General features: G+C 39.3%; 1 protein-coding gene and 1 pseudogene across 1 annotated transcript; one reads left to right on the top strand and one right to left on the bottom strand.

Annotated features, from left to right (window-relative positions):
- Positions 1-1,136: 1,136 nt before the first annotated feature.
- On the top strand, positions 1,137-1,833 carry LOC145715425 (large ribosomal subunit protein eL32 pseudogene; annotated as a pseudogene).
- A 72,542-nt stretch (positions 1,834-74,375) lies between these two features.
- ADAM7 (ADAM metallopeptidase domain 7) lies at positions 74,376-140,524 on the bottom strand. Its single transcript, XM_060655772.3, has 22 exons — positions 140,473-140,524; positions 139,381-139,484; positions 134,586-134,662; positions 119,799-119,877; positions 118,179-118,255; positions 117,028-117,220; positions 115,097-115,150; positions 109,868-109,939; positions 101,752-101,921; positions 99,121-99,205; positions 97,619-97,749; positions 95,836-96,010; positions 93,844-93,933; positions 92,634-92,829; positions 92,115-92,217; positions 90,929-91,118; positions 84,480-84,560; positions 83,194-83,272; positions 82,589-82,694; positions 82,117-82,216; positions 78,545-78,601; positions 74,376-74,465 (listed from the first exon to the last, which is right to left on the bottom strand). Exons 1-22 carry the CDS (start codon positions 140,522-140,524, stop codon positions 74,376-74,378), a joined length of 2,361 nt encoding a protein of 786 aa, XP_060511755.2.
- Between the last annotated feature and the right edge of the window lie 3,655 nt (positions 140,525-144,179).

The following is a 144,179-nucleotide window of genomic DNA, read 5'->3' as shown; positions in this document are numbered from 1 at the left end:
TAAGCGTTGCTGCTTTGGTCTTTAGGTATGCTGGTGGTCCCTGAAACACTGTTGAGTCACTTCACACCCTTTCCATGAAGTTACCGACAAGAAAATTGTGCGTCTCAGCGGTCATGGTGGATCTCCCAAACTGCAGGGGTTCCTATGTAATGCATGAGGATAGAAGGCCAAATTGCCATTAAAAAAAATTTTTTTTTATTTACTCTGTCTGCACCAGCAATGCCAAAGTTACAATTGGGAATATCGCTTGAGTAAAATGTCATAAATCCCAAAGGCCATTCGTTTGCAATTTTCCATAACGTGGGCATACTAGGCTGACGTTTACGTCTACATTTCTGAAGACAAAACTATTAGCTATGTACTTACGTAATCTACAAGAAGTAAAGATTAAGCTTTACTTTACTGATATTAATTGAAAGAAAGTGTATAGAAATAAAGTGTATAGAAAGAAGTGTAGGGAATCATTTGAAAGAGTTGAGAAGTCTGGGATCAGGAAAAATCTGTGGGAATGTGAAGCAAGCCAAGTAGCTGTTATTTACTGTTCCATCCAATTATTCATACCCTAGTGAGCCCCCGTTCCCTTACTAATGGGCCTGTCAAATCTCCTTCCGAGATGCAGCACCCACGTTAAGGTAGATGATTTACTACACCCGTATGATGTAAAGAGCTGCCTTGGCAATTAACATTTTGAGGGGTGACCAGAGTCATGGGGCCAGTCTCAGGGAGTGGAGTTTCCATGATTTATTATGGGAGATTTTGTGACACGTTAACCCTCTTTCTCCTTTCGAGAATTTAACAAATACACCCGTAGTGTATTGGGGACGGTATTAAATGTTGGGCAGTGAAGCAAGTAAAGACACAGGACACAGTCCTGGATTCACAGCCTTTGTTAGGTCACAGTTCTTAGTCTGCTCCCGACTTTTGTGTCAGAGTAAAGGGCAGTGCTGGCACGTAGGTAACACTGCAGCATTTCATTCAGCTGCCTGACACACTTAGATGGGCAGGAATTTTAAAAGGCCAAAGAGGTACACACAAACAATCATAATAAGTGAGTATGAGATAGTGATAAGTGGGTGATTAGAACATAGTTGTTGTAGGAGCCCATTAGAGAGGCGCCTGAAAGGGTACCATCATAGATGCGGGTACCATTGAGATGTGAGTTTAAGAACGCAAAAGAGGTGAGCTTTGCGAGTAATGGCCTAAAGCTGTTCCTAGCCAAAGAACAGGTGAGGAAACATGGAGAAGAACGTGAGTGGTATGTCTGTGGCATCCAGGGGACTCCAGCCACTTGGTGGCTAAGGGTGCACTAGGTAAGGTGAATGAGTTAGGAGAGGACAATCGGGAAGACCAGGTCAGAAAGGGACTTTTAGAATCATCCCTTAGTGGGCATCGTGGATGCCCTCAGGTGTCTGGTAAAGCCCCAGATTGTTCAAAAGAGGACCAGTAAGTTCATCCAGCACCAGTTAGACGGATAAGTCAAAATTAAGCACAGCCGGCAGAAACCCAGAGGCGTTGACGATAAGGTACATAGAAGGTCAAGGGACAGGTCTTGATGCCTATCATTGGTTATAGGAGCAACAAAAAACAACAAAGCACATGCTGCCCAGTGGCTTCTGGAAGCTCCTAGTTCACCATGTCAAGGGGCTTGAAGTGTCACTGGTGTGCAACAAATCTGAGAGTGTGGATGTCTCCTTCGAGAACTGCACAATGTCTCCCTTCTCACAATGCGTCCTTCGAGACCTGCCAAGTCATTGTGGAAAAATCAGCCCAGTGGCCATCAGAGTCACCAATCCAGTGAAGAATGCCAGTCTGCGCAGTGAAGGAAATGAATAGACAGACAGCGATGTGCCCATTGTGTTTGCGTTAGCGAGACCCAAAAAAGGAATAAAAAAAGGAGGGGGGCTTTTAAGTTTGCGAAAGGAGACCTGCTTTTATCTTCAAGGGAAAGGATTTTTAAGAAAGCTAGTGTGAAATCTTCAATTCGAATTTAGAAATATGACCCCAACAGGATTGTTGTGTATTGATTCCTCCCCCAAAAAAATGCCAGAGGAAAGGAGTAGGAAGGCCCTGGTTGTAGTAATGCAGGAGGGTAACCAGTGCCCTACGATGAAATCGATACGACTGGAGAGGAAGAGTGGTTTGAGTCCTCTTTGGGAGGTAAAGTTGTTTGAACTTGAGGATTGGCAGATGGAGCGGTGAGGAAGAGGATGACCATGTGAGTGGGGACAGGGGTTGGGGGTGTAAGCTCAGTATGAACATGTTGAAATGCACGAGGTTATTTCCCGTGAGCATTCTCAAGCTCTGGCCTGACTGGATACTTCCGAGTAAAGTTCCTCATGCACAATATCGATACCCTCCACTATTATTTCACGCAATTGTAGGGGCTCTGGGCAAAGTCTTAGAATTTTTATCATTTTTCAAAAATTGTTGAGTGCGTGTTGAATGCCTACGCGCAAATCCCGTATTGGTCAACATGCCTTACTTCCTGAACACTTTTGCTTTTTGTTTTACTGCATAGACTATGGCAGACACCGTGGTTGGCCACCCCGGTCTCTGTTCCCAACCACCTGTCACCCTTCCTGTCTCCGCAGAGGATGAAAGAGCTAACTGCACAGTTTATTGTGTTCCCTGCAACAGCGGTGGCCAGGTGGTACCATCCTGGGCAATTGCACAAAACAAAATTTTCCGGGGGCTTATTTTTAATTAAAAAACTAACTCTGATCTTACCTTTTCATCTGTTCTTCCTGCCCTGATAAAATACCTGGAGCTAAGATAGTTACCTTGGGTTCATGAGAATCCCAGGGACTCGGGGTTGCTGTGGAGCTGCTAAGCCAGTTAGAGTGACTCCGGAATTTTCATGGTATGAGGGGGATAAAAGTTCTCATTTGTTGAAGTCATGTTCTTTAGGCTTTCTGTTGATTGCAGCTGCATGCTTTCCTAACTGATACACAGCCCCACACAGTCTTAGATACAGCATACAACCACTTCTACAATTGAAATACGGAATCTTACAAAAGGAACCAAATTCAGTAATAAGAAATCCCCACTCCTCAAAAACAGTCCTTGATATGCAATAAAATATGCATATCAATGTATGCAATAAAATAGGTTCCAAATTCATTCATTCATCAAACTCTCATTGTACTAGGTTGACTGGATATAATGGCATTAGGGAAAATCAGTCCTAATATCTTAACCAGAAATGTTCTGAAATACACTGAACTGGAAACCAATGGTGGGAGAGGCGAGTATAGTATGAATGTTACTGAGTATTTATTGAGGTCCACGGATAACCAATAGCCGCGTTATCTGATTTTTTTTTTTACTTTAAGAAACAAGAAGAAAACTAAATCTTAACAACTTCTTATCAATTATTTAAGGCCCAGTCACTGTTATATTCCAAGCAGAAGGCGAGTGGGTCATCACTTAAAAGGTGACCGGAGAAGATGTATGTATCAGTTATCCTTAGGGGCGCCTGGGTGGCGCAGTCGGTTAAGCGTCCGACCTCAGCCAGGTCACGATCTCCCGGTCCGTGAGTTCGAGCCCCGCGTCAGGCTCTGGGCTGATGGCTCGGAGCCTGGAGCCTGTTTCCGATTCTGTGTCTCCCTCTCTCTCTGCCCCTCCCCCGTTCATGCTCTGTCTCTCTCTGTCCCAAAAATAAATAAAAAACGTTGAAAAAAAATTTTTTTAAAAATAAAAAAAAATTTAAAAAAATAATTAAAAAAAAAAGAAGATGTATGTATCAGTTATCCTTGTTACGATAATGTTGCATAATAAACCATCTCAAAACTCACTGCGTGAAAGAACGTTTATTATTGCTTGTGAGTCTACAGGTCAGGTTGATAAGTTTGTCTAGGGCCAGTGAGGCTCTCCTATATGGTGGTGGTCAGCTGCAGATCAACTAGGTGGTCATGCTCATCCCAGATGGGCTTTCTCACAGTTCTGAGACCTTTTCTGGCCAACTAAACTGACGTCGCTCCGTCTTATATGGTCTCTCACTCTCTAGGAGGTGGCCTTAATCTTGTTCTCTTGTGAAGGTGGAGGACCAAAAGGAAAAGTAGAAGTGTTAAAGGTCTCCTGGGGTCTAAGCTTGGAACTGGCCCTGTGTCCCTACCTTCATATACTATTTATCCCAAGCAAGTCATGAGGCCAGTCTAGACGCGTTGTGCGAGGGAATGAATAGTCTTCACCACTTGATTGGAGGTGCTGCAAAATTACACTGCAAGAGATGTGGATATGGGGAGAGGTGGAGAATGAGATCTTTTTTTGTAACCAGTCTACGTCACGATCACACATCAGGATATGGGATTAAACAGATGACCTTTCAAGTCCTCTTCTATCCGAGAATAGAAAGTTAATTGAACTGGAAAGGAATCGTTGAGTCTTTTGTCTCAGAAGAGTGTTCCCTGAAAGATTTTTTATCCTCCGGTGACTCTGATAGGAATAATTGTTGATCTTGATTCTCAAAGAGACATGTCTAGGTATATCAGTTTGGTCCTCTGAGAAGCGGACTTCCAAGATAGAATTAGATATACCAGAACTTCACAGAAATTGCCTGTGAAGGCAGGGGCAGCTTTCGAACTGTAATGCTTATTATATACCTGTGCAAATGGAGCAGGAAGGAGGAGTCAGGGAGTTCTGAGTCACCGTAGTTCTGAGAAGTTATGGCCATTCCAAAATGCAAAAAAAATAAGTATCACGTCCGAGTATTTTCGCTGTGCGCAGTTATTGGCTGGAAGAGGCCCAGGCAAAGTGTGGCCTGGTGTGAACAAGAAGATCTATCTCGAAGTGTGGCATCTGGAGGTTGTCAATCATCTATGCACCTGACATTGGGTTCCTTCAAAGGAGGGGTCTAAGGGTCTCAACTCCATCCTACCATAAAAAAGAGAATATAAAATTGAATGAGTGTTCCAAAATTTGGGATGCTCAATTATGTCCGTGTCGGTCATCTGAACGTAATTAGATCCAGGGCTAACTCTAGGAGGAGTAACTAACTGCACTGGGATCCTGCAGCCAGACGCCCAAATTGCCAGTGAAGGGCTCTACTCAAACACAAAATGGGTTCTTCTTTGTTATAAATGGTACCAAGCACCTCTCCAACCAGGCTCTTCTACTCTCTACATACCAATCATGAAAATCATGTCTTCCCTGTTACTTATGCTGTGCTCTCTGCAATGCCTCTCATGTGCTTTCCACCTACCAGACACCCATACTTCAAGGCCCCGTCCAAGTCCCCACCTCTGTGGCCACTCTACCTGCAAACTTTCCCTCCAAACCCCTGAGGAATATTATCATACCACTGTTTACCACCGACAACGTTTATACACCTATAATAATAGTTAAATTACTGTGTCATTTAGAATTTCAGTTATTTAAGGGCAGAGACCATGGCATATTGATTAGGTTGCCAACTTTTGTCATTTCTCTTTCTTTATTCTGTTGAAAATGTGGGGAGAGAAGAGAGAACTGAGGTGGAAAGCCACCTCACTATAAAGATATGCTCAACCAAAACAGTGTATGTATGGGATGTAGGGAAAGAGAAAAGTAAAGGTTACTTGGTATCATGACAGGAATTCCCAATCCCCAAACATGCTTACCTGTAGGTACAATCCTTGGACCACTTCTTGTTGCAATGAGACTATAGAAGGAGGATCAATGGATTTTGGCAATAATTTTGGCAATCAATGGATTTTTCCCACCCCTAAAATTCCTTACTTGCACACCCACTTTGATTCTATCTCAAATCTATAACAACTCTCCATCCTCCTCCTCCTCCTCATAGTAGTTGGAGGGCTGTGAGGATCCCTTACCTGGCCTCCATGCTCTCTTTCCAGTACATTCTTTACCAGCATCCAGAATCATAAAACCATAAATAAAGGTACCTAGGTGGCTCAGTCAGTTTAGCGTCTGGCTCAGATCATGATCTCGTCATTTGTGGGATCAAGCTCTGCATTGGGCTCTGCACTGGGGGGCATGGAGCCTGCTTGGGATTCTCTCTCTGCTCCTCCCCTGCTCCCATTCTCCTTCTCCCTCTCTCTCTCAAAATAAATAAATAAACATTAAAAATTACAAAATCGTGCATAAGATGATACCATTTCTCTGTGTGAAACAATAGTTGATTAGAAGTCTGAAAACATTCTGACCCCATATATTCTTTCTCTTGGAAGCTTTCAGAATTTTCTTCTTGTGTTGTGTAGTAACTCAGTGGTCGTCTTAAAGCTGGAAGCTCGTTACTTTAGATCTGAAAATTGTATTGTTTTTATATGACTCTTTTCCCTTTTCTCTGTTCTTAAATTCTTCTAGATTGAGCCTCTAGGTTTGTTTGTCTTGCTTAGTCCTGATTTCTATCTTATAATATCTTCACCAGGAGGTAGAAATAATTTATTAGAATGTGACTCCGCAAACTTGCTTATGAGGATGATGGTTTATTTCGATAGGCTTAACCTTTCAGGTAAGTGACAAACTATGCTAAGTTGTCATTTTTTGTCTCTTGCTATTTTTCTAGTGGTTTCACATGGCTCATCTGGAAGTGATGGGCTTGCTAACAGTTTCACTTAAAAATTCACCAAGAAATATGTTCCCATCATTTTTTTTTTCTTCAAAGCAGCGAGATAAATTGGGCTGTTGGAAGTGAGGGTAAAGTGCAATGTAATATAAATTTAGAAAGTAGGTCAGGTCCTACTTCTGTGTCAGGGATAAGAAATGAATCTCAGGTTCAGAAAGGGAATATTCAGTAATTGACAGAAAGAGAGAGCTCCCTGAAGTCAAAGTCATTTGTCATTTGGTTATGGAATTCAGGAACCCTAATCAACAGCCTAAACTCCAGGGAAGGTAACGCCCATCTTTCACGGTGGCATTTACAAGGTATAATAAGATTGTGGAGTGGAGTCAGTAAAAGGAAAAGAGAGAGAGGAAGAGAGGGAGACCAGTGGGTCAGGCAGCATGGGGTAATGGGAAAACCACTGGATTAGAAACTGATTTTAATTCTGGTTCAGCACTTGTGACCAAGCGCCAGGCAGACACAATGTCTGCTCGTGGCTCAGGATCTGCCATAAAATGTAAGAATAAAATAAAATAAGATCTGTGACGTCTTGGAGAAGGACACAGGTTAATAAAAGCTTAACAATTCTTACGACTGACAAACTGTTTCAATTTACTTGGATCAGTGAGATAGAAATGGCAATTATATTATTTTACTTATCTTTTCTTCAGATTAGGAAACTGTCACTAAATGAAAGTAGGACGAGATAAGATAAAAGCTTGTACCTTTTGTTCCATTAAATAGAAGACACGTTTAGCTGAACGTTTATGATGGACCCGCTCCAAGTGGTGAGAAACTGATGTCTTCAAAGATTGCAATGACTTTTCTCAGGGCTTGTTGGTAAAAGACACAATGAATCTAACAAAAGGAAACATTGGTATGTTATTCTTTGTGCTCTCACTTGTCTGATGATTTAGGGATAATCCTACCCAAGGTAGTGTAAGAGCTCTGAACATCATTTCTTGAAATCAGAAATCAAAGAAGTGCTGTTAGTCAATGGAAAAATCATATTAGATGTTGTAAAGGTTTCTTTTATGGGCTAACGCCCACTTGACTGGTATCATTAAGATGCCGTGTGGATGCCTAACAAGCAGATTGGCTAGACAGAGTCTGGGGAACAATTCCAGCTCTTAGAATCTTTAATAGAATATAGGCTAATCATTACCTCCCGAACTATTCCCAAGTGAAATATTATATTGAGAGTATTAGAGCATTTCTGATTTACACCTCTGTGTCTTTCCATTTATTGTTGCCTCCGAAACACGTTCTTTCTTTATTCTTCACCCAATCTTTGCACCTTGAAAGTCCAGCACAAGTGTCATTTCTCAGATAAGCCTGTATTAATCTGTCCTTTTTTATTTCAGTGCAAGTCTGTATGTTCCCATGCCATCATCTGCACAGTAGGATATTTATCGCACTGACAATGTGGGTCACTAGTCCGTGTCTCCCATGGAAATGTAGACATAAGGGCAGGACCTGATATGTCAAGTTTTCCCAGTTCCTAGCACAATTCTAGCTATGCTAGCTATCCTTACAAAAAATTAAGTAAAAGGAAACAGCATGGATTTTATAATTCAAAGAACTGGGGGCACCTGGGTGGCTCAGTTGGTTAAGCATCTGGCTTCGGCTCAGGTCATGATCTCACAGTTTGTGGGTTCCAGCCCTGCATTGGGCTCTGTGCTGATGGCTCAGAGCCTGGAGCCTGCTTCAGATTCTGGGTCTCCCTCTCTCTCTCTGCCCCTCTCCCACTCATGCTCTCTCTCTCTCTTTCAAAAAAAACATTAAAATTTTTTTTTTAAATGAAACAAAGATATGGATTTCAGCCCCAGTTCAGCTTACTTCTAGCTATCTTACTTTGGGGAAATGAATGAATGTCTCAGATTTTTAGTTTTCTCAGTTTTCAGATGGAGATAATAATAACTTTGTTATATGCTTATTGAGATGTAAGTGTGATATTATGGAAAGCCACTTTGTAAGCAGAAGATGCTATACTAATATTGTCATTGCTATTGTCCTACAGAAGCAAAGAGGTATCAGAACCCTCGGGTTGCATGACACCGGGCTGATATCAGATGCCTGTATATTTTTGAAGTCTCAAATCCCTCCACAAACATGTTTCCCAAGTAAAATTTCATTATGAAACACAAAAGTATCAAGACTCTAATGAACAACTCTGGGGAACAAGGGAATGTTTAGATATTTGGAGTAGAGGTGTGGGCCAAGAGCAGTTAATCTACAATCAATGTCACTGAAGGGATGACAGGAGACAGAAAAGACAGGAGTGTGTAGCTTGATTTTACCAATCTGTGGATGAGTAATCGGAAAGCACTCTTGTACAAAGCTCGTGTGTAAAGAAAGTCCTATTCAGAAATCATAAATATAGATATCATGTAGTCTAAAAGAAAACGTTTATAGAAAAACTGGTTTTGATGGCTTCTCCTACTTCTGGTTGTACATTAAAACCAACTAGCAACTTTTGGAAAAGATGAAATAAATTACAACGTATGGATTTTCCTTTCCTCTGAAATAAAACTTTTGTCAGCCTTCTTTTATGTGCCAAGAAGCCCTGAGTAAAAGCCACTGGATACGTATTCAGAAGGTCTGAAAGCAAATCCCATGTAGAAGTAAAAAGATTAAGAATGACATTTATTTGGTTTATATAAAAAGCCGAGTCAGGACTTCTGCTTTGGGTAGGATCGAGGATTTCATAGCAGACCAATACTCCTACGGAAACCACTAGAAAAGTCAGATACAATTTCTAGAAGTTTGGTAAATGTAAGAGAACCACAGAACTATGAGATTACAGAGTAGGGAGAAGAAAACTTTTTTTTAAAAAAATGTAATTTATTGTCAAATTGGTTTCCATACAACACCCAGTACTCATCCCAACAAGTGCTTTCCTCAGTGCCCATCACCCACTTTCCCCTCTCTCCCACCCCCTCATCCACCTTGTTTGTTCTCTGGATTTTAAGAGTCTCTTGTGGATTGCCTCCCTCCCTCTCTGTAACTATTTTTTTCCTCTTCCTTTACCCCATTCTTCTGTTCAGTTTCTCAAGATTCACATATGAGTGAAAACATATGATATCTGTCCTTCTCTGACTGACTTATTTCACTCAGCATAATGCCTTCCTGTTCCATCCACGTTGCTGCAAATGGCATGATTTCATTCTTTCTCATTTCTTATTCATTCTTTCTCATGATACAGTATTCCATTGTACATATAAACCACATCTCCTTTATCCATTTGTCGGTTGATGGACATTTAGGCTCTTTCCATAATTTGGCCACTGTTGAAAGTGCTGCTATAAACGTTGGGCTATAAACATGTGCCCCTTTGCATCAGCACTCCTGTATCCCTTGGATAAATTCCTAGCAGTGCTATTGCTGGGTCACAGGGTAGTTCTATTTTTAATTTTTTTTTTAATTTTTTGAGGAACCTCCACACTGTTTTCCAGAGTGGCTGCACCAGTTTGCAGTCCCACCAACAGTGCAAGAGGGTTCCCGTTTCAACACATCCTCCCTAGCATCTGTAGTTTCCTGATTTGTTCATTTCAGCCATTCTGACCGACGTGAGGTGGTATCTCAGTGTGGCTTTGATTTGTATTTCCTTGGTGATGAGTGACGTTGAGCATCTTTTCATGTGTCTGTTGGCCATCTGGATGTCTTCTTTAGAAAAGTGTCTATTCATGTCTCCTGCCCATTTCTTCACTGGATTATTTGTTTTTCAGGTGTGGAGTTTGGTAAGCTCTTTATAGATTTTGGATACTAACCCTTTATCTGATATGTCATTTGCAAGTATCTTTTCCCATTCCATTGGTTGCCTTTTAGTTTTGTGGATTGTTTCCTTTGCAGTGCAGAAGCTTTTTATCTTGATGAGGTCCCACTAGTTCACTTTTGCTTTTAATTCCCTTGCCTTTGGAGATGGTTCGAGCAAGAAATTGATGCAGCTGAGGTCAGAGAGGTTTTTCCCTGCTTTCTCCTCTAGGGTTTTGATGTTTTCCTGTCTCACATTTAGGTCTTGCATCCATTTTTAGTTTATTTTTGTGTATGGTATAAGAGAGTGGTCTAGTTTCATTCTTTTGCAAGTTGCTGTCCAGTTCTCTCAGCACCATTTGCTTTAGCAAATGTCTTTTTTCCATTGGATGCTCTTTCCTGCTTTGTCAAAGATTAGTTGGCCATACATTTGTGGGTCCAGTTCTGGGTTCTCTATTCTATTCCATTGGTCCATATGTCTGTTTTTGTGCCAGTACCATACTATCTTGATGACTACAACTTTTAAACAAGAAGGTGAAATAAGGCTTTCAGCTCTCCCTGTGGACAGTATCAGATTCTGGACATGGGCTGACAGTCTGGGCTCAGCCCAAGCTCGCACTACTCAAGTGATTGAGGCTGAGTTTGAGTGACAGACTTAGAGATGGGAACGTCTACAAATGATGGCCAGTTTCCTGTTTAATACATTTCCTGCATAGGATAGGACACTGAGGAGCTAAGCCCAAATCTCAGAAAAGCTGAGTGGAATTTTCCACAGCCTCCTCATACTTAGAAAATAAATACTTACTAGAGACAGGAAACCTACAAGCAAGAGACGAAAATGGAAAACTCCTGAGCAAAGGTGAATTAACATGGACGTAAAGTTCCAGTTGCTTTTTTCCTGGAGGCACTCGCAGATCTGGGAACACCTACAATCTAAGAGCGCCACTGCTGTAGACAGAGAAGCCAGCAGAGCTTTTGTCATTTACCCAGAATTGGAGTGATAAAATTGGAAACTTGAGGGACTTTAAACACAGCTGGTCTCCTCCTCGAGACTATTGTCAAACTGTGATGTTGCGTGGGATGAGAAGCTGAAGACTGGGGCTATAAACTCAAAATCAGAGCAGAAATTCCTGCAGTTTTTCATTTCGGAAGAGACAGAGACTCCCAATGATCTCAACTGGAAGCCCTAAGGGCCATACGTATACCCTAGGAAGAAGCACAAAAAAGGGGACAGAGTCTTAACATAACAGCCACACAGTGCGGGTACAGAGCAGTCTTGATTGGATTAGAGTAATCAACTTCCCGACCTTTTGGCAAAAAAAAAAAAAAGGGAGGAACCCTCCTAACCTGAAAATAAAACCATTCAAGGCAGCTACAATTATTTTCCCCAATATATGGCAGTTAATAAAAAAGTACTAGGTGTGTGAGAAGGCAATCATGGGACTACACCCTAAAACACAACATAGACTCCAGAAGCACGTCGGCAAGTTGTCCCGATAGCTGAGTTAGCACACAAGTTGTTAAGAATGAATTCGTTTAGGATGTGCAAGAAAAGAGAGGAAAAGAGGAAAGATAGAAAGAATGTAGCATTTTAATACAGAATTGGAATTTCTATTCCAAGGAAACCAAATGGATATTACCGAACTAAAATATATAATCTCTGAATTAGTGATTTTAACAGCAAATTGTCCATTCGCAGACAGAACGGTGAATAGGAAAAACAGTCAATAAAAAATATCCAAAGTAAGGCACAGAGAGAAAAACGAGTTTATAAAAATAGAAGAATATAGAAGAGACATGCAGGTCAAACTCAAAAAGTGTAACGTATATGTCATTGGAATTTAAGAGGAAAGTAAATGAAAGAAAATGAAAAGGAAAAGGAAAGAAATGAAAGTAGGAAAGAAAATGAAAGAAAGAAAGAAAGGAAAGAAAGAAAATGAAAAGTAGGCATTTTTAAAAGAGGTAAGAGCTAAACATTTTCCTAAAATGGTGAAAGACATCAGCCCGTGGCTTCTGATAGCTCGAGCAAAGCCAGATTAATAAATGTAAATTTAGAAATACCTGAGAACATCATGGTCGAATCATTGAAAACCAAAGAGAAAAAAGAAAACCTTAAAAGAAGTTATAGAAAAAGAGACACGTTACCTTTAAAGAATGAACAGGCAGTTCACTTTTCAGGAAGTCTGAAGAAATCCTAATGATATGTTCAAAATGCTGATACCCAAGTAACTGCCAACATAGAACACAATATTCAGCAAATATATCCTTCAAAGATGAAGGTAGAAGTAAAGGCACATTCAGAACAAAACAGTGAGTTCATTACCAGCAGGCTTATATTTTAAAAAAACACAAAAGACTTCTAGAGAAAGAATTCATGATGCCGTGGACGTGGAAGAAAAAAATCACGGACGTGGAAGAAAAAAAATCAGTGGAAAGAGTAAATATGCGGATAAATGTGAAGGAATATTGACTGCAGAAAAGGCTGCCGATAACGTCTTATGGATTTAAAAATATACGTAGAATTGAAGTGTGTGACAAAAACAACCTGAATGGTATGATGGATAAATGGAGTTAAATTTTTGTAAGTCCTAGAATTGTTGGGAAATGATAAGAGTAATATTTATGCTATATTGCACTAACTCAAGAATATCTGCTACACTGTATGGAGTAACCACTAAAAGTAATAAACGCAGTGAAAAGTGAATAAGTAAATAGGGCAGATTTGAATAATAAAAATCACATTTGAAAAATAAAAAGTATAAAAATTAAAAGAAAAGAAAACGTGCGTCAAGGAGCGCCTGGGTGGCTCAGTCGGTTAAGCGTCCAACTTCGGCTCAGGTCGCGATCTTGTGGTTCGTGAGTTCAGGTCCTACGTCCCACTCTGTGCTGACAGCTCAGAACCTGGAGTCTGCTTCAGATTCTGTTTCTCTCTATGCCCCTCTCCGGCTCGTGCTCTGTCTCTCTCTCCCTCAAAATAAATAAACATAAAAAAAAATTAAAAAAGAAAAAAAGAAAACGTGTGTCAAATAGAAAACAAAGTGGTCAATATAAGCTCAACTAAATAACATAATTAAGTATTAGAGGGTGCCTGGGTGGTTCAGTAGGTGAAGCATCAGACTCTTGGTTTGCACTCAGGTCATGATCTCATGGTCCATGAGTTTGAGCCCTGCATCGGGCTCTGTGCTGTTAATATGGAGCCTACTTGGGTTTCTCCCTCTCTCCTTCTCTCTCTGCCCTTCCCCAGCTTGTGTTCTCTCTCTCTCTCTCTCAAAATAAATAAACTTAGAAAATAAATTAAATATTATAATACCACTTATATTTAAAAACACAAAATGTAAAGGTAATAAATTAACCAATCATATTCCATGTAAATATTTAGTAAAAGCTCTCATAGTTTTGTTAATATCAAACAAAATACATTTTAAGGTAAATATTGCTAAAAATAGAGAAGTACATCTTATAATGTTCAAGAGATGTCTATTTAAAGGTAAAAAAGACAAATCCAAAGTGCTAGATGTAGACATTAGCAAACTTCTCTCTATAGCTTATCGAACAATTAGAACCCAATCAGGACATAAAAGCCTAAACAGCACAATAAATAAACTGTTCTGACTGACCATTACAGAGTACCCCACCCAATAACAGCAGACTTCACTAAATTTACTAATATACTAAATTTACTAAAATGATCACATGCTGGGCCATTGAAGAAAGCTTTAACAGATCTCTAAGAACTAATATCATTGACAGGATGATGTCTGATCCCCAGTGGAATTAAGCTCAAAATAAATAAAAAAGTTCACTTGAAAATCTTCAACCTTTTGGAAATTCAAGACTGCACTCCCAACTAATAGGTGAATCAAAGAAAAAATGACAACTGAAATTAGAGAATAGTCTGAACTGAATTACAGAAAAGCTACAACATTTTTTTTTTCAAAAAGCATCTTGTGAGCCTCAGCTAAAGTAGAACCCAGAGGCAAATGTTTAGTTTTACATGTATATATTGGCAACAAAAGAAACTAGTCAAAAATACCAGCGAAACTAAATTAAGTAAAATAGAAAAAAAAAATAGTAAAGTTAATAGTGGCTAATAATAAAATATAGGAGCTTCATCGAGAGAAGAAACTAAGATGACAGTTGATTGTTTTAAACAATTATCATTGATCAAAACCTAGAAAGAGTGAACAACAATAAAGGAAAGAAAGAAGAAAAGAAGGAAGGAAGGGAGAGGAAAACAGATTACCCAATGAAAAAATAAACATCACCATGTACCCTACACACATAAAAGTGAAAAGAGAATATTAGAAATAATCTTTTTTGCTAAAAAAATTTGAGGGGCACCTGGGTAGCTCAGTTGGTTAAGCGTCCGACTTCGGCTCGGATCACGATCTCATGGTTTGTGTGTTTGAGCCCTGGGTCAGGCTGTGTGCTGACAGCTCAGAGCTTGGAGCCTGATTTGGATGCTGTGTCTTCCTCTCTCTCTGCCTCTCCCCCATTCATGCTCAGTCTCTCTCTCTCTTTCAAAAATAAATACACATTAACATTTTTTTTAATTTGACAATTGGAACAAAATAGATAAGTCCCTTAAGAAAAAACTTACTCAAACTGAAACATACCAAAAAAAAAAAAAAAATCTCTAGCATAGTATTTAGTAAATGAGTTAAATCTGTTGCTAAATAACTTACACATACATTAAGCAAAAATAACCACAAGAAAACCCAAAATACTCATATAACTCATATACCCACATACTCATAAAACTTCAATAAATTTTCCCAAATAAACTTAAGGAAGCAAATAGCACCGACTCATAAAATTCTTCCAAGGAATACAAGCAAAGGCAAGACTTTCCTATTCTTTTAATGAGGCTAATATAACCTTGATCCCCAAACTTGCTAACCAGAGGGGATTTTTAACAAAATTTTAGCTCAGTAAGTCCAGCAAAATATATACATAAAATAATACCTCTTGACTAAACTAATATTACTTCAGAAATGTAAGAGTAATCTAACATTTGAAAATCAACAAATGTAATTCTCATCTGAGGGAGAAAATGGTGGGGGGGGGGTGAAGGCAGTGGGGAAAAAAATCCTATGATCTTTTTCCTAGATGCGGAAAAACATTTGAGAAAATTCAGCGCCATTCATGCTAAAAGAAAAAAAAAAAACCCTCAGCAAACTGGAAACCGAAAAAGCATTTCTTCATTCTAGTAAATATGGATGAATTTCTCATTATACGGAGGTGAAGAAGCCAGACAAAGAATGCACACAGCATAATTATAGTTATTTAAAATTCAAAACCAAGGGAAAGTAATCTGTGCTGTTAGAAGTCAGAACAATGCTCACTGTTTGTCTTAGTCTGCTCCGGCTGCCATAACAAATAGTGTAAATTGTCTGGTTTAAACAATAGAAACTTATTCTGTTCTAAAGGCCGGGAGGTCCAAGATCGAGGTATCATCAAGAGGTGTTTCATTTGAGGGCTCTTCTCAGGGTTTGTAGGTGGCCACCACCTTACTGTGTGCTCACGTGACCACTTCTTTGTGCACGTATGGGGAGAGAGAGCAAATCTCTGGAGTCTCTTCTTCTGTAGACAATAACCATGAGGGCCCCAACCTCACGAACCCATTGAACCCTAATTACAACCCAAAGGCCCATCTCCAAATACCATCACATTAGGGGGCAGGGTTTCAATATATGAACTTAGAGGATTCAGACATTAAGTCCAGTAACACCGTTGTTCAGAAGCAAGTATTACTAGAAGTGGGCACCAGAGAGCTTCTAGAATGCTGGCCAAACTCTTATTCTTGAACTGGTCACTAGTACATGGAAGGGAACGCTGTAAAAATACATCAGCTTGTACACACTTTGTGCACATTTTGGTATACATGTTATGTTTTATTTATTTTTCTAAATGTTTATTTCTTTTGAGAGAGAGCACACGTGCGAGCAGGGTAGGGGCTGAGAGAGAGGGAGAGAGATTATCCCCAGCAGGTTTCTTGCCGTCTGGGGGTTCCATCTCAGGAACAGTGAGATCATGAGCCAAAATCAAGAGTTGGGTGCTAAACCGACTGAGCCACCCAGGGGCCCCTATATGTTTGTGTTTTTTTTTTTAAACACAAATTATTCAGAAAACTCTGCATGATGTCCCTCATATATGTATTATAACTTCATGACTTCTTGTTTCTTTTTAGATTTAGGAGATATGTCAAGATTATCTACATCTGCTTTGATCGCTTCCCATTCTAAGAAGGCTTATTTTGCATTTTTCAAAGTTATCCAGCCTTTCAAATATGAAGCCTTCATCTGAACATGATTTATGAAAATTCAACGCAAGCAATAAACCTATGTACAGAATACAATAAAAAAAAATAACAAAAACAGGGACTTAGCAGGAACTTTCCAGGTGGCCTTTCTGCAAAATACTGCATCCTTCTAGTCCATGCCCTGAATCCTGACATGGTTGTTCATATTATTATGAGGAAAGGTGTCTGGAGTCAGGTGAACTGGGCTCAAATTCTGCCACTTTTCTGGTCCTGCTTTCCCTGGAAAATTGGAGCCATTGGAGCCATTGCTTTCATTTTCCTTGTAGAGGGAAAGCCATGACTGATGTAAACCGTTCTTGACTAGTTTTCATGGACATACGAGAGACAAATAGAGGGAAACTATATCTGGGGCTAGTCACTGATTTTTTTTTTTTTTTTAACTGAAATCTCCATAGCAATGTGTTTGTAAGTTTTATTTTCTCTTAAAAACTTGAGGGGGCGCCTGGGTGGCTCAGTCGGTTGGGCGTCTGACTTCAGCTCAGGTCATGATCTCACAGTCTGTGAGTTCGAGCCCCAAGTTGGGCTCTGTGCTGACAGCTCGGAGCCCAGAGTCTGCCTCAGATTCTGTGTCTCCCTCTCTCTCTGCCCCTCCTCTGCTCATGCTCTGTCTCTCTCTGTCTCAAAAATAAATAAAAACATAAAAAAATAAAATAAAACAAAAACATGATCCAGCCCTCTCTCTGTTTCTCTCCTGCTCACACTCTGTCTTCCTCTCAAAAATAAATAGAGATTAAAAAATATATATATATTTTTAAAAAGAGGCGCCTGGGTGGCCCAGTTGGTTAAGCGGCCGACTTCAGCTCAGGTCATAATCTCACGGTTCGTGGGTTCGAGCCTCGCTGACAGCTTGGAGCCCGGAGCCTGCTTTGGATTCTAGGTCTCCCTTTCTCTCTGTTCCTCCCCTGCTCGCACTCTGTCTTTCTCTCTCAGAAATAAATAAAGACTAAAAAAAATTAAAGAAAAAAACCAAAAACCAGAACCCAAAAAACGTGAGCCAGGAGGTGAAAATAGACACTAGGTCTTTATCTGTAAAAGCTTTGCCTATCGGTCCGGGGCTACAGAAATTTGTCCTATTTTGCAGCGGCTGACTCATGCAGTGTCAGAATGATATTCTGTTTATATTGTCCCATTTTTCAAACTGTTGTTTATAAGCTTTGTAACAAAGGCTGCTAAATAAATCTTTCTGCTTGGAATTAAAACATAATACAAGAGAGGCAATTTTCTTTCTCTTCATGGCGGTGGCCCATGAGTTGAAAATAACTTGGTCTATTAATCACTAATTGGATGGTCCGGATTGCCAAGTAAATATTTACTGTGGTATAAGTCCTGCATAATCAGGAAGATCCCCATCCTCCTTTGGGGAAGAGAAAATAAGAAAAAAAAATTTTAATATCCGCTTTTGTTCATTGCTTTAACTCTCGAATTGCCTACCATGGTGTAATGTACCTTGTTTACATCTCTCAGATAGATGTTCTTCTCATCAGCTGCCCAGCTTCTGCCTCAATATTTACCTCCAGATGTTGGCTACACCTTTCTATTTGGTCCTAATTTGCTTTCTCTGCCTGTGGTTCCTGATCTCCTCCTTCACCCCAGCCCTGGGTCTGTCTTTACAAACTACAGATGTGGTCGTGCCGCTCTTTTAGCTAAAGTCCGTCCATGTTTCATCATCGATTTCAGGGGGAAATTCAAAGTCTGGCTTGTCACATAAGATCCTTCATTGCTTAGCGTTTGCCCATTTACTGACCTGAATGAGCTTGGCCAACCTATCATAGTCTCTGCATCTCTTTACCCTCCTTGGCAGAACTGGGATAATGACGTTCCTACCGCAAAAGGCCCTGGTGAGGATTAAAAGAGATAAGACTTGGGGTGCCTGGGGGGCTCGGTCGGTTAAGTGTCCGACTTCGGCTCAGGTCATGATCTCATGGTCTGTGAGTTCGAGCCCCGCGTCGGGCTCTGTGCTGACAGCTCAGAGCCTGGAACCTGCTTCAGATTCCGTGTCTCCCTCTCTTTCTGCCCCTCCCCTGTTCATGCTCTGTCTCTCTCTGTCTCAAAAATAAATAAACGTTAAAACTAAAAATAAAATAAAATAAAAGAGATAAGACTTGGGGCGCTACGGTGGCTTAGTCTGTTGAGCTTCCGATTCTTGATTTCTGCTCAGGTCGTGATCTTACCCTTGTGAGATCGGCTCTGAGCTGGGCATGGAGGCTGCTTGGGATTCTCTCTCCCTCTCTTTCTCTGCCCATCCCGTCCCCTATGCCCTTGTGCTCTTGTGCTCTCTCTGTCTCTCTAAATAAATAAATAAATAAATAAATAAATAAATAAATAATAAATAAATAATAAAGGAGATAAAGCTTCACTCAGTGCCTGGCTTGGAACAAGTGAGCAAAACACTGACTTTATGATTATTATTCTTATCTCCTACCACCCTCAGCCCACACTCCCCCTGCAATCTTACTGAATCTTCCTGGTTGCCATGTCAAAAGTGCCTTTCATTCTCCTATTCCCACCTTCCAGCAGCCTATTACTTTGGTACGATTCTGGCACTCATTCCAATGTGTGTTTTTACTTTAACACACCAAGTAATTAATTTAATTCTCTGAGGACACTGACCGTCCCACAAATTTAACTCCCAGGTTGACCCTACCTACCTGGAGATAGCATCAGGTTCCTCAGATCAAGGGCTGGGTCCCACAAGACTTCCCCCCACTTCGGATGCCAGTGACAGGTCCATGGTTGTCACCCGCGCTTCTGTGCAACCGGCTATGAATCAGAGGTTTCTATGACTTTCTCCTTTGGTTCAGTAAATGTGCTGGTGTGACTGATAGAACTCACAGGAAATCAGTTTACTTAATGGATTACCAGTTTATTATAAAGGATATTAAAGGTGACTGCCTGATGAAAAGCTACACGGGGCTAGGTCTGGGAGGGTCCCCAGGGCAGACACTTCTATCTTTGTGGGGTTAGGGTGCACCGTACTCCAAACCTTGCCCTTTTGGGCGTTTCTTGAGCCTTCTTTATATAGCATGGCTCATTAAATCAGTGGCCATTGGTAATTAAGACCCTCTCTCCTCCCCGGAGTTCGCGTGGTCGCGGTTAGCAGGGGTGGGGCATGGGACCGAAAGTTCCAACCCTCTCATCTCCTGGTGGGCTCCCCACAACCAGCCCCCATCCTTAGGTATTTTGCAAAAGCAACCACATTTAACATAACAAAAGGCAGCTTTATTGCTGGCTCTCATTACAGGAAATCTCAAGGGTTTTGAGAAGCTCTCTGCTAGAGAACAATAGGGACAAAGACCAAATGTACGTTTCTTATTATAAACCACACTATCATGCCTGGCTAACTCCTTTGAGTTTTATCTGAAGGCTGATCTGCTCCAGCAAACGTTGTGCAAAGCCTGGCTGTACTGCATGTGTTTTCCATTTGGCTTCCTTTGTCTTTTTGGCACCGTTCCTGATGTGTCTGCAGTCTTCAAGGGGACAAAGCATCGTCTTAGTTTCACTGTCTGTGCGTTTCTTAAATGGCATTTTGGCGCCATTGCACTATTTTTGTGTGTGTTTGAGAAGTTCATTTTTTCGCCGGGCGCCTGGGTGCCTCAGTCGGCTTAGCGTCCGACTTCGGCTCAGGTGGTTGAGAGTCTGACTTCGGTTCAGGTCACGATCTGGCAGTTCGTGGGTTTATTATTATTATTATTATTTGGTTTGAGGTCTCTATATTTTGCATCCTTTAGGGGCATACAATATCCCAAAGTGGTTCTTTTCTCCATCGTCTGATGGAGCCCTGCTTCCATCACCGCTCTGTCATCATTCTGTCTAGATGCCAAGAGAGGAGGAGAGTATGATCAGGTTTTGGTTCGAATGGATGATGTGGATGTGAGCTGCACCCCACGGCTGTAGCTGAGGAGCTCTTCCCCCGTAGCTGGGAGGTGAACCTTTGAAATGTCCACGGCAAAGGTTGAGACGCACCTGAAGTCGTCCCTGGGTAACCCAACAGTGACAACATCTTCCGTGAGACCCAGAGCACCTGACATTTTTAAGTCATTGCTGCAAAGAAAGGCAAGTTTAATTACTGCAGATGAAATAAATCAGAAGGATCTCATTGGAAATGCAGGCATGCCAGACAGCCTTAGCTGCAGCCGTCTCAGCCATCTGCCAATACGGGTAATTTGCTCTGGCTTCTGAAGGAACAGGCTGTGCAGTCTAAGGGGAAGCGAGAGCTTAAGGGCAGAGGCTCCAAACGCCTGCAAACTCTCCACCTTTAAGAAAGGAACTGAGAAAACGCTGATGAGCTTATGGGGAAACATATTCAATGGACACCCGGGTGTCCATTCTGACCCTCCTCATCTCCACTCACAGCTTCGTTTCCAGCCACTGGAAACTTTAATTTTCATTGTGCCTAAACGTGCTCATCATAACCTTTGCACAAACCCTGGCTGATTTTACCCTCCACCTCAAATGCCTTTCCTCAGTTTATTTATTTTATTTTATTTTTTTTAATGTTTATTTATTTTTGAGAGAGAGACACACAGAGTGTGAGCAGGGAAGGGGCAGAGAGAGCAGGAGACACAGAATCTGAAAGCAGGCTCTAGGCTCCGAGCTGTCAGCACAGAACCTGCTGCGGGGCTGGAACCCATGAACCAGTGAGATCAAGACCTGAGCCGAAGTTGGATGCTTAACCGACTGACCCACCCAGGCGCGCCACCCCTTCCTCAATTTATCTGTCACCTCTGTAGTCTCTGCTGGGCAGGAGAAGGTTCTTCTGTCTCTGCTACATTATATCATTATATATGCCTGCCTTCCTATCGAACTGTAAACAATTTGACACACATTTATTTTTATTTTCATTCTTATGTACCTACGCTTACCCATATCTAAATATTTGCTAACTCCCTGTATCCTTAGAATGAAGGAGCCCCAAAGGCAAGCTGAGGGCAGAGCACAAGCTAGCAACACCCCCTCCCACCCAGGCGAGATTTGAGTGACATGCCTCAGGCACTCCTTACCCAAGCACAAAGGAAAAGATAAAACAAACGGGTTTATTGGTTACCCGGTTACCCGGTCATGCAGGATACGAGTCTCCATCATTTACAAATGTCTTAGTAAATTACAAGAACAAGGCAATCTTATCGATAGCATAAGCTCCAGAAATTTACAGACTCAGTTTCCTGGAGCCCCAACATCACCCTCCCCTCCACAGTGATGTGGGGAGCAAAGGAAGGAAATGGCAGGTAAAATTAAATTTCCTTATAACCTGCAGCCCATTGACAAATACTTGAGGCAAATACAGAGTATAAAGTTTTTCCAGGAACCCCCCCCCCCCGCCCCCCACTGCCTTAATGTTAATGCCTTACCAGAGGGAAAACCACCTTATCTTGACAATAGCAAGGCCTTCATTGTTATGCATTCTGCTTCCCTGGCACTGAATTGTGGTATGAACTTGTAAAACCATATGACTATACATAGCACAATCGCAAAAACATTAATATCCTTTACAACAGTAATCTTACCCCCAGCAATATAGCTAATGGGAACAATTTTATAGAGGAAAGAAGCCACGTGGTAAATAGGAAAGATTCAACCCAGTGAATTTTGAAGATCTAACTGGCTTTATTGAACAATTCATGAATTTGCTGGCAGCCCATCTAGCAAGAAGACAGGAGATCCAAAGGACTACACAAAGGGAAAGGTTTTTGAAGGCAGAACGAGGAACTCATAAGTGAAAAAAAGGATTGTTTTCGATGAGGTCACCTTCCTTTGGGGGAATGAACAGGCCTGTTAGGGGGATCTTTTCATCTTCCTGTAGGGACTGGAAAGAGCTTACGCGGCAGATTACCTTATTGGAGTTGACCAGAAACTTCTAGACTGAATAGTTAAGATTATATTCCTGGGGAAGATGGAAACCTCAATTAGGTTAAGCCTCTGTGGGCTTAGCCCAAGTGACTCCATTTTGGTCCTGTTGTTTCCTTTTAAGACACAATGTGTGTATGACAAATTTCGCATGTCAATATTCAAAAGAAAGACAAACAGATAAGGCTTATGGGAATCAAGATTTATATCTCCCTGTCTTAACATGGTTGATGGTTCCTTTTTGAACTTTTCTATAAATGTTTATATATGTATTTTTAGAAATTTTGTTTTGATGTATATTAAGTGTTCTGCAAGACCAGGCTATCTTTGCTAGTCACCGAGGAACTTTTTTTCCTAAATGACTCAATAATTTCAGCTTCGGGTCAATTCTGTGATAGGTTCCTTGGAATTTTAGCCACAAACAATACAATCGTGATAACAATAGCTAACAGTAGTTGAGCTCTCAATTATATACTTGTAGCAGGATTCTTACACAGAGAGAGTCCGGACAATGAGGCTTTTCTTTCCAGGAAGCAGCCTTATTTGTTGTGCCAGCAAGGGGTCAGTGGGTTCGTACCCAAAAAAACTGAGCCCCAAGCACAGCAGGGTATAGCCTTTTGTACAATTTTTGCTCCTTTGTCTCCCATACGTGGAAACATGCAGTCTGAATGGGCGGTCCATGTTACAGAGTTGGGAGAAATGTCACACAAGCACACATGGACAGATTGCCTTCCCTTGTCTTGTGGTTTTCCTTAGGCACATTCCTTAGGGAAGGGCTCTATCACATACTATTTTAAGTTACTTACATATGTGTTAAATCAATATTCAAACAACCTACTATTATCCCCATCTTACAGGTAAGAGACAGAGAAACAGCAAGATTAATGAACTTGCCCATTTCAACAGAGATAAGAAGTAGTAGATAAAGCCAAATATCTCACTCAAAGCTGTACTGTCCTCACTTCCCACCCTCAGCACCAGGCTGGGCCCTGCTGGGCCTCTCTGAATTTTTCTGGTTTAATCCACAGTTACATAGGGTCTGCTTCTGGGGTATAATAATTGTGGCATTCGCCTTCCACTCTAAGTATAGAGTAATAGATGTGAAGCCTTTTCCAAACTTAAGTTTAAGTAACTCTACAAGCACGCCACAAGCATTTACTGAAGATTTTTAAGGCTGTCCATAATTGTGTCAGGGGTCCCAAGAGTACCTTCAGGTACAATGATTTGGTAGAAGGATTCACAGAACTCAGTAAAGCCATCGTACTCATGGTGAGTATTTATTACAAAAAAATGGTACAGATTAAAATGATCCAAGGAAAAAGGTACATAGGTCAGCATCCAGGAAAAACCAGGCATAACTTTCCAGTTGTACTCTACCAGTGAAGTTATTGGACAGAATTTAATTCTCTCAGCACATAGGTTTTTGGGGTTTTTTTGCTGGGGGTCAATCACATAGGCATAGCACGCTTGCACGACTGACCCTAACTGTTCAGGCTTCAGCCCTCCCACCCCTGCTCAAAGGTCAAACTGATACAGTGTGGCCCAGGGCCCCAAGGGAACAAAAAAGATATTCATCATAAGTCACATTGTTGGCATAAATCTGACTTATCTCGAGTCCTCTGGTACATAAAGACACTCTTATTAGGAACAGTCACAGGGGCTTACAGGTTATTTTGCAGAACCTGGGAAGGGCCAATCTTTTCTTTGGAATATGCAGGGTTTGAGCACCCTGCATACCGCCGAATTAACTCTTTACCGCACAGCAGTAGAATTTAGCAATAGAACTGCATCTACCTCAAATGATAGAAAACTCTCCTGGTCTAGCAGTTCCAAACATGTTCTAGAAAAGCACATGTTGAGACACTAAAGCTTTAGCATTCATATGCATTTTATTTAAGTCAGTTATTACGAGGTGAATTATTTGATTTTCTGTCCCCTTAAACTGAGTATCAGGTATTGCTTATTTATGGCTCATCATAAATGCCATGAAAACCAAGTTTTACAACATTTTGAAGTGAGCAGAATAAACTGCCACTTAGACTATCATGTTCTTTATTTTGCCTGTCTTTTGCCCTACATCTCTCTTTCTCATATTATTGTCAGGGTTTTCCCTTCATTCTTCATGGCTTTCTATGACCTCTACTTTTGGGGCACCTGGTAGTTAAGCATCTAACTCTTCATTTCAGTTCGGTCATGATCTCCTGGTTCGTGGGTTCTGGGTTCAAGCCCTGTGTCAGGCTCAGAGCAGATAGGGAGGACCCCGCTTGAGATTCTCTGTCTCCCTCTCTCTATGCCCCTCCCCTGCTCACACTTGCTCTCTCCCTCTCTCTGTCTCAGAATAAATAAGTAAACATTTAAAAAAAAAAAAAAAGCCTTCTGCATTCAATGCCCTCCATCTTGGTGGATCTTAGTGAATCAGGAACTCTACAGTCTAAGTCACTGAGAATATGCAGACTCTAAAAAAAAGGCTGAAATGTAATGCATGCTCTTTGTCATGTGGGAAGTGAATGCTTAGAGGCCTCTCTTTCCCTCCAGCAGTGCATTGGCTACATTCCAGAGAGCCGGGATTATTACACAGATGCTACTAAACAAGCTAAATTTTTGGAGACGATAAAACCGTTCATCTGTAGTCCTAAGTATGTTTTTCTCATCTCTAAAAGCTGTACATTTCATTTTGTAAAACATTGTGATTGCAGGCACACTTTGGGATGGGCTTCCAAATCAATAAGTAAAGAATTGATTAATCGATACATTACATTTGGGTAAATGGTTAGGCATGTCGACAAAATAAAGTCACTTCCCTCATTGTCAACTTAGAATAAATCCAAGACCGATTAAAAATGTACTTGAAAACCTAAGGATTAAACAGTAGCAAATATTAGGTGAATATTATAATTTGTCAGTGTGGCCTTATGGGAAAAACTCTGCAGAAAAATGATAGTTTTGACCATCATTTTAGCAAGTAGTAATCATGATAAATCAAACTGAAAAACCATAAACTGGGGAAATTCGTCCTCAAATTATATGGCAGAGAAAGATTCAATATCCTTGACAAATTATGTCTCTTACAGCTGAAGTTATTTCAGTGCGACAGTAAATGTGTTCTACCTTGTAAGCTCTTAGAACAGTGTTTGGCATGTAGTAGGTGCTACATTTTATTTTTTATTTTTTTTTAAATTTTATTTAATGTTTTTTATTTATTTTTGAGACAGAGCATGAACGGGAGAGGGGCAGAGAGAGAGGGAGACACAGAATCGGAAGCAGGCTCCAGGCTCTGAGCCATCAGCCCAGAGCCCGACGCGGGGCTCGAACTCACAGACTGCGAGATCGTGCCCTGAGCTGAAGTCGGCCGCTTAACCGACTGAGCCACCCAGGCGCCCCTGCATTTTATATTTTAAATAAATGAATAGTGCACAGAAGATTTGAGTAGGTAAGTTAGGAAATTTGGGGTGCCTGGTTAGCTCAGTCAGTAGAGCATGAAACTCTTGATCTCATGGTTATAAGTTCAAGTCCCACACTGGATGTAAAGATTACTTAAAAATAAAGTCTTAAAAAAAAAAAGAAATTCAAATAGGGACACCTGGCTGGTCCAGTCGGTAGAGCATGTGACTCTTGATCTCAGGGTTGTGAGTTCAAGCCCCACCTTGGGCATAACAATTACTTAAAGAAAAACTGTAATAAATTCAAATAGAAAATTATGGTGTGAATATGTTCAACCATCTAATTAATAAAAAACATAGAGTAAAACAGAAAGCACTTTGGCTTCTGTCTCTCAGAGGGTCTGTGATCATAATTAGTAATAGTCAACATAGCAATTTTGCCACTGTGTCAGGATTCCAAATTCGTACAGTTAGTACAGTTAAGGTATCTGCAATAAAGAGTACAAAGGGGACTGAGTTTAAAGGAAGACAGGGCTAACTTGCAATGTTGAATGGAGAATATTCTGTTACATACAGACCACAGCAGGGACTCACACCATCACAGCTGCTGGCAAAGATGGGTCACAGGTTTAACCACGGTCACAGTTCTTGCCTTTTTAAATTCTTTTTTTAACATTTATTTATTATTGAGAGACAGAGAGACAATAGAGCGTGAGCAGGGGAGGGGGCAGAGAGAGAGGGGGAGACACAGAATCCGAAGCAGGCTCCAGGCTCTGAACTGTCAGCACAGAGCCCAATGCGGGGCTCGAGCCCACAAACTGCAAGATCATGACCTGAGCCGACGTCAGTCGCCCAATCAACTGAACCACCCAGGCGCCCCTTTAAGGAAAGAATATATATTTGAGAACGATTATTGAAAACAGGACATAGAATAGAATAGAATAGAATAGAATAGAATAGAGTAGAGTAGAAGGCACCTGGGTGGCTCAGTTGGTTGTGTCTGGCTCTTGATTTTGGCTCACGTCAGGATTCCAGGATGAAGCGGCTTGAGATTTTCTCCCTCTGTCCCTCCCCTGCTTGTGTGCTTTCTCATGTGTTGGATTGCTTTCTCTCCCTCTCTAAAATGTAAAATAAATTAAGCAGAATAAACACATCCCAATAAATTCTTTAAAAATGTAAATAAATCAAAAAGAGCAAAGGAAATTGACTAAGAATGAAAATAATCAGGTTCAGGAGAACAGTCATGAGGCAGACATTCAAATCACTAAAACGTGGCCATGGTGAGTGAAAACTTGCACAGTTAAAAGTGAAAGCATTCAAAATGGTTAAAAGGTGAAAGTTTTGTTACAAACACTGAGAATGCAATCTACGGATAATTAGCATGAATAGCACTGAATGAAAAGAAAGACAAATGTAGCAGTAATAATAGATAATATAGGAATGACTCTTGAACAAAAATGCAGTTTGCAGAGAAAAGGATCCATTAAGTAAAAACATTGAAAGTAAGCTCATTATCTCCTTTAAAAAATAACTCAAGAGCACACCTTGAGTACGTGTCGAAAATACTAATTCCCCGGTTTGCTCATGGATAGTACGATTCAGTAAGTTTGGATAGATCCAAGAAATCCAGATTTGCAGCCGAAGCCCATTGTGATTGTTATCATCCAGGTAAGTCTGGGAAATTCGAATCTAATGGCAAAGAGAAGGCCAAGGAAGAAACTAACTAACAAATCCGGTAGGTCTTCAAACCAAGAAAATGGCAACACAAGCAGAGAATGACAGGAAATATAAAGTAACGTATTCTCCTCCTTTTATATGGAAGACAGTTTTTATTTTTCTACCTCTTACACTACTTATTGAAGAAATAAATTTCTACTATAGGTTTAAAACTTGCAGCTAACACATGAAATGTATAAATGGGTATAAGTTCTCCAAATATTGGAGAAAACCAAAGCCAAATAAGAAACCTTAGCTCAAAGAACAAGGAGGAAAAAATAATGAGAAAAAAAAAAGAAGACCAAACATAAGTGATGGTAAAACATTTAATCAAGAGCAATACACTGATCACCCTTATAGACTGGATAACAAAAACAATGAGCAACTGTGTTTTCCAAAATAGATTTTTCTAAAATAGGGTGAGATAAAATTATTATCAGTAAAATGATAGACTATTTTAGACCAAGAATAACTGACAAAATACTGAAGCAAAATATACACAATGTTAGTTAACTGATACAGAACTGCAGAGCAAAAACTTTAAATGCAAAAAAAGAAGACTATTTATAAATTAAGGAAATGACAACCCCCCAGGAAATGAGGTACAGGTCTTTTGAAAAGACTAATTCACTAGAGAAAACTTTTATAATCTATTTTTAAAAATGACTGAAAAAAATCTACAAAGTCATGAATAAAAAAGAGTATATAACTAATGAAACAAGGGGGATTTTTAATAAATAATCTAATATGTAAAACTCTGCAACAATAAGTTTTATTTCCTTTGAAATATTGGAAGAAGATATGTCCAATTGTCTCAGATAATTTTATGACTTCAATTGGCCCAAGAAAAAAAAATACAAGATGTTAATTGACCATGGAGATGGCAGAAATGGAATTTAAAAAATATATCTGAGGGACCCTGGGTAGCTCGGTTGGTTACGCTGCCAACTTCAGTTCGGGTCATGATCTCATGGTTCAGTTTGTGACTTTGAGTCCTGTGTCAGGCTTTGTGCTGACAGCTCAGAGCCTGGAGCCTGCTTCAGATTCTGTGTCTCCTTCTCTCTCTGCCATAAGTCCCACTCACGCTTTGTCTTTATCTCTCTCAAAAATAAATAAACATTAAAAAAATATATATACATCTGAAAAATATTGTAGTCCCAACTAATAATTCTAAGTCCACTTTTACTATGCATTTCCAAGAAGATTGAATGTCCGTAAGAAACTTATGTCAGGTTATAAGAAAAACAAGATAAAAAGTTTTCCAATTCAGTTGACCAAATTTGCATATTCCTAAAGCATATACCTTATAATGATAGGGAAGGAGGGAGGAAGAGAGAGGGAGAAAGAGAGGCATAGAGAGGGAGAAACTTATTTAAGAATATAACCCCCAAATTCTAAAGTAAATATGATAAAAAGTGGCTTTAGAACTATTAAAAGGCCATGACATAAAAGACCAAGGATATCATATGACCATTACCAAAATATAGAAAAAGAAAAAGAAGAAAGGAAGAAAGAAAGGGGAGGAAATCACCATAAAAACATGTTTGCCTTCCTTACTACTCAAGCAATGCTGATTAAAGTTTTTTTGCTATCATGGCCATGGTCATAATCATCATCGTTGTTAGTGGTGTTGAGTATGTGAGGAAATAAATATCCATTTATGACCAAAAATTCTGATAAGTTTTCCAAAAGTTTGTGAAAATTCTCCTGGCTAATTCTAATCAAGAGCTTCATTCATAGGAAATCATCAAAGATGCCCACAAAGACTTATGTGCAAGAATATTCAATATATTTTTATTTATGGTGACAAAAATTGGAAACTTTAATGTCCAATGACTTAAGTTCATTTAAATATATGATAGCCTATCCATAATGTGGAATTTTGAGATCCTTCCTAAGGACTTGGCAAAATGATCTTGATATAACATGAAAAGAAATAACAGTATATAGTAAGAGACACATTTAAAATAGATACATTTAAAAATATTGTGCCAGGATAGCCAACACAATATTGAAAGAGAAGAACAGAGCTGGAAGACTGACACTTACCTGATTTCAAGACTTATAAGCCTACAGTAATGAAGACAGAGTGATATTAGCAAAAGAATAAACAGATCGATGGAGGAAAATAAAGAGCCCAGGAATTGACCCACATAAATATATGCAACCTACCTTTGACAAAGGAACATAGATAATATAACATGATAAAGACATGATGTTCTACAAATGGTAGTGGAGCATAGTACATCCACCTATAAATGAAAGAATCTAGACACAGGACTTACAATCTTCCCAGAAATTTACTCAAAAAAGTGTCAGGGAATGGAGGTGATAGTCATTCTGTAAGGCACACAGAGAAGCCCTTAAAGACAATTTAATAAAGATGGTTATAAAAGCACAAAATATTTAACTGAAAATGGAGCACAAATCCAATTGTAAAATGTAAAACCACAAAACTCCCAGACTATAATGTAAGAGAAAACCTAGATGACCTTCGATATGTGGTGTGTTTTTTTTAGCTACAACACCAAGGACACAATCCATGAAATAAACAATGAATAGCTAGCCTACATTAAAATTAAACTTGCGCTGTGGCAAAGACAATGTTGAAACAATAAGAAGAGTCACAGACGAGGAGGGAGACCTGATAAAGAAGTATCATCCCAAATTTACAAAGAACTCTTTAAACAATAGGAAAAGAAATCAGTTTCAAAGTTGGCCAGAGATCTATCTCAACAGACACCTCGCAAAAGATGAGAAGGTACAGATAGAAGAGTGAGCATATGAGAAGATGTTCCACATCATATCTTATTGGGGAAACGCAAATTTAAACAATAAGGATATACCACTACACCTCTATTAGAATAGACAAGATGTGGAATGCTGATCACACAAAATGCCGGTAAAGATGTGGGGCGATGGGAACTCTGATTCACTGCTGGTGTGAATGCAAAATGGTACCGCCATTTTATAAAACAGTTTGGGGGTTTCTTGCAAAACTAAACATAATTTCACCATATGATCCCACAATCCCACTCTTGGTATTTACCCAGGAAGTTGAAACTTATGTCCACACAAAAACCTACGCACAGATGTTTATAGCAGTTTTATTCACAATTGCCAAAACTTGGTGGCAACCAAGATGTTCCTCAGTAGGTAAATGGATAAATGAACAACCCAGACAATGGAATCCTATTCGGTACTAACGGGAAGTGAGCTATCAAGGATGAAAAGATGCGGAGTGACCAAAGATGTGTATTACTAAGTGAAAAAAGCCAATCTGTGAAGGCTACCTACGGTTTGATTCCAGCTGTGTGACATTCAGGACAAAGTGAAACGATATAGGCAGCAGAAAGATCAGTGTTGTCATGAGTTGGGAGGGAAGAGGAATGAGCCGAGAAAGCACAGACTTTTCAGACCAGTGAAAAAACTGTGTGATACCATAATAATGGATGCATGCCATTCATGAAACAGTTATCCAAACGTGTAGAATGAATCCCGATGTAAACTGAGAACTTTGGGTGGTTCTGCTGTGTCCGTGTTGGCTCATCGGTTTTAACAAGCGTGGCATTCTTTTGTGGAATGTGGATAATGGGGGAGGCTATACGTGTGTGAAAGTGGGGTGTATATGGGAAATCTCTCTACCGTTCTCTCAATTTTGCTATGAACCTGAAACCGCTCTATAACAAGTTTTAAAAATATTGCGTATATGGTCATCTGCCGTACACATGAGGTAGATAAGCAGAGAGGTAAATTTGCATAATGGAATTTATCTATGATGAATAAATGTCTATTGTATTAACAGTATTTATAATTTTGGTTTAAGGACTTAAAACATTTTGTCTCCTTTCATACAGCTTTGTCTTTTTTCCCAATTTGTACAAAGATCACGTCAGGATTAGTGGGGGCAAAGACACCTCTAGGTCAAAATAAATACTATGTAAAGTAAGCTTGAGGCTGCCTGAGTTTTGGAACTCTTCCTGGGGATCTAGAAATATCCAATTACAGACGCTATTTTAAGAAAGAATGTGATTCTATTATTTGGTAGCTGTCTGAATTGCACGTCTTGTTTCTTACCAGTTCATTTCAAGTCACATGCCCCCATAACTCAGAGGAGGCTGATCAGTAGACTTGCTCTGTGGTCAGCAAGGCTTTGGAGGGAGGTGCTGTATGCTTTCATTGTCAAAGAAGTCAGCATCTTTCCTTAACTAATTGTATCTGGTAAGCTCAAAATTTACTGTTGCTATTTTAACTGTTCCGAGAAAACCATTAGAAGATTTTAGCTAGAGTGTGTCTATGAATATTCATAGATAGTCAGCTTCTGTATTAAAAACCACACCCACATCTCTGCCGTATCTGCAGCATGAATAAGGGCTCTGTAGGGCAACATGAAAACTTGACACTGGGCTGCCTGCAGAATGCACATAAGGGCTGCTTTGCTGTGCTGACTTTTATAGTTTATAGAAAAGCCTTTCTGCTTTACCTTTTTGTGTCATGGAAATGTTTTTAAGCTTCGTTTGTCTGTTTCACATGATGTGCCTAATCGCAAAGCCCTCATAAAATTAAAATTGTCATTTTCTAAAATCAGAGATTGATATGTAGCTTTAAAAAGAGTGCATATACTATTGTATTATTTTGGGACGTACAATGAAGCAGCATTTTGCATATATACATAGTAATGAAAGTAGAAAGGCGGTTAAATATATAGACAAATATGGTTCATACTAAACATCTCGATAAGGCTATCATTTTGAATTTGAATTTGATATATGAATATAGGCGCATAGATAAATGAGTTGACATAGAGATAAATATTTGCAACTTGCCTAAGATCACATAGCCAGCTGGCTAAATCCATTAAAATACATTTCATCCACATGCATCATTTATGTACATCTATACTGTGTAACACAAAGGTCACCTGGAAATTTCCTGTCCCTGTGGGAAGCAGGGAGCCCTCTATACAAACTTTTTGTCAGTTCTTACGGCCCAGTCTCTCATGACCTCCTCTATCTTGTACATTGTCTTTTAATTGCACTAAGTAGGCAAAGTGGAAATCAATAGATCTTTGAGAATTGACCACGCCCTTCCTGCCATGCCACTGAATCCACAAACACAAAGACATCAGTGAACTATGGACTTACTGAAGCTTTCATGTGAGGACAGGAATTTAAAGCTGAGCATAGAATTTCAAATCTCTTTCGCCATGTTCCTGGCGGGGTTTCTGTGGTCTCACTAAGTATCTGGCCTTTCTTTCTTGTTCTCTTTCCCCCTATTTTTCTCTAAAGCATTTCAGTTCTTCTTTCAATCTGCAGAGTAATACAGAGAATTTGCATATCCCAAATTTGCTTGTCCAAGCCTATCAATGTGTGCTCGACATAAGGCTTTTCTCATTAACATAATGCACATAAGAATAGTTGGGATTATATAATATAAAACTTGCTTTTTTTTTTAAACTGGACACACAATGCTTTTTCCAAACATTAGTGCATCCAGGGTTACATTTTTGACTGCCCCCTCATGGCGTTCTTCCTATATACCCTTTTCCTTCTCCAGTGTTTCAAACTCTCATTTCTATTACAGTGACCTGCGAATTCCTGTCTCAGCTTCTTCCTCCTGCGGTGCAAACCCACACCCAGATCGGCATACTGGACTTCTAGATATGAAAGCCCCTCCACCACCTTAAATTCAACACGTTCAAAGCAACCTTACTATATCCCGCAAACATCCTGCAGTTTCTTTTTGTGCTCCTTAGATCTGTTCATGTCGCCGCTGTTTTTACAAGCACCAGAGCACTGAAATCTAGGAGCCACTACTAATCCCACCTTTTCCTTGTAATTAACATTACCTCACTAATGGAAGCCTGTCTCCCCTAAAATCTGTAGTCTTCTTTCCAGGCCCATTAGCCCACTTTGAGAACATCAGTGTTTGTTCTCCTAGGCTCTGGGAACTACCCAAATCCCTTGACTTGGGTTTGGTCTGTTCCAACTCCCATCCGTACTCGTCTGTTTCTGCCAGGGAGAGCTTTCTAAACTAGAAATCTGACTCTCGTTCCCCTCCCTCACTCAAAGGTCAAGCCCAAGTACAGGAAGTATTAAATATTAAAGTACAACGTCCTTCACAATCTGGCTCTAGGTGACTACTGCCCTCATGTGTTCCCATCCCCTCCAGACTGCCAGCGCTGGGTCCAGCGTCTTGCTGTGTTCCTCAGTGAGCTATGTCATATCTGATGTTTGGTTTCTGTACCTGTTTAAGTGCTGTTGCTTTGACCTTGAAAGACCTTCCCTGATCTTTTTTTTTTGTCTTTACACTGGTAAATGCTGACTCTTCCTCCAAGACCAGACTGAAAAAAAAATCTTTGTCTGAGAAGTTCTACTTAACTCTCGTTCTTTTCTCTCCTGCTTAGCATTAATCCTATCCCTGCCCCTGTGTTCCCTTACACTTTCCTCAACACGTTACTAAGGCATCTGTTGTCTTACATTTTAATCATTAACTTAACACCTTCGTCTCCCCATTAGAGTGGGGACTCCCAAGTCAGGATGGAATCGTACTCAAATTGATTTCCTCCATATTTAGCACGGTGCCTACAGCAAGGTCAGCAGATGCAAATGGTTGAATTAAATAATGGGTGATTCTTACTGAACTATTGATATATGTAGACAAAGGGACTTCAGATGGGCTCTTAAGGTGACCTTTTATGTGACAAAAAGTCTCCCCTTGACCCAACTTTAGCCAGGTTCCTCTGAGCATCCCTCCCTGCCACCCCCCCCAACTCATTTATTCTTATTTATTTATTTACTTATTTATTTATTTTTATTTTATTTTATTTCTTGCTAGAACTTGACCTTGGGTCCTGTCCTTGGCCTGCCTTGTTCAGTTTTAGCAAGAATTTTGCTAAGTCAGTTTAGCAATAATCTCCCTACCCTTGATATTTTATTACCCACAGTATCTGATCAAATTCCTGATCCCCCATATTTGATGTATAAACCTCTGGCCTGCCTTCAATAAGAATCCTACTGAGACGGTTTAGCAAGAGTCTCACTACCCTTTACGTCTTCTCTTAGTACTTTTCCATCCCCTGACCCGCTCCCTCTGCTCTTTGGCTATAAATCCCTAGGTCTTTTTTTTTTTTTTTTTCATGCAGAATTAAGGCTCATCTCTCTCCCCTATTGCCATAATCTTGACACCTATTGCAAAAGTCCTGAATCAAGTCTTCTTTTACTCTAGTATATGCCATGTTGATCCTTATGAAGATGCTACCCTCTGCACATACATGAGGACCTCTGAGAGGTATGCTGATCGTTCCAGACCTCTTTTTGTCTACATAACTGAGCTTAGCTAAATGTTCTTCTCAGCCTCCATGATGTTTAACTTACGTTCAGAGAGTAACTTACTGATACGTCAGGATGTGTCCATATTGAATACATTAGATAAACTTTTAAATGATCTCATTAGCACATATATGTGTTTACACTTAAACATGTGAAGGACTGGTTTTATAAAGAATGCAGAAGAATTTGTACATTTAAATGATTATTGACCACTGGGATTCCCTGAAAAAGGCTGAAGAAAGAAAATCACCCATGTCTGAGTAATCGTGAGCATTCATCATATGCTGCTTTCTCTTTTTTCCCTAATCAAAATAATGTCCTTCATGTCCTTAGTCAGTTGTACACTTATTCTGATAATTTTGACACTGATTGAATGCCAGAAGTCTCTTCTGGGGACGTAGAAATTGTAATATTTGTAGAATCAATCCTAACACTTCATAATTACACTTTGGTTTTCTTTAAATATTAAAATATGCCATGCATACCTCAAATTAGATAGTAAAACAACACCTTTCATTGGTACTTTGTTAAATATTTTTTTAAATCTTACTGCTAGACGCTGAGAATGTAAGGGGAAAATTCAGACCAGGTTCTTGTCCTCATGGAGTTTATTTTATAGTGCAAGAGAACGATAGACAATAAGCAAGAAAATATGAAGTCTACCAGATGACGGTGAGAAATGTGGAGGAAAACCACAGCAATTAAAAGAGGTGTGGTTTGTATAGAAGATGCCATTTTATATGGAGTAGTCTGAGAAGACTTCTAAAAAGGTAATCCTAGGCAGGGGTGCCTGGGCGGCTCAGTTGGTTAAGCATCCGACTTTGGCGCAGGTCATGGTCTCACGGCTTGTGAGTTCGAGCCCCACGTCGGGCTCTGTGCTGACAGCTCAGAGCCTGGAGCCTGCTTCGGATTCTGTGTCTCCCTCTCTCTCTGTTCCTCCCTTGCTTGTTCTCGGTCTCTCAAATAAACATTTAAAAAAAGTAATCATAGAGGAGAAACCTGGAAAAGATAGAAACACACACACACACACACACACACACACACACACACACGCACACAGAGGAAGAGAGAGAGAGGATTGGTTGGAGGGAAATCCCATACAGAATAAATTCCCAGTGTGAAGGTGAGGTGGGAAAGTTAAAAGTATTCAAACAGCCGAAAGAGGCAATGGTAAGAGAAGATGTAGGTAATTGGAAAACAGGTGGTGGTGGGGCCAGCTCACTGTAAAGCCTCTGGCTCTTATTTTCAGTGAGGTGGGACCACCGGAGGGTTGGGAGCAGAGTGACATAGCTGACTTACTCTTTTTTTTTTTTTTTTTAACGTTTATTTATTTTTGAGACAGAGAGAGACAGAGCATGAACGGGGGAGGGGCAGAGAGAGAGGGAGACACAGAATCGGAAGCAGGCTTCAGGCTCTGAGCCATCAGCCCAGAGCCCAACGCGGGGCTCGAACCCACGGACCGCGAGATCGTGACCTGAGCTGAATTCGGCCGCTTAACCGACTGAGCCACCCAGGCGCCCCTGACTTACTCTTTTAAAAGAATCCTTCAGGTTGTTGTGTGAACAGTAGACTGTATGAGGGCAGAGGCATGAGCAGGGAGAATAGTTGAGAGTTCCTTGTTATAACGCTGGGGAAGGTGACAGAAATTTCGACCAGAGCTGTAGCAAAGCAAGTAGTAAAAGAGGGCCTTGTTGTTGCTATCTTTTGAAGATTGGCCTACAGGATTTTCTTATGGACTCATGATTGAGTGGAAAGAGAAAAAAGAAAGCAGGGTGACTCCTTGGTGTTTTGTCGGAACAGCATAAATAAGGAGATTACCAGTAACAAGCATGGCAGGAGTGATGGCTTTGGAAGGTAGGAATTGGGTCATAAGGATAGCCAGAGTTCTGCTTTTTAAATACGTTCATTATCTATAACCAGCCCTATCTCCCAGAAAAGGAAGGATTTCTTTTTCGCATTTCGCATTTCCTTTCTTTCCAGCAGTAAGACGTGCCCGTGCAGGGGGCTGTAGGGCTGCATGGTTTGCCATTGCAATGTGAACGAAGTATGCTGTTTTCATCAGAGCCTAGTGGGTTTAGAGATGGGAATGAAGTCTCCCAATGCCATGGCAACCTACCAAAATTTCACAAGGATAAGAACAATGTTCTAATTAATTAAGCCTCAAGGCAGTTTGGCTTGGATAGAACAGTGCCCAAAGTAAGCCTGCGACTTTCTCTCTAGTATTAAAGCACAGATTGCTTTCCTAGCCCCTGAGATTCTTTAACATATGGAAGTGCCACTTCTAGCAAAGAGGCTTTCTGTGCTCGCTTGTAAAGGGTGCTAACATCACCTCAAAAAGAACCCATCGATGCTGTCTTTCTTAAAATAATAGGCAACTCGGGATGTTGCGATCAACATTTACACGTTTCAGAACGCTTGCACATACAGTATTTAATTAGATGCCCTCGCACGCAAAAATTCTATGAAATGGGTTGGACTACCACAATCGTCACTGTCAGTGACGCAATCCGAAAGTTGAAGCAAAACAGGAACAAAAACAAAAACAAAACAAAACGCCCCAAAAGCGAAGGCACTAAATTCCGGAAGTAGTAAGTAGCAGCACAAGGTTGCAAAGGTGACTGCTCCAGAGCCAGAACAAAGAACCATCTAAACTTGTAGCGCAGTATCCTTCATACCACAGCACACAAATATAGTCAGGGAGCATTTCCCTCTGTATTTATTAATCTCTTATGTAGGTTTTCTTTTGGAACCAGCAGCAACTTCTGCAGTCTACTTTATATATGAGTGCTGTTGGGAAATAAGTCAGAGGAGGCGATTGGCAAGTTGAGGAGGGACCTGCTTTTATTGAGCGATCATAAAATATCTTACATAAGCAACTGGAGGCTATCCAGTTCTTTCTGGTTGCAGAGAAACTTGTCCTCCAACTCCTGGAAACAGGAATTTTAGACTCAACCAATGAAGCTCGAGCAAATAGCATTACCTCATTGCAAGAGCGTTTCATTGGCTGTTCACTTTCCAAGTAGCTTTAGAATAGTTTCTAATACTTTAACCCTTGTGTTTATAAACCTTGCATAGTGCCGTGTTGGAGCTAACTAGATTCTAAAGACATTCTATGCGATGTAACATATGATTAAATTAGAGAAGCAAATGCCACTTCTTTCCATCCAAAACCTATAACTGTATAATGGTCAACTTGAGTTAAAAAAAAATTTTGATTTTCTTTTTGCTGAATCATAATATCTCTATTTGCATGCTAGAAAAATATCGGTCCTTGAGAAAAAAAAGAGCAAAGAGAACCAGAAACTGATGCTCTGCTCTGTGTGCTGGGGCCTCTGAAATAGCCAATATTTTCCACGGGTGATGCCTCCTCACACATTCGTCTTTGTCAAATGAAGAGTTAGCATTGGGTGTAAGTGCCGGAGAGGGGAGTAGAAATAGAAGAAAGATGGAAGAAAACGACCATCACAGCTGAGCGATGGGAAGAGCGTTAAAGGGATCCAGGGGTGGAGAATTCCTGTTGTTTCTCCTGAGCAGATATTTTCTCTTCCGGTTATAGGAACACCTTTACCTGTCTTTCTAATCCCATGGATCCTTTAGGCAAAAGTAAAATCTCACTTATTCTATCTAAAGCAGCTGTCACTAGTCTGACCCCACATTTTGACCCCTCACCTTGGTTCTTCTGTTTCATGGCAGTTCGGCTTTAATATTGGGACCTAGTATATTGTCATCTAATAATTTTTTATGTTGTCAATTAGACTGCAAATCCTATGAGATCAAGATTTAGGAGTTACACATTTTGCACCTCCCTCAGAGAACCTAGCACAATATGTACCTGAAGCCCAGTCAATGTGGTGAGGGTTCAAGTCAGAACTTGAGCAAAAGAATTCAAAAATAACCGTACGTCTTAGCTAACAGAATGGGGACAGTCCACTCCAGAAAAGGAGACCTGGGTTTTCTTTTCTTTTTCAGTTCACAGGTCTGTTGGCTCCGTCGTCAGGTTGCTGAAGGTGTAATGAGCTTAGAAAAGATCCAGATTTGACACCCAGCTCTGTCACTTTCTGTACTGTCACGTTGGGTAAGCTATTTAAATATCATGAACTTCAGCTTCCTTATCTAGGATGATATGGGAGAAAACCGGGAAAAAATGGAGCCTGGTTCCCAAGATAGTTGTAAGAATTAAGGGAAGGTGCATAGATCCACCCACCTGGCCATCTTCTGCACCATCTTTCCTTTACTTTGGGTGAGACTTCTTCATTCTGGATGGTGAGAAAGAAAATTTTGTACTTAGCAAGAACTTTCTGGGATCACTTCCTACTTTACTCATTCCTGCTCAGCTATGAGATGCTGAAGCATTTAACTTGTGCCTTAACCTTCTTCTAAGTCTCTAGCCAAAGCCCCGAAGACAGAAAGAAGTGCATTGGTGGCATCCAACTTGTGAATTACTAGATTCCGAATTACATTTGTCGTCATTGACCTACTTCATCTATGATGAACCTTGAGCATATGAATGTCACCGGGCTATAGCCTTCAGTTTTACCTCTGACTTATAGGCCTCTTTGTTCCAAATGGCTGTGTCTTGTTTCCTGCTCAACGCTTCAGCTCCATGTTGAGGTGAAAGTCTTAACCTCAGGTGCAGCTACTTTATTAGGACTTAAACATCGTGGCTGGCAGCTGGCTTTCCTCTAGACTGGGCTGCACTCTCTTCTCAAAGTATGGGGACTTAATGTCATCAAACACGGGCTTGACATAGATTCTGCATTATCACTGCTCATAACTATTTGTCTTCATGTCTTCGGGCATTACATTGGATTTCTAGGCAGACAATTAGCAAATGCATCCTTCAAGCTTAGTTAATTCATTCACGTTTCATTTTTTCATCCATTCTTTCATCCATTTCCTTAGAACATTAACTCTATTTCACCCTTGCCTAAGTGCTAGGATGCAGAGTTAAATATACTAGTTAGTTCCACTGGTTTTGATCTGACCATGTCTCAGCTTTACTGCCTACTGCACTTATCCCAACATGACTCAGAGCTGAGCTTGAATTATCCTTAAATGTTACCTTATACTGTTTACAGGAAAAGATATTCAAATGGGAAATGAAGAAAATGTTGTTAACAGATCCAAATGCATATTGAATACTTTGGAAATTTCCTGAAACCTAATTCACCTCAAAGCAATGGCAAATGATCTTTCCTCAGTAGAACTATTTACAGTATAAACAAGGGACCAACAAAATAAGCTAGCACAGAGAAATCTTTAGAAGTATAGTTAAGTAACATATTGCACTTGCCTAGTGAGAGGCAGAGCATGAGCCAAAGCAAATTTAATGCAGGACTCTGTCTTCTCTACACAATTCTAGTTTTAATAGATGGCTGATTTCTTACAGTTCTAATTAAGTAAATGGAAGTAATCAAAATCTTTCCAAGTATTTCTTGCTTTTATTTCAAAAAATCAATACCCTGCTTTCCATCAAATTATGATAAGGAATCAAGCCAATATGTAGACTTTACAGAGACTGCCAAGGGTGTCGATTTAAAATGACCTAATGCAGGGACAAATACCCTAAAGTCTTTGTGACTCTCCAGTGCTCGACCCACTTGCAGTAAGCCTGGTGGACCCTGAGCCAGCTCTAATAAGTACAGGGACCATAAATGACAGTTACTCCTCTCTTGTTAGACTTGAGATTAAGTCACACTCTCCAGCCTGCATTTTAGTGGTCCCATGGAATCCCCTTTTCCGCCAAGTTGACCATGGATCTTGTAAGTGGAAGTGAGCCCATACCACAGCCAGAATTTCAGCCTGGCCCATAGGACGCCAACGTGATTTCCATTTTAGAGATTTCTCTGCCTGATTCGGAAATGTTTTTTTTTTTTTCTCTTCTATCTGGTCTCCAGGGTTAGGATCCTGTTGTTCTGTGTTGGTTGTTCATTCATCTATTTTTGCAACAAATATTTACGTGAACCACTACACTGTGCCAGCTAGGTCCTGGGTCAGAGCAGGAACAAGGAGAGACTCCCCTTCCACCATGGAGTTTGAGGTGATAGATCTTTAACAAGACATTACTAGCAATGTAATGAGTGTTACTACAATGATAGCTGCTGTCTCCGCTAGGGGCTTGATCTCGACCTGTGCTCAGTGAGGAAATTTCCTAGAACCCTAACAACAGTTGACCCGCTTGCCAAGAATTGTGCAACCAGGACTTCCTCCCTCTTCGATTTCCCGACCCCTTGTCCTCCCTTCCGGATGCTATTTCTCCACACTGACCACGTTGAAATTCGTAATTGAGGCCTGGCTCCCTGTTTCACTGTGCTCAGAGCTGCGTGGCCATTGCGTAGCCAATCCAGTGACTTCCAGCAGGGCTCTGGCATTTGTGCCCCAGGATACCACTGTGCCTCATTCTTCCCCTCAGTTCATGTTGCAAAAGTCCCCGAATCCCTGCACATATCAGCCTGTTAGGCTACACAGATCTCTCTGCAAATGGATTTTCATGCAAACTTTGACTTGAAATTGCCTCTCTCTGTGGCTAGACCATGTGGGTGCCTTCTTAAGATACGGTGCGGTGTTTCCTTAAGGAACTTGATCCACTTGAGGTTCCCTGCTGTACTATACCCTTTCTGAATCAGGCATGCACTGTTTTCTCACGTGCAAAATGCAAATAGTAAATACTGGTTAGAGGTAAGTGTTGCTAAGAGAGAACACTTGAGAAAATACTTCCAACTAACTAGCTGCAATGCATCCATCCTACACCCACGTGACCAATATTTTTATAGCTGCTTGCTACGGGATACCCTAGTGGGATGAAAGAAATATTATGACCATCGAGATTGGCTTGCTCGTGTCCAAGAGAGTAAAATTTGTTCTTCCTTGACTGTCGATTTTCCCTTCTCTGAAATGAAGGGATTGCGTTGAATCCTTTCCAGCATTAACATGGCTTCTGCGACACTGTTGTGTTTTGCGGATGCTTGAGTATTTCAGCAAGATCAAATAATAGACAGATCTATCCTTAAATGTTTATTACACACAGAGCAAGTACAAGGAATCATATTGAGCGCTTGGGACAGACAGTGATTTCACACGTGATCATGACCGCTGAGGGACTTTTCTACTTTGGAAGAGAAGCAGCACATATGGAAACGTAGAAGTGTCAGCACGGAGTTCAATATTCAATAAGTGACACTAGAGACAAAGATACAGTCCCCCAGGTAGGGGACAAGTGAGTCACGGGAATAAAGAGCAGATACTTGGAATACAGTCAATGATATCGTAATAGCCGGGCAATGGGACAGATGGTAACTACACTTGAGGTAAGCATACCATAAAGTATAAACTTGCCAAATCACCAAGCTGTGCACCTGAGGCTAAGGTAACCTTGTCTCAAGTCTACATAACTCAAATTAGAAAAAAATATATTAAATAAGCGACACCAAAAGTATCTGGAAATCAAGCGTGGGAACAAACTTTTACCGAGAGGCGATGCCCCTTATATTCTTTAATCCTCATGATAAATGCAGGATTTATTTTGGTATCCCTGTTTTGCAAATGAACGATACGGCGCTGAAATAACTCCCGTAACTGAACCAAACGAAAACAGCTGGCAACAAACCACACGCAAGTTAATTTTATAACAGAATGTAGGTTTTGGCACAAAGCCAGACATTTGAGGAGTGCCCAGACTACAAGCTTCTTACCGCGTCATCCGCTACCCAGACGGAGAAGATGTGAGACCACAAAGCGGCACTGTTGATAACTACCATGGAACAACAAGACGGCAAAGAGAAATGACCTGGGAAAACCAGGATGTGCGGGCATGCTACTTAACCATGTTTTATTTAAAATGTGACAAAAAAAGAAAAGGGTGTGGGAATAAGTTGGAGAAGGATGGCAGGCAAGTGTCCCTATCACCAGCTTGGTGGAAGGGCCATCTCTCTGCTCTCCCACCACCTGCAGCTCTGTTCTCAGACCTCCAGTGCCCAAGTCTAATATTCTTTAGCCGCATAGTCTTGATAGCCTCCAATGATTCTTCTTGCGTAGACCCAACAGTCCTTTGCATGAAACTTGAAGTTAGTTAATACTGTGATCATGAACTTGGGATCACAGGATGGGTCCCCCAAGGAACCTGTGAGTTTGAATAGTCACCACCATAACTTGTTTCTAGATAGCTGCCTAATTAATACTTGGTACGTCGAACAGAGGGGTGATGTTTCGGAGTCACCAGCAGGCCTAGGTTTGAAGCTTCCCTTCTCTTCTTAAGTGTGCGATATTTGTCAAGTTACTTAACTTGTCTTCGCCTGACTTTTCACATTAGTTAAAAGGGATGGGGCGCCTGGGTGGCTCAGTTGGTTAAGCTTCCGACTTCCGCTCAGGTCACGATCTTGCTGTTCGTGAGCTTGAGCCCAATGTCGGGCTCTGGGTTCACAGCTCAGAGCCTGGAGCCTGCTTCAGATTCCATGTGTCTCTCTCTCTTTCTCTCTCTGTCCCTCCCCCACTCACGCTCTATCTTTCTTTCTCTCAAGAATTGACAAACGTAAAAAAGGAAGGATGAGGATGGTGTCTCTGAGATATAGAAAATTCTTTCCAAAAATATTTTTATCTACTTTTGGCGTTAGTATCAGATAATTAGAATTTTATTTCTTTCTACCAAGTACAGGATGCAATAAACGGCTCAATAAGCATGATTTTTGGACACTTGACAAAGAGAGTCACTGGTAGCAGAGTTGGATTGGAGGTTACAAGCCTTGGGTGAAGGTCCTAGCTTTCCCATGGGCAAGTTGCATCACCTCTCTGAGTCTCAGTTCCTCCTCTGCATAAATCAGAGCAATGCTGACCTTCACACAGTAATGTCTACCTCACAGGGTCATTGTAAACATCAGAATAAAGTATCCTCTATTCCAAAAAATGCTACCTAAAAGTAAATGATTATAACTTGTAATCTTAGCATGTTTTATTACAAAGAATTTAATAATTACTCCTAAGAAAATGTGTATGGCACTTGGCACCATTCAAATATTTTTAGGTAGAAACATACTCCTCGCAGCTCTTGCATCACCTGTAACAGAAAGGTGAATTATTCGCAGGATTGAATTAAGATCTTTAAAAGAACCCAATTACCATCAGTTTTTGGTGACATAAACTCTTGTCCAGAGTTTGCTTACGGGACAAAAGAGTTGCCAGGGAAGCAGTCGGATACAATCTGCTCATCATATCCAGGCGTTTGAAGAACAGACGCCACCCTCTTAATGTACTCCATATGCAAAAATTGAAATAGATCATACTTTAAAAAATACGAGAATGAGAACATTACCGGGATTAGGGCTAGCTCTGATTGGAAGAGATTCATGGTGCATTGCAGAGAAATATGAGTAGCAATGATGAATCCAGTTATAGAAGTCAGCTTCAGTTCCCATTTGCAACCTTGGTCAAGCAGCCAAAGAAACCAAGAGAAGGAGAGTTCAGCAACTGGCCAGAGAGAACCCCCTGGGGCAAATTTTTCAGAGAAAGGTGATAAATCAGGTGATGGAGAAAAGCCTCCACACTGCTTTCAGTTACTCTAAAAATCAGATTCGATGCAGAAGTTCCCAAGCGAAAAACCTGTTAAAGCAAGCAATCAAAAGTAATTTTGTGTAAAATTTGTATTTTAAAAGGACATCCTGAGATTAATATCCACTGCCCTTGGAAAACATGTGAGCATCTCAATCATGATTCCCAGGGCATGTTTGATGCCATTAATGCCATTATCCTGATCATTATTCCCAGCAGGCAGGACAGTACCATTTTCCAGTTGGAGAAACGGATTGGGTTAGCTGCCCCAAGCTCACGACTGGCCATTTTCAGGCTTGTTCTTTCTCGCTGGTAAACCCCGCCATCATTCAAATATGTCAAGCAGAGAAATTTTATAAAACGCTTTTAAAACTTAAGTGGTTGAAAGAGCTCATGGTTGCCTAGCAACAGAGCTTCCCGAGGTAAGCAATGTGACATACTGAGGAGGTCTCTGGAGAAGAGAGGAAACCTTGCTTCTAGCTGTAGCTTTCTCACCATAGTACGTGGGAAAAGCATTTCAGCACTGAGGCTAACTTGCCAATAAAATGACATGCTTGAGCTAATCATCAGCAGAATTGCATTCGCTATTTTATTGGATGAACCATCAAGTTATAGTCTTAGCCTCTGAGGCACGACACTTGGGTTTAGATCCTCATTTTGTCATTGATTACAGCATCTTTGGTTATTCCCAAATTCCTTAGTCACTTGCCTCTACGTAAGACAAACACACGCCGTCAACATATGGATCTTTCGCATGATTTGCTTAAAGAACAAATTATTTCCAAGCAAGCGCAGTGTGCAAGGCACTGACCTTGTACGAAGGGAGTAAACGTGAGTAAAACACAAGCTCCATCTTTCAGAAGCTTGTGGTTCTGCAGACGGAAAGCATGCACAAATCTTTTGAAAACTTGGAGACAGTCATGCAATTTGCAGTGACGTTAGAGTTCACCTAACCGACTTCTATTTGGCTCCCAAGGTTCCCTAGAGACCCGGACGTCATTTATTTTATGATGAGGTTTACATTGCCAGGTGTCCTGGGAAGTCTGATGCCTCTCCCACATTTTGACACAAGGGAAAACTGAGGCTCAAGGGAAGTGACTTGCCTCAAATCACTCAGCTGATAGGTGGCGAAGGTCAAATTCAAACTCATAGTTTCTGGTTACACATTTCACATTTTCACGTAAGGTGGGCCCCTGACGTAAGGTGCAAATTGATAGACGCACACAACAGCTATAAAAGTAAATGATGGTCTTTGAAAGGAGGGAAGAATTGCATCAGGAAGGAAATGGGGGAAAAAATCATGGAAGAAATGGCATTTGAATTGGAGATCGTAGGCCATGCGGACTTACGTCTCTGAAAATATTAGGAAAGATATTTTTGGCAGAGGGGATATTATGAGCAAAGGAAGCAAAATGCGCATAGAAGGACCACACAGTTCAGGGGCCTTGATTTCAGTCAGCAGGCAATTGAGAGATGATAACCTTTTTAAGCAAAGGAATGGCATCGTTGTACGTATGATCTTGAAGGAATTATATTATGGTAGGTATAAAGTGCCTTTGTAAAGACCAATCAGGTGGCTGCTGCAGTTGTCCAGGAAAAAGCATGAGATTGTCAAGCAGAATGACAATGGTCAGGGCAGGGAGGACAGAATGGACCCATGTGATTGTAGAGGCTCAGAGAATGATATTGTGGGATGAGGTGGGGGAGTGCTCAAGTGACCACATTGTATCGAGTCTGGTTGACAAGAGGGCAGCCATGTTGGTGCTACAACTATAGATTCTAGCATCATCTGCCCATAGGAAAATATTGCCGGGATGAAGGTGGATAAATGGGTAAGGGAAAGATCATGTAGTATTGATAAGTCTGTAGTCACCACACTAAGTAGCAGGGACTTTGATTGCAGGGACTATATTTTTATGTTTTAATGATACCTAATTACGATGTGACATACATTCAGCAAAGTGCACAGATACAAAATGTGAAAATGTCTTTTCACAGAGCAATTGTAAGAAAACATTATCTGCATCCCAAAAGGCACCCGCATGTCCCCTTGATTTTCCTCTTCTCCCCAGAGATAACCACTAATTCCTTCTTAGTTTTCCCTGCTTCTGTCCTTTATATAAAGACAACCATCTAATATAAGTTCTCTTGTGTGTGGCTTCTTTTACTGAAAATTATGCCTGAAAACTCATCTCATCTATGATATTGCACGTAGCAGCAAATCATTTTTTTTTTCATTCCTGTGTAGCATCCTATTGTATAAATACACCACGATTTACTTACACAATCTGCTATTCAGTGACTTGAAATGAAAAAGACACTCTCACGCGCGTTATTCTTGCACATTTTTGACATTCTTGTGCATCAGCTGTGTGTACGCATGGGCAAAAACCTGGGAGTGTTATTTCTGGGTCTTAAAATGCACACACACAGGGGCGCCTGGGTGGCTCAGTCGGTCGGGCGTCCGACTTCAGCTCAGGTCACGATCTCGCGCTCCGTGAGTTCGAGGCCCGCGTCGGGCTCTGGGCTGATGGCTCAGAGCCTGGAGCCTGTTTCAGATTCTGTGTCTCCCTCTCTCTGACCCTCCCCCGTTCATGCTCTGTCTCTCTCTGTCTCAAAAATAAATAAAGGTTAAAAAAAAATTAAAAAAAAAATTTATCTTCCTATTTTACACACACACAGACACACACACACACACACACACACACACACACAAGCCTTTTGTATTGTATCAAATCAGTTTAGGAAGAACACACATCCTTAAAATATTGAGTCTTCAAAGCCATAAACATGATGCATTTCTTCGTTTATCAGACTTTCTATTATTTCCCTCCAAAATGTTTTATAGTTTCCAGTGTAGAGGTTTGTATACATTTTTGTTAGATTTAGTCTTAATTACACAATTTTGAGTTGTCTCGATAGTTTTTGCTAGTGTCACGAGATGCAATTTATATCTGCATGTTTATACAGCATGGCTTTATTAAATTCACTTAAAGTTGTAACAATCTGGGGGCACCTGGGTGGCTTAGTTGGTTGGGCAACCGACGTCCGCTCAGGTCATGATTTCACGGTTCGTGGGTTCGAGCCCCGCGTCGGGCTCTGTGCTGACAGCTCGGAGCCTGGAGCCTGCTTCGGATTCTGTGTCTCCCCCTCTCTCTGCCCCTCCCCTGCTCACGCTTTGTGTCTCTCTGTCTCTCAATAATAAATAAACGTTAAAAAAATTTTAAAAAATTGTAACGATCTGTAGCTTCTGTTGTTTATTCAACAATGCAAAGTCACATTATCAAAGCAAATTACTGCCTCCTCTGGGTCTTTGTATTTCTTTTCCTTTTACTTGCCTTAATATACCAGCTAGGACTGCCGATACAATGTTGAATAAGAGTAGCAGTTGGGGGGCGCCTGGGTGGCGCAGTCGGTTAAGCGTCCGACTTCAGCCAGGTCACGATCTCGCGGTCCGTGAGTTCAAGCCCTGCGTCAGGCTCTGGGCTGATGGCTCGGAGCCTGGAGCCTGTTTCCGATTCTGTGTCTCCCTCTCTCTCTGACCCTCCCCCGTTCATGCTCTGTCTCTCTCTGTCTCAAAAATAAATAAAAAACGTTGAAAAAAAAAAATTAAAAAAAAAAAAAAAAAAAAAAGAGTAGCAGTAGGATTGGTCCTTGCCTCATTTCTCATGTCAGAGCCAAAGCTACATATTTTTAACTATTAAATATGAATTTTGCTTTACATGGTTGTAGCTGCTTTAAGTCAGATTAAATAAACATCCTTTTATTACTATTCGACTAAGAATTTTTGTCATAAATGGATGTTCCATATTATCCAATGACATTCCGTCTATATCAAGATGCCTGCATAATTTTTCTTCCTTAGTCTCTTAGTATGGTGCTTTATATTGATTAAATGTTAATGTTAAATGAACCTTTCTTTCTAGAATAAAGCCAACTTGATTGTGATATATTATCCTCTTTATACCTGAATTAATTGTATTTGAACCTATTTTGCTTTTGACATTTGCAACCATATTCTTTTTTTTTTTTTTAACGTTTATTTATTTCCGAGACAGAGAGAGAGAGAGAGAGAGCATGAACAGGGGAGGGGCAGAGAGAGAGGGAGACACAGAATCTGAAACAGGCTCCAGGCTCTGAGCTGTCAGCACAGAGCCCAACGCAGGGCTCGAACTCATGAACTGTGAGATCATGACCTGAGCCGAAGTCGGACGCTCAACCAACTGAGCCACTTAGGCGCCCCTGAAACCATATTCTTGATTGGCCTGTAATTTTCCATTTGGAAATATCCTTTTCTGTGTTTGGCATCATGTTTATTCTCATCTCATAAAATAATATGGGGGAGAGTTTGCATCTTGCTACTTATAGAAGAGTTAGTGTAGAATTGAAACAGTTAATCGCTTAAACACTTGGTAGAATTCACTGGTTTAGCATCTGGATTTAGGGCTTACTTTGTGGGAAGTTTTACATTTTTGTCAACTCTAGCTTTCATATTTTAAAATTTAGATATTAATATTTTAAAATATTAAAACTATTTTAATATTCAGAATTTCCATTTCTTCTTGTATTGGGCCATGTCTCCTTAATCTTTTATTCTTCCCCTGCTTTCCAATGCCTGGCATGTTGTAATTGCTCTAATACTATTTAGTTTGTATTTAATGAGTAAATGAAGAAATGATTTAGAAGTGGATTGATCATATGAATACATGAGAAAATACCTCCTAGTAACCCAGATTGTATATTTGTGTACATGCATCTACCCTTATACATACATATAAATGTGTGCATGTGTAATTCTAATTTTTTTTAATGTTTATTTATTTTTGAAAGAGAGAGAGGGAGACAGATATGAGCAGGGAAGGGGCAGAGAGAGAGGGAGACACAGAATCTGAGGCAGGCTGTCAGCACACAGCCTGATGCAGGGCTCAACCCCATGAACCATGAAATCATGACCTGAGCCGAAGTCAGACTCTCAACTGACTGAGCCACCCAGGTGCCCCTGTAATTCTAATTTTTAAAGTTTATTTATTTTGAGAGAGAGAGAGCAAGCAAGAGAGAGAGCACACATGAGCAGGGGAGGGGCAGAGGCAGAGGGAGAGAGAGAATCCCAAGCAGGCTCTGAACTGTCAACGCAAAGCCCCACGTGGGGCTCAAACTTATGAACTGTGAGATCATGTCTTAAACTGAAACCAAGAGTCAGATACCTGACCAACTGAGCCACCCAGGCACCCCTGAGGTTCTAATTTTTTTAAATGTTTATTTATTTTTGAGGAAGAGAGAGAGAGAGTAGGGGAGGGGCAGAGAGAGAGAGGGAGACAGAGGATCCGAAATGGGCTCTCCACTGACAGCAGAGAGCCCGAAGTGGGGTTCGAACTCACGAACCATGAGATCGTGTCCTGAACGAAATCGGATGCTTGACTGACTGAGCCACCCAGGAGCTCCTGTCATTCTACTTTTTAATGAAGCATGGCTATAAGAGAGCCTGTTATGGGGCATGTTAAACCATCTTAGCTTCTCACTGAGAGTAAGAGTAAGTAGACATAGGCTGGATCACAAACCCAAATCTAGTCCTAATTTGACAAACCCAAATCTAGTCCTAATCTCTGAGAACGTAAATAAACCTTACTGAGATTATCCACAAGCAACGTTACTTAATTAATTAATTGTTATTGATTTATTTTTTAACTTCATTTATTTACTTAGAGAGGACGAGTACAAGTGGGGAGGAGCAGAGACGAGGAGAGACAGAATCCCAAGCAGGCTCCGTGCCATCAGCGACAGCCTGATGCGGGGATTGAACTCACGAAACATGAGTTCACGACCTGAGCCGAGACCGAGAGTCAGATGCTTAACTGCCTGTGCCACCCAGGCGTGCCCACATTAATTGTGTCCTCATCCGAGGTGTCATCTATACAGGGAGTGGGATCCCGAATGCTGCAGATAAAGAGAACTTCTAGATCGTGGACAGACACCTCGTCAAACAAAATCAGCATCGTGTTTGCAGGTGGTCTATTCAGTGTAAACAAAACAGAAACCAACAAACGAAGCAGAGAACACGGTTCCAGCCGCCAGCGTAAATACCAATGAAGCGTACGTATGTCGTAGGGCAGAATCCTATCTAGTTCAGTTGGGATTCAGCTCCGATTTCCAATGCCACTGGGGACAGCAGTACCAATCAGGAAATAGAGAGGGAAGCCCAGGCCAAGGTCTGGGGACTGATGGTGGAGGTTAGTGCAGCTGTTCAGTGGACAACTGAATGCGAAAAACGACAGACAGAACGGCTCCTGGGCTTGGTGAAGTAAGACTGATCCTTGACCCTCCCTAAGGGAAGCAGCCAGTTTCCTTAGAGGCTTTTTTGGTTTTGTCTGATTTCATTCAGAGCTGAGTCTTTGCCTGCTAGGCCAAGGGCTACAGCAAAGCCTGACGGGCTAAGGCAGCAATGGGCTCATCGTCACCATATTGCAAAGTTTTCAAACCCTATGTGTTCAAAGGAGGTCCAATTCTAAGTAGAGTATCTGTCTCAAAGACAAAATTAGGAGTTTTATTGCCTTACTCCTTTGGAAACCATTTTCTCTTCTCAGTGGCATGTGAAATCGAGACAGGTACAATCTCTGAGTTATACATAAGACATAGAATCAGAAATAGTGCTTCCCCAGTGGGATTCTAACGAGCGTACAGGAGGAGGACGTGCCAGTAAATTAATTGCAGTGGGTATACACAGGCAGGATGTGCCAGAAAATTAATGGCCTCAAAAGCAAAGCTTATAACTGTCGTATGATCAGGGCATTCGTTTTTACTCTAGGATGTGAGAGTGACCTGGGGGATCTGGGGATGTGTCAAATATTTATTTCTACATTTTTTTTTTAATTCTGAGAGAGAGAGAGAGAGAGGAAGAGAGAGAGAGAGAACCAGCAGGGGAGGGGCAGAGAGAAAGAGGGAGACAGGGGATCCGAAGTGGGCTCTGTGCTAACAGCAGTGAGCCAGATGCGGGGCTCGAACTCACAAACCGTGAGATCATGACCTGAGCCAAAGTCGGACGCTCGACTGACTGAGCCCCCCAGGGACCCCTATTCCTGCTCTTTAGTGATTAACTTTTGCTTTCAGGTTTCCCTGTTTTCCACTGGGCCTTTCAGTGTTCATAAATATATTTAATAGAACATTGTGGAAGAGAATAAAAACGGGGAATCATACAGTTCATGAAGCTATTTTTAACATGGTAGTATTTGCTGATATGTACTAATGTTTCCCATATACAGACTCTGTCCTAATGGCCTTACATATATTAACTCACTTAATTATTACAATAACCTATTGGGTGGGTACATTATTACATTTACATTTGAAGAAAATAAGGCACAGAGAGGCATGAGCACTGGACCAGGTTAACATGTGTAAATAGTATAGTTAAAGTTCAAACACAGGCTTTCTGGGTCCAATCTATACACTTAACCACTATATACACCCTGCCTTTTAATGATGCCCAAGTGCTATAGGCAATAAGTAGACCAAATTCAAATTTATTCAAAAGACCTAACTTCACTATCTTCTATGACACTGAGCTGTGCTCTAGGTGTGATAAATATATGTCAGATAAGTTGTTAGTAAGGTATAGAGATATATACCCCAAATTACAGACATGGAAAGGTACCCAAGTCCAGCTTTTGATTCTAAGATTACTCAAAAAAAGTTAGCGCTCAACTAGGAGCAAGTTCGGGTTTTTCTAGCCCCTGGCTTAGACTTTAGTTGTAACCCAGTCGATTTTAGCCACAACGTTTTACAAAAGAATTGGTTTCCGCAAATTTCTCATACCTGCTGACGGCAGTCTTTTGTCACTGTTCCATGACTTGTTTTGTATTTTGCTCATGATCTAACTAGACTTTTACAGTCTACCTATTTCTATAGCTGGAGGTAGCTGAGGAGACAGACTCCCACATCTTAGTTCAACCTTGCAGCCGCTCAGTACCCTTTAAATAGACCATTTGCAAGTATTCAGTTCTGCGAACGATGAGACCAGAGTCTCTGGAGAACTGGTGTTGCTAACCAGAGGCACCTGCAGTATAAACCAGACTGACGTCTATGCTGTGTGTGAGTACATTCACACAGCGTAATCAATACGGCCAAAGGAAAAGGGTGTGAGTGCAGTCAGCCTGTCGGCTGCTGCATAGAAATGTTGTGACACTGGGACATCGTCTCCTGTTCTTCCACCCAGTAGGTGTTTATTACATTATGCATTGTTAGGTGGCTTGGGGCTGACGGCTGTTAAGTTTCATAGAATCATTCAGATTTCCGTGGTGGTAATGAGACTTCCACAAATCACAAACATTAGATCCTGTGACTCCGGGATCTCTATTTGTAGCATTTTTCATTCTCCGCTTTAACAGGGAGACCTGGTATTTTAGAGATTAGTTCTCAATGGCCTTGGCAATGCTATACCAATTTTATACTTAAAACTGATGGGCTTATCAACCTAGGATAGTGACAAAACCCCAGGGAACTTTAAGCACTGTAATCCTTTCCTTGCCTCTGAAGCTGTACAATGCCAGAACCATCTCTGCTTAGGGCCCCTCCCTGTGTCTTGCCTTCTTTTTTCTTTTCTTTTCTTTTCTTTTCTTTTCTTTTCTTTTCTTTTCTTTTTCTCTTCTCTTCTCTTCTCTTCTCTTCTCTTCTCTTCTCTTTTCTTTTCTCTTCTCTTCTCTTTTCTCCTTTCCTTTCCTTTCCTTTCCTTTCCTTCCCTTCCCTTCCCTTCCCTTCCCTTCCCTTCTCTCTTCTCTTCTCTTTCTTTTCTTTTCTTTTTAAATCACTATGACTTCCAAAAACTGCTTGTAAAGATTTTCCTCTTCAACCAAGCAATGAAAAAGGAGGCAAAAAAAAAGGAGGCATTTGGGAAATGCAAAATGCTACATAAGTTTAAGCACACTTCTGTTCATTCCAAAGCCAGAACTATACACATATGATTACCTTGCATGAAAGCAAGTACTTGTTTTTGCCTAATTTAGGGGAAGAGTTGATGCATTCGAGGAGTAAACTGGTGAAGACCAGAGTTTATTTTCAGCGCTGCCACTTACTGGATATAAGACTTGGACAGATTACTTTTCAGAGCCCATTTTCTAATCTACATAATAAAGGTAATCACACACACACACACACACACACACACACACACACACACACACACTCATACCCCCAGAGACTTGTGACAGCTGAATGAGATAACGCAGGCAAAATGTTTAGCATTAGTTTTCCTAATGTTTGACATTCTGAATTATTAGAGTGGGCGGTGCTCAGCTTAAGACACAGGCCAACAAGTGGTTCATCCCAGCAAAGTTGTTACAAAAGAAGAGGAAACCCTGTTGGTGTCCTTCTTTCTCTCTCTAGCTGTTCTCCTTGGAATAAGAATCTATGTGGCCCCAGAATAGTGTTGAATGAGTACGGGGAACTCGTCTTGACTCTTTTGGATACTGCTCCGTAATGGGTCCTTGGAAGTTCATTCATAACGAGAAAATTACATTGGATAAGATATCAAAGACACATGGTGCCGTGGAAGTGATACCGGAAAAGCGCCAGGTGCCCAGGGATCTGGTTGCATCTGTTTGCTAGCACATCCTCCAGCCTTTGGGGGTGTCACTTTCCTCTCCTGAACCAAAAAAAATGAGAAAAAATGGCCCAATGACCTTGATAGCCCTGAACCATTCTTCAAATTTGTGCAATGAAATGCCTTCATGAAAGAGAGATTTTCTGCAGCTCAGAAAAAAGGCCAGTTGCTAAAGAATTGCTATGAGCTTTCAGAGCAGGCAAGACACTGATTTCTGTCATTTCCCGAATGTGAATTTAGCTTAAGCAGTCTCTGGAGCACTGGCTGTTGGCCAAGCAGGGGCTCCATCGCTGAAGAGTAAAGCATACATGACCTTCCTCCAGATGAAATTGTTGACTGTAGACGCAGCAGCATGTTTGGCCGTTTCATTAATAGAGTTGTTCTAGACCTTGAGGATTTTACAACAAAGTCATCTGTAGTTAACAGGCATTTCATGTGGAATATTTTTAAGAAACAACCCGCGCATTTTGAAAAGCCTATTGTGTATTAAGATCCCGCAATGCGTTTTTGTTCTTTCCCAACACCCTGTGAATCCAAATGCGTTAGACGCCTCCATTGGCATTTCAGCCTCCTCCACATTAATGCACCTTTTCTAGGGCAGGGAACTTGGGTTGCTTTCCTCATTATGCATGGAACGTAGCACGGGTACTCGGTTGTTTATTCAGTCGATATGATAATGAATCCGTGGTCACAAAGATCTTGCGAAACACTGATCTGTGAGTGAAATAAGTGGGCATTCAGTGCAATGACATTCTACCAAGAGATTTAAATTTAGAAAGAAGTCTAACTCGGACACTATCAGATGCAGGTAAGTAATTTTCACCTCTCTGAACTTGAACATCCTCCTTGACAAATGACAGAGTGGAACAAGGTGTCTAGCAGGATGTCTTATCTTAGTTTCCTATGTTCTAGTTCTAAATTCTATGCTTTCATTCTACATATATATTGGAATTTTTGATAATCCCACAATTGTTTTTGGAAAGTACACAGATTTAAGGGGTACTAAAAACTATAAAATGACTTCCCAGCATCCTGATAAATTTCAAGTACCTTACACCTGGCCTTCAAATCCTTCACAACATACTGTTTATCCCATCAACATGATATATTTTCTAGGTTACTTTCAACATACAATAATCAACAAACATACAATATTAGAGGTCACAATGGTCCATTCCCTACCTTTGTAAAAATTCCTTGAGGGAAGGATTTCTGTTTCAATTTTCTTTGAGTCCTCACTAACACCTTGCACATAAGAGCAAAGATATATAAAAATAGAAGTGAAGAAATGACATTACATTTTATTTTCTTTTGAACACACACAAATGAAGGAACAAAGGCAAACAAAGAAATAAACAAACCCCATGAAAGTGTCAGGAAAGGAAAACAGAATGGATCTCCTTCAACCAGAGGTTTTATTTATTTATTTATTTATTTATTTTTAACGTTTATTTACTTTTGAGACAGAGAGAGACAGAGCATGAACAGAGGAGGGGCAGAGAGAAAGGGAGACACAGAATCTGAAACAGGCTCCAGGCTCTGAGCTGTCAGCACAGAGCCCAACGCGGGGCTCGAACTCACGAGCCGTGAGATCATGACCTGAGCCGAAGTCGGATGCTTGACCGACTGAGCCACCCAGGCGCCCCAGAGGTTTGATTTAGATCAGAGAGATAGAGGACTGGTTGCAGGCAGGCAGGAACTTAGCTCTGTAGCACACCTGTTGAAAATTCTTGGAAGAAAACGCCATCTATGGGGTTGCGCCTAGACACATCCAGAGAGACTGTTTCTGTACAATTATACCAGTGAGTAGCCTATGAAAGGCATTGATTGTTGATGATGGGGCGTCCTGCTTTAACGCCTTTTGCTGTGTGATCCTGATGCAACCACTTCATACCCCTGTGTGTAATAAAACTGTTATTAAATGAGCAAATGTAAAGAATGTAGCACAGCGCTTGGTTCTGCTTAAATGTTCAAAAGTATATTATTTTTTTCCCTTCCACTAGATGTGTATTTCTATGAGATAAAAAGAAAAAGTCGTACCCAGATCATTTAGATGACCCCAAAGCTTGGGCCACTTTGTGACCTGTAATCTTTTTTTTAATATATAATTTATTTTCAGATTGGTTTCCATACAACACCCAGTACTCATCCCAGCAGGTGCCTCCTCAATGCCCATCACCCACTTTCCCCTCTCTCCCACCCCCCATCAACCCTCAGTTTGTTCTCACTATTTAAGGGTCTCTTATGGTTTGCCTCCCTCCCTCTCTGTAACTTTTTTTCCCCCCTTCCCCTCCTCCATGGTCTTCTATTAAGTTTCTCATGATCCACATATGAGTGAAAACATAGGGTATCTGTCTTCAGACAGACTGACTTATTTCCTCTGACTGACTTATTTCACTTAGCATAATACCCTCCAGTTCCATCCACATTGTTGCAAATGGCCAGATTTCATTCTTTCTCATTGCCAAGTAGTATTCCATTGTATATATAAACCACATTTTCTTTATCCATTTGTCAGTTGATGGACATTTAGGCTCTTTCCATATTTGGCTATTGTTGAAAGTGCTCCTATAAACATTGGGGTACAAATGCCCCTATGCATCAGTACTCCTGTATCCCTTGGGTCAATTCCTAGCAGTGCTATTGCTGGGTCATAGGGTAGATCTATTTTTAATTTTTTGAGGAACCTCCACACTGTTTTCCAGAGCGGCTGCACCAGTTTGCATTCCCACCAATGGTGCAAGAGGGTTCCCGTTTCTCCACATCCTCCCAGCATCTGTTGTTTGCTGAGTTGCTAATTTTAGTCACTCTGACCGGCGTGAGGTGGTATCTCAGCGTGGCTTTGATTATTATTTCCCTGATGATGAGTATGTTGAGCATCTTTTCATGTGTCTGTTAGCCTTCTGGATGTCTTCTTTGGAAAAGTGTCTATTTATGTCCCCTGCCTATTTCTCCACTGGATTATTTGTTTTTTGGGGGTGTGTGGAGTTTGGTGAGTTCTTTATAGATTTGGATACTAGCCCTTTATCCCATATATCATTTGCAAATATCTGTTCCATTCCATATGACCTGTAATCTCATCAGAGTCCATGCCAAATGGACATGTTTGTAGCCAATTCTGGTCCTTTTCATCTCTCTGCCCTTTTCTCCATTAGTGGTTCTTCTAGACTGCAAATCAAGCAGTGTGTCCTTAGAGACGAAGCATGGGCCTAAAGAATTACCATTGACCCATTTTTCAAGAAACGGAAATTAAAAAATTGTTCTTGTGTGGCAACTGCTTCTGCATCAGTTTCTGAACACTTGGACAGCTTCTCAGTTTCCAAGTGCAGAATTATGTTAAAGACCTATTTATCTGTCAGCTCTCTTCTGCTGAACAAAGATTTAGAGAAGCACCATAGCTATCTGTAAGATCCCTTAACTAAAGATTTCAGTATTTCCACATGAGCCGTACTGGGAGAATTAGCCTGGCTTCTACTGGTTTCCACACTTTCCTGGAGGTCTGTTGTAGTCATTCTGAGGTGAACACCAACACAGATCCAAAATCCAGTTAAAGTAATTGAAATTGCTAACACAGAATTTCTCCTGTGGTCTAGCTACATTTAGCGTATAACTTCAATGTTTTCCTATTGTCATCTACATCTAATTTAAATATTTCTACCTTGGGGCGCCTGGGTGGCTCAGTCAGTTGGGCGGCCGACTTCGGCTCAGGTCATGATCTCGCGGTCCGTGAGTTCGAGCCCCGCGTCAGGCTCTGTGCTGACAGCTCAGAGCCTGGAGCTTGTTTCGGATTCTGTGTCTCCCTCTCTCTGACCCTCCCCCGTTCATGCTCTGTCTCTCTCTGTCTCAAAAAATAAATAAACGTTAAAAAAAAAATTTAAATATTTCCACCTAGATGTTAAGCTCTTCCGCCTAGTGGCTCCGTCCACCCATTCAACCCCAACTTTCGTTGCTCCTCAGTACATGGTGCCCACCGTCTATTAATGTTCTACTTTGTTACCCTTCTGTAAATGTTACATTTCTCTGATGCTAAATGTTACATTTCTCTGACGCGTATTCCAAGCTCCTTAAGTTAGCCTCATGTTCTTTCTCTTGTCAAGATAAAATTGGTCTCAGGGTGCCTGGATGGCTCAGTCGGTTAAGTGTCCAGCTCTTGATTTCGGTTCGGGTCATAATCTCAGGGTCCTGAGATCAAGTTCTGGGTGGGCTTCATGTTGAGTGTAGAGCCTGCTTAGGATTCTCTCTATCTCCCTCTCTCTCCGCCCCTCCTCCACTAGAGTGCGTGCGTTGTCTTTCTCTCTCTCTCTCAAAATATATAAATAAACTTTAAGAAATTATTTTTTTAACATCAAATTGGTCTCATATTGTTCATAAAAACTTTTTTAAAAAAATTTTAATGTTTATTTTTGAGAGAGAGACAGAGACAGAGACAGAGGGTGAATAGGGGAGGAGCAGAGATAGAGGGAGACACAGAATCTGAAGCAGCTCCAGGCTCTGAGCTGTCAGCACAGAGCCCGACGTGGGGCTCGAACTCACAAACCGTGAGATCATGACCGGAGCCAAAGTCGGACGCTTAACCGGCTGAGCCACCCAGGTGCCCCCATAAAAACTTTTCTGATGAGTCCAACCTTTGTAATTCTGAGTTTCTTACCCAACCCCTATCCCCACACCTCCTGCAAACACACCCATTTTTAAAAACATTTTTTTAGTTTATTTATTTATTTTGAGACAGAGACAGAGAGAGACCGCACAAGTGCGAGTGAGGGAGGAGCAGAGAGGGAGGGAGCAAGAAAGAATCCCAAATAGGCTCGTGTTGTCAGCGAGAGCCTGACACAGGGCTCAATCCTACCTCCATGAGATCACGGCCTGAGCCAAAACCAAGAGTCAGATACTCAATGGACTGACCCATCCAGGCACCCCAAACACACCTACTTTTATGATTGGAACTGAGAATGTTTTGCTCGGGATAAGTTAGCGCTCTGTAAGCCAGGCCCCTTCCCTTCTTATGCACGGTCCAGCCATGCATACAACTTTGCATCCAGGTCTTATGCCTGGAAGGGGAGTTGTGAATAGGAGCAGGGCCTAAAGAGAAGGACGGAGGGAATGCTTTTATTTCTTTATTTATTTTTGCCTGTTTTCCAAGACTGTAGGGAACTGAGTTTCATGGGATGTGTTGTAACTGACTTAACTGGGTATAAGCTGATCTGCTCTAGGGCTCATGTAATTGCACTGGAAAAGGGGGGTCGGGGGGTGGAGGATGAATATTCCCCCTGCTTCTGCATGAAACTAAGTAGAATTAGGACACTGTAGCCATCATGGTCTGGGCCAATCACAGAAGCCATACATGGGGTCATTGGTGAGTGTTACTGAAAGGGACACGGGGGGAGAAATTGCTGTTTCATAAAGAGGTGTGATTAGGGTTTCAGGAGGCTCAAAAATGATGGTAAAGCATCCCGAGAATGTCAAGAGGAGCTAGGCCTTACCATCCTTAGTCTGAAGGGGCAAAGGAGGCCACTGTTCCTGCGAGGGAGGGAGGGGAGGGGAGGGGAGCCGGGAGAGAGACTGCTGTGGGAGAGGGCTGCATTGCATAGCACCAGCTGCCCTGTAGTCCAGTGTGGAAGGATCAGAGACATAAAAGGATTGCTGTGCTGCCCTCTCCCTAAATTCCTGTCTGCTGTCTCCACTTAGACAAACCCAAAGGCAAGGCGAGGGTAGAAAGTGAATCTCAGGGGCCCACGGAGAGTACCAGGGGCCAGCGGCCTGATGATTGGAAGTCTTGCGAGACCTGCAGGAGAGGAATGGACAGCACAGGTGACAGAGATGAGACACAATCGAGCATGCCCCCAAGCAGGTGAGTGGGTGTGACTGAAGGCACCCTGGGATTTGTTGGTGAGAAACCCTGGGGGGACTTCCCAGAAATAACTGGAGGGCATCTCGAGGTCGGATAATGTCTTCAAGGGAAGAGCACAGAGAGGTCCAGTAAGACCCAAAAATATACCACTATCTTGTGTCAGAGCCCAGAGGTCCAACGGGGCAGGGGGGGTGTTGCTGCAGAGCCTGCATTGTGGGGACTTCACTTTTCTGCCTCTATTTTGTACAGTACAGAGAGACTTGAGACATGTGGATTATAGAACACTTCCTATTCTGTGCCCTACAGACCAGGTTTGAATGGCCTACACTTTTGTATTATTTATTGGTAGATATTACTTTCACTATCTAAATCGAAGGGTGAGAACTATTTTTTCCCACATTTGTCATATATATTTAATATCTTTAAGGACTGAGCACATGGCAATTATATATTTGCTGATGGCTTAACAGCCTTTGAAAGTAAGATTTTGATAAAATCAGTTGATGATAGATGGAAAGATAGATAGATAGATAGATAGATAGATAGATGATAGATAGATAGAGACAGATAGATAAAAGCGACTGTCTGCTTCTGGCTATCTTATCCACATAAACTTTCTAGTGAATGACACATAAAGATGCAAATGAGTATCTATAAATGAGTTTCTAGAAGCTGCTTTCTGGGTATCTCCATTCCCAGTTGCTCATGCACTTAACAGGGGAAGAAAGCTATTACATTTTCTATATCTGGTGTGCATTGTCGCTGGTAAGAACAAAGGATGTTAGGATATCGGGAACAGGAATTAGTGAGAATTATTTTGGTACTTTCTATGGAAAATTAAAGAGAAATATCATCCAAAGCTAGAGTCAATGCTTTGCTGTATGAATACATCAGATCAACTGCTGTGTTCTACAAATGACTGTCACTATGCAGTTCATTGTTATAACAGGGGAAGTGGCTATTCTCACTTAAAATTAAACAATGAAAAACTGAGAGAACAAGACAGGCCAAACATTTCACACCAACCGGATGCAAAAACCTTCCTATTTAGTATACTTAGCGTCCTTCCAAGGTCTTGTGTGTGAGTGTATTTGTTTTACAGTTTATTTTGATTTGTTTTGAGAGAGAGCAAGAGGGGAGGGGCACAGAGAGAGGGAGACAGAATCCCAAGCAAGCTACTCACTTCAGCGCAGAGCCTGATGCAGGGCTCGAACTCACAAACCCTGAGATCATGACCTGAACCAAAGTCAAGAGTCGGACGCTTAACCAACTGAGCCATCCAGGTGCCCTTGTTTGGTTGTTTGTTTTTTAACTTTTATTTTTTTTTAAAGTTTATTTATTTTGAGAGAGACAGAGACAGTGCACTTTGGGGAGGGGCAGAGAGAGAGGGAGACAAAGAATCCCAAGCAGACTCTGAACTGTCAGCACCGAGCCCTATGCGGGGCTTGAACCCACGCAACCATGAGATCAGGACCGGAGCCGAAACCGAGAGTCGGAGGCTTACCCGACTGATTCACCCAGGCGTCCCCTGTATGTTTTTTTTTTTTTCATTTCTATTTTATTTTATTTTATTTTATTTTATTTTATTTTATTTATTATTTTTCTTAATATGACATTTATTGTCAAACTGGTTTCAATATAACACCCAGTGCTCATCCCAACAGGTGCCCTCCTCAATGCCCATCACCCACTTTCCCCTCCTTCCCACCCCCCATCAACCCTCAGTTTATTCTCAGTTTTCAAGAGTCTCTTATGGTTTGCCTCCCTCCCTCTCTAACTTTTCTTTCCCTTCCCCACCCCCGTGGTCTTCTGCTAAGTTTCTCAGGATCCACCTAAGAGTGAAAACATATGGTATCTGTCTTTGTCTGTATGACTTATTTCACTTAGCATCACACTCTCCACTTCCATCCCCGTTGCTACAAAGGGCCATATTTCATTCTTTCTCATTGCCACTTAGTATTCCATTGTATGTTCGTTTTTTAACTAGGATTTCTTTCTCATGTTATTCATTGCGGAAGCCGCATGGAAGGAAACAGGGGCCCAGTATCCTCATCCTTAATTCTTGTTCTCCAAGAACGTGGAGGGCAGGACCCTGAGTAGCTTTCTGCCCAGGAGACAGGTGGGCAGTGGGGCTGAAAATGCGCTTAACGATCTCCCTTCGGCGCTGGCAGAGAACGAGGACGTGATGCCTTTGTTACGGAAGAAGGTCATTTGTTCTGGTTCTCACTGTTCTAGGGCCTCAGACAGCCGTTTGCTATGGTGACAATGGAGGTGAAATTCAGACGTCACTCATTTTCCACCTAAAAAACACATTGTTTCTTTTTAAATTACAAAAAGTAATCTCCATTTGGCCTTAACTAGTAAATGATGCAAAAGAATATAGAGGAATTTAATGATCGCCTTGTCTCTTTTATTTTCTCTGGCCCATAATAATTATAAACTTTAGAGCCTGAGAGATAGTCTTTCTCAAGGTCCCTCAGGTTCAGACCCCCATATGCTCACGCATGATGTAGTCCACTCTGTGCTCCTAATCTATTTAAAGTTAGTGCTTGCCACTTTACATGGGGTTTTTTTCTTTACACATTGATCTTAAATCCCAAGCTGGTATAAGGGCCTTGAGAACAAGGATGATTTTAAAGGTTTTCTGTGCTTCCTGTCAAATACATTGCCACATCCCAAACCCACCCTAGCCCACATGGCACCAAAATGAGTTGCCGACCCCATCTTGGCCTTTCCAACCATATTCTGGTTACCATTAGAAACACGGAAATTTCGGGGCGCCTGGATGGCTCAGTCAGTTAAGCATCTGACATCAGCTCGGGTCATGATCTCGCAGTTCGTGAGTTCGAGCCCCACGTCGAGCTCTGTGCTGACGGCTCAGAGCCTGGAGCCTGCTTTGGATTCTGTGTCTCCCTCTCTCTCTGCCCCTCCCCTGCTCACATCTGTCTCTCTCTCTCAAAAATGAGTAAACATTAAATTTTTAGGAAAAAAAAAAAAAAAAAGAAACACGGAAATTTCTGTGAGAAAAATGTGAGTGTAAAAAAGGGAAGGGTTTTAACCACACGATTGCAAATATTAACATCATTAGCTGATTGAATTTGAAATTCTTCCATGTGGTACGGCTATTCCTTTTCAGAAAACCATCATGACTGGTCTTACACGTGTGTGCGTTCTCTGAATCCACGAACGCAAATTATTCCTAGTGATAGAAGGAAAATTGCACTGTCATCTTCGAAATATTGTGGAGTAATGCAAAAGAGTTCAACCATGAACGCATCCAATTAAAATAGTAAATCACTTTTAAAAACCCTCACGTTATTATCGAAGGTTTGAGCGTAACCGTTCTATATTAGCTGTGCTCCTTAAAGCAAAGAGGTGAAAAAAGCACATGACCCACAAACATATGACAGCCTCACTGTTTTTGACGAAGAAGCCCAGCCCCATGAACGATGCTGTTTCAGCCCTGCAGCAAAGCAGGGTTCTCGTCTTGATCACTCGACCTGCAGACGGATGATCTCATCTACCTCATTTATTTCGGTGGCTCCCAGAGGCTGTGCATTGCATTTCACGATAAGAGAACAATTTACCCTCGTGTGTGTGTGTGTGTGTGTGTGTGTGTGTGTGTGTGTGTGTGCGTGTGTGTGCGTGTGCATTTGTTTAATTTTTGAATCCTCCCTTCGTGGTGTTCTTTTACATCGCAGCCCCTTTAATGGGTGAACTCTCAAATGCCCACGTACGGAGAATGCATCTAGGAGCGGTGGACTTGGGCTCCCCTCTTTGGAATTATTCTAGACCACTTCCTGTTTCGCTCATTGCAGCCAGTTCTCCACGAAGTACGGCACTCTTCCATTCCAGTTGATTTCAATAGACAGGCTCTCAATGCATCCTTTGTCACTGAGTGAAGGACCTGCTTTGCGCACGTCTCTTTGGATCAGCCTCAGTTTTGTCCCTCAGTTGCACTTTTACATTGTCCTTGTAGCACCATGTAGGGATGACGATGGGACCATCTTGCTGCTTGCTGAATCAGCCCCTGAACACACTGCCTTCAGCCTGCCTGCCTGGGCTCTCCACTGAGGGAAACCAACTTGAAATAATGAGGAGAGATTACAGTGAAGGTCAGAAAAAAAATTGCATTTCTTGGCATATCAATCAGAAAATCAGGATGTTAAAGTTTGATCAAGTCACTTATTTATTTATGTGAACCAGAACTCTAATTTCTTTAAAAAAGTTTTTTATGTTTATTTATTTTTTAGAGAGAGACAGAGCACGAGCAAAGGACAGGCAGAGGGAGAGAGAGGGAAAGACAGACTCCAAAGCAGGCTCCAGGCTCTGAGCTGTCAGCACAGAGCCTGATGTGGGGCTCAAACTCACAAACTGCAAGGTCATGGCCTGAGCCGAAGTCGGACGCCCAACTTACTGAGTCGCTCAGGCGCCCCCAGAACTCTAATCTCTTAATTAGATTCCTGAATCTCATGATTGCCATATCTGCTTTAACATTGTTTTTTCATTAGTTTCAAATATCAAATGATAGTATCAGATATAGTTTCAAATATCAAATGATACGTAAAGATTTACAATGAAAGACAGGAGCCTCTGTCTCCTACTTTCTCATTCTTGGTCTCCATTCACTGTATCCTAAACATTCCATACTTGTCTGAAATTCAGGGTTTTTTGACCTTGGAACTACTGACATTTTGGTCCTAGAATTCTTTGATGGGATGCTAATGGGCAGGAGGCTGTCCTGTGCACTGTAGGATGTTCAGGCACATCCCTGATCTTGTCCTACCCAATACCAGAGGCACCCCCATCTTGTTGCAACAACCACAAATGTCTCCAGACGTTGTCAAATGTCTCCTGAGGAAAAAAAGAATCACCCTCATTGAGAGCTACCGCTCCAGAAGAACTAGAAACCACATCTCAGAATCATAAAGACACCTTGTTCTCAATCAGGTCAACTGTTGTTGATTTCCTCTTGGGGACGGCTCTTCTGGAGCTGTCAGTGGTCTTGCTGCGATGAGAGGTGCTCCCTAGGGCTCCCTAGCACGGCAGTCATCCCAAAAGTTCAGTTCACCCATCTCTGGGAAACGCCTTTTCTTTCCCCTCTGCTGAATCATCTGTTTACCAAATATTTTGTCTCCTTTATGTTTTTAATCCTCTAAAATGTTGAAGCACAACCTCTGCTACCTTCCTGTAAGTGAACAACAGGTAAAATTTGGATGAATTGTATGGTGAAAATGTCTATTTTCTGTTCATCTGGATTATTAAGTCCGGCTGAGTTTAGACTTCTCGGTTTGAAAAACATTTCCCCTCAACATTTGAACATACGGATCATCTTACTTCTATAACCTTCCGCCCTGCATTGAAAAATATAATGCCCTCCCTGATTCTCCAATCTTTCTTTATAACCTGTATTTTCCCTCTGAAGGTTTTGAGTTCTTCCCTTTAAACCTGATGATTTGAAATTTCTGTATACTTTTAAGACAGGTACTTCACATCTGGGAAGTCACAGGCTCGAGTGCTGATTTTTTTTTCTTTTTCCCTTGCCATTTCCTTCTTTCTCTCCCTACTGGAAAATATTTAGCTGTAATTTTATGAATAATGTCTACTTTGGGACTACAGCTAGATACAGCTTAATCTTTTCACCTTCTGCTACATCTTTAAACTATTCTTTTATTCTTTTCCTCCAACCCTATCTCATTAGGCTGCCTTCTGGATATGCTGCTGAACACAACCATATTTTTTTAATCTTAATTATTTTATGGATATATTTAAATCTACAGGCTAGTTTGGTTTCTTATTTCTGTTGTTCTCTGGTCTTTTAACGCTTTAAATATATGTGCCTTTTTTCTATTCTGAATCTGTTAATTCCAACACAAATTATCTTTGGAAACTTTCATCTGCCGGTTATTTTTTCTACTGATTCTTCTTCCTGACGACTTAATTCCGCTTCTGCTTTGCAATTTTATAACATGTCATATCCTGTCCATTGGACCCTGACCGTGAGATAAAAATTGAGTTTGTCATGAAAGTGGCTTTTATATAGCTCTCGATTCACATTTGTCAGTGTTTCTGGACTCTGAAATTTTCCTTGGCTTTCTTATCAATACAACAGTGAATCAGGAAAAACAAAGGTATTCCAAAACCTTTTGGTATTCTGTACCAGGTATATTTCTTTAGCGTTCTAGTTCGCCATATTGCCAGAAAAGGAAGCTGCATTATTAAAGCCTATTAAAAATAGGCTTCATGCCCAGCGTGGAGCCCAATGCAGGGCTTGAACTCATGACCTGAGATCAAGACCTGAGCTGAGATTAAGAGTCGGTTGCTTAACTGACTGAACCACCCAAGCTCCCCTCATGTTCTTCTTTCATACAGAATACATTAACTCCATCCCAACAGCCCCATATATCTTAACTCATTCTATCATATACTCTAAAAGTTTCATCTAAATATCATCTAAATCTGGTGTGGGTGAGACTCAAGGTATGATTCATCCTGAGATGAAATCCCTCTCCAGCTATGAATCTGGCAACTAGAAAATTTAACTGCTTCCCAAATACAATGGTGGGACAGGTAGAGGATAAACATTCCAATTCTAAAAGGGAGAAATTAGAAAGAAGAAAAGGGTGATGGGTTCCAAGCACATCTGAAACTTAGCAGAGAAAACTCCCTAAGATTTTAAGGTTCAGGAATAATCCTTTTTGGCTCTATGCACCTGGTTAGCGGCCCTGCCTTTTTAGACCAACCAGTCCAAATGGAGTGGCTCTGTTCTTTTGACTGTAAACACTGACCCTGACCCCTCAGGCCTTGGCCTTCTGGCTCTTGGTAGAATCACCATTCCTGCCCACGTTTGAACCACCCTGAGGGTCATTATTTCCTTTTCTTGAAGGATAGCATGTTATACCAGAAAAGCTCTGGTAGTCCAGCTTATAGAATCTCAGAAGTCCAACAGCCTTCCTTCATTTCATCCCATCTCTGCAGTGTTTCTAAAGGTATAACCCAATGCCTATCCCTGGCTTCTGCTGAGATGGCTGACTGGATCCATAAATCACACATCAGCCATCTTTTAACAAATTATTATGTGGTCATACTCGTGATGTTCTCTCCAAAATATGCTTTCTTAGTTTTGCAGTATAGATAGGCTCAGAAATTTCCAAATCTTCAAGTTCTGGTTCCCCTATGCTTAACAATGATTTCTTCAATTCCTCTCTCTCTCTCTCTCTCTGACTCCTTGCATTTTGTTACAAGCAGCAAGGAGAAACCAGGTGCCCCCTTCAACACTTTGAATAGGAATATCATCAGCTAAATAGCCAAGTTCATCACTTGCAAATGTTACTTTCCATAAAACACTAGGACACAATTTAACCAAGTTCTACGACTGTATAACAAGAAAGGCCTTTCATCTGGTCCAATAACATGTTCAGCATTTCCCTCTGAGACCTCACCAGAAGCACCTTTAACATCCATACTTCTAACAACATTCTATTTGTGATGATATATGTATCTCTCAGAGAAACTTTCTCAACAGCTCTCTTCTTCTTTTTCAACCTCCACCAGAGTTATCTTCAACAGTCATGTTTGTGCCGAGTGCCTCTTGAAGGCAATCTATGCCTCTTCTAACATGCATCTCAAAACTTCCAGCCTCTTCCCATGGTCCAGTTCCAAAGCGACTTCCACATTTTTAGGTTTTTGTAACAGAAGCACCCCCCCACCCCCGTCCCAGCACCAGATTCTATCACTTACCTTGAACCTTGATAACACATATCATTTAAACAACAGAAATTTATTCCTTTGCAATTCTGGAGTGCAAGATCTTTGTGGGGACATGATTCAGCCCATAACACAAGTCCAAGGAAAAATTACCTGCTAGCTCCATCAGATACCTCGTAATTCATGGGCATCTGAGTACTTGGTATTTCTCTGCAGTGAGGAATCAGTTGCCCTAGACTAAACACTGCTCTGGACCTGTGTAACGGTCTTAAATGCAAGACCTAAAAGGATCAAATTGCTTCCAAATAACCACTTCTTTTCAGAACAAAGTTCAAGAATATTTATGGGAATACCAAAAAAAAAAAAAAAAAAAAAAAATCCAGGGCCAGTAAGGGTGGCGTTCACAGTGGATGGGCATCTAATCAACAATGACCGTGCATTAAAGAGGCAGAAAGATATGACCCTTATGAGTAGGAAGCTCAATCAAAACCGAACTAGAACGGACACAGAGTTTTGAATGACTGGACAAGGGTATTGCAACAGTTATTATTATTGTATTTCATATGTCTAAAGATTTAATTGGAGACATAGAATATACAAAAGGTATTAGATGTTTGCATCGTTTCAAGTCAGAGAGAGGAGGACGATTTTGTTGGATAGAATTGGCTTCAAGTGTCCTTCAAAGTTGGGGCTCCTGGGTGACTCAGTCAGTTAAGTGTCTGACTCTCGGCTTCGGCTCAGGTCATGATCTCATGGTTCGTGAGTTCGAGACCCATGCTGGGCTCTGAACTGGCAGTGCAGAACCTGCTTGGGATTCTCTCTCCCTCTCTCTCTGCGCCTTCCCCACTTGTGCCCCCTCTCAAAATAAATAAATAAACATTAAAAATGAAAAGTGTCCTTCAACGAGTAATGCTTCTTCTCCCTTGCCTTTCTCCCTTGAAGGACTCTTATTGGGGCTCAGAGGAAGTAAGTTGTGTCCTCAGCTTAGCAGGGAGAGTCCTAGAATCTGTGGAGTTTGGAGGAGAGCTCCTCTGATCCAGGAAAGCATCTGAGGATGGGCAGGGGCCAGGTGCTGCATGAGCAGCTAAGGGGAACAAGAGTCTGACTCTCAGAATTACCATGATCCGTGTTATTTCCTACTAGTGATCTAACGTCACTGTGCTTTCTTTCCATTGCCTAAAAAACATAACACATTTCATTTAAATCTAAGCCAGTATTTGATGAGCCCATTTTACATTCTACCCTGTGCTACTGGTCCTGGGTGCTGTTCTAGGCAGTAGCTTCTAGCACAACAGTTGAGTAAATCACGATCTTTATTTTACTTTTTTTTTAATCACTTTTTTTTAAAGGAAAACTTTTCTGAGTAGTTTTTCCCACTTTGCTCTTCATATCATATGAATTCACTATACGTATTTACATAGGAGGACGTTAAAATGGCTCACATTTAACCCATTTTCACCTCCAGGGTAACCTGGTTCTATTCCTTGTATTCTTTTCTGGTGAAGGAACAGGTGGAGCTTCATCTACGTGAAACAGAAATGGACAAGCCAGTATCAACGCTTCCATCTACCCCATCCCTGTAAGTCCCTCATCAGTAAGAACGAAGCGATGTGAAGTCCTCCGTTTTCTCTGTTTTCTACCAACTCTGGTCTCTGCAGAGTTTGGTGTCTTCTAATCCGGACAGTCCGCTAGCTTCTCGCCAATCCGCCTTTCATAATTATGACTGTCTTTTTCCCCCTCAAGTACAAATTTGATCATGTCACTGTCACTTAAGTCCCCTAAGTAATTCCCGCTACCTTTAAGATAAACACAGCAGAGTATGTCCTATACAGGCTACCTTTAACCTGCCCTCATATCACACGTTTCTGCACGCATTATAGTTGAGCTATCCTAACTCCTCACCACGAACAGACCTGAAAGACTCTGGTGTGCTTGGCTGGCTGATTGTCCCTGGAATGCTAGCTCTCTGTTTGGCAAAACTTTGTCCATTCGTTAAGCTCTTGATAAAAAGCTTGCCTTTCTGAGAGATTCTCCACTGTACCCAATAGTATACACCTCCTCTCTCTTCTCCTGTCAGTCACATCTGCCGCCTTCTTCGTCCGTGCAGTTCATCACGTGACCTCGAGGCCATCCATTTAGAAGCCTGGGTGCTTTCCTGTGAGGCTTGAGGTCCCTTGGGCAGAGTCTTCTACATCAACTATCTTCAGGCACCTAGAACGATACCTCGGATACAGCAAATGTGCAGTGAGCACCTGTTGAACGATGGAGTAAATGAATAATTAAAGGAACAGAGCCTAAATTGTATCAATCCATATTCGTTATTTATTTTATTACTTTTATGCCATGTTTCCCCCTTTGAGATCTAAGAGTACTATTGGTCTCTGCTTGTCGTTTCGGTTTGTTGGCTTTTCGAAGGGTCCCTGAAGAGTCCTCAGGAGGAGGATTATAGCTTTGGCTGGAAATGGGGTTGTGAGATCCTCCATTTTATCCTGCTGCTTTCTGAGTGTCCCCTCGCTAGAAAACGCAGGGGGACTCAGGGAGCAGTATGACACTGGGTTGGGCTTGGGTCTGATTCTTCATTTCTAAAGGTGGGATATTGAGTAGCACAGTGTCCAGCTGGTGCTATTTTCAGCATGGAAACCTGTTACGCCACCAAGCAGCATGAACAAGATGCAGCAAATCGATTTATTTCTCTCCTGAATTGGTTGGCGGTGCGTCAATATTGAGGTATCCAGTTTGCGCGATGTGCTACCTGGGAGGTTATTTCTTCCTTTCCTCCGCCAGCCTAAAGACGGCAGTAGATAATGATATTTCAAACTATGTCCTTCTGCAGAGAGAGCATCAGACACATTTCTAAGAACGTCAAATTAGTATCCAGCGACTTTCCCTGGTAGACCTGAAGAGGCACACCCCAGAGCCCCATCTCTAGTTTTCTGGGCGTTTTTGTTTTTGTTTTTAAAATGTTACCGTCTCTGGGTAATGAAAGTCAGCTTTTACGTCCAGAGGCTGATGTGGACAACGGGAGAGAAAAGGACTCGTTTAAATACAGGCCGAGAAGGACTTCAAGTGCCAGAGGATTTACCTAAAAGCCGTTGGGTTTTTCGATCCAGTGAATCCACTTTTGAACCCTGCTGGAACGACAGTAGACCTGTGAACATTTTCTCCCCTCTAATCATCGCTTTGGAAACCTGGAGAAGACTGGGAAATGAAACGGACGCCTTGTTCTTTACGACAAAAAACCTAGGCCCACCCACTGCCTTGTGTTGGCCCGCCCCTTTCTAGATCAAAGTGGCCTCTCCCAGGAATAAGCTCCAGTGGCCACCTGTGATGTCACTGTCACCCTGGGGGTATAATAGGTCAGTTTAGAAACTGGAGTGGGTTCGGATCGTGGCTTTGGTCTGAGGCTTATGTGCGGATTTCTGTTTCACCCTTGACCGCTGTGTGGCTGGGCACCTCTTATCCTTACCTTCCTTGTCTGTGAGAGAATACTTTCACAGGGCTTTGCAGTGGGCATCGAATGAGAAATACGGAGAGGTCTAGCGGGTGTGTGGAGTCTGAAAGGTGCGGCGTGGATACTCTCTCCTTCCCCACAGGTTAAATGTGACCACTTGTCTGGTGCATTCTTCATTTGATTAGAACCAGGAAGCCTTCCTCAGAGCGGGTCGGCCCCTTCATTGACTCTTGCCATCCCCTGATCCACCAGCTGCAGCCAAATGTCAATAATTCTTTTGGTTTTCCTGCCCTGCACGCTGACAATGAAGGAAGCAACAGACATCTTTCCCAGGCATGCTAAAGCGAACTAAAACATTGCCCAGGCAGAGCCCTGTTCTACTGAGTAAGACCTCCCAGGACCTGAAGTAGTACAACACAGAAAAGGTTCCGGGATCACAAGCACCCCCCTTGGGACGGGCCAGGAGAAGGGTTAAAGGTGCTAAAGTCTCAGGCGCACCCCCAAATATGGTTCTACCATGATAGCAGCATGGCAGCCAGGGTCGGGCTAAATTGGGGGTGGCCCCTGCCCGGCTTGCCTTGCTGTGTGAATCCGTGCATCCTTGTGGCTGTGGCTGTGGCTGCAAAGATTGGGAAGTTGGTGGGCGGGAAATGGGAATGGGGGCAAGATACATTAGTTTCCCTTGCACCACTGTGAATGTTGGAAGGACCTGTGCTTCCTCCCTCTCAAAATTATGTTACACCTCTCTGGAGGTTGAATCCCTGAGTTGACATTCTGGCTAAGCTCTTTCGTCCACTGTCTCTCTTTTGGCAAATTATTTTACCTTGAGCTTGATTTTCTCAAAGCGTAAAATGACGATAATAACAGTAGTGAACTCCTAGAGTTATTTTAAGTCAAATAAAATACTACATGCGAAGTGCTTAGAAAAATGCCTGACAAATAGTATGTACTCAGTAAATGCTATATTTGCTCTCCTTGCAGCAAATCACTGATATCCTTGAGCAAGCAGCTGTTGGCTTTTGAATTGACTTACCTAAGCTCTAAAGCAACTCCGGTTCAGTTTCTTTCCGGCTAGCACTTCTATGATCCTATGACGACCCCTTTTTACGTACCTTTTGCTCCCGGAGACCCCTGAGGTCTAAAGTTATGTGTATCTTCTTTTCTTAGCGATCAATATCCATTACATATAGTTCCCAATTACAGCTTTTCCTGGAGAAATATACTAATGGATTCTGTCAAGGCCGGGAGACAGCCATTTCCCTTGCATAATGGCTCTCGACTTTCCTAAAAGCCTGAGCTTCCGTCAGAAAGTGATCAGGAAGCGTCCAATAAGCTCAGGAGTCGAATGGATACTTCTCACTCCTTGGTGGTCATTAGTAGGGGGACGTCGATTGTCATGAATGTCCCACCACAAAGTCATAGAAGTCACACAGGCTATGGCTCCTCCTGGTATTTACTAGCCGTTACATATCCCTGGGGAAAGGGGGAGCTCTTCGGGCGTCCCCAGCAGCAGTGGCTAATTTGCTGGTCTTCAAAAAACTAAAATAAATAAACAGATCATATAAAAGCAGAAAGCAAAAACAAAATGATCCCTCCGGCCCTCCCCCAGTAGTTTTCAGGAGATGGGGTCATTTGGAGCTACTGACATGTCAGCTTCAACACCACTAGACTTCAAGACTGAAAGCAAACAGGATTTATCTTCAGAATCTAAAACCCTCATTCAAAGTTTTCAGCCTCGGGTTGCCTGGGTGGCCCGGTCAGGTAAACGTCTGAGTCCAGCTCAGGTCCTGATCTCCTGGTTCCCTGAGCCCCAGCCCTGAGCTGTGCTGACAGCTCAGAGCCTGGAGCCTGCTTTGGATCCTGTGTCTCCCTCTGTCTCTGCCACCCCCGACCCCTGGCACTCTGTCTCTCTCTCTCTCTCTCTCTCTCTCGCAAAAATAAGTAATACACATTAAATTTTTTTTCTTTTCATTCAAAGTTTTCAGGCTGTCCACCCAACTCCCCTTTGCTCAGGGCCTCCGTTTCTGTTTTCCCAACCCAACCCACAACCCTGGCAGAGAAGAAAGGGGTCTGGCAAAATTCTCCCAGAGCTACGTCTTCCGTAACCAGCAACGGACTTGAACAAACTTCTTGGTAAGTTTATTTCAAGTCAGGATTTTGCAGGCCTGGTGTTGTGTGAATTCCCTGGGCGAGTTTCCAGCTCATAGATTTAGATTGTTAGGTGGCCACCTAGTGGTCGTTGTAGAAACTTCATCGATGCGTTGCGCCGTGAGGACTGCCAGGGCCCATGCATGTATTTGTGCCCTAGATCAGGAAGCGATCACTGGTCTTTTAGGATGTGACTTCCCAATTCTAGCACGCCCCAAGAGTGCCTTTAAATTCCGCAACCATTTGGAAGCACCGATGCTTTCTGAGAATGGCAACGTGGTCGTGTGGAGCTGGCCGGTATTTAGAATAGTGGATGCTGTCCTGGGAATGCTGATTTTTGGTTTAGTTTGTGTGGGATCTCCATCACTGCATTCCTGGCAGAACTGACGTGAACGTATACGGGAGATTCCTTCGCACAGTAGTATTTAAATACTATTGCGACAAGTATGAATTCTGATTTACTTTTGAGTGTTTTTTAAAGGCACTTGTACAAACTTAAACTGCAGAATCTATCGCTCACCCTCTGCCCCCTGGGATGTACAGCTGCTGATATGTCTGCTCGGGTTTCGCTTCTTATTTTTGTATTTTTTTTAAATTTTTACTGTTATTATTTTTTTTTATTTACTTTTGAGAGAGAGAGAGAGAGAGAGAGCGCGCGCGCGCGCGCGCGCGCGCACAAGTGGGGGAGGGGCAGAGAGGGAGGGAGACACAGAATCCGAAGCAGGCTCCAGGCTCCGAGCTGTCAGCACAGAGCCCGATGTGGGGATTGAACTCATGAACCGCAAGATCGTGACCCCAGCTGAAGTCGGACGCTTAACCGACTGAGCCACCCAGGCTCCCTTAGTTTTGTATTCTGTATTGTTTTTTTCTATGGGTCGCGCTGGGTCTGCATTGCTCAGGGTTTGGTGATTTGCGCACAGGTTTTGCTCAAACTCAGCACGCTGGTAAAGCCCTGGCCCTCGGCCATTATCTGTGGGTGGATTGGGGAGCACAAAGTTCGCTCCCCTCTTGGATTTTCCTCTCTGTGGTGCTGTCTGGGAACTCACCTCCACCCAAGCCTTTCCCCAGTTGGCCACGGGTTTGCTGAGGGTTCCTCACACCTGCCATGCTGCTCTCATTCCCAGATCCCCCCATCCCATTTCTGGCTGGTCGTCTCCTTGCCCTTCCTGGAACCACCAATTTCTGCCTAACACAGGGCATCTTTATCCTGTCTGCTTCTTAGGTATAGGCCCTATTGCCGACACATCATTTGAACTCATTTGAGTTCTCACTTCCCAACCCAAACCAGCCCACTGTCATTAAAAAATGTAAATGTCAAATTAGATAAAAGGTCTGGGAAGGAGCAATGCACGGAATAGACCCTGAAGCTCAAGCTTTATTAGCTTCTGGATAAATCCACCTCTGTCCAGGGCAGAGGGTACAGGGACCCAGCTACCGAGAGTAACTCAGTACCCCAAAACACAACATCCCAGAGCTGTAACGAGCTCAGTCTTACTTTAGGCAAGTTCCAGCATCAGGAAGGTTCTCTATCTGTGTATGGGGTGGGAAAGCAAGCAGTTCACAGGCTGAGGAGGAAGACAGAGTTCCTTAGCCCATAAGTCCTGCAGGTCTGTTCTTTCACAACAGGAGTTCTGTCTGCAACTGTTGGTTCGAAGGAAAAGACGCAAACTGTCCAAGGTGATAAGAGCCATACATATTAGGGCTATGAAATCATACCTGGCTCCATAACTGGGGATAGGGACAGCACTCCTGCTGGTTCCCTCCAAGGGAACCATGAAATTGCTTCCTAATCTGCAGACAGTATTGGAAAAAGATCCCTAAGAAACATGGCACAGGGTGGCAGCATCTGAAAGAAGCATAGGTCAAGTCTCTAGGGCCTCTGATAAGTAATAAGGGCAAGCACGGAAAATACTCCCTAAAGTAAAAAGGAAGCTTACCCGGCAGAGGGCCACTGGGGTTATTTGAAGAATGGGGGAGCAGACTAGAAGTCCGGAGTGATTATCTAGGCATGAAGCAGCAAAGCAGGAGGACTCAGGTGATGCCAGGCATATTTATAATTTGAGAAAGAGAAGAAAAATTTGCAAAAAAAAAAAAAAAAAAAAAAGAAAGAAAAAGAAAGAAAGAAAGAAGAAAGAAAGAAAGAAAGAAAGATCACTGGAAACTAGTAGTTGGCTGAATGTGGAACCCAAGGCAGAGATGATGGTGAGTCTTTTGGAAGAAATACAAGAGCAAGAAGAAACATAGTGAATCAAGAAGACAAGATATATATATTGTTCAGCAACATATGTATTGTTCAAGCAAGTACAAGTATGTGACTGTCCCTTCGTTTTGGACATCAGAAGACTATTGTTTGCTTTAAGGAGTATATACGACACACAATTTCTTTTTTTCACAAGTTTGCCTAAAACATTTGTCTTTTAAAAATCTTTTCAGGTTCCTATTTAAATTCTAGTCTGTTAATACGTAGTGTAATATTGGTTTCAGGAATAGCATTCAGTGAATTATCACTAATGTACAACATCCAGCGTTCCTCACAACAAGAGCCCTCCTAAATGCCCATCATCCATCTAGCCCACCCGCCTCCCATCCAGCAACCCTCAGTTTGTTCTATATCCTCAAGAGTCATAAAACAGTTAAATTAGCATCTTTTGCTTTCAGTGGGCAATCGTCAACACTCTTTCTCAAATGAGTGGTTTTAATCAGAAAAAACAAACGCTTATGGAATTCTTGCTTAGGTGTGAAATGCTGAGTCCCTGCTGTCCTTTGCTGATCTCACTGTGTCCTCACATCAGCTAGTCAAGTAAAGCAAGAAGAATCTCACCAAGAATAACCAGCTCTCTTCCTTGCTTTATTTATTTATTTATTGAATCATAAAATTCTCATTTAGCACTTGAAAACTTCACCTTAGTATACAAAGAAACAATTGATGCAGCTTTAACCATTAACAAAAAGAAAATAATACAAGAGAAAGTGCTGAGAACATGGGCATAAGACATATCTGACATCATTCCTTGGACAGCCCCACACACCAGAATCAGGGAAGGCTAGGGATGGAAGAGAAATTGCACAGTAATTGCACAAATCTGTGCACTACAAGGATCTCACAAGCACTTAAGGGGAGCCGTGAGTATTTCTTCTCTGCTGGAGTTAATTTTCTGAAATTCTTATAACCCCTCTGATTTCTCTGTCAGGTTTAGAAGGAATTCTAAAAATTTAGGAATTTAAGATGAGATTCTAGGAATTTAACCAGAAGCATCTCATGTCCTCCTTTGCTGCCACAATTTTAAGGTCTATTCTGTAGCGAAGAGGACTATTCTCCTGCCTCCTTCACTGATAAGACATGAGCCAGACAGCCCTCTACCTTTTAATTATTTAGTGGAATCAGATGACTTCCTGCACTGAATTCCTTGGCGTTTCTGCAGGAGAGAACTTCATTGAAACCAGAATTAGTGGCAATCATGTCATATTCCAATTAAGGTTCAGTAGTTTTATGATTCCAAAGAAATAAACTTTTATAAGAAGTGTTTTGCTCCTTAGACTCAGGGGTGTAATTTAATATCCTCAAGGTTAAGAGTCTTTTTTAAAGTAATCAGATTGACATTCTTTAGGAAAATTCTAGAGCAAGGAGACTATTTTGTATTAGTCTATTGTATTAGTATTGTATTAGTTTTGTTATTGTATTATATTGTATTAGTCATTGGAAAAACGCGAAGAATCTTTTTGTAGCATATGTCTACACTACAGGCTGTAAATTCTACAGGTAAAGATTACAGAAAGAAGTTGCTTCTCATCAACATTTTCTGTCTTGATACGAACTTTTGAAAAACTACCAGGAATTTGTGTAGCAAGTATCGAGGGAGGGTTATGAAGATCTTTCATCCAGAATCCTCAGCCTAGCCTTGCACAGCCATTTTGGATATCCAGTTTCAAGCTCTAAATAGAAACAGACGGGTAAAAAGAAGTTATTTTCTCTAAAGTCTACGGCACATTATATTTCAGTTACTCATTGTTATCTGCTAATTACAGCAACTTTCCAGGATTCTGTTGTACTACGCTTGTTCGCATTTTTTCCAGATCTCCTTAGCCATGGCTAATTAAGCAGTCATTATGAAATGAACAAGCCTATCACAAAAGAGAGAAAATCATTTTGTTTTTCATTACAGGACGCCAAACAGTTTTCTTGCATTAAGGCCATCTCTCTCCATTCGTCGGTATGAGACATGTCCATCATTAAGGAGTGGAAGGACCATTAGAAAAGTCCTTCCTTCCCCATTCCAACATAGAAAGTGTGTTGGGCAAGATTTCTTGTGAAGAATGTTTTTTATGGGGGCGGCACCTGGGTGGCTCAGTCAGTTGAGTGCTGACTCTGGATTTGGCTCAGGTCATGATCCCACGATTGGGATTGAGCCCCATGTAGGGCTGTGCACTGAGTGTGGAGCCAGTTTAAGGTTCTCTCCCTCCCTCCCCGCTCCCCTCTCTACGTCTCTCTGAAATGAAAAAAAAAAAAAGATGAAAAAAGAATGTTTTGTGGGGGAAACTTCTGATTAACCCAGGACATTGTAGAAACTCAATAGAAATCGATGAATGGATGAATGAAGGAATGAAAACAGAAACTCTGAAATGTAGCCACAGTGCTCATTTTGTCTCCTTTTGACAAAAATCACAACTTTTTTGATAAATTTTCTAATATAGCCATTGCACTTAAAAAGTGAAATCATCCCTCAGATAGAGTCAGTTATTGATTTAGTAGGTGAAACTTTGATAAAGCAAACATGAAATAACTGTTCCATTAGGAATGATACTTTCTCCGTAATTACCAGTGCTATTTGGTCCTTAAAATTCTTCATGAGAGGGGTGTTTGGGTGACTCAGTCGGTTGAGCATCCCCACTTTGGCTCGGGTCACGATCTCACGGTTTGTGAGTTCGAGCCCCACGTCAGGTTCTGTGCTGACGGCTCAGAGCCTGGAGCCTGCTTCGGATTCTGTGTCTCCTCTCTCTCTCTCTCTCTCTCTCTCTCTCTCTGCCCCTCCCATGTTCACACTCCGTCTCTCTCAAAAATAAATAAACATTTGAAAAAAAATTCTTCATGAGAAACCGTAAGTGTGTATACTCTGGGCAAGAAAAGTCTAAGAAAGAAGTTTTGTTTCTGTTATGTCTAAAATGCCCAAGACTCTGACACTGTTAAATCCTGGCTTGCTCCCATAGTCAGGTTTGAAACTCTCAGACTGAAACATACTCTGTTAAATTGTCTCTTAGAAATTTTAGCACACGGGAGAAAACAATTCCAACCATCTTATTCTTCTGATAAGGACAGAGGGTGTCCCCTCTCCATCAATAGTGGGTGGGGGTACCATCTGTCCCAGGAACCTACCTCTTTGGCACTTTGACTGGGATCTGCGATTCCTCTTGGGTCTTTATTTGCAGATTTCTGGAATACACAAATTGTGCTGTGTCAGGAACTGTACCAGATGTCACACGTAGACACACATACACACAAGCACATCACATGCAGACGGTCTCTTCTTGATCCATGAACAATCTAAGAAAGTTTGTACATTGTTATGGGAGACGATGGGGAGATAGTCCTGATTAGTGAAGCCTTATCCGAAGCCATTTTTTTTTCCTTGTAATCTTTGTGGCGGATCTCTCCAACCATGTATTTGGTAAGAGATTTCCAAACATTTTTCAAGCGCTGGAGTTTCCATTGCGAAAACATCCCTGTTGAAACCCCAGTAAAAACAATTTGTCAAAATGGACGGTACTGGTTGAGTGGGGTATGGGGAGAAATGATCATTCAGCCCCATCCCAACTGGGTGGCACGCTCCGAGATCCTTTTGTGGGAGAGGAGGATTCTGGGGAACCATAGACTGAAAGCTATCTTAATCACACCCTTTTAGCTACTAATATAGACAGCATAATGAGAATTGTTCATTTGAAAAATAGACAGTTGAAAATCTTGGTGCTTTCAGAGCTTTGTTATATTATTTGACTTTTTCAAGGAACCAGCAAATAGTTAAGTGACACTGAAATTATTACTGAAATGGCCACAGACTAGCACAACCCAACAGAAAGGGGGTAAGGGACCGTACCCGTGTGATGTAGTGCGGACTTGAAAAACTGGTTGGAAGTCTCTCCAAGGACTCTGCAGTTCTTTGCTAGGAAAAAGAGATACTATTATCCTTGCAATTAAGTGTTCTGGCAAGTATGACCATTTTCTAAGCCTGCACAATAAATTTTCTAGCTATCTCTAGAAAACACCTAGTAAATGTACAAATATCAAAACACATGGGGAAATATTCTTCCCTAAGTTATTCTCTTATACTGAAGAAGTCTAAGAACTCACAAAACAAACTTACATTGGAGAAGAGTGGGAGTTTCTTTATGTATTATAGTAAGAATTGACCAAGGCAGATCTTTTAGCATCCGAATGTAAAGTCAATTTCTGAATGTTTGAAATTCCATAACCAGCTATATTCTTGTTTGTATATGAAAACACAATAGGTTCTTGTGCACAGATTCATATCTTAAAATCTTAAAGAGGTTAGAGTGGGAGAGAGCCAAAGCATAAGAGACTCTTAAAAACTGAGAACAAACTGAGGGTTGATGGGGGGTGGGAGGGAGGGGAGGGGGGGTGCTGGGTATTGAGGAGGGCACCTTTTGGGATGAGCCCTGGGTGTTGTATGGAAACCAATTTGACAATAAATTTCGTATATTGAAAAAAAATCTTACTAAATTCACTTTTTTTACTATAGGATTTATTTATTTATTCGTTTTGAGAGAGAGAGAGAGAGCGAGCGAGCGCACTAGTGGGGGAGGGGCAGAGACAGATGGAGAGAGAGAATCCCAAGCAGGCTCCATGCTGCCAGCACAGAGCACAATATGGGGCTCTATCTCACAAACTGTGAGATCATGACCTAAGCTGAAATCAAGAGTCAGGTGCTTAACCAACTGAGCCACCCAGGCACCCCTAGTATAGGATTTTTTATAGGTGATAGTGTCTTCAGCAAATCAAAAGGGTTTACTCTTTTTCTCTCTAATTTTTTTTTTTTTTTGCCTTATTGTAATGGCTATAGTCTCAAGTAAAATGTTCAATAGAAGTGGTGGGAGTGGACATCATTGCTGTGTTCCTGTTGTTATAGAAAAGGTATTCAGTTTTTTTAACCATAAATATATCAGCTATAGGTTTTTTGGTAGATACTTTCACCAGGTTCAGAAAGTTCCCTTATGTTCCTAATTTACTGAGTTTTATCAGGAACACAGACTACATCTTTTCCAAATGCTTTTCCTACATCTATTGAGATGGCCATATAATTTTACTTTTTGCCAAATGATACCGTGGATTAGCTTGATTAGTCTGTTAATGTTAAATTTTCCTTACGTTCCTAGGATAACCCTCATTTGGTCACAATACCATATCCTTTTTATGCATTGTGAAATTCAATTTGCTAAAATTTAGTACTTATGCACTTATATTTATTAGAAATATTGGCAAACAGTTTTCTGTGTTATAATGCTTTTCTCTAGAAGGATAACAGAAAAATACTGTCCTTGTTAAAAGAGTTGGGAAGTATCCATTCTTTCCCATTTTTTGGAAGAGTTTATGTAGAATTGGTAATATTTCATCTTTATATGTTTGGTAGAATTCACCCATTATTATTATTATTATTTGTAGAAAGTTTTTTTACTACAAATTCAATTTTTCTCTTAAATATGGAGATATTTCGGTAATCTATTTCTTCATGAGTAAGCTTTGGTGATTTGAAACTTTCAAAAAGTTTACTATTGAATTACACTGTCAAATATATATATGTTAAAATAATAATTTTTCAAATTAATCTCCATATTCAAAATATTGCCAATTTAATAAGGAACATTACTCTTCTGGGATGTCACCTTTATGATTCCGGATAGTCATTTTGACTCTCGTACTGTTTTCTCTTCGTGTGACTGGAAGTTTATAAGATTTATTAATTTCTGGAAAACAGCTTTTGCTTTTATTGTCTTCCTACAGGATTTTGTTTTGTTTTGTTTTTAGTTTCATTGGTGACCAATATTTATCGTTTTCCTGTCCTCTATTGGCATGGAGTTTTATTTGCTTTTCTTTTTTTAGTTTCCTAAAATGAAAGCTGATGTCATTGATCTGATACCTTTCTTCTTTTCTAGCATAAGTATTTAGTGCTATAAACTCTCCTTTACTGGTTTCACTACTTCCCACAAATTTTGGTAGGTATTGTTTCATTTTCCTTTAGTTTAAAGTGTTTTCCATTTTCCCTATTGATTTTTTATTTGACCCAGGTGTTCTTTAGAATTTATTATCTAATTTTCATTTGGAGATTTTTTTCCAATAGTTTTCTGTTACTGATTTTTTAAAAAATTTTTTTTGACGTTTTATTTATTTTTGAGACAGGGAGAGACAGAGTATGAACAGGGGAGGGTCAGAGAGAAGGAGACACGGAATCTGAAACAGGCTCCAGGCTCTAAGCTGTCAACACAGAGCCCAACGTGGGGGTCGAACTCACGGACCGCGAGATCATGACCTGAGCCGAAGTCGGCCGCGTAACCGACTGAGCCACCCAGGCGCCCCTGTTACTGATTTTTAATAAAGTTTTGTTTTGGTGACATTGTGTATGACTCCCATTCTTTTAAATTTACTGACTTGTTTTATGCCCCAAAATATAGTTTACGTTTGTAAATTTTTCTGATAGTGCACAAATCAGTATTTTATTTAACTCTTAGATTCTGCTGTGAAATAGTGTCTTCCTTTGCTTATGTCCTGCCATTTTTTCCTTCCCCACATGTAGACCAAAGGCTTCATTGGTGTGGAATCACGTTAAACTGTTCTTTAGCACCTCCCATATCACTTAGCTTAGGGCTAGTTCTACTTCGAATACACATGCAACTACTTTTTAAATCAGTCAGCTGTTGCAAGTGACATTGGCTTACGTGGAGGGGATGAATGTCGGGAAAGATGGGCTCAGTCCTTGTCTGCTGCTCATCACCAAAGTATCCTTTATTCTCCACTCCCAGTGTCTCTCTCGGTGGGCTGTCAAGAGGAAGTTGAATATTGACATAAGCTACGGGGTATGCCTGTGGTTAATATTTAATCATCTAGGAGATTTCTAAACGATTGATACTCAGGTTGCACCCTATAACAATTTAATCGGAGGGAGAAACTAAAAAATTCTTGTATTCTTGTAAAAAATCTCTATGATTCCAATGTGTAGCAAAACTTTGGGAACCATCGGGATAAGGGTTTGGAGATGAGAACATAAATATGTAAAAGCTTGATTTACTGTTACTCTTACTTCGTCTTCAGGAAGAGGCTTAGACTTCTCCCCCAGGGAATATCGTCTACAGTGACAGAGCTTATATATCGTTAGTAGTGGTCCCATTTCACTAGACAGAAAATACATACCTCTGGATTTGCTTCAGCTTAATACATTTTTGGTAACGAATTAATAATGCGACAACCCCTACACCAATAATCACCAGGACAAGCACAACAACCAGGATGGATATATCTGCAACATTGAAAAACATAAGCTTTAGCCAGGACATCAACCTTAGGACAAGGGAGTATTAACTGAGCTATTACAATCCAGCTTCTCCCTTACTTAAAGGACTTTAATGTCCCCTTCCTCCATTTTTTAAAAATATAAAGTAAAAGACCAAAACATTATACAAATTATCATGCGTATTAACAACTGACACTCAACCTGAGAGTCCGTTATGTTTAAGAACAACAATCGGCAGGAAATGTGTTGACTGTTAGTTGTTAATTGACTATAAAAAGGCCTTGTTGTGTTACAGTTTCTTAGAAGATCCTATCCAAATATAAGTAGAAGAAGATACATTAATTGAAACAGCAATTGTGGTATACTCAAATTTAGGTGTTTCAATATGCAAAATAGTAAAAAGACCATACAAATCCACACAACATATACGTATTAGACTTGGGAAATAAGGAAAACAAGCTTTCTCACTGTCTAGGCTTTTGATATTATATTCTAGAATGCTCACTGGTAGCATTTAAGTTTTCTCCCCAGTCCACATGTTCCTGTTCTTCCTCACACTGGCACTGAAGTTCAGGGCCATCCACCTGGAAGAATAGTTAATCATATAATTTTATCAGGTTATATGTGTGTTTTGTACCTCGCTTAGCTTGGTGCTGGTTCTACATCACACACACACACACACACGCACACACACGCACACGCACACACACTTTTACTGATTAATTAACTAAACTGCATATCAAAATCACATTGGAAACAAATAAATAAATGAAATTACAAGAAGCAGCAACTTTTGAAGGTGGCCTTTGGACAAGAGAATGATTCTAACAAATTCAAAACCAGATGAATTAGATGGCTTTACTTATCTTTCTAGAAGACATGAGTGTTATTAAAAGAAGAGCCCTGTTAGAGTTAGACATATCATAGCCACACAGCTGGCTCTAACTAGCCTTAGTAATAACGAGATAACGTTAATATGAGAAAAAAGAGTGGTGCAATGTTTTCTTCTTCAAAGACCATTGTGTAATGATTAAGGATATGCACTCTTTCTGTACTTATATTTCAGCTTTTCCTTCAACACAACATCATGTGACTTATTCTCCACCTGTAATATTGGGCATAAGAATAGTACTCGCTTTTGAGGCTGTTATGAAGTGTTTAAAATGTAATATATGTAAAGTACTTGGAAGGGTACCTGATACATATACAACTTATATATAAGTGTTACTGATTAATTACACTAAGGAAAAATGTTACCCACAAATGCAAACTGCTAGGTACTGGTAGTATCAGGTAGTGTTTAGTAATTAGATATATTTATATATATATATGTGTGTATATATACATTTACATATACATATATGTATATACATATACATATACATACATATACATATACATATATACATATACATATATACAATTTTTGTTATTTGGTCAAAAGCTTTTGATTAATGTTGACATTGTTATAATTTTACTATAAGTGGCATTATGATAGATCCTTTAGGTTTCAACTTCATATGTACATAAGTTCCTAGGTTTCTAGATTACCAGTCCAATGATAAAACTATATACTTGTAATATTGGCAATATCTATAAGTCATACCTGGTTTGGATCTTTAGATCAATTTTATGGATGATACATGAAAACATGGATCCCAAATGTGTATTTTATTTAAAAATCAACACTCATACACACACACACGCACACACACACACACGCTCAGGAATGAAGTTGTATGTAAACAAATGACTGGCAAGACATTAATTTAAAAAGGAGCCAAATCTTACAGCATTTTCACTGCACAGAGACAAGCAATTGGTTGAATTGTAGACCTTTTCGAGTTTCACACATTCACCATTGCTGCACACCTGGGAATAAAGTTACCAATACGAATTAATGACTTGCTCTTAGAATTTACATGATTTTTTTTGTATTATAAAAAAAAAACACATGTAGAATCTTCTGTAGAAGAAATCCTCCATAAATGTTTGATGAGATATTTGAAATTAATGTAGCGTACAATCAAACACTGTTATATACAAACTCACCATTAAAATGCCTGAATCCTTACTAATTCTTCAAATGTTAACCTAGCAAAGATTCTACAGTTGTAAGTGCAACAATTTATGTTATTATTTCTATCAAGTGTTCTTTTTCTGTTTTTTTAAAGTGTATTTGTTCTTTTTATTTATTTTGAGAGAGAGAGGCAGAGAGAGAGGGAGAGAGAAAGAATCCCAAGCAGACCGCATGCTCAGCGCACACCTGGACCTGGGGCTTGATTCCATGTCGGCAAGATCATGACCTGAGCCAAAATCAAGAGTCAGATGATGAACCGACTGAGCCACCCAGGCATCCTGCAAGTTTTCTTTTGGTTCAATAAGATCCATGCTTGCTATACTACCGTTGTCAACTGTGCATTTGGTTGTTTTTAATATCAATGAATCTTCTTATTTATGCTTATTAACTTTGTTTCCCATTTTGCTTGTTACTTTTTTGTACATGTTATAACGAAATTATTGTTGTTTTTGTTGCTTATAATTATTGCCTGGCTTATCTTAGCCCATTTTTTAAATTTTTTCTTTTTGAAAAATTTTGTTACCTTTATTTTTGAGAGACAGAGAGAGACAGAGCACAAGTGGGGGAGGGGCAGAGAGAGAGGGAGACCCAGAATCCGAAGCAGGCTCCAGGCTCTGAGCCATCAGCACAGAGCCTGAGGCAGAGCTTGAACTCACGAACTGTGAGATCATGACCTGAGCTGAAGTCGGACGCTCAGCTGACTGAGCCACCCAGGCGCCCTGCCCAATTTTTAAGTTTTTAACTGTTATTTTTATATTTACCTATTTGTTTTATCTTTATGTTTTTAATGCTTATTTATTTATTTTGAGAGACAGAGAGAGTATGTGAGTGGGGGCGTGGGGGGCAGGCAGAGAGAGAGAGAGAGAGAGAGAGAGAGAGAGAGAATCCCAAATAGGCTCCACACCGTCAGTGCAGAGCGGATTCGGGGCTCAATCCCACAAACCATGAGATCATGACCTGAGCCAAAATCAAGAGTCAGATGCTTAACTGACTGAGCCACCCAGTCGCTCCGATTTTTGCCTATTTCTTTTAAAAAACACGTATCAGGAAATGTTTTTCCAACTCTATTGAGGTATAACTGGCAAATAAAAATTGTATATATTTCAAGTGCATATTGTAATGATTTTATATACAATGTATACATTGTGAAATGATTACCAAAAACAATGAACACATCCATCCCCTCAAATAGTTACTTTTGTGTGTGTGTTGAGAACACTTAAAATTTTACCCCCTTAGAAAATTTTAAGTATACATTACTGTATCATTAACTATAGCCACCTTCTACATTAAACCTTCAGAATTTACTGATAACAGAAAATTCGTATGCTTTGACCAACATCTCCCCATTTTCCCCACCTGGCAACCATCATTCTACTCTCTGCTTTTGTGACTTTGACTTCTTTAGCTTCCACACGTAAGTGAAATCGTACAGAATTTGTGTCTCTGTGTCAGGCTTTATCTTGCTTAGCATACATGAAAAGTCTTCCAAGTTTATCCAGGTGGCTGAAACTGACAGAATTTCCCTCTTTTTCAAAGCTAAATAATATTCCATTATATATATTCCATAATTATGTAGTATATATTATTGTGATACTTTATATGCATATCACATTTTCACTATCCATTTTCCTGTTAAAGGGCATTTAAATTGTTTCCATATCTTGGCTACTGTAAATAATGGTGCAATGAAATTAGGAGTGCAGATATCTCTTCAAGATCCTGATTTCAGTTTCTTCGGTTATGTGCCCAAAGTGAGGGTGCTGGATCATAGCATAGTTCTATTTTTAATTTTTGGAGGAACCGCTATACTGTTTCTATAATGTCTGTACCAGTCTACATTCCCACCAATAGTGCACAAGGGTTTCCTTTTTTCCACAGCCTCACCAACATTTTTTATTTGTTGTCTTTTTAAAATGTTTTTTTTAACATTTTATTTATTTTTTTGAGACAGGGAGAGACTGAGCATGAACAGGGGAGGGGCAGAGAGAGAGGGAGACACAGAATCTGAAGCAGGCTCCGGGCTCTGAGCTGTCAGCACAGAGCCCGACGCGGGGCCCGAACCCACGGACCGCGAGATCATGACCTGAGCCGAAGTCGGCCGCTTAACCGACTGAGCCACCCAGGCGGCCCTGTTGTCTTTTTGAGAATAGCCATCCAAACAGGTGTGGGGTGACATCTCTTAGTGGCTTTGATTCACTTTTCCTTGAAGATTAATGATGTTGAACTCTTTTTCATTTCCTTGTTGGTCATTTGCATATCTTCTTTGGAAAAAGTGTCCATTTAGGTCCTTTGCCTTTTTTTTTAATTGGACTGTTGAGGTTTTTTGCTCTTCAGCTGTATGAATTAGTTAAAGCTTTTGTATATTAACTCTATCAGATATATGGTTTGGAGATCTTTTCTTCCATTCCATTGGTTGCCTTTTTCCTTTTCTTGATTGTGTCCTTTGCTGAAGAAATGTTTTACTTTGATACAGCCCCCCTTATTTATTTTTGCTTTTTTGTCTGTGTCACATACAAAACAAAACAAAACAAAAATCATCACAAAGACCAATGACAAGGAGATTTTCTCCTATGTTTTCTTCTAGGTGCTTTACTGTTTCATACCTTAAAGGATCTTGAGTTCATTTTGGTTCATGGTGTAAGTTAAGAATCCGGTTTCATTCTTTTGCATGTGTAGTATTCCCAGAACCATTTATTCAAAAGACTATCCTTTCCCCATTGTGTATTGTTGGTGCTTTGCCAATGATTAGTTGACCATATACACATAAATTTATTTCTGGTATCTCTGTTCAATTCCATTGGCCTATATGTGCATGTTTTAAATGTCAGTTCCATGCTGTTTTTATTACTGTATAGCTTTGTAATATTGTTTGATATAAGGAAGTGTGACGCCTCCAGCTTTGTTCCTTTTTGCTCAAGATTGCTTTGGTGATTCAAGATCTTTTGTCGTTCCTACATATTTTTGGATCGTCTTTAATAATTTTCAGTCTATGGACTTTTCACTTCTTGGTTAAATTCACTCCTAAACATTTTTATTGTTTTTGATGCTATTATAAATGGGGTTGTTGTTTCTTTTAATTTCTCTTACAGATAGGTTTTTTTTCCTTTAGTGTATAGAAATGCGACTAATTTTTCTATGTTGTTCTTTATCATGCAACTTTACTGAATTCACTTATAAGTTCTAGTAGTTGCTTGATGGAGCCTTCAGGGTTTTCTCTCTTTTTTAAGTTTATTTATTTATTTTGAGAGAGACAGAGACAGTGCAAGTGGGGGAAGGGCAGAGAGTTTAGAGAGAGAGGATCCCAAGCAGGCTCTGGACTGCCAGCACAGAGCCCAATGCGGGGCTTGAACTCATGAAGCTGAGATTGTGACCTGAGCTGAAGCCAAGAGTTGGACACTTCACCGACCGAGCCACCCAGGTATCCCTAGGGTTTTCTATATATAAGATCATATCACCTGCAAACAGAAAATTTAACTTCTTCCTTTCTGAATTGAATGCCTGTTGTTTTTTTCTTGCCTAATTGCTTTGGCTGGTAATTCCAGTACTATGCTCACTAGAAGTGGGGAGAGTGGGTACACTTTTCTTGTTCCTGATCTTAAAGGAAAATCTTTCAACTTTTCACCATTGTGTATGATATTAGTTGTGGGTTTACCACATATGGCCTTTATAATATTGAGGTGCATTCCTTCCATACAGAATTTGTTGAGAGTTTTTATCATGAAAAGATTCTAAATTTTGCCAAATACTTTTTCTGAATCTATTCAGATGGTCATATGATTTTTGTATTTCACTCTCTTAATGAGGTGTATCATTGATTACTTTGTGTAAGTAGACTCATCCTTGCATCTCATGAATAAATCCTACTTGATTATGGTGTATAATCCCTTTAATGTGCTACTGAATTCAGTTTACTAATATTTTTGTTAGGATTTTTGCATCTATGTTCATCAACCATATTAGCCCATAATTTTCTTTTCTTATAGTTTCCTCTTCTGGCTTTGATAGAGCATAATGCTGGCCACATAAAATGAGTTTGGAAGTGTCTCCTCCTGTTTGATTTTTTGAGATGATGAGAAGGAATGACATTAATTCTTTAAATATTTGATAGAATTCACATGTGAAACCATCTGATCCAGGATTTTTCTTTGTTAGGAGATTATTAATTATTGATTTGATCTCTCTTGGTTTATTCAGATGTTCTCTCTCTTCATCATTTAATTTTGGTACGTTGTATGTTTTTCAGAATTTATCCATTTCTTTTAAATATTCAACTTGTAGAATTATCCACAGTATTTTTTATGATACTTTCTATTTCTGTGATATCAGCTGTGAGGTCTCCTCTGTCATTTATAATTTCATTATTTGAATCCTCTTCCCTTTGTTTCTTGGTCAGCCTGTTTAAAGGTTTGTCAGTTTTGTTTATCTCTTAAAAAACAAAACAATTTTGGGGGTGCCTGAGTGGCTCAGTCAGTTGAGCGACCGACTTCGGCTCGGGTCATGATCTCACGGTTTGTGAGTTCAAGCCCCGCGTCGGGCTCTGTGCTGACAGCTCAGAGCCTGGAGCCTGCTTCTGATTCTATGTCTCCCTCTCTCTCTCTGCCTCTCCCCCACTCATGCTGTCTCTCTCTGTCTCAGAAATAAATAAACATTAAAAAAAACAATTTTGTTGGTATTTTTGGATGACTTCTCTTATCTGGAGTGAATAAGAAACTATTTGATATTTTCTTTAACGTGGTGCCTCATATACTCTACCATTGAAAGTCCTTGAACTTTCTAGCATGTGGTTGGTACACATACCTAAAATTTCACAAATACACATTCCTCACCATTTTGATATTTAGTTGTTATAATGGGAAACTGTAGTAGTTAAGAATATGGATTTGCAATATAAGGGTCCATTAAATTATTAAAATTCTAGTTCCCTTTTTTACATTATGAATTTTGTTTTCCACTTCATTTCTCTATCACATGATATGAATGACACTGTAATGTTTGGGGGTGGTGGTATGGGAGGAAAGGAGGTGTATTACAGAAAGAAGCCATACTATTTCAGAATAACTGATTTTTTTGAAAGTATTATATTTTCCATATATTCCTGTGTTTATAAACCTTGATGAGTTGGCTATTATTTTTAGTGTCCATTCTCAACTTTTCATCTTGGAATAATACACCCTTTCTAATCTGGCCTTATTCTAGCTGCTCAATTTCATTTTCTGATATTTCACCCAAAGCTCCTGTCACACCAAAATTTCCCAGTTATCTGACTATGCCATACACACTGTATCTTTGCATATTATGTTAGTATTTCTTTCTAAAAAGTCTCTTCTCGGGGCACCTGGGTGGCTCAGTCGGTTAAGCATCTGACTTGGGCTCAGGTCATGATCGCAACGTTCATGAGTTCCAGCCCTGCGTCAGATTCTGGAGTTCTCAGCCTGGAGCCTGCTTCGGATGCTGTGTCTCCCTCTCTTTCTGCTCTTCCCCTGCTTTCTCTCTCTCTCTCTCTCTGTCTCAAAAATAAATAAACATTAAAACAATTTTTTAAAGTCTTTTCTCATTTTGTCTGCATTGAAAAATATTCATTACCTCAAAGCTGAAACGTCACTCATTTAATGGCATCATAAGATGCCTTTTGTGTTTTACGAGTAAAGTCAATCACTTCTTCCTTTGGGCTTGAATGTATATTGATCACAACACTATGAACGCACTTGTGTTTGATTTTAATATTTAATGCAATCTATGAAGTTCTCAAGTACAGTCATCTTTATATCATTTGTATACAGCATGGTCACTGGCACCACAGTATGGTGGTAATAATGGGCAATAAATGTGGCTGAATGAATAACATAATTGAAGAACCTATAGCTACTTCATAGTCAAACTAATTTGAAAAATTATGCCTATAACTTCACTAGATGTCTACTGTAAGATACTAATTAAGCACACTTATAACATTTACACATCATTTTGTCTAACAGAGATTAGGCGAAATGAATATTTAGTATCGTGTTATTACTACTTTGCTCCATAAAAAATAAAAACATTGCCCATTTGTTTCTGCTTTCGCATATATAGGCCCTCAGGAACCAATTACAAAAAAGTAATGTTTTCAAGTGACTGAACCAAGAAGTTTTAATAGAACAAAAGGCTTTCATCTTACCATTTTATCTCCACATTTTGTTCCAGAAGCAACCAGGCCCAAATCTTTAGAATTGTGGTATGAACTAAAAGTTTTGCACTCAGTAGTGGCATTCTTCTTTGAAACCTTCTTAAGGTGATTGATCTTTTCTTCTCCAGGTAGAGACGAGTGCTTCCCTCTGCTGCAGTGTATCTTCCCACATTTGATATCTCTGAAGGAAAGGGAGAATATTCTCAGACTTGGGACCAGGAAATAAGGATTTCATAGAGACGAGACCAGCAGTGAAGCAGTTTGGTAACTTTTCTCTAGACCCAGGCTTATCAGTGGGCTGCCGAAGCACCGAGAGAGGCGGGATGAAAGGTTGGACAGTCACAGTCCTGACTCTGGGAACTGTGATGTAGAACGATCGTATTTCTTTAGATCTCTGTGATTGTCACAAATCAACACTAGCTCACGTTTCCAGAAGAATATTTCCTATTAGTCATTTGAGTTAGCATAATGTTAATCAAGACATTCGAATCTCTTTCTGGCACAGAGCACCCAGTTAATTCTCACAGCAAACCTATGACTTTGCTATTATTATAACACCCATTTGACAGATTGGGCAACGATTGGAAGGAAGAGGAGGTTAAGGGATCGCCCAGTTTCACCTAGTATATTTAGGAGCAAAGTGAAACTCAACCTAAGTCTTTTATCGTTTGTTTTCAGTCCATATCCCTCTGTGGCACATAAAGAAAAAAAAAGCCTTTCTGAGCGTAACAAGTCTGGAAGAATGACACAGCTCATGGTTTTTAAAATCAGATCGTTCACTTCTCCCCTTCCTTCCAGTTTCAAGTTCTACGTTTCTTTCTGGATATGGCTTCACTCGCTTCCTTCTTTCTGCTTCTTTCCACCCCTTCCCACTTTACTTTTCTCCTCCTCCTCCTGTTTGCTCTTTCCTATTTTTTGCAGCTTCTCTTCTTCCCTTTCTTTCCTAGGAATTCTAACTCTTGCCCATCTTCCTTCCTTATATTCCACGACCTCCAGCTCATAACTACAGTACATAAATGCCGGTTCCACTGCCAGGGTTGTGTCCTTGCTGCCTCACTCCCTTTCTTCCTAATCTCAATCAAAAGAGGTTAGCAGCTGCCAGAACAAGAGCCATTCTGGTTCTGATTTCACAAAAACACTCTTAGAAAGCACTTGCTTTTCTTTACGTGGTACTTACTTCTCTTCGCAGGGAATTAATCCGTTTTCCTTATTTTTGCAGTATCCAAATCTATTTCCCTTTTTATTCATCTCATAGCAGAGATCAGAACTGTCTTTCACCTCTAGGATCCAAAGTAGTATGATTAAAGTAACGCAATAAAAACATGAATGTTATACATCACAAAATACCTTATTTTTCTAATCTAATTGAAATGTCAGTATCACGGGGCGGTGAGGCAGAATGGGATAAATAAATCGCTTTAAAACTATCCTATTGCATCAGGAAGATATTTTACGGCAGAGTGGGGATATAAAAAAAAGTAACAAACATACCTTAACCCACATACCGAGGCAGTTAATTAACGTTAACGGTAATATCAACTAATATTAAAGGTAATATCCAGAGAGATTCTAGGTGATATCTGGGAAGAATGCCACAAACGGCGTTATCTTCAATCTTGCCCATACATTTTTACAGGATAATAATAGAAATAATGGCTATTATCGTTATCAGCCATTTGCGGTAATCGTCTCTCACCGTCATCAAAGAGTTCAGAGCACTGATCATCCCGGGTGGGGCATTTCCCCATGAAGCAGTAACCTTTTGCATTCTTGCAAGGAATGCCATTTACTTGGAATTTGTCCATAGGGCATGCAGAAGAGTGGCCCGTGCACACTTCAGGAAAATCACATTCATCTTTTGCTGGCCTGCACATGGACCCTGATTTTTTCATCTGTTGAAGAAAAACCAAGAAGACTAAATCTTGGGCACATTCAGGTAGCTTAAGGTTAAGTCAGTAGGGGAGGGTTGACACATTTAATTTATCGTAAAAAAAAAAAAAAGTTTGAAGGTTGGATCGTGACTTTCTTCTCCATTCCACTGAGAATTGTTATCATTTGTAAATGCCTTGGTGCTTATGTAATTTCAGGAGTGACAGGATGGTTAGAACAGCATTGGGCAGAACCAGAAAGGACATAAAATGGAGAGGTGAGCAAGTGCTCTGCTCATCTTGCTCTGGTACATTCCGTCCCCAGCACACACACAACCAGGACCCCCTCCTGCCTGTATCTATAATGAGGCATCTCCACTCCCAAGAAATCAGATCTCTCCGTATGAACTAGAAAAGTGCCCTGACTCATTGCTGGAGGAAAGTGCATGAAAATATTCTCTTATTCAGCCATTCAATAAGCACTGAATTGCGATGAGTTCTAGAAAGATTTGAAGATAAAGAAGACATGTTCCCTTTCCTTTGTGAGTTCCGAACATAGTGGGTGAAAGAAATGTCATTAAACCTTTGGACAGAGTCATTTGGACTTCTGATTGCCCTTTCTGGGAATAGATCTCCATGTACTAGTTATTCCCCACTTTTAAATCCCAGTATAATCCTTTTCCCTTCTATTTCACTGTTGTTAGAATGACACCCAAGCTGAGGTTAAATAGGTTGGTAATGATTTCGTAAAGGTTGGCCAAGAACAAGAGTAATGTTGAGCATATAATTCTATTCCTAACAGACCATATGATACCTGCTTCTTCACTCCCCAGACCATAGATCACTGCCAGGACTTAGACGCCAGAACATCTCAGAAGAAGCTGCCAGAACATCTCAGAAGAAGCTTTATTGGGGCCAAGCAAGCATAACCCTAATCTGGGATTAGTAATGTAACTAGTAACGGACAGACAATTCTGTGGTCCTCTGTATCCTTAATAAACTGAAAACGGAGAACCCAGTCTTAGCAAAGGTCCTTACCTGACAAGATTCACAACATTCTCCTTCGGCACAAGTAAATCCTGGCTTCAACACACATTTGTTTGCATCACAGCAAGGATTGCTGCACTCCTGGCAACAAGCAAAAGTTAAAGATAGGAAATGGGTTGGTAGTTAGGCTCCCGTTTAATAAGCTGTGCGTGTATATAACATATCGTTACTTGTCTTTCGGTTTGAAATGCAAATGCATTATCCTTGGTTATGACATGTATGTGAAGACGATTCCTTGTAACTGGTCTTTGGGACTTTTACTTTGTTTCCTTCCTGTTTGGCCATTCAGGACTCCACACTCAGTGCATTTTCCCTGGCAGGGTACAAAGCCCAAAGCTTCTGACCTTCCATTTTCCTTTCCACTCTTTGGAAGGAAGGGTCCTGCTACTGCTTTATACTAAAGGTTTAATATGAAATAATAGAACTTCTGAAGACATAATTTAACATTTTTCTCAAGATGCTAAGTATTTCAGGCTGGATTTTGTTGCTGTTGTTAACGTTTCATCAAAAACTCATGGACACTTAGGCCCTGTCTCCTCCAACGAAATTAAAATTGCAAAAGAAGGGGCGCCTGGGTGGCTCAGTCGGTTAAGCGGCCGACTTTGGCTCAGGTCATGATCTCGTGGTCCGTGAGTTCGAGCCCCGCATCGGGCTCTGTGCTGACAGCTCAGAGCCTGGAGCCTGTTTCAGATTCTGTGTCTCCCTCTCTCTGACCCTCCCCGGTTCATGCTCTGTCTCTCTCTGTCTCAAAAAGAAATAAACGTTAAATTTTTTTTTTTAAATTGCAAAAGAAATTATCTGCATCCTGTCTGGACAGCACTTCATATGTTAGAATAAAACTGTAGAACTATTTTAAAGAACAGGCACGGGCAGACGCATCAATTTCCAAAGTTAAGAGCCTCTTCACATTTAAGGTGAGACATTTGAAAACTCTGGACATGTCACTGTCCCCACTCCGATCGTGCAGTCTCTGGTTCGCCACACAATTAGATTCATTTTGAACTGTAGAGTGCCTATAGTGTGTGGACCACAAATACGGTCTTCAGTCCAGTAGTATCAATGTGACCTCGGTGGTTGTTAGGAATAAAGGATCTCTGCCTCACTTCAGGCCTCCTGAATTAGAAAATCCACAATTAACAACATCCCCAGGTGATATACATACACATAACTTGAGAAGTAGCTGTTTAGGACTCATACCTACACGATAAGCTCTCAACCAAAATAGCCTCTATGTTGGAGAAAAGCAGATTAAGAATTACTCTAGGGGCACCTGGGTGGCTCAGTTGGTTAAGACTTCAACTCTCGCTTTCGGCTCAGGTCACGATCTCAAGGTTCGTAAGTTTGAGCCCCACATCTGGCTGTGAGCTGACAGCATGGAGCCTGCTTGGGATTCTCTGTCTCCGTCTCTCTCTGCCCTTTCCCCACTCGTGCTCTCTCTCGTTCTCTCTCAAAATAGATATTTTTTTTAGATTAAAAAAAAAAAAAGAATGACTCAAACATTTGTCTTAAATCTTCTTCTAAGTGTTCCAGAGACCAAGGCTGTAATAAATATGTGGAAGGTTAGAAGGTTTCTGCTCAATTAAGACAGAGTTTTCTAATCACATGAACTGTCCAACTGCGATATAGACAAGCTTCCTAAGGTCCCGAGTAAAACTCAATTGACTGACTGTGGAGAACACATTCCTACTGGGCATGAGATCAGGCTTAATGACATCTAGGGGGTTTTCTCACAAGAAGAGCCAATTAATATATAAACGAGGCAAATGTGATACTGTGTGTCTCCAGCAAGATCATCATGCGTAACTCATGACTTGGTAAGATGCCTTGCAATGAGGCTACGCCCATAACTTGTTTCAAAATGAGACAAAGAAACACATTACTTAACACTTTGCAAGAAATATGGTTGATTAAAGGCTACTTACCTGCCTAGGTTCTAGCTGAGCACAAACTTTGTAATTTAAGCACAACATCATTTGCAAATACCTGAACAGGGCCACAGTCGCACTCTTCTCCTTCGTCCAACTTCTTGTTTCCACAATACGGGTAATCACTTAGCTTATCAGAAAATGGGACATTGAACAGGCACGTCGGATTGTAATCCTTCCCGTGTTGCAGGTACCGAATTCTGTTGCATTTACTGAATTTTAGTGCCGGAATGCTAGAGTTTAGAGGAGCGAAAAATAAAGATTAATTTTATCCATGCATACTGGTGCAACAGCTATGAAAGTTTTATGAGGGATTTAGAAAGAATAAATATAAACGATCAACTCTAAAAGTCCATTTACTTCTCCTACTCTTGCCTTAGTGGTGTAAGAGAGTAGCAACTGGGCTTTTATAATAGACAATGTCTGTTGAAACAGGCAATGCATGCCATTCTGGTGAAAATACTCTGACTATACCTCCTCCAGAAAGTCCTCCCTGAAGCCCACAGTTTAGACTGAATGGCTTGCTGCCCCGTATCACTTTTTGCTTGTGCCTCTTGCCATCATCTATATAATTGTTTATCATTCACGCAAGATTACAAGCTTCTCAAAGCAAGAAATAGATCTTCTTCTTCTTTGCCAATAAGCGCTAGTTTAACTCCGTGTCTGGTACAGAGTAGGTCTCTGTAAACATTTGTTGAAACAAAGGATTCATTTGGTAACATCTCACACATCCTAGGAATGCACTATACTTCTGAAAAGTTTAAAGATTCACAAAACTGATATTCACCTCCCTTCTGTCTTCCTCTTGTTTTGACTCCCTTGCCATTATCGACACAATGATTGGGTACAGATGTACTTTTTGAGCCTTAAATGCGTTACTTTGGGATGGTGGGGTTCTGAAAAACACTACTAATTATGTAGATAACGATATAAAACCAGCTGTCAGTTACTTAGTTCTTATTCTGCGCCAGTCACCGTAATTTGGGGCTTTCACTATTTTACTTCATTTAATGAATATATAGAAGCACTGACCATCATCAGCAAACGCTTTTCTTATATGCAATGCATTCTGTGAAGGAATTCCAAGACATGTAAGGTTTAGGACCTGGATGCACATAATTCACAGCATGATGAAGGGATATATATATATATATATATATATACACACAGGATATACAGTCCTATATTCTGTAACTATTTACAGAGTGTATCTGGGACTTTTCTAGATAGTGTGATGTATTTCATCTATTTGTTCACTATTTGTGAACGAAGCAGACAAAACCCTCTGCCTTCATGAAGTTTATAATTTATTGGAAAAATAAAATAATAAGCAAGCTAAATAGCTAAAGCATAGACTATATTAAATAGTGATTAATACTAAGAATGGGGGGGAATGCAAAGAAGAGGGGATAGATAATTCCCGACAGGGTGTTATGAGGAGATAGGATTGAACAATTGGATCAAGTGGCTGGGGGAGGCTTGGCTGAGAATAACATGTGAGCAAAGATTTGAAGGAGGAAATTAGAGTTTATAACAAAGATGATAAAACGAGGCACATTGAGTGTATCCCTCCCCTATGCACCTTAGTGCAATTTACTAATTAATCATTGCATACTTTTGTAGTATGCTCAGATGGAGTTTTAAATTTTCTCTCACTGTATCACTAGGACAGACACTACCAACTGATAAGATTTAGACCCCAAAGGGAAGCCTATCACGGCTGGTTTTGTAAGAGAATTTACGGAATATATTAGGAAAATCTTCACGTAATAATATGGAGATCTAATCAAGAGCCAGTTGCAAAATATCTAAATGTCTTCTCTGCATGGTTTGAGCCTCACCTTCCACCGTGATCCATCACGCATCCCTCAAAAGTACAAGTACACGGGTAATCATTATGCTTCATCCCAAGGCTATGCCCCAGCTGATGTGCAATTCTGCTTGCGACTACATTTAGGTCAGGTGAAAGATCCTAAGGCCAAGAAAAGATGTGCATCAGAAATTTCTGTAAGATAATGCACTCTAGTACATAGTGTTTTGAACTATTGGTTGAGACCCAGTTTCTAGCTTCTGGTTAAGTAGTACTTATCTGAGAAACCATGGACTTAGTTATCTCCCTGTCTTGCCCTCGGGTCCTTTAATTACATAATGATGTTGGACAAACGACCTTCTGAGTGTCTCTAACACTAGCATTTTGAAATTCTTTTTTTGTGGCACAGCAATAGTCATTGTTGGATTTCTATAAACTCATTCTTACAAATAGCTAAAAATGATAAGCTAATGTCCTACACAATACAATAAACATTATTGATTTGCCTTTTATATACTAGATATTCAAAGAGGGTAAAAATAAATATGCGAGGTTCATGTTTTCCAAGTACAGTCTTACACTGCACAACAATGTTATGTGATCATTGCGGAGGAAGTTTCTGCTACGAAAAAACCCAGAAATTCAGTGACTTGAAATCCCAGGCAGGGTTGATTGTGACCTGTGTTTTAGCTCTATTTCATGTTTTTATCTCTATGTTAATGACTAAAAAATTAATTTCCAGAAAGGAGTGGGATATTAGGCTACTGTAAAGGTAAAATTCCTCTAATTTGGCTATCTCACTGCACTCATTTGAAATTTATAATGTGTTCTGGACGAGTTGTAATGCCATAATTGGAGTGGCGACAGCCTGTGTTAGATTAGACGGACTCCACTATGCAGAATTTGTGTTATTAAAATACTGGAGTCAAGGCATAATCATAAAAATATCCATTTAAGAAACAGATCATGTACTAGGTTTTAATTTCAAGGTCTTAATAAGCCTGAAATAAGATTACTTGGACACCATTTACTAGAAGTTTAGTGACTTGGGAAAAATACCAGATAAAATAGATAAGTCAGCAGTTTGAAGGCCTTATTCTTCCTGAAAATGAATTGCAAGGTTGTCTTGCTATGCTATTTTAAATGGTTTATGCACTCCCTTTTCAGCACGAGAACAATTATCACTTGCTAACTCAGCCATCAAGTTTTGTGCACTTTATGTGTCCTTGTAAATAAAGACACATTATATTTAATATGCCAAAAAGCTTTCTTAGTTTTTGTATGTTCATTTGTGTGTGGTGTTCTTTTAAGCTCTGAACAACACTCGTTTACTTTCATTGTCCATCTATAGTTTTTATAAAAGATTATTTTCTGATTTGATAAAAGAAACATAACAGCTTCATCATGACATATCTTGGTGGGAATATATGACAGAATGCATGCGTGTTCTCTTCAGTGGGACGCAGAAAATTTACAAAAGTTTAATTCAAACTTTTTGATTAAGTAACATAACATCAATAAAACACAGCCTACCTTAACGACACTGGAGGAATAATAAGGTAGGCATATACCCCCTGGATAAGAAATTCCTTGTGCATTTGTGTAGAGCCACTTCCCACTGGAAACAAGGTGCAAATACACTCTTCAGTCTGAGGTCATAGTTTAACACAAAGATTGAATTGCTACGAACCCTCACAATGCTAGTACCTTTGCACATAAAAGTGCCTTTTGTTCTAGAGTTCTAGAATTGAGGATGATCTTAGTTGTTATTAAGCTCATTTAAAACCTGTGGTATACTAGAGGCATTGAAACAGTACAGTCCAAAGTTGAAGTCTTAAAAAATGTACTTTCTAAAAACATAATATGGTGAGAGTCCAATTTTCCATGGCTTACTCTATACTCAGCTTTGGATAAAACCACTTAAAAGACCAAACAATTAAGCTAAAAAATGTTTGGAGGGAAAAATACAACACAGTGAGTAGACTCAACACCATGACTAATTAATTAGCTATAGTTGAAAATTTTTAGAAAATTTCCATCAACCATAGAAATTCATAGAGGACTTGATAGCTATAATCAAATATTTAAAATTTTTTTTTAACATTTATTTATTTTTGAGACAGAGAGAGACACAGCACGAGCAGGGGAGGGTCAGAGAGAGAGGGAGACACAGAATCCGAAACAGGCTCCAGGCTCTGAGCTGTCAGCCCAGAGCCCGATGCGGGGCTCGAACTCACAGACCGTGAGATCATGACCTGAGCCGAAGTCGGACGCTTAACCGACTGAGCCACCCAGGCACCCCTATAATCAAATATTTTAAAAAGTTGTCACGTGAACTATTCTTGGATTACCTAAAAAGACAGATGTAGTTGTGTATGTTAAGGGAATCCAGACCCGATATGCTTTCAAGAACATTTAGAGTTGAACCACTCTAAAGACAGTGATCATGAGCTGGAGGACCACACGTGGAATTTAATTAAGAAGGTTCAAATACAAGGAAGGTGGTCAGGCTAGGCGACCACCTTTAATCTTTAACTTTTTTGACCAAGAAGATCAAAAAAGAAACATGCTCTATTTCTTTCTTTGCTTTCGAAATGTTGTACATTTTAGTCTCAGTGTTTGGCTACACATCTTGGAAGAACTTAGAATTCTGGTCTCGCTAGACTCTGGAGATCTTGGAAGAACACCGCCTATGGAAACAAAGCATCAGAGCGCGCACGGTCTGATTTTGCTCAAGGTCACTTAAGAACAAAAGTCACACCATGATAATGCCATATATATTGTCTCATCCCTTCTGGTTCTCTGTGAACATAGGCAAAAAGACGTCCAAGAAGCTCAACACATAAGAAGTCTCAAATATGATGTCCGGTTAGACATTTAGTAGCCCTTTTCTCATCTCCGTATTTGCAGACGTACTATTGGTGTAAGAAGCTACTTCTCAGGATAAGAGACATTGAGGAAAGCAAAGTTTTCCGTTTACAGCCATGTAAATATTTCTACACTAATTTATTATTTTAAAACACAGGCCCAAGAAATAAGCAAAGAGATTAATCTTGCCCACAACAAAGGTCATGGTGATATTTTACTTTAACCTCTGTAATTTTAGGGCAAACTGGTGCATGAATCTCTGAGTCCAAGTCAGGTACAACTACGACCCCCTGCAGATGTGTGCTGGGGGCCATTCCAGATATAAAAATCAGAACTGATATTATTTTGGAGGTGCATTACACTCTCATCAATCTGCCAAAGAGCTGGACTCCAACTATAGGCTTTGGAAGGTTCACTGTTCTGAGTTCAAACTGAAAGTTAACACTTATGTGATGCCGGGAAGCACATTTATAGGCCATCCACAGACCTTAGGAGAAGCACTGCTATTATAGGAAAATGAAGTGGGTCAAGTGGGTACCATGGTTATATACATAGTAGCCTTAAGGGCACCAGAAGAATTGCCGAAAGATTCCATTGCTCCAAAGGTGTGTTTTCGTAATTTAATTAGGATAACAGGACTATGGTTAACACAAGGTGAAGATCAGTTCGGCTCCACAATTATTTATCATTTTCTTATAGGCTGAGTAGTGTGATAGGTATTTTGAATTACAAAAATATGATAAAAATGCCCCCCACCCCGCTTTAAAGAATGATGTAATACTGTACGTAAATCCCAACCTTTACTTAGGAATATTAACGCTGTGATAGATTAGTTATTTGTCATCTTTAACAGCAGAAGAGATGCTCTTGAGAGGCTAGTCACTGGATAGGGACACTCTGTTGAGGGAAAATATCCAGGGAATGAGGATATTCCTTTCCACCGGAAAGGTTGGTTTTGGTGGCGCATTGGAATGACATAACATGGAAGGAGTTAGTGTTGGATGTTGATAAGTGAATCAATTCTAAAAGTACATTGCTTACCTAATGACATTTCCAACCCTGCCCAGAACTGGAAATATATCATATGTTTACTTTCTAGTATTAACCAATACTAGAAAGAAAGAATATGAAAAAGTTCACTTAGAAATTTTACGTATGGCTAGACATAACATTTTGTCACTGTGTACTATGCAAAAGTCAATTGTTTTAAAAAGTATTTGGTTGCTGTTCATTTGTTTTATTTTCTTTTTTTTATAATCCACCTAAGTTACGCAGGAAAATAGAGAACTTACATACCTGAGTAACAGAACGTGATCAAAATTATTCCTTTTTTTAAGGAATATTTCTTGCCAACTTGAGAAACGCAATAAGGTATTTTCCATATTTGAATCTATGTCTATTTTATCTCCATTTGTCCACATTTCAAGGCCAACCAATGTCACATGAATGTCCATGGTTTTATAAATCTGTTCAAAGGGGAAGTAAGTTTTCACAGAGTCAAGTTACAGAAGGATCCTTCATCGTTACTATATTCCTTTATATTAAAATAAGTACTTTTAACATGTGAGGTACAGGGGTGCCTGGGTGGCTCAGTCAGTTGAGTGTCCAACTTCGGCTCAGGTCATGATCTCGCGGTCTGTGGGTTTGAACCCCGAGTCGGGCTCTGTGCTGACAGCTCAGAGCCTGGAGCCTACTTCGGAATCTTGGTCTCCCTCTCTCTTTCTGCCCCTCCCCCACTCATGCTCTGTTTCTGTCTTTCTCAAAAATAAATAAACATTTTATAAAACAAAACAAAACAAAATATGTGAGGTACATCAACAAAAAACACAGGCCTGATTTTACAAATGGTTATTTTGAAACAGAATGTAGAGTAAATTGGCCAGAATCGTGGGTGAATTATCATGACCAACAAAGACACTTGACTAAAAAATCATATTCCCTTGGCACCTCTGGGTGGCTCAGTCGGTTGAGCGTCTGACTTCGGCGCAGGTCTGTGAGTTTGAGCCCCACATCGTGCTCTGTGCTAACAGCTCAGAGCCTGGAGCCTGCTTCGGATTCTGTGTCTCCCTCTCTCTCTCTGCCCCTCTCCCACTTGCACTCTCTCTCTCTCTCTCTCTTTCTCAAAAGGTAAACATTAAAAACAGTAAATAAATCAGATTCCCTTTGAGCTGTCATAAACTTTACAGACACTGGGCTCAAGATGTGCCTAGAATAAATAATTTATTAAGGCTCTGAGATTATAACTGACCTATGTGAATTCACTAACAGTGACACACAGAGGAATAAATGTACCTTATTTATCTCTCCATTTAAGTCATTAGTTGGTTCTACGGCAGATTAGAAGGTTGATATTGATTTTCAAAGACCAATAGCTTAGCTGCCATATTTTGTTTGATTTTTGGAATTACTTTGTAGTCTGAGAAATCTTACTGGAGATTGCTCAAAACAGGCACAAATTGCTGTAGCCCATAAGCCTTCTCACCCTTATTCCCATTTGCTTTTGTAAACTCTAAGCTGGCAGATAGTTTGATGTCGTCACAAAAGAAGATAAAGTTTAAGTACACATTATGAGGATTTTGAGACAAAAACTATATATAGCAGCCAATACAAAGTAGATTGAAAGAAAGAATGAATAAGAAACTGAATGGAGAGCTCACAGAATTAGTAGAGGTTGCAATCGTTACTACGAAGCGTATCCATATTCATGGATAAAGAAGATATGGTATATAATGGAGTGTTACTCAGCCATCAAAAAGAATGAAGTCTTGCCATTTGCAATGATGCGGATGGAGTTAGAGTGTATTATGCTAAGTGAAGTAAGTCGGTCAGAGAAAGACAAATACAATGATTTAACTCATATATAGAAGTTAAGAAACAAAACAGGTGAACACTGGGGAAAGGAAAAAAGAGAGAGAGGCAAACCATAAGAGACTCTTAGTTACGTAAGAGATTAATGTTATCGTTTTATGTTTTTTTATGATTTTAATTAGCATTCCTTTTCTTCCCCTCAAAGAAATCCCTTTAGCATTTTTTGTAAGGCAGGTCTGGTGGTAATGAACTCTCTTCCTCAGCTTTTGTTTGTTCAAGAAAGTTTTTATCTCTCCATTACTGAAGGACAGCTTTACCAGTCATAGTATTTTTAGTTGACAGTTATTTTGATATTACATCCTCTCTTGGCCTAAAAAGTTTCTGTTGATAAATCTCATTTGTAATGGTAAATGTATAGTCATTGTTAGATTCTGCAATTTGGTAATAGTGGTATATAATTCACGACTCTAGTTTAAAAGCTAAAAAAAAATGAACATAGCAAAAAAAAAAAACCCATAAGTACAATGTGCACAATGCTATTTGTTACAAAATATTTAAAAACCATGTAAATTATAACAGCAGGAATCTAACATGTAAGGAGAAAAAGGAGAAGTACAAAGTATATGAATTCTAAGTTGTTATCAGGTTAAATCAGGATGTGATAAGTTTGATATCTTATGTAAACCTCATGATAACCTCAAGGGAAATTTTTCTGGCAATTATACCAAGGAATACAATAAAGAAGTCAAAGTGTACTGATACTAAAGATATCAAAACACACACACACAAAAAGACAGTAGGATAAGAAATAGAGAAAAATGGATCTACAAAACAACCAGAAAACAATAAACAAAGTGGCAATACTAGGTTCTTACCTATCAATAATTACTCTAAATGTAAACAAATTAAATTCTTCAATATGAAAGACATAGGGTGGATGAATGGATAAAAAAGCAAAATACAACAATAAACAGCATACAAGACACATTGGCCCTATAGACACACATAGACTAAGAGGGAAGGAATGGAAAAAGACATTTCAAGCAAATGGTAACTAGAAGGAGAAAGAAAGAAAGAAAGAAAGAAAGGAAGAAAGAAAGAAAGAAAGGAAAGACAAGTAGTGGTAGCTATATTTATATCCAACAAAGTAGATTTTAAACTAAGGGCATTAGTCAACAATAAAGTGGTCAATATATCAAGAAGATATAACTATATATATATATAACTATGTATATATAACTATATATAACTATATATAACTATATATATATATATATATATATATATATATATATATACCCAATACTGGAAAACCTAAATATATGGAGTGCCTGGGTGGCTCATTTGGTCAAGTGTCCGACTCCTGATTTTGGCTCAGGTCATGATCTCATGGTTCTTGAGATCGAGCCCTATATTGGGCTTTTTGGTGATGGCATAGAGCCTGCTTGGAATTCTCTCTCTCCCTCTGTCTCTGTCTCTCTGCTCCTCTTCAGCTGTGTGCACATTCTCTCTCTCTCTCTCTCTCAAAATAAACATTTAAAAAAACTTGAAAAAAAGAAAACAAATATACAAAGAAAAACCAGCAGAAATAAAAGGAGAAATAAACAGTAAAGCAATTATAGTTGGGCCTTTAATACCCCACACTGAACAATGGATAGATCAGACAGAGAATCAATAAGTCAACAGTGAATTTGAACAATGCTTTAGCCCTAATGGACCTAACAGACATATATAGAACATTCTATCCAACAACAGAATACATATTCTTCTTATATGCACATAGAATATTTTTGTGATAGACTATATATTAGGTTTCAAAACAAGTCTTAGCGAGTTCAAGAAGACAGAAATCATACCAAGTATCTTTTTTGAATATAAAGGTATGGAACTAGAAACCAATAACAAGAGGAAAACTGGAAATTCATGAATACATGAAAATTAAGCACACTCTCCTACACAATCAATGGACCAAAGGAGAAACTAAAGGGGAAACAAGAGTTTCTTGAGAGAAATGAAAATGGAAACACAACTTATAGGATGCATCAAAAGCAGCTCTAAGAGAAAAGAAAATTCATAGCCATCAATGCCTACATTAAGAGGTAAGAAAGATCTCAGATAAACAACCTAACTCTACACACTGAGGACCTATACATATTTAAAAAACACCAAACCAAAACAACAACAATAAAAACTGAGCCCAAACTTAGCTGAAGAAAGGAAATGATAAACATTATAGGAGAAATAAATGAAGTAGAGAAAAGAAAAACATTGGAAAAGATTAACCAAACTAAGAGTCAGTTCTTTAAAAAGATGAAGAAAATGGACAAACCCTAGCTAGACTAAGCAAAGCATAAAGGACTTAAACCAGCAAAATTATAAATGAAAAAGGGGGCGTTACAACTGATATCACAAAAATTTAAAGGACAAGAGGCTGCTATGAACAACTATATGACAAGAAACATGACACCTAGGAGAAAAGCAACAAATTGGAAACATACAACTTACCAAGACCAAATCAACAGAAATAGAAACTCCGAATAGACCAATTACTAGTATGGATATTGAAATAATAATCGAAACTATCCTAATGAACCCCAGGACCAGATAGTGTAAATATACCAAACATTTAAAGAATTAATACCAATAATTCTCAAACTCTTCCAAAAAGAAAAAGAAAAAGAAAAAACTCAAAGGGAAGGAAACACTCCAAACTCATTTCACAAGGCCAACATTACCTTGATACCCAAACCAGAAATGGATACTACTAGAAAAGAATACTTCAGGCTAATATCCCTAATGAGTATAAATGCAAAAAAACTCAGTAAAATGCCACCAAATTGAATTCAGCAGCACATTAAGAGGATCAGTCACGTGATCAAGTGGAATTTACCCTGGGATGCAAGGGTCATTCAAATAAACAAATCAATGAATGTGACATATTACATTAATAACATGAAAGAAAAGAATCATAAGAATCGTATCTCAACTTGACAAAATTCAACATTTTATTCATTATTAAAAAAAACCTCTTAACAAATTAGGCATAGGTGGAACATATCTCAACATAATCAAAGCCATATATGACAAGCGCACAGCTAACATCATGCTCAATGGTGAAAAAGCTTTTCTTCTAAGATCAAGTACAAAACCAGTACCCACTCTTAGCAACCTACTCAACATAGTACTGGAAGTTCTAGCTACAGCAATCAGACAATAAAAAGAAACAAGGGTATCAGAATTGGTAAGGAAAGTAACATTGTCTCTATTTGCAGCCATGATTTTATCTATAGAAAAATCCCAAAGACAACCCAAAATTGTTAAGATCTACTCAATGAATTCAGTACAGTTGCAGGATACAAAATTAGCAGGCAGACATTTGGTAGCATTTCTAGACAATAACAGGGAAATTTCTGAAAAGAAATAAAAATATTTATCCCCCACATACATGAACATCAAAAATAATAAAAAACTTAGGAATTAAGTTAACTAAGGAGCTGAAAGATATGTATGCTGAAAAGTATAAGTCGATAAAATAAATCAAAGAAGACACAAATAAATGCAAAGAGATCCTCTGTCCATAGAGTGGAAGAATTAATAACGTTAAAATACAAATACTACTGAAAGCCATCTATATAGTCAATGCAATCCCTATCAAGATTCCAATGACAGTTTTTATGAAAGTAGAAAACAAACTCCTAAAGTTTATATAGAACCACAAAACACCCAAATAGCCAAGAAAAAAAAAATCCTGAGACAGACAAAGCAGGAGCATCACACTTCCTGATGTTAAATTTTATGTAAATCTAAAGTCATCAAAACAGCATGGGACTAGCATATAAAGAGACAAATAGTCCAATGGAACAGAAGCAAGAGCCCAGAAATGAACCGAGGCATATACAGTCACCTAATATTTGACAAGGAAGCCAAGAACACTCAGTGGACAAAACATTATCTCTTCAATGTAAGACGCTGAGATGATTGCGTATTCACATGTAAATAAATGAATGAAGATGAACCGGTAACTTATGCCATTCACAAAAATGAATTCAAAGTGGATTAAAGACTTACATGTTGAGTCTTACTATGAAGATCCTAGAAGAAAACAACACTAAAGCTCCTTAACATGGGTCTTGGTAATGATTTTTTGGATATGACACCTAAAAGCACAAGCAATAAAATAAGAAATAAGAAATGGGACTGCATCTCAAGGCTTCTACACAGCAAAAGAGTCCATTAAAAAAGTGAAAAGATGGAATGGGAAAACATATTTACAAGCCATATATCTGATAAGGGGTTAATATCCAACACACCTAAACAACCCATCAACTCAATAGCAAAAAACATACAAATAACCTAATTCAAAAATGGGCAAAGTACCTAAACAGACATGTTTTTCAAAAAAGATGCATGAAAGGCCAATAAGTACATGAAAAGATGTTCAACATCACTAGGCATTAGGATAATGCAAATTAAAATCACAATGAGGTATGATCTCATGCTTGTTAGAACGGCCATCAACAGATGCTGGTATGGATGTGGAGAAAAGGGAGAAAATCAATCAATAAAAAGAAACAGGAAAAAAAACCATAGGTGACTATGAGATATAACTATTTCACACCACATTGTTCCTCCCTTTTAGAAAAATATGGGGAGGGTTTTTAATAGCCATAGAAATAGGCTTAAAGCTCAGAGAATATCTACTTCTGGCTCAGATGTACAAAACCGGAAATAATATCGCTTCTACCCTGACAGAAAGAAAAAGCCAGAGAATCTACAAAGTCATATCAGATCGGACCGTAAGTTAGCTGAGGTAACAGGGCAAGTAAGATGATGCCTGAAATCTCAGGAAAGATTGCTTCTTTAAGGCAGAAATGGTACTGGAGTATCTCCCAGCAGCAGAGCATGCTGAGCGCCATACAAGACATAAGAAGAATTTACCAGACATTTTTAAGGAATTGCTAAAGGGCAAGTATGTGATAGAATGAGTATAGGATCCTCTGAGAGACACAGGCATAAGGAATCTCACACTTATGCTCAGAATCTTCTCCATGGGCCTCCTCTGCATGCCCATGAAACCATGGAGGGCAGAATGGGAGACTTGGAGGTCCCCTCCTTTGGTGGGATAGGCTTGAAGGATGACAGAAACTGCTGACTTGGGAACATCTTTGAACCTACCAGACTCTTGCTCTCCAGAAAAACAAAAGCACTAAGCTGCTGTGTGACCTTCAGAAAAAATTTTTTTTCCTGTTCTTATCTCATTGTTCCTTCTTTCCTCGTGCTCACTACGGGCTTAGTTTGCTCTTTTTGCAGTCCCTTAAGGTAGAACTTTAGTTGTTTATTGATATTTTCTTTTTAATTGATATATGTTTGCATTTATAGCTATAAACTTTCCTCCCAGAGCTCCTTTTGTTGCATCTCATACGTTTTGATAGGTTTTGTTTTCATCTTTTGTACCAAGATTTTTTTCTTATGCCTTTCATTTATCCGTTGGTCCACTTGTTGTTCAGGAATGTGCTCTTAAATTTCTGCATATTTATAAATTTTCCATTAATCTGGCTGGCATTGCTTTTTTACTTTCATACCACTGTGGCAGGAAAAGATACTTGATATCATTTCCATCTTCTTGAATTTGTTGAGATTTGCTTTGTGGCCTACTCTATAATATATATCATGAAATGTCTCTTCTGCTCTGGGAAAGAAATGGTGTATTCTGTTGCTCTTGGGTGAAAAATTCTGCATATACCTGTTGGTTTCATTTGGTCTATAGTGTTGTTCAAATCCAGTCTTTATTGATGATCTGTCTGGATGGCATATTGATTGCTGAGGGTAGGGCATTTTTTTTTTATTCTCCCAGAACTCAAGTGAAAACCTATTGTTACTGAAAGAAGGGAAAAGAAAAACCAGAAAAACAAACAAACAAAAACCTTCTGCCCCTGGAGGACAGACAGGAAGCTGTCCTAAGGCCAGAGCCTTCTAGGTCTCCTACCAGTGAAGGAAGAACATAAACGATGAGAATAATCTACCCAAAGACCCCATGGGCAGAGCTTTCCTAAAACGGGATAGATCAGGGTAACAAAACTCTCTGGGTCCCCTAACCAGGCTAGAGATCACTGAATTAACAAACAAAAACAGGTTACTACTGAAGGAGAGATAAGAATTGTGAGTATAGACCTTTCAGCTCTGGCTCTTAACAAAGGCCTGAAGTTGAGGGTGAAGCGGGGACAAGGTGGGTGAAGCGGGGACAAGGTCTCCAACAGTGCTAGGTTCTGGAACAGTGATTTTAAATGTATTAATGGATTTGATTTATGCATGATGAGTTTTCAAGTCTTTATATGTTGCTTTATAAATTTTGTGGTTACTAACCAATATTTGAAATTTATTTAGATGTTAAATGTCATTCACTTCAAAACCCAAAATCTCAGAGCTGTGTTTCCTTTATTGCCTTACAGTTTTCAATGGATTTTGGTTCATTAGTCTATGCAGTGAATTTCTGTGTTTTGGGCCTTCTCAATACTGAGCTTACCACAAAACCCAGGAGATATCTACCCTAAAAGGTATTTTCCATTTGTATTCTTAGATTGATTCAAACGTTATCAGATCTTACCATGTTGACAAAATTGACCATTCCCCAAATTCGATTCCTTATTTTACTGTGAGGATGATTATTCCTGCGACACTGGAAATAAAACATCAGATCAACATTCATTAATAACAGATGATATGAACTCAACAAAATACTTCACCCACTGTGAGATATTTCCAGGGTGGGGGGGAAACTTATTGGTATTCTTTCTGGTCAGCTAAAAATCGTGGCAATTTATGCAGAATTACATTTTTGATATGAAATCACTACATACAGCAGTTTCTAAAGACATGCTTCAGCTTAGCACTATTTTTAAGATTTTCTTCATAACCTTGTTCCCTTTTCACATCACAACATATTGCATTACGTTGATTTATTAAACCAACTGATAAGTGTTCTTTAGAGTCCATATCTATCATGCTGATGAAGCAAAACTTATTGAAGTGTCACAGAAATCCTTATATTGCAAAACAACCCGGAAACTTTATCAGCCCTTCTGTATCCATGGTAGTAACAAACTACGGAATGTAATCAAAGACCACCCTGGAGCCAGAGATGTGATGGAGAGGGGCAGGAAACTGTGACACCCCTTCTCTCCAGGAAAAGGCTGAGAAAACAAAGCGGACCTTCCTGCTCCAGCCTATTCTGTCTTTTGTTCCTAAGAAATGGACTCCCCATTTGTGGACCTTGTTGTTGGCATTATCTATTGAAACCTGATAAAATATATTTTATAATAACAAAAGTATCCTGTAGGGATAAATGCAAATGATCAAGCTTGTTTCATAATAAGAATAAAAAGAAATATGGCTTTTCTGAATCCTACAAATATCCTCTATTTACTATTCCATTGCTCTCCTGTTGTCTCACATACCTAAATACCTCAAAGATATAACGTTAGACTCTCTTCACTTATCTCTCATTCATCCCTCAACCCACTACTCATTAGTTTAACTGCCTCTATTCCACGGAAACTATTCTTGACAGGCACATAAATGTCCTCCTGCTTATCCAGTCCATTGGACACCTTTTCCTCATCTTCCTAGTCATCTCATCTACCTTTAATATTGACCATTTTATCTTTCAAGAAATTTCTTACCACCTTTGTGTCCAATACCCTATCCCTCCTAGTGTTTCATTGTACAGAGGTTCCTTTTTTCCACCATTCCCTTAAATTCTGGTTGGCAAATATGGTTTCACACCAGAATTCTTGGTGACCAGTTGGTAGAGCTTGCCTAAAATACAGTTGAGAAAGATCCTGAGACTGGGGTGCCTGGGTGGCTCAGTTGGCTAAGTGTTGGACTCTTGATTTTGGCTCGGGTCGTGATCTCAAGGTTCATGAGATCAAACACTGAGTTGGGCTGTGGGCAGACCGCATGGAGTCTGCTTGGGATTCTCTCTCTCCCTCTCCCTCTGCCCATCCGCAGCTCATGCTTTCATGTTCTCTCACAAAATAAATAAATACACTTAAATTTTTTTTAAATCTTTCTATTTTTTAAAATGTTTATTCATTTATTTTGAAAGAGTGACAAAGAGAGTGAACAGGGGAGGCGGGGGAGAGAGAGAGAGAGAGAGAGAGAGAGAGAGAGAGAGAGAGACTCCCAAGGAGGCTCCGTGTTGTCAGCACAAAGCCTGATGTGGGGCTCCAACTCATGAACCATGAGATCATGATCTTAGCCCAAACCAAGAGTCAGACACTTAACTGACTGAGTCACCCAGAACCCCCCAAGTGAGTATCTTAGAGATCATAGGGATAGGGTACTTTATCAATCAGTGATTTCCACCAATGGGGGTAAGGAAGACAAATGCGTACAGAGTCTTTGCATCCTTATTGCCAAGGCTTTATTAATGGTTAGTCTTCCCCAGTATCTAGACACCTGTGTTCTGCTTATCCTTTCAACTTGCTGGGTCTGGTTGTATACATCCATATCCTTACTCACCTGCTTAAAATTCGTCACATTGTCTTCAAGATATGTAAACTCCTCAACATGTTTTCCAAAAGCTGCCTTTGTTTTTCTGTCTTACCAGAATACAATAACTCTACATTGTTCTTGCTGTTGCCCTTTATAATCAGCTAACATATACATGTATGTATGTATGAATATATTACTCATATAATTATAAATATATACATTCAACACTCTGCATCTAGCATATTAGATGCTCATTAACTATTTGTTAAATGAAAATGAATGATTTACTATAGGAACTTCTCTTAAAAGAATTTAAATATTTAAAGACAATATTAAGGCAGCCTATGTGAGAGTTATGCCCAGTTTAATGCCCCTAAATCATATCAAGCAAATATTTGCCTGGTACCTGGGGTAAAATATTAAATTTAATAAACTGTTCTTACTTTTTACTAATAACTTATTGTTAAGGGCAAAGAAATTATTTTAGCACTCTTTTAAAAGTGAGTTAACATGTTCTCATAAACATGTTAAAGTAAGCCTATCTAGTGCCCAAAACTTACCAACTTCTTTTTTTTTTTTTTATAAAATTGACAATTGTAGTTTCTCCTCATTTTTAAAAATATGCAATAATGTTGTGTCTTTCTTTTAAACTAACATAGATCCCATTTATTTTGTTTTATTATGGTGACTAAAAATTTCAGTGAATATGTTAAAATAAAATGTATTGACAGTGAAAATAAATGTATCTTATTCTCACTTTTGGAGGAAAAAACCTCCAACATTACAGTTTAAGTTTAATATTTATACAGGATAGAACGATTTCGGTAAATGTTCTTTATTTTCTTCCATCTTTTACTTGCTAAGAGTTTTATCAGAAATATTTGAGATGATTTCATTCCTGGGATAAACCATTGCCATGTAAACTTTCTTTGGATCTGTGCAAGGACTGGGTTTTCAACTATTTTTTTTAGGATTTTGCAGTTGTTTTGGTAAGTGAAATCGTCTTACAATTTTACTTTCCTGTCTGGATTTGTTATCAAAGTCATCATAGATCGTTACAGTAATGATCCTTAAGAAATCCCTCTTCCAGATATCCACACCCTTGTGTATTTCCCTCCAACATCGATTCTAGGCTTGACTCTATGGCTTAGTTTGGCTAAGGAGACATTAACTAATAATTGTAGTACAAGCAGGAGCTTAAAAAGTCTTACATACTGAAGCCTGGCCTCTTTCTTGATATTTTGATGCCCAGCTATCATATGAGAAGCACAGGCGAGCCTACTGCTTACGTGGCCAACTGACATTGGTACTACATATGAGTCAAGTGTCTGAAGCCATTTTTACACCAGCCAGCTAGCCCAGTGGAACTGCTATACAAGCAAACCACACTAAGCTTGGGGTTGTTGGTTACACAGCAGTAGATATCTAATGCAAAAGGTATAATAACTGTATAACATGTGCGAAGAATTTTTCCCTTTGCTTATTCTTCAAATTTGTTTGTAAAAGATATTATCTGTTAAAGCAAATTTTGGCAAAATTTGTGTTTAAATGCATGTGAGCCTAGTGTCTTCATTTGTTGAGAGACTGTGGACTGCTTATTTAATTTTTAAAATTCATTACAATCTTTTTTGGGTTTACTATTTCTTCGCAAGTCAGCTTGGTAACATTTTACTGCATGCTTCTGCTCATAACTGTATTGGCACAGGTTGTACATATATTTTTTATTGACGTGTAACCTGTACTATATTTATAGTTATGCTTCCTTCTACTTCTAATTTTATTTGTACTTTTATTTTTTTTAATAATTATTGTCAGAGATTTCTCTATTTTACCAATCTATTCAAGGAATGAGCATTTGGCTTTGTTGATCTACCAGTTGCTTCATTTTGACTCATGTCTTTTATTAATTTCATGCATTGTTAAGATTTTTTTCTCCTTTCTATCCTTTTTTGATTTATTCTGTTTCATTTTATAACTTTTCCAGTTAGACTCTTAGTTCATTAAATTTTTCTTTCTCTTTCATAGAAATGTCTAAGACTACAAATATCCTTCTAAATACTGCTACGCCTCCTGCATCTAAAGTTTTATCTATACCAGTCTTTTCTTTTTCAGATTTGACTTCTTCAGTCAGTTAATATTTGGAAATGTCTTTTGCTTTAGTTTCCAAACCAATGATCATTTAGTGGCTTAACGTATCAATTTTTGTTATAACTTCCAATCTGGTTGTGGTTTAAAAACAAAAGGGTGCTCTTTATTATATATCTATTTTTTTTCTATTTCTTTTTACTTTCTTTGTGGTCAAATACCAGTTTAATTTTTGGAAGTATTTTATTTGCATTTGAAAAGATTATAGATTGTCTATTTTGTGTGTTTTGGAGATTCTACCAGTTGATTATATCAAAACGATATTTATGTGACTCAGATCTTTTCTACTTGTGTTGAATTTTTTCCTACTTTACCTAAAATTTCCTGATAGAGGGGAACTGAAAAAAAACTTACTCTGCCTGTAACTCTGTTATTTTTTGTTGCACATCTTCTTTGACTCTATTGTTAGGTATATAATCTGAAATATCAGTGGCTGGTTTACAGTTCTTGGAGAGCTTATTCTCCTTCCCATTATGTTAGTTGACTCTTCCTCATGTGATTAGTTTTATCTTAGATTATGAAAATGTCTTCATAGAACATTTTTGACTTGAGCTGTAACAGTTTATCAAGTTTCTAATCAAGTTTTACATTAAAAGCTTTGCTTGACATTTCTGTATCTAAAGAAAAATATATCATGCTCCATATCATTATATGACACGTGTTTAACATTTTTGCTTTCCTGTGCGTAATATATCCCCTTCCTATTGCCACAAACAAACAGAACATTCCTTTTCTCTTTGCAGTTTCAGTAGGGAGACATTCTCCGGTTCCCTTTTCAGAGATGGGGCAGCTCATCATGGCTCTGGGCATTATTCAATACATTCTATATACTATATGTCACCAAGCCTGTGAATTTTACTTACTGCTCTGACAAGAGATTCTCTTCTCATTTTTAGGACTTGGAGATTTTCTGTGTTTTCTTCTGAGCTCAACTATAGATTGTGCACATTTTTTCAATTTTGTGTATGTTGTTCATCATTTCCATATGCTCAGAAAAAGGAGGAGAATTCTATTTTGGCTTAGTCTTCTATACTGCCAAAGGACCTTATCATCTCTTATATAAATCTGTTTGGGGAAGCTAAAAACAACATTGAGCCCAAAATGGAATTCCGATTAAAATATTTTTTTCTCTTTTTTAGGATCACTATAGTTTTATAAGTATGAATGAGGAGCAAATATTCATCTGAAAACTTACCACGTTATCATCAGCAACAATGAAGAGTTCCACATACTTTTCTTTATGGGTGTTCTGGAAATTTATGAAAAATTAATAGAGTATGGTCAATGTTTCTCATTTTAGGTTAAAATTTTCATGGTAAGAAATGTTAGTATTATTGATACAGGAAGGTGAGGAAGAGGAGTATAATAATTCCAGGAATTTATCTAAAGAAAGCCCCATATATTATTAAAACATGTGGCCCTTTACATCAGATCGTCTTTCAGGTAAAATAAGTTGTATTTATTGCAGCATTATTTACAATGGCCAAGATATGGAAGCATCCTAAGTGGCTATTGGTAGACGAAAGGGTAAAGAAGATGTGACACACACACACAAACACACACACGCACACACTGATATTATGCAGCCATATGAAAGGATACGATCTTGCCATTTACAACGGTATGAATCAATCCAGAAGGTATTATACTAAGTGAAATAAGTCAGACTGAGGAAGACAAATAACATTTCACTTAGGTGTGGAATCTAAAATTCAAAATAAACGAATAAACAAACAAGTTAAACCAGAATCAGACCTATAAATACAGAGAACAAACGGATGGTTGTCATAGGGAAGGAGGGTGTAGGAGGCAAAATAGGTGAAGGGGCGTGGGAGACACAGGCTTCCAGTTATGGAATGAATAAGTCATGGAATACAAGGCACAGCATAGGGAATATAGTCAATGGCATTGCGGTATCGTTGCATGGTGACAGAGGGTAGCAACATCTGTGGTGAATGTAGCATGATGTATGGAGATGTTCAATCACTAGGTTGTACACCTGAGCCTGATGTAACATTGTCAGCTATACTCTAAATAAATAAATAGAAGAGTTATAAATAAAGAATCATGAATACAGTTTTTAACTTTTTTTTTTCATTTATAAAGCAAATAGCTTTATAATAGCTAAATAGCTCATATAAATAGCTCATATAAAAAGGACTCAACTCCTCAAGAGTGGAGAGCAAATCGTGGGACTGGCTAATAGGACTGACTGTATTCCTTCTACTCCTCTCCTGTCTCTCAATCTCCTACTTTGTGGTAGTCTCAATTCCAAAGAAATGTATAAAGGTTGCTAATAACAGATCCTTATTTTTTATAAATCAACAATACCAGAAAATTCTGTCTTCAGCTCTCAATGTCATCTATTGAGGTACATGCATATTCTCCGAGTAATAAACCAGAGGCGTATTGTTCAAAGATCTAACTAAGTCGTTTTGGGGGGGACTTTTTTTTAGTGATCATTTATTAATTGATTAAATCCATCAAAAACATCAGTTAGGCACCTACTAGGTTTCAGACACAATCTGGACCATGGATACGTGAAGCAGATGGGCACTCATGGATCTTTAAAGGCTAACACCTCGGGAGGATTTGAGGTGATATGAACTAGTCATACAAGAAAGCTTAAAACACATAGGAGTCTCATGGTGCAATCATCTGCCAGAAATTGAACTTGCAATTACTCTTAATTGTCCTTAATAATTAATAATTAGAATATTTGGCCTGATGAAAGGGGCAGACCTTGACTTATCATCAGCAAATCCCCCCTCTCCCAACAAATTGATGGCAGCGACGACAAGGGGAAACAATAGCTCGTAGAGGTTTTAAGACATTGCAAATTTCATTCTTTCCAACCACTTGTAGCCCTGATGGTATAAATCACATGTAGGGTTGCAAAAATTCCCGTTCCTTAAAACTGATGGGAAAAACTGAGATTTGCTGTAGGTAACGAACATTTTCTATGTTGATAAAAAGTTTGACATTTTAGATTTCAAACAACGAAGAGTCAGACTCAGGTGGCATGTATATTTCACTAGTTGTGCTCATTTCTCTCTTTTGAGATCAGAAAGGAAATAAGAGGTGCTTATCCTGACATTAAGATGATTTTTTCAAAAAGGCACTTACTTCTGTTTTGAGGTCTTCCACCATTTTAATAGCATCCTTCGGATCAGTTGTCCTGGTAAAATTGAGTTCCGTACAAGAATAATTGGCAGCGAACTGTGCCTTTGGATTATATCTGAACACAAAATGTTGTCCCTCATCTGAATATTTCACTGGTTCGATGAGGTACCTTTGGTTATATACCCTGAAGAATCCCCTACAGAAAATGGAAATATGATGTATATTCAATCTATACCATTTTACTACTTTATTTCTCACCATATTTCTCTGTTCCATTTTATTGACTTTGCCTAGCTAAGAAAGGAAACTATAAGACCAAGGCCTCATGAGCATCTGGCTGCACACATATTCTGAGTGATAAAAAGGTGAGGTGATATGTGGCCTTTGAATCAATAACGTGCGTAAGAATCAACTCCTCTAGATTTTCAGAAGCTTACCAGCCCAATCTCTACTTTGAAATCTCAGAGTTCTCACAAATATTTTGTGAATTTTTATGTCCATCATGCTTTAATTGTAGAGTAACTATATGAAAGCACAAATACTATTACATGGCAATTTTGTCATTAAAAGAGTCTTTATTCTTGAATATATTGGGATCTACTTAAGTAAAGTACTCATAAATGAAGGCGGAAATGTCTTGTTCTCCTATCCTGCTACCCCACATTTCCTCTTTTATCCTTAAGCCCAAGATCTATAAGGAACTGATACAGACTATACTTCTGGCTTTTTGATTTCTAAAGACTCTAAACTCCTGAAGAGCAAAAAGCTGTGAAGTGTTGTGTTGTGGTGGGAATTCACAGGACTAGAAGTCAGGAGACCTGGTTTTTCCATAGAGTTCTATCACCAGCAAATTGAATGTCCAGAGGCTAGTCTCTGATTTCAGTGTCTCTGACATGAGAGGACAGGCTAGATTATTCCCAGCAGTCTCTGAATCCCTTGACAAAAAATTTGTCTTGCTTAGGGCTGTGCATTAGACATCTTTTTGTCAGAAATGGACATCAGTGATGGGCTAGAAGGGCTACTCATGCTGAAAATATGCAGTACCTTTTTCCCATGATTTTTTCTATTTATAAGGCTGTTTGAAAGGTGAAAAGCAAATGTCTCTGAAAATGCCTTAAGCAAACTTATAAACAAAATAGAGAACTGTGCAATACCTCAGACCGTTACATGTGCTGATACTGGCAGAAGAATCAAATTCATGTATGATGGATCCTTGGTAAAAACAGTGATCCTAAAATAGATGAAGAGACTATTTATATAAATACATATGCTCATATTGCATAGATATCACTATACACGTATTTTACGTTCACAATATATCAGCATTGCATTCTCACAAATGCTCCTTCGTGTATTCGCTCATTGCGCTCTGTCATTTGGAAAATTTTGAACTCCTTCAGAATCCTTTTATTCTAATTGCATTGTTACTTTGTATGAAGCAGGATGTGGATTCTTTCCTCACAGATTTAGGAGTATATTAGTTGATGAATCCAGTCTCAGAAATGTGACCCGTTTCCATTTAAGTATTTCTCCTTTCATCCACCCTAAAATGTCTACCAAACTACCCTTCTCGTGTTGTTATTATAATTTTTCCCCAGTTGCCTATGAAATCAGTCCAATTTTTAAAAAAAAAAAATTTTTTTTAAGTTTATTTATTTATTTTGAGAGAGACAGAGACGGTGCGAATGGGGGAGGGGTAGAGAAAGAGGGAGAATCTCAAGCAGGCTCTGCACCATCAGCACAGAACCCATGCAGGGCTCAAACTCACGAAATCGTGAGATTATGACCTGAGTCAAAATCAAGAGTTGGACACCTAACGGACCGAGTCACCCAAGCGCCCCATGCCAATGTTGTTGATGATTGCTAAAATTAGGTTTCGCTCTCCAGCCAGGTCCCCTCAAGCCCTTTCCTCCTGCGGCCTTGCTTCAGTCAAGTTGGTATCCCTGTCACTCCCTACGTGGTGCTCTGCCTGTAATGGTTCCATCAGGTAATCACCTTTTCCATTTTGTCCATTTTGTCCATGAGTGACACTCCCCGTGTGATCGTAGACCCTCTTAGGCCAACAGCCACCCCCTGCATAAAAGCATGTTGCCCAGTTTTCTTCCATTTCTATTTCACAAAGATTGCCTGAAGGTTTACATTCCATGATTGACACATGCCTTAACCAGGAAATAAGTTTTTAGAAAGTATACTTTTGGTGAAAAGGAATAATGTCATCTTCAGTTAGAAGGCTACAGAGGGCATGGAAAGGGAAGGAAGGCCGTAAAAATAGAACCTGTATCCACTGGAATATTATTGATGATAAATGAACAAAAATTCATTTGGAGAATGAAGGAGAGACCACAATGTTGGTGCAGCAGAAGGCCTAGGCCGGGGAATAGGACTCACATAAGGGTCAATTGGATGGAGGTTTTAAAATAGTTTCATGTCGTTAGTTTTTATCCCTTTAGCCCGATGACAATCTCATCAGGGTGCCTTCTACTTCTTTGGTTTCTGCTTTACCCTTTCTTCAGACTTGACACCATTTGGGGTACACAGAAGTCAGTTTAGTTAAGAAAAAATACATTAACAGTCATCAGTCTGCTTGTGAGACAGTAGTCAGCCTCCTTTAGAGTTTGAAGGGTCATGTTTTCTATTCTAGAATGATTTGTGACAGTATTCAATGTAAGATTTGCCTCTGACATAACATTTTCAGAAGCTGCCTGTACAGCTGGATTGCGTTTCAAAATCCCATGAGAAAATTTCAGAAGACATAGGAAAGTTCCATAAGATACCGTGGTGGAAGGGTAGCTGGTGACGGCCTCTCCTTTTATAGAGTAGTAGGTTTCACTGTAATTTGAGGCTAGGAACTCCCTGGAAAAGAGGGCAGAGAGGTAGTGAGATTTAGTCAGTTTACAAAGATAGCAGATAAAACCAATTATGGGGAAGAGAAGCCTTGAGGCTATTTCCAAATCTCAGCATGTTCCTTTCATGCTAAAAACACATAAGCAAAATCAACCCCACTCACACGAAAAGGCTTTCTGCCCAGATTTCATGATTTGGTAAACACTAGAAGAGACTGAAAGAGATTCTGGGAGCAAGTTGAGAAAAAAACTAGAGAAAATACTATCTAAGTAAAGTCATATATATATATTTGATACAAAATATATTTGATGTGTATATCAAATATACATAAAATGCATATATCTTAACATATATTAACCCAACAACTATATATTTAGATAAAAGCAGTATGTATTAATCATAATATAAATTTAGAAAACACAGAAAAGTATCAATGAAACTCGCTACAGAGAGACAACCTCTGCTAATATCTTCATGTAACTCTTCTTGTTTTAGGTTAATTTGTTTATTTTGAGACAAAGAGGGCAGGGGCAGAGAGAGAGGGAGAAAGAGAATCCCAAGCAGGCTCCCTGCTGTCAGGACAGAGCACGATGTGAGGCCCGAACCCACGAACCCTGAGATCATGACCTGAGCCAAATTAAGAGCCAGATGTTCAACCAACTGAGCCACTCAGGTTCCCCTTCGTGTAATTCTTTATAGTTTTTTATTTTCTCGGCACAAGTTAAGGGATGGCATTCTGAGTAATCAGTAGAATGACTCTACATTCCCACATGCCCTGTAACAAATCCCATGGGTATCCTCAGACCAAGAACTAAGGTCATATATCTCAACTCTCTCAGTACGTGAATACGACAGAAGTACATAGGGAATCATTGGATTCTTCTTACACCATTCTGTAATTTACTTAGTTCTATCTGAATTACCCTATGTGGATAATAGCCATTCTATTTTAAGATTTACCAGGCCCCAAGAAGAAAAGTGGAATATTGGCTCTATTAGAGAGGAAATGGTGACGGAGTAGAGAAAGCCCTAGTATCAGAACCATCACTTGGGTTTGACTGAATAGAACGAGCTCAAAATCACTTTGGAGAGGTAATACGTGCACTATCTTATATGAACGTGCAAAACAAATATTTGTGTAGTTTGTAGAGACATAAACACGTTCGTTATTAAAGTTGACATCATCCTCTCGACATAGCTGTTTACCCAACAATCTTACTTTGTTATCTCATGAATTTGAAAACAGATAGTTACAAAACACAATAAAGAAAATATTGAACTTAAATTAAACATATCCACCTGGGTGATGTTACTCACCCTTCCTCAAAGAGCTGGCAGAACAGTCACAATGTGCCCTACTCCAGCAGAGTCAGTAGATTTCCCTTTATGTCCATGCTTCGTGGACACAACCTGCCTCATTCTCAGTAACTCCCAAAAGGTAGGATTATATGTTCAGCGTGCAACCAGAATGCACATTTTAATGGGGTGAATCATCGTGGGCATCGCTTTTCTTTCCCCAAAACTATATTCAAAAATTTTATTTTCTTAGAAAACAGAGGATCCCACATTTTTCCGATGTATGAATACAAAGTACTAGTATCTCATTTTTTTTTTAATTTTATTTTGAAATAATTATAGACTCATAGGTAGTTACAGAGATAGCGTAGCAGAATCTGATGTCTGTGCACACCTCCCTCAATTTCCCCAGCAGTTACATCTCACATAATTATAGTACAATAACTATACTATAAGAGCCACTATAAGAGCCCGATGTTCAACCAACTGAGCCACTTTGTGGTTGTTTCCAACAAACCCAGAAATACACACTAGTCTAATGCATGTTTGTGTTCACGTGGCATTTTATCATAGGTGTAATTTGCACCACTGCAATCAAGATACAGAACTATTCCACCAGAAAATGACCTCTCATCTCTCTCACTGATCCCAGGAGTACAATTGCTTCCCCTGAGGGAGGTTGCATGTTTGTTCTTTTTTTAAATTGCCAAATTGTTTTCCAGAGTGTTATATTATTTAATATTCTCATCAGCAATGTATTAATGATCCAGTATTCCTTATATCCTTTGCCAGCTTTCTGGCGACGTAATTATTGTTTTAGGTTTAGCCATTCTAATTGAATGAAATGATATTTCATTATAGTTTCATTTGCATTTCTTGAATGATTGATGATGCCACACATCTCTCAAGTGCTTATTTGTCACCCGTATATTGTCTTTGGTGAGATGTCTCTTCCTACCTTTCGCCTATTTTCTGATTGAATTGCTTGCTTTATTATTGTTGAGCTCTGAGAACTCTTTATTTTTCCAGACGCTAGTCCTCTGTCGGTTTGCCAATGTCTCCTCCCAATTTGCAGCTTGTCTTTTCATCCTCATAATGAGACTTTGGTAGAGTTAAGCACTTTCAATTTCAATGAAGTCCAATTTATCAACTTTGTCTTTTATTGGTCATGTCAAATGAACTGATGTCAAGTGGAAGAATTCTTTGCCTTAGCCCAAGATCCTAAGATATTAGCTGTTTTATCTAAATGTATTATAGTTTTGGATTCGACACTGACACCCATGATCTATTTTGAGTTAATTTTGACATGAATTTGGTAAAAGCATTGAGATTTACGTTGAGTTTCTTTTTTTTTTTTGTATTTTTTTGCTGGATAGTTTCAGCACCTTTTGCTGAAAAGATTCTACTTCCTCCATTGATTTGCTTTACAAACTTTGTCAAAAAAGAGTTGGCTTTACTAGGGTGGAACTATTTCTGAGATTTCTATTTGATTCCATTGATCTCTGTGTCTATTGTCCTGACAGTCTGACTCTCTCTATAATAGCTCTCAAAGTGATTACTCCTGTTTTTTTTTTTTTTTTTCTTTTTTCAGATTTCTTTTAGCTACTCCGGTTCCTTTGTCTTCCCCTATAAGTTTTGGAATAACCTTGTCTATATTTATAAAAAGTCTTACAGTAATTCCAGTGGGAATTGTGATAACCCTATATATCCACTGGAGAAATTAACATCTTTCCCATGTGGTCTTCCAATTTAGTAATACAAAATAAGACCCCACCTATTTACATTTTTTTGATGATTTTCATTAGAATCTTGTAGTTTTCAGTGAACAAGCTTTGTATTTAGTTCTCTGATTTGTAACAGTTTTATTTCTTTTTGAACAGTTGCAAATGGTGTTACAGTTTAAACTTCAGTTTCCTCATGTTCATTGCGAGTGTTTAAATACAATTGATATTTTTATGATGCAATATTCTGTGACTTTGCTGAATGCACTTATTACACCCAGAAGATATTTTTTGTTTGATGCTTGGTTAGCCTGTTACATTTTGTAGAATTTTCTATGCCAACCACTGTATGTCATCTGCAAGTAAGGACTTTTTTTTCCTTCTACCTTTCCAATCTATATGCCTTTTATTTCCTTTTGTTTCTGAGTTGAACTGACTAGATGTCCTGGGAATATGTTGACTAGCAGTAGTGAGAGTGTACGTATTTGCCTGGTTCCAGATTTTAGGAGGAAAACATTCAGTCTTTCACCAATAATAATCCTATGGCTGTAGGGTTTTGTAAATACTCGCTATCAAGTCAAGGACATCCTGTTATATTGCTAATTTTCTGAAATGTTTAATCATAAATGATTGTTGTATTTTAGCAAAAGCTTTCTTCTGTGTCAATTAATGATATCATGTGATCTTTTTTCTTCTTTCCATTGTTAATATGGTAAATTATGTTGATTAATTTTAGAATATTGGGCCAGTATTGTATTCCTGGAAAAGATCCCATTTGGTTATGGTGTATTACTCTTGTTGTGCATTGTTGAATTCTATTTAATTTTGTTTATAGTGTCTTTGTCTGGTTTAGGTATCAAAGTAATGTTGGCTTCATAAAATGAGAAGGGAAGTATTCTCTGTGTTTTCTGGAAGACATTGTATAAACACCGTAAAGTTTAGTGATATTTTTCATCCACTCTGCCATTTTCAGTATTTATACAATTTGAAGTAATTATTACTATATTAAGACTTAAGTCTGCTATTTTTTTTGTTCCTGTTTCTTCTTTTCTCATGTTTTAGTTTCCTTTTCCTGCCATCTTATGGATTGCTTAAATATACTTTCAAATTCCATTTTGATTTATCTATAGCGTTTTTCAGTGTACCTCCCTGTATAGGTTTTTTAGTGGTTACTCTAGATAATACATTTCATACACGTGTATGTATGTATATAGAAAACCAACCACGGTATGTCTTGGAATTGTTTGAGATTTATATATTGGAGATTGTCTGAGTTTATCCTGTTTTGAAGTTGTTCAGCTTCTTGAACCTGTAGGTTTTTAGTGTCTCCTTTGCCAAATGTGGGTATTTTCAGTATCAAGATATTCATTTGATATTTTTTCAGCTCCATACTCTTTCTCCTCTCCTTTGGGGTCTCTGATGACCTCAGTTTTTCATCTTTTGTTTTATTACCACATATTCCTGAGAGTGGCTTTTTTTTTTCAGAAAATTTTCTTTGTTATTTAGATTGTGTAATTTCTATTATTCCATATTCACTGATTATTTTCTCCTGCCGTCTCTGTTCTTTTTTGTTTTTAATGTTTACTTTGAAAAAGAGAGTGAGAGAGCATGTGCACAAGTAGGGGAAGGGCAGACAGAGAGGGAGAGAGAGAATCCCAAACAGCCTCCATGCTGAGCACAGAGCCCAATGCAGGGCTCAATCTCACAATCGTGTTCGTGGCCTGGGCTGAAATCAAGAGTCAGATGCTTAACAACTGAGCCACCTAAGCATCCCTGCCCTCTCCATTCTGATATTGAGCCCATGCATTAAAAGTTTTATTTTTTCCATGTATTTTACTTTTCAGTTCTAAAATTTCCTTTAGATTCTTATTTATATCTTCTATTTTTTTCTGAGGTTTTCTATCCATCCCCTGAGACATTCTATTTTGTTTCATTTGTTTCAAGCATGTTTATAATTGTTCACTGAAGCATTATTTTTTAATGTCTATTTCCTTTTTTATATTAAATATAGTTTATTGTCAAATTGGTTTCCATACAACACCCAGTGCTCATCCCAACAGGTGCCCTCCTCCATGCCCATCACCCACTTTCCCCTCTCTTCCACCTCCTATCAACCCTTAGTTTGTTCTCAGTCCTTAAGAGTCTCTTATGGTTTGCATCCCTCCCTCACTGTAATTTTTTTTCTCTCCTTCCCCTCCCCCATGGTCTTCTGTTAAGTTTCTCAGGATCCACATACGAGTGAAAACATACGGTATCTTTCTCTGCCTGATTTATTTCACTTAGCATAATACCCTCAAGTTCCATCCATGTTGCTACAAATGGCCAGATTTCATTCTTTCTCATTGTGAAGGAGGATTCCATTGTATATATAAACCACAGCTTCTTTATCCATTCATCAGTTGATGGACATTTAGGCTCTTTCCATAGTCTGGCTATTGTTGAAAGTGCTGCCGTAAACAGCAGGGTACGAGTGCCATTATGCATCAGCACTCCTGTAGTTTATTTATTTTTAAGAGAGAGAGAAAGAGCAAGCAGGGGAGGGGCAGAGCGAGAGGGAGAGAGAGAGAATCCCAAGCAACCTCCACAGTGTCAGAGCAGTGCCAGACATGGAGCTCAGTCTTACAAACTGTGAGATCATGACCCGAGCTAAAATCAGGAGTTGGATGCTTAACTGACTGAGCCACCCAGGTGTCCCTGTTCACTGAAGTATTTTTATGATGGATGCTTTGAAATTTTGTCTGATAATTCCAAGGTAAAATTCTGCCAGCAGACCCTGTACTACAAAAATCAGTAAAAGAAGTCATTCAGGCTCAAGGGATTGGCAGAAGATGGAAAATTGAATTTCTAAGAATAAAAAGATAGGAAATGATAAATAATCCAGGAAATAAAATTATTTTTTCATTGAATTTCTTTCAGGTACACATGACCACTTTAAGCCAAAATTGTAGCCATGCATCATGGAATTCATAATGTTTACAGATGTATACATATCCAAATTAACATAAAAAATCGTGGTATAAATAGACTTATATGATTGTGAAGTTTTTACATTTTATATTAAATGATACAATATTAATTTTAAATAAATATTGTAATATCTGAAATAAAAGCTTAAACCTAAAGCAGAGAGATATTTCTAAAAACCCAATAGATAAATAAAAAGCCAGTAAGGAAGGTAATAAAAAAATCAAATAATCCAAAGATCCAAAAAAGAAGACCAGAGAAACAAACAACAACAATAAAAAACTCAGACAGAAATCAAATATTAAATACAACATATCATTCAAAACATTAAATGTTAATGGATCAAACATTATAATTAGAAATCAGATTGTCAGAATTTGCTAAAAAACAGCACCCAACTACTTGCCAAATTACAAGAGACACATTTTAAATAGAAAGACAGATATGTTGAAGGAAATGGATGAAAAATAATACATTACACAAAGAGTAAATATATGAAGGCTAGGATATTATGTTGATATCAGGTAAAATACACTTCCTGACAAGACAGATATTGTATAATGACATAATGATAAAAGAACCAATTTGCCAACATAGCTGGAGGTGTCATAAATCCAGACTTTAAGTTATACTATAAAGCTGTAGTAATCAAAACAGTATGATACTGGCATAAAAAAATACACATAGATCAATGGAACAGACTAAAGCCCAGAAATAAACCCACAATTATATGGTGAATTAATCAACAAAGGAGGCAACAATGTGCAATGGGGAAAAGTCTCTTCAATAAATGGTGCTATAGGGGCGCCTGGGTGACCCAGAGAGTTAAGCATCTAACTTCGGCTCAGGTTATGATCTCACAGTTTGTGAGTTCAATCCCCCCTTCGGGCTCTGTGCTGACAGCTCAGAGTTTGGAGCCTGCTTTGGATTCTGTGTCTCCCCGTCTCTGCCCCACTGGTATTTGTACTCTGTCACTCTCTGTCTCTCAAAAATGAATAAAATGTTAAAAACAGTTTTAATGGTGCTGCAAAACTGGACAGCTACAAACAAAAGAATGAAACTGGACCACTTTCTTACACCATCCCAAAAAAATAAGCTCAAAATGGATTAAAGATATAAATGTGAGTCCTGAAACCATAGAAATCTTAGAAGAGAACACAGGCAGTAACTTCTCTGAAATTGGCCATAGCAACATTTTCCTAGGTAAGTCTCCAGGGGCAAGAGAAACAAAAGCAAAAAATAAACTATTGGGACTACATCAAAATTAAAAGCTTCTGTACAACAAAGGAAACAATCAACAAACCTAAAAGACAACTTACTGAATGGAAGAAGATATTTGCAAATGACATAGCTAATATAGGATTAGTATCCAAAATGTATAAAGAACTTAAATAACTCAACATCAACAAAATGAATAATCCAATATAAAAAATGGGCAGAAGACACGAATAGACATTTCTCCAAAGAAGACATCCAGATGTCCAACAGGCACATGAAAAGATGCTCAATATCACTCATCATCAGGGAAATACAAATCAAAACATAATGAGATATCACATCACGCCTATCAAAATGGCTAAAAGCACAAGGATGTGGAGAAACGGGAACCCTCTTGCACTGTTGGTGGGAATGCAAACCGGTGCAGCCACTCTGGAAAACAGTGTGGAGGTTCCTCAGAAAATTAAAAATAGACCTACCCTATGACCCAGCAATACCACTGCTAGGAATTGACCCAAGGGATACAGGAGTACTGATGCATAGGGGCACTTGTACCCCAATGTTTATAGCAGCACTCTCAACAATAGCCAAATTATGGAAGGAACCGAAATGTCCATCCACTGATGAACGGATAAAGAAATTGTGGTTTATATACACAATGGAGTACTACATGGCAATGAGAAAGAACGAAATATGGCCCTTTGTAGCAACGTGGATGGAACTGGAGAGTGTGATGCTAAATGAAATAAGCCATACAGAGAAAGACAGATACCATATGGTTTCACTCTTATGTGGATCCTGAGAAACTTAACAGAAACCCATGGAGGAGGGGAAGGAAAAAAAAACAGGTTAGAGTGGGAGAAAGCCAAAACATAAAAAATTCACCATAAAAAAATTATAAATATGTCTGAACCTAATAGTTAAGCTTCATAGTACATGAAACAAATATTAAAGGAATGGAAAAGAGAAAAAAATGGAAAGAAGAAAAACAATTTCAAAAACCATAGTTCAATATTTTGACACTCCTCTCTCAGCAATGGACAGAGAAAATAGACACATAAATTAAATAAAAATAATTCTAAATAATCCACCACTTTTTCTAATTGCTGTTCATAGAATATTTCACCCAACACTGTAAAATACGTATTCTTTTCAAGTGCACATGTATGTTTAATGAGTTAGAAACATGCTTGGCTATAAAAAATTGTAATACATTTTTAAAAAATATGATGTTATACAAACTATATTCTTCATCAAAAATAGAATTAAAATAGAAAAATTTGACACAACGATATATTTTTTAAAAAACACCAAATATTGGGGAGCGTCTGGATGGCTCAGTAGTTAAGTGTCTGACTTTGGCTCAGGTCATGATCTCATGGTCTGTGAGTTCGAGCCCCATATCAGGCTCTGTGCTGACAGCTCAGAGCCTGGAGCCTGCTTCAGATTCTGTGTCTCCTTCTCTCTCTGCCCCTTCCCAGCTCACGCTCTGTCTCTCTTTCTCTCAAAAATAAATAAACATTAAAAAAAATTTTTTAACTCCAAATGCTGGAGTTAAATAGCCACTCTTAAGACATGAGCCAAAGAAGAAATCTCAAAAGAAATTAGAAAATATTTTGGAATAAATGATAATAAAAATACAACATATCAAGATTTTTGAGATGCATCTAAATTTATGTTTAGAAGAAATGTCATAGCTTTAAATACTTTAAATACTTATGACAGAACACATGAAATATTTCTATAAAAAGAGAAAAGTAACCATTAAATAAGTGGGACAAATAAAATAATAAAGATAATAAAATAAATCAGTGAAATAAACAGTAACATTAGTAAAATACAATTTTAGTTATTTGAAAACATCAAATTGATAAACTCCTTTATATTAGTCAAGGAAAAAAGAGAACTCAAATAACCAATATTAGATATTATAAAGAGATTATCTGTAAAGATATTACAGACATTAAAAGAATAGAATAGAATGAGTAGAACGAAAGAATAGAATGAGGGAAAAAAAGAATAGTAAGAATATTATGAAACACCTTATGCCAAAAATTTGACAACTTAGATGAAATATACATTTTCCTTGTAAATTACAATCTAAAACTGACTCAATATGAAGGGAAATCTGAATAAGCCTTTATTAATAAGATTGAATTTGTAATCATAAAATCTCATTCCCACACATACACAAAAAAATCCTCAAGGCACAGAAAGTTTCATTTAGGAATTCTAACAAACATTCCAAAAATGTCCTTTATAAATATAGGAAAAGAGAATACTTTCTAATTCATGTTATGAGATCACCATAATCCTAATATAAATATCTGGCTATGACATTACAAAAAATGAAAAATACAGAATAATATTAATCATTAACATGGTTTTAAAACCCTTAACAAAATAGTAGTAAACTTAATACAGCAAAGAGTTTTTTCCCAAGAGTACAAAGAGATGGTTTAGTATTCACAAATCAATTAGTGAAATTGCCATATGGACACTTCAATAGTTGAAGACAAAACACTTGCAGCAAATTTCTCAGGCAACTATCTTAATCTAGTAAGGTAAACCAATGACAATTCTCCTAGCAATATCATATTAATCCTTTAATATTGAATGCTTTCCCCTTAAAATAAAAAATAACGAATGGTTGCCAACTCTCATTACTTCTACTCAAATTGTACTGGAGTTTTTAATCATTGGAATAAGATATAGAAATAGAAGGAATAATGACTAGGAAGAAAGTAGTAAACTGTCAATATTTGCTGTTGAAAATCCTTAAGCAACCTACAAAACAATCAATAGATTCATAGATGAAACCCTAATAGAAAAATAAAATAATGAGAAGCAGTTCTGCTTACAAGAACACCACAAACATTACACATGTAGAAATAAATTTAACAAAAGACATGTGAGAGCTCTACACTATAAACTACAAAACACTGTTGATAGCAATTAAAGACCTAAGTAAATATAGAGATATGACATGAAGAGTTTTAATGTTATTGATATCAATTCTCTCCAAACTGATATGCACATTCAATAAAACTCCAAACAAAATTCCAGGGCTTTTAAAAAATAAAATGAACAAATGGGGCGCCTGGGTGGCTCAGTCGGTTAAGCGTCCGACTTCGGCTCCGGTCATGAACTTATGGTTTGCTTTGGATTCTGTGTCTCCCTCTCTCTCTGCCCCTCCCCTGCTCATGCTCTGTCTCTCTCGGTCTCAAAAATAAAGAAACATTAAAAAAATTAAAAATAAATAAAATAAAATTACCAAATAGAGTCTAAATTTTAGAAAAATGGAAAGGATCTAGAGTTTTTAATTTCTGAAAGAGTAGAACAAAGTTGGAGAGGTTACCCAAACTGGCTTTTGATTTACTATAAAGCTGCAGTAAACAAGACAATGTGGTCGCGGATTCAGGATTGAACAGTAAATGAACAGGATAGACTAGAGAGATCCCAGAAATAATCTTTGGATCTTGTTTAAGGTATGAAAACAATCCAATGCAAAGAAAGGCAATGTAACAAAGTGGGCTGGAATAACTAGCTAAGCATATGGAAAGATAAGAACCTTGACCTTCCCACAAATTGCCCACACACGCACACATTCACGATAGCAGATCAAATCTAAAAACCAAAACAATGAAGACGTTAGAAGACGGTTCACATAAAGCAATTACCATAAATGAAACATGTGATAAATTAAAATTGTTTTCAAATGATAAATTTTTACTTTTCAGGAGACACAATTAAGAAAATGAATAAAAAAATCACAGAATGGAAAACGCCATTAACAGATATATTTGACAAAGAGCTGATCTTCAAGATATAAAAAGATAATAAAAAAGGTTTTCAACAGGGGCTGCAAGTTTATTGAAAATGAAATATTACCACAAACTCACTAGTGTAACTAAAATTATAAAGGGGAGCCCCTGGGTGGCTCAGTCAGATAAGCCTCCAACTTTTGATTTCTCCTCAGGTCATGATCTCACATTTCGTGAGATTGAGCCCTGCATCCGGCTCTGTGCTCTCAGTGCAGGGCCTGCTTGGGATTCTCTGCCACTCTTACTCTCTCTGTCCCTCGCCTTCCTCTCTCTCTCTCTCAAGACAAATAAATTAAAAAAAAATTATAATGATGAAGACGACAGGGAGCAACTAGAATTCTCATATGTTGTAATATACAAAATTGTACAAACACTTTGGAAACTGATTGGAAGCCTTTTATTTATTTATTCGCTTATTTATTCATTTATTTATTTATTTTTATTCTTTTTAAAAAAATTTTATGTTTATTTTTGAGAAAGAGAGAGAGAGAGAAGAGAGACAGAGAGAGACAGTGCAAGCAGGGGAGGGGCAGAAAGAGAGGGAGACACAGAATCCGAGGCAGGCTCCAGACTCTGTGCCGACAGCAGAGAGACTGATGTGGGGCTTGAACTCACAAACGTCAAGATCATATCCTGAACTGAAGTCGGATGCTTAACTGACTGAGCCACCCAGGCAGCCCCAGTTTTTTTTTTTTAAATAACACTCTATGACCCAGAAATTTCGCTCCTTGGCTTTGACCAAGGAGAAATGAAAGCATGTATCATATAAAGGCTATACAAGAATGCCCATTTAAGCTTTACTTGTGATGGCCAAATTCTGGGAACAGCTTAGGCTGTCCAACCATGGGAGACTAAATAAATAAACTGTAGTATATTTATACAATGGAATAGTACTCAGAAAGTAAAAGACTCAAACTTCTGATACTTGGAACTACATGAACGAGTCTCATTAATGCAATGCTGAATTAAAGAAGCCGTATGCAAAAGAGTACATGCGGTGTAAACCTATTTATAAGAACTTCCAGAATGGACAAAAATAATTTGCAGTCGATGAACCTCTATGAGCAGGTTTTGAGGGGAATCGGTTAGGAAAAAACAGAAGTAAATTTTCTGAGTGACACTTCTTCTATGGTTCATTTTTGTAAAAATTTGGGTAACACAGGTATGCGCATTTGCCAAAATTCAATGAATATACACTTAAGATATGTGCATTTCTTTGCATAAAAATTTTAAATGAGAAGAAGAAAACTGTAAACAAATCTTAAATTCTAATGATCTGCTGCTTGTTGAAGTATGTAGTGGGAAGTTATGTTAATGTCTAAAATGTATAAAAATAAGATGATGGATGGATGGATGGATGGATGGATAGGGGAATGGATAGACAGGAAAATAGGATATAAAACAAACATATTAAAATGTTAATGGGTATATGTGCATATGTATATCTTCTTGGGATTATGGGTATATGTGTATTCATGGGTATATAAATGTTCACTCTAAAATTATTTCAACTAAAAATAAAATAAAATAAAATAAAATAACTTCAACTTTTCTCTCTGTGTGAATTTTTTTTATAACAAACTGTTGGTTAAAAATGAAAGACATACAACAGGTAAATAAAATACAATCATATTTGTGGTTATTTTCAAAACACATAGGTATAACTTTTGGTAAAGTCTTGATTATATAACATATTCTAAATTAATGTTTCTTTTGCCTCATATATACATACACATGTAACTTTTCAGCTATTATTGGATTTACTATAGTGAAAACTAAGTTGACCCAATCAGTGTTTCCACTGGATGAATAAAAATCTGATCTGACATGGTTGGTCTATGAAGATTTACCTCTATTTCTCAATCTCAGCTTATAAAATAAGTATTCGGTATGGTTAAAACCAAGTCAGATGAAACTCACAGGGGAAATATGGGAAAAAGTGGCTACAAAAAACAAAACCCAAGACAAAATTCTAAATTAATAAGATCAAGTTTCTGTTTGTTACCATAAGATATGAAAACATCTGAATAAGTAGTATTCACAGATTTGAAAGGCTCCATGGTATGCACTAAATTCACTTACTTCTTGGAGGGGACTAAAGTAATGTTGTCCATCAGAGGCATCAATATTAGATTAAACTACTTTATACATCCACAAGTCTATAATATGCCACTCCAGGCTGATTAACAGAATTACACAATAGCTAATGTATAATGAGATTTGGCTACTTGAGGCATAGGCAGCATGGAGTAATTTCGAAAACAGGTAGATCTGAGTTAGAGAATCAGCACCATCATCTGCACTGTGACCCTGACAGGTTTTTGCTTCAGTGAACCTATGATTTTTCATCAGTAAAATAAAAGTAAAATCATATATTTGCTTGTATGGATATTGTGGCAATTAAGAGAGCACTCTGAGAGAAGGCATATAGAAATTGCTCAATAAATGCTAGCCTTCTTCCATCCTGAGAATGTATGCAGAGTCTGAATAAATTATCAATAGAATTATGTTCTTAGATTAATTCTATTTCTGTGCATCTGTCCAGTGGGCAACTCTGGAGTAGAAGAAAGGTTTTTTGTTTGTTTCTTTGTTTTATATTTTTTGTTGCTGTTCTTTTTAGCTAATAGGCTAGAGTCTCAATTCTTTTTTTTTTTTTGAGAGAGAGAGAGAGAGAGAGAGAGCGTGTGCACATGCAATTGGGAGAGTGGCAGAGGGAGAGAAAAACAGAATCTCTTTGTTGTTGTTGTTTTTATTTTTAAAAAACTTGAATATAACTTATTGTCAGATTGGTTTCCATAAAACACCCAGTGCTCATCCCAAACAAGTGCCCTCCTCCATGCCGATCACCCACTTGCCCGTCTCCCCCACCCCCATCAACCCTTAGTTTGTTCTCAGTCCTTGAGAGTCTCTTATGGTTTGCCTCCCTCCCTCTCTGTAACTTTTTTTCCCCCTTCCTCTCCCCCATGGTCTTCTGTTAAGTTTCTCAAGATCCACATATGAGAATGAATCTCTAGCAGGCTCCACACTCAGCACAGAGCCAGACATGAGACTTGATCCCACAATCCTGGGATCATGACCTGAGCCAAAATTAAGAGTCTGATGCTCAATCACCTGAGCCACCCAGGTGCCCTCCAATCCTTCAGTAGAGTTATCCTTCCACTTAGCATTTAATAATTGTTCATGATTTTAATGTTTGGGTCTGGGAGGCAGAGCTATTGTGTATAGGAATGGCCCAAAGAAAAACGATGGAAATTTAACAGTAACAACACAGAAGTTGTAAGGAAAGCTAAGGAAGAAATGAAGGCCATTAGAATTATTTAGCTAACACAAGATAACCTGATGAAGTAAATTCTTCCCAGTTCTGGTTTATTCTCCCACAGAACTTGGTTTGATATCTATTTTAAAGAACTTAGCAGTCTACTCTAAAAAGCCATGTTTTTCAAATTTCCTTTGTTCCACTGATTCACAAAGGACTCCAAGTTTCCAAATAAAGAGTAACTCGGGAACTGAAGGGCAGTGTCTGTAATTGTTGTTAAGATGTCGAAATGCAAGGGGCTTATATTAGAAGACTAGGAATTCAGAATATATACAGGTAACAGTGACTTGACGAATTCACTTCGCTGGCAGTTTTTACAAAAGCTGACATACTACAGACTAATACATCTATAAGGTGGTGAATTATAACAGAACTTACCTTGATTTTAAAAGGTGAAGTATTAAGGTTTTTCTAGTTAGCCTTAGTTCATACAACAATTCTTCTTCATAAGTTTCCTGCAAAACAATATCCATCGCATGGCTTAAACGTGTGCTCATTTGGTGTGTGTCGGGGTGGGGAGTGGGGTGGATCCTGGGATAAATTAGACTTTATCAATCTATCTGGCAACCCAACAGTAAGGGCCAGACAAAATGATCAATACGGATTAGGCTGAGTGAACGAGAACCAATATACGGAAGATTTTGCTTGTAAGTTATGTTTTCGTTAAATTTTTCGATGGGCATTTTTTCTAGTTATAAAATAAAATGAAATGAAAGGAAAATATTTATAGTCTCTGCTCATAGAGCTTTTGTTTATGTATTTTTAACAATTTTGGGTATAGTGTTTTATAGTCTACTGTCTCACATAAAAATAAATTATGACCATGACCATTTTCCTATCCCAATAAGTGTTTTTCATAGCATGTATTTTATGGCTGAAAAGCACAATGTGAACTTATTTAATCTATATCCATATCAGAAATTTGATTTGAGGTATTCACTGTAGTTAGACATAATTTCTTTATCGGCAAGGTGGAAAAAATGCAAAGCTTTTAGAGAAATACTGCAAAACAACCTGAAGAAAGGAAGCACAAAATTAGAATTTCACCAGAAATTTACAGTGGTTCTTGTTTTTTTGCCTTAGATGTTAACAGTAATGAATTGATAACTTATTGTGACAAATTGTTTTCTTCGATGACCATTGGGAGTGATATTTTTCTTCTGTTCATTTAGTTTATGTTGTTATTTGTATACTCGTATATGATTTCCTAATTTATATCCTTTAACTGTTTTCTTTTGTGGTATTTTCTTTCTTTATAATTCATAAGAACTATTTATAATTTCAGGATTTACAGTTACTGATCATATGTCTAACACATTTCTTTAGTTTATTGTTCACCCATGTATTCAATAGCTGTCATTTCAGGCATACTGATCATACGGAAAATACAATGGTGCACAAGATAGAGGTCACTGCCCTTATGGAAGCTATAGCTTGGCAAAGAAGAAAATCAATCAAATGTAACTGAGTATTATTAAGCATCACAATAGGAGAAATGAAGTGACTATGTGAGGGATGTAGAAAGAGGAGTCAGGGGCAGAGAACAGCACATGCAAAAGCTCTGACGTAAGAAAGAGCTTGACATGTTTGAGAAATCCAGAAGAGTTCAACATGGCGGGAAAAGCAAATGTAAATTGAAGACATACGAAAAATGCCAAGATAGGAAGGCGCCAAATCAGGTACCAACTAGTTAGTCACTTAAGAAGATTTGGACCTTGGGGCGCCTGGGTGGCGCAGTCGGTTAAGCGTCCGACTTCAGCCAGGTCACGATCTCGCGGTCCGTGAGTTCGAGCCCCGCGTCGGGCTCTGGGCTGATGGCTCGGAGCCTGGAGCCTGTTTCCGATTCTGTGTCTCCCTCTCTCTCTGCCCCTCCCCCATTCATGCTCTGTCTCTCTCTGTCCCAAAAATAAGTTAAAAAAAAAAAAAAAGTTGAAAAAAAGAAGATTTGGACCTTATCCTAAGAGCCAAGAGAAGAAAAAAAGGCAGAAGTAGGTATGGTATTTTAGGTGGTTTACTTATTTAGGGTAATGGATCAGCAAAAATCACAACCGTAGGCAGGAAAAGCATTTAAAGACTGTTGCCGGTTTATAGGTCACTTGGGCAGGGGAGTGGCAGCAATGATAAGGGGGGGAGGGTGGATAATTTCAAAGGATATTTATTTACATGCTGGAATCAGCTCAGTGATTCTTTGATGGGGGAGGCACAAGTGAGGAGTGAAGAATTCCCTCAGGCTTCTAGTTTGTTTAAACTATGCTATTGAAATGAGGGTCTTCTGAAAAGGGGCAGCTTTGAGGAAAGGAGGGGAGTTTTGCGTTTGTTGAATGTGAGGTGTGCATTAGGGCATTTTTGACTGCAAGTTTAACGTAAAACTAGGACTTTATCATAAACACATAATTCACAGTGGGCCAGCAAGAACCTGGGTGTTTATTCAAATAAAAAGGGTGGATTTGCATTTACAAACAGAGGGAACCGTATACATTGTGTATTAGCTAATATTCAGACACTATTGTTAATATTGTTAAATGTGACATTATCGTTATTCTTGTCATTACTATTGTTTCTACATGAACAGAATTTTGTGATTTTATATTTAATTTAGAATTTTATTAATCTTATTTAATTTAAATTTTTTTTAAATTTTTTTCCTCTTAACGTTTATTTATTATTGGGAGACAGAGAGAGACAGAGCATGAACATGGGAGGGGCAGAGGGAGGAGGAAACACAGAATCCAAAGCAGGCGCCAGGCTCTGAGCTGGCAGCACAGAACCCGATGCGGGGCTCGAACTCACAGACCGCGAGATCATGACCTGAGCCGAGGTCGGACGCTTAGCCGACTGAGCCACCCAGGCGCCCCAAATTTGTTTTCATTTTAGAATCATTTTAGACTTAGAGAAAAGTTGGAAAGATAATACAGAGAATTCCCATGGACCCCACAACTCAGATTTCCATATTGCTAATATCTTACATGGCTATTATGTACCTATCACAACTTATGAACCAAGACTACCATTATCAATTAATGTACACATTTATACAGATTTCCTTAATTTTGTTTAAAGTCCTGTCTTAGGATCCCATCCAGGACAGCACATTACATTCAGTCATGCTTCTTTAGGATCCTCTATGACAGTTTCTCGGACATTCTTTATTTTTCTGAAAACGTTGATGGTTTTGAAGAGTAACAATCAAGTATTTTATAGGTTGTCCCTCAATTTAGGTTTTTCTGAAATTTTTCTTATTACTGGATTGGGATTGTGGAGATTTGAGGGAAAAAGGTGCCATTTTCATCGCATCATATTAAAAGTACCTACTATCAACATGAGTTATTACTGATGATGTTAACCTTGATCAGCTCACTGAGGTGACATTTGTCAGCCCTTCTCCACTTCAAGGTAACAGTTTCTCCCCTTCCATGTTCTTCTCTATGGAGAAGTCACTATGCACAGTCCATGCTTAAAGGGTGGGGAGTTATGTCCATCTCCTGGAAAGGGTAGTGCCTATGTCAATTTTTTCACTCTTATGAATAGATTCGTCTATCCCCCCTCAATTTATGGAGGGGATATAGGTTCATGGGCATTAATTTATCTTTTTTTATGGTCCAAAACTATGTTATTAACTTTGTTGCTCAAATTGTCCCTTCTTTCACTACTGGGAGCTCCTTCCTTTGGCTCCTATGTTCTTTTGACATCCTCCCATTGATGCAAGTTTGGGTTGTTTGAGAATTTCCTCACTTTCTGGTAGCATAAGATGCTTCAAACTCATCTTGTATAATTCCTGCCCCAGGCCAGGCTCATCTTGCATACTCATAATGGGACTTTTAAAGCTTTTATTTTGAGAGAGAGAGAGAGAGAGAGAGAGAGAGAGAGAACACACGAGGGGGAGAGGCAGAGAGAGAGGGAGAGAAAGAGAAAGAATCCCAAGAGACTCTGTGCTGACAACACAGATCTAGGGCTCGATCTTATGAACAGTGAGATAATGACTTGAACAGCAATCAAAAGTTGGACACCTAACTGACTGAGCCACTCAGGTGCCCCCATAATGGGATTTTTAACGTAAGTCCTGATTTGCACAATGGTGGCACAAGATTGGCTTTGCCCTCTTGGGTGAGTACCAAACTTCAACCAATAAAAGTTTTGCTTTTTTTTTTTTTATTGTTGACCTGCAATGTTATATTAATAAAACGTTTAAGAAGGTGATAAAGGAATTGGAGATCAAGAGAATACACTATTTGTAAGGAGATAACTAGAGAAAAAATGGCTAGACATTATTTCCCGATGGCCGCAGGTAGAGAGTTGCATTTTCATGATCTCAAGCCATGGGAAAGACATTTAGGTGGGATCTTTTGGAATGCTGAAATGTGTCATGCTTATGACTGAGAAACCTAACAAATGAGAGCATGGAGGGCTGGCTCTTTTAGTCTTGGAGGGAAGAAAAGCAGCTGCCCTGGGAAAAGTTTACCCACTCAAAAAATGTTGGAGCAAAGTGACAGTCAGTATTCTCCATGGACCAAGTAAGAAACCTAAGGCTCACAATGCAACTGCCTGGTAATAAATATCTAAGGACAGTCATTGAATGCCTTTCATAGTAGCGGGAGTTGAAAAATTACCCAATTTTGAAATTTGTTTCCTATTATATGTATTACATATTGTCTGCATAAACATTTAGGTTTTTTTTTTTAAATAAAATCTTAAATGCTTATGTTTTAACACCTGAATAAACACTATTCTAAGCAACGGGCCAAATGTGTTCCCGTGAAAGTTGTCCAACTTTGCTGCAGAAAGCTGCTATAAAGCAAACAAACCTGCATATTACAACTCTGAGAAAGCAAAATGCTCAGAGATTACATTCCACGGGCACCAGCTCAGAACAAACGAAGTTGCCTTAAATCAGTCCAGAAAGCTGTTAGTGGAAATCCTCTGTTAGTGGAAGGTTTTAAATGGCACCCCCTAAAATCCAAATTTTACTCCGTCTTATGTCCTAATCCATCAAAAGCTTGCTGCCTCCACAACCCTCACCCCCACCAAGCACACGCTGTACCCTGGGTGGTGGGGCGGGGGGAGTCCGCAGAAACATCGAGACTCCTCTCTTGTTCAGTTCGGATTGGAGCACAAGCTGGCTTTCTACATATCCTGTGAATGCAATAAATCCTATTTATTCAATCCAAACGTGTACCTGTACGTCATAATCATGGATGTGCCAAACATCTCTCTTCTGCATCAGAGGAAGCCTTTTCGGATACACCAGTTCTTGGCCCTCCACTCCAAGGATTACCTTTTCTAAAAGGAAACATAAGGAAACATCTGGCATTAACATTCACCCACAGTGACTGGAGAACGAATATTCTCACAGAGTTCACTTGCCCCCAGTTAGCAGTCATGTACAGCATCACGAGGAAGTAGATCCCCATTCACAGGTGAGGAAATTGAGACTGTCATTTCCAAATTGGGAAAATATAAGCAAAATTGGAAAGTAGACCAAAAAACTATGAGGTCCTTTAGCTTTTTCCATCTCTCCACCTTGTTCTGCGGTTGCCTGTCTCCTCACGCCTGTCTCTGGATTCTGCCCCCAGTCCCAGCCTGCCCTGGGATGGATTGTAGATGGTAAATTACCGATTTTAGTGTAAATTACCGATTTTTGTCTCCCAGGAACATTTGCATTTGAAATCTTGACCCTCTTAGATACATACAAGTCTTTCTCTTGCTAAAAAAGGTTTGAGGTACTCTTGAATCAGTGCTGGACATAATATTCTACACAACCGGTGGCCATCTGTGAGGTGAGCCCTGGTAACCTCCCTGAAGAGCGATAGGGAGGAAAGACCATAGGATTTTAGAATCTGCTATTAATTGAATCAAATAAGTTTTACCAGTTTATTAGCAGTGTGACCATAAATACTATATCCATTCTCTCTGATCTGTATATATTATTCTCAATTCCTTTATCTATAAAGTGGAGACAGTAACTTAGAATTTTACGTGTGCTAATGTACAAAGTGGCCAATGGCCAGCTCGACGTGTGCAATGTTGCAGATATTCAGAAATGTCCATTCCTTCCTCCTTCTCGGTGTAAATCAGAATATATAAGACCGAGAAGGTGTCTCACAGAATCTCAGTATTTGTCATAACTGGCCCAAGTCCTATGCTATGTTCTCAGCGAAATCATCCATGGGAATTCCTGTTTTTATCATTTACAGTTTAAATTTTGTGACTAAAGAGACATTACCTCATAGCCTAGTAAGAGAACCCTAATAAAAAGATTAAGACATACCTTTAATCTGAGAAATGAGTATGATCATGAAAAGCAAAGTCCCGGGGAACATTCTGAAGGATTCTGGTGGAAGGGGGCACAGGTGCTTGAGAAAAGATGAGCACAGTTCCCTGCCCTTGCTTCCTCAGCGGGGTCAAAGCGCCCAACAGATGGACAGGCAGTTTTGATGCAGCACAAGGAAGTGTTCCTTGCTTGTGTTGCATCATTTGTGAGGTGCCTGAGGCTAAAACCCGGAGGCTTGACATCATGTACTAATTAAAAGGACTACTGAGGTGCTGTCATGGGGGTGGACTGGGCAGAGATCCCTGCTTCGTGCCTGATATAAATACAATTCCAGAGGTACTAAAAATCCTAAAGTGAAAAAAAATCATGTGGGTCTTAGAAAAAAAAACATTAAAGAGCGTTTATATAAACTTGGGTTGATGAAAGTGCATAGGAAGAATGCCACATGTAGGAATTGTAAAGGAAGATTTGTTAAAACCAGTTAGAAATACTGAAACCTTTTCCCCCTAGCTATTAAAGAAAAGCCTATGCCACATGGGGCAGGGGCATAATGGCCTTTCTAATGGTGCCCCAAACACAAGATATTAATTCATATTCCACCCCCAGCCTCCACTCCTACCCTTATAAAAGAACCCAGAGTCCTGAGGCAAGAAGAGAAAATGAGGGGAGATAACTTGATCTCCCCTCCCCCCACCAGTTTTATCAAGATATAACTAACAGACAGCACCGTGTAAGTTTAAGGTGCATGGTGCAATGACTTGATTTACTCTTATTGTAAGTTATATCCCAGTAAGTGTAATTAACATCCATCATCCCCTACAGATGCAGACACAAAAGAAAAAAATGGCTTTTTCTTTGTGATGAGAGCTCTTAGCATCTGCTCTCAACAATTTTCAAATACACCATATAACAGTGTTCACTATATTCTCATGTTTTACATTTTGTCCCTAGTACACATTTGTCTTGTAACCGGAAGTTTGCACCTTTTGACCACCTGTATCCAAACTCATTTATGAAAACATGTTCATGCCATAAATCACATATAAATTTAAATTAAAAGACAAAAACTCCAGGAATGTATGCAAGGTAAGGGTAAGGGTAAGGGTAAATATCCTTATAATATGGAACTCCTTCAAATCAATACAAAAAATAAGACATTAATAGACAAATGTGCAAAGAACCTGTATAAGCCTATCTCTATGCCTATGATCTCTTCTTACGTTAGAAGAGATATCCCTTTGCCAATATAATCCTTTGGTGTTTGGGATTCTATCTCCTCCCCCATCTCATATTATTGATTATCCCTCTAATATTCCCATAAATTGAACCAATCTATGATAACTGGAAGCATTCTTTTAATATTTAAATAAGTTTAAGTCTCTTCCTTTCAAAAAATCCTCCCCTCAATCCTATATTCCACAGACCCCTACCATCGCCTTGTTTTCCTTCCCTTTTCAACTAAACTTTTCACAAAGTTTATCTCTACTTCTTCTGGCAATTTTCTCCCTTCTAGCTCATCCTAACACATTGTACTCTGCCTTCATTATTCTGCTGATATAGCTGATCAATCTTGCCTATCATTTCACAATTTCTATATCCAATGGCTATTTTGGTTCCTTATATTACTTGCCCTCTTAACAACATTTGGCACTCTTGACCATATCTTCACCATTGAAATACTCTATTTAACTCCCTCGACACAGACCTTTTTAATGTTTTCCTAGCCCTCTGGCAACCTGTGCGTGCATTTCTTTTTTTACCCAACCTTTAAATTTTGGAGTTCCTCAAGGTATTATCCTATACCCTCTTTTCCTCTAACTGTATGCCCGTTCCAAAGCCATCTTATCATCAGTTACGGCTTAATTATCATCTCTCTGCGATGTCCCACATTTATACAGCTAGCCACCTGAATGGTAGACCTTTACATCCAACTTTCTACTCAACATCTTCACTGGCAGGGCTCAAAGCCCCTGCAAACTCAGAAGGTGCAAAACTTGTTCTCTGTCTTTCTTAATGATGTCAATATCCATTCCACCTTGCGAGTCTGAAATCTGGTAGCCATCATTGATATCTCTCACAATCGACCAAATTTCATTCTGAAACAAGATTCTCTTTTTTTCTGAAAACTTATGTTAGTTTATCACACACTTACGCATCTAAGTATTTTATTATCTACCTCCTCCAGCAGACTATAATCTCCAGAAAGCAAATATTCTGTTTGTTTTTGCTTACTCTGGTACCACAAACTTAACAGCGTGTTGCAGATAGACACGACATTTAATATAAAATTGTTGAATGCAAGAACATAATTTGCAGCATCATTATTGCCTGGTTACACCCTCATGTGTTTCCAGAAATTTCGAACATCGTTGAAACAGCTTTAATGCAAATGATCATCTCTACCAGTAGAGTCTATGACACTCTTTCAGGTCAGTGCAAAAGAGAGGTGAAGACTGATGAGTGTCCTCAGGGTATTTGACCCATTATCAAACCAAATACTCATCCACACACCAAATGGAACTTACCAGCTTATTCATCATGACAGTCAAAAAGATCATTTTAAATTGGGTGACAGGAACTATATTGAACTTGCCTTTGTTACAGTCAAAGCTGTGGGAGATAGAAGAAACAATTTTTAAAATACAAATTGTGAGGGGCGCCTGGGTGGCTCAGTCGGTTAAGCGTCCGACTTCGACTCCGGTCACCATCTCGTGGTCTGTGAGTTTGAGCCCCGCGTTGGGCTCTGGGCTGATGGCTCAGAGCCTGGAGCCTGCTTTGGATTCTGTGTCTCCCTCTCTCTCTGCCCCTCCCCCGTTCATGCTCTGTCTCTCTCTGTCTCAAAAATAAAGAAATGTTAAAAAAAATAAAAAAAAAATACAAATTGTGGAATCTCAATTATTTATAGTGTCATGGTAAATGGTAAGGCTTTGAGGCCTTAGTCTGGTGTCTTTGTTCCAGTCACAGCCAGACTAACTCTCTGCCGTATCTAAAGTATTACAGATACAGTATTATCTATGGTTAACCCAGGTGAAACAAACAAGCACTTTCAAAGAAGAAACATTTTTGTAACTTACTCAAGCCACCCGCTCAACAAATGGAAGGCAGAGATTAAAAGAAAATGTCTGCCTGACTCGGTGTTCTTTCTATGATATCCCGGTGTCCCTTTTTAGAGAGGGAAACAAGCTTTACTCTTTCTCAAAATCCCACTCTAACCAATCTTTCAAACTTGGAGAATGTTGCACTCAATTCCAAACCCTACCAAGTTGCTAGCACAGAATAGTGCAACATAATACAACTAGTTCATTCATTGTTCTCACTCTTGCTCACAGTTTTCTGTTTAAATTAGCATGATCACTAAAGTATATGAAACTTTTTTTTTTCCAAAAAGCAATGAACCCTGGAACAGATTTCAATATCAAAGGGAGTCCAAATGTCAGACAACAGCCGATTTGAAAGAAAGATTAGACATGCATGAGAATGTTCTGTTCTCTTCCTATTTCTCTGTTACAAATTAGCGAAGCAGCCTCTCTTGGAGGTTCTCTAACCCACTCTTATCTTGCTTTCCATGAGAGGTTTGGAGGCTATAGATTCTTGTGTTCATTCCTTATTGCCACTAGGATCAGCTCTTTGCGAAATAGTCTTGGAGGCCCCCAGCTTTGTGCAGACTTTGTACACTTTCTCCTTTTGACCTCCCTCACAATCCA

This window comes from Panthera onca, chromosome B1, assembly GCF_046562875.1.
Source record: "Panthera onca isolate mPanOnc1 chromosome B1, mPanOnc1 haplotype 2, whole genome shotgun sequence".
NCBI lineage: Eukaryota > Metazoa > Chordata > Mammalia > Carnivora > Felidae > Panthera > Panthera onca.
The sequence above is the reverse complement of the archived record's forward strand: the minus strand, read 5'-3'. Positions and strand labels throughout refer to the sequence as shown.

Bases quoted from the DNA above. Each gene is read 5' to 3' on its own strand.
- ADAM7 (XM_060655772.3), bottom strand. From the start codon at position 140,524: ATGTTCCCCGGGACTTTGCTTTTCATGATCATACTCATTTCTCAGATT. The intron at 99,206-101,751 runs GTATGTAAGTTC...CCTTGTTTCCAG, and splicing joins GATCACGTTCTGTTACTCAG to TGGGAAGTGGCTCTACACAA. The intron at 74,466-78,544 runs GTAGGTTCCTGG...TTTTAATGACAG, and splicing joins CCAGTCAAAGTGCCAAAGAG to TGGGCTGGTTTGGGTTGGGA.